The 116,906-nt window shown below is 36.9% G+C and overlaps 1 protein-coding gene across 1 annotated transcript; it reads left to right on the forward strand.

Moving 5' to 3' along the window:
* The first annotated feature begins 18,234 nt into the window (after positions 1-18,234).
* LOC129360733 (complexin-2-like) lies at positions 18,235-75,550 on the forward strand. Its single transcript, XM_055031116.1, has 4 exons — positions 18,235-18,389; positions 19,064-19,181; positions 63,114-63,289; positions 71,101-75,550. The coding sequence occupies exons 2-4, from the start codon at positions 19,151-19,153 to the stop codon at positions 71,293-71,295; spliced, it is 402 nt and encodes a 133-aa protein (XP_054887091.1). The 5' UTR covers positions 18,235-18,389; positions 19,064-19,150; the 3' UTR covers positions 71,296-75,550.
* The last annotated feature ends 41,356 nt before the right edge of the window (positions 75,551-116,906 follow it).

The following is a 116,906-nucleotide window of genomic DNA, read 5'->3' on the forward strand; positions in this document are numbered from 1 at the left end:
TTTGGTATACCTCATATTCAATGGATTAACATGTAGATTACGTAATAGTTGCGATGGTGACTTGATTATTCGGTGCAGACATTAAAATCTGTTAATGTCTATTTTACATAGATATCAATAACTGTGAAGGAATCTATAAAAACAAATAAAGAGCTTTTAAATTTTATGTTGAAGGTTGAAGTAAAAACTTTGGAAATTCAAAATTTTAGGTCAAAGCTGCAATGCAACATAAAATTGCATTTTATGTTACCTCCTGGCAACAACCTTTAAAAACAGTCTGAAATAAATAACCTGAAAAGCAACATTGATTTGCAGTGGAAAGGTTTTTTGAAACAGTCCATTTTCCAGACAAAAAAATAAAAATAAACAACAGGTTTTTTTTAGAACCAAATGGAAATATAAAAACATGCAAAATGTGAACTTTGCATACTAAGGGCCCTTTGATAATCATTCATAATCAGCAAATCATTAAGAAACCTTGATTATTCAAAGAAGAATTAAGCTGATTGGCATGAAAATAAAAATAATCTCTGACTCAGAAAGGGTTCAGTGGGCATAAAACACATTGCCAGAAGGTTACTCAGATATCATCAGAGAGTCCTTATTTAATTTTGGAGAGTAACCCTGTTATACTTTCTAATGAGGGCACAGTAGCCATAACACATGGTGATGGCGGAAGCCTGTCTGGCACCTTGTGTTCCTGACATTTCTGTCCAACCTCGGGCTTCAAGGAGAGGGACAAGGACTGCAGAGGAGGGCAGTGGAAAGAGGAAACATGCAGGGGAAATCTCACCTGATCCACCTTCCTGCTCTGCTTGTTTCCCGCTGGAGAAACAGCCGACTGAGAGCACGACCAGGCTGCTAATGAGGGCAAAGCTGGCATGCCGTGATGCTTTTATTCACTCCAGCCGCTGCTGTCATTACCAAAATAAGTGAAAGGATATGTTTGAAATAAAAGAAAATTTCTCAGACTCAAAAAACTGAATTGTGAAAGTGTATATTTTCCAAACATGTATTTCTCTAATTCAATCTGGATCAACTCACACAGAGAAAAATAAGCAGTTAGAGGATTTTAATGAACAAATCTTTGGCGCTCGAACCGGCGGAAGACTAGTGAGCGTAGATCGCCGGGGGGGAGATGCTGAGTTCGGCGAAGCTCACTAGTCTTACCCCCCGGTCCGAATACTGATGATGGAGCAGAGCCTTGGATGGAGGAGCGCGTAGGGCGCCTGGAGAATGGTCATCGGGCTGAAGGTGGAGATGGGGAGGAGGTGGGCGAAGCACAGCTGACGAGCAGGCAGATCCCCGGAAGCTCGTCTTCTTGAATGGACCGCTTGACGTTGATTGGCTGGGACGCGCGAGGGCGCCGATCCTGATTGGCTGCAGCAGGGTGTGACGTGATTGAAGAGGATCAGCTGTGATGTAGATCAGCTGTGTTCTGTCTCCCAGCTTGAATTTACGCCTAAGCTCCATTTCAATCTGGATCAACTCACACAGAGAAAAATAAGCAGTTAGAGGATTTTAATGAACAAATCTTTGGCGCTCGAACCGGCGGAAGACTAGTGAGCGTAGATCGCCGGGGGGGAGATGCTGAGTCCGGCGAAGCTCACTAGTCTTACCCCCCAAAAAGAGGGTGCCGGCCGAGGCCTAGCTGCCTGCAGTCCGACGGACTGTATGCAGGCTCTGAAGCGGGGCCTGCAGTCTGATAGACTTGTTAGGCGCGAGCCGCATCGTTGGCGGGGGCCACTAGGCACGAACCGCATCATTGGCAGGGGCCACTAGGCGCGAGCCGCATCGTTGGCAGGGGCCACTAGGCGCGAGCCGCATCGTTGGCAGGGGCCACTAGGCGCGAGCCGCATCGTTGGCGGGGGCCACTAGGCGCGAGCCACTAGGCGCGAGCCGCATCGTTGGCAGGGGCCACTAGGCGCGAGCCGCATCGTTGGCAGGGGCCACTAGGCGCGAGCCGCATCGTTGGCGGGGGCCACTAGGCGCGAGCCGCATCGTTGGCGGGGGCCACTAGGCGCGAGCCACTAGGCGCGAGCCGCATCGTTGGCAGGGGCCACTAGGCGCGAGCCGCATCGTTGGCGGGGGCCACTAGGCGCGAGCCGCATCGTTGGCGGGGGCCACTAGGCGCGAGCCGCATCGTTGGCGGGGGCCACTAGGCACGAGCCGCATCGTTGGCGGGGGCAGCTAGGCACGAGCCGCATCGTTGGCGGGGGCCACAAGGGACTGACAGACGTATACAGGCCTGATGAGCATGATGTGCTATGAGGAGCGGAGGGGGGACCGGTTGCTGCCGGGCTGAAGGCTGAGGATCTCTGGTCTGGCCGGTTCCCCTTGAAATTTAATGGTTAAAAATGGCCCAAAAAAAAAAAAACTACATCGCCATGCTGACTGCTCACCTGATGACCTGGAGCGTTGGGCTTCGAGCACGGTTGCGAGATTGGGTCTGATGTAGGAAGTGAAGGCCGAAGATGACCAGCGGCCAAGCTGGAGGAGGGAAGCGATGGGGACGCCTTGTGCTGGGGCGGACGTAGCAGCGCCTATTCTAAATGGATTTCCTGAATAATGATCGGGGAGAAGGCCGCCTTCTCGTAAAATAGGGCGGAGGTGGCGGATAAACGAATCTGCGGTCGTGGGGAAGCCTACGGGAGCTATAAACTGGGGTTTAGCTTCCTGATAGATTTGATGCCTTTTGCACACGAATTTGAGTGTGGCACGGAAGGGGCAAGATGGCCGTCTATGCGTGGAGTGCGTGATTAGGAGGGTGCAATGGTCGGGGAAAAACTTGATATCGGAGATTGATAAATCTTTTGGAGGGTTGAAGACTGGAGAAGCTGAGGCGAACTCGCCCGACCTGAGGAAACCATAGGATGCTTGGAGAAGAGCGCAGGAGAGGAGCGCTTTAACGTAGTTGGAGAAAGTACAAGCTCGGAGCACGGTGATGAGCTTTATGGGTAGAGGGAGAGTGATAGGCTTCAGCGGTTGGGATACCTGGTGGAATGCTTAGAGGTCAAAGAGTAGAAGTTTCGCGGCTGGGTTCGAAAGGAGACTGGGTGCTGTGCTTGGTTGCGAAAGTTTTGCGTGAAGATTGATTCCTGCGAACGACTGAGAATATAGGGGATTTGACTGACGAAGGTTGACAGTGGGTGATGAAGGCGAGGACGTTGGACATGGTGACAGAGTATGAGGTAGAATTAACAGCTCCTGGCTGAGGATCACCGAGCAGGTGGTTGGTACGGCGAAGCTTAGGCAAGAGGGCTTGGTCGACCTAGCTGACCTGTTGTCTGCAATATTGAGGCGCAGCGATATTGCGGGGCGATGTTGTACAAGTACTACACTCTGGTGAAAGAATAGGAACCTCTCCAAAATGTGACTTTTGTAGAGTCGGAGTCACTGACTGAAATGTTACTTGGTTAAAAGTCTTAAAGTATCTGAAATGCCCTGTACTTCGAAATACTTAAGTAGAAAAGTATATACTTTTTTTTTTTTTTTTTTTTTTTTTTTTTTTTAATACCACGCTGCTGTTGCGGTGGCCCTCCGAGGGGCGCGAGCCGCGTTGTTGGAGGGGGCCCTCCGAGGGGCTGGAGGGGGCCCTCCGAGGGGCTGGAGGGGTTGGAGGGGGCCCTCCGAGGGGCGCGAGCCGCGTCGTTGGCGGGGGCCCGCCGAGGGGCGGAAGCCGCGTTTTGAGCTGTGAATGATGTGTCAGCGCTAACTAAAGGCCGAAGGCCGCTGGTCTGCCGGATTACTAGGTAAGAATGTGTTAAAGACTGTCAGTGCTCCATCGCCAGGCATTTGAAAGATACTCACGTAGCGGATAAGAACGTTGAGCTTCACGCACAGCTGAAGTTCAGTCCGACATGAAATGGAAGGCTGGGGATGGCCGATGGCCGAGCGATAGAGAGAAGCTGTAGGAACACTTGGACAATGGTTATGCTGAACCGGCTGTGGGTGCAGAATAGATAGTAGTGCCTTTCGTTTGGGAAGCTTATGAGGAGGTTGTAGTGGTCAGGGAAGGATTGGGAACGGACTAAGAAATTCGAACGATGCTAGGAAGGAAGCGGATGATGGGGGCGCTTGGTGAAAGACGACCCTTTGTAACGGAGATACCTTGACTAAGGATCGAGGAGAGACTAGATGATGTGCTAGATCGCTGAAGCGCTACACAGAAAATAATTCCGACAGGCAGAACTGGACGTGACAAGTTTGGATCAACAATCATCGAGACGGTGAGTGATGAAGGTGAGAACTGGACGTCTTAAAGTATCTGAGAGAGCTGGAGGAGTAAGGGAGACGGATTCATAACTGAGCAGGACTTGGTGACTGATTGCCGGACGACGTAAACGAGGAAGTAGTAGAAGGGCAAAACCCGATTTTGTGCCATTACGTGCTGAACACAGGAAGGGATATAGTGTCATTTAGTCGAGCGTTGGTTCTAAGAAGGATGGATCAGCTCAGGGAGAGTAATGGCCGTGAGTAGTGACAGGCAGCAAAGACCTGGCTTCTTTCATAGGCTGAGCGAGTTCTACGGGGAACGCAGAAGAGGAAATGAATGAAAGGTATAAATCTTGATTGACATGATCGTCACTTCTAAATTTGTCCAGCAGATGGTAGCAGGAGACCATGAGAAAGCCATGAACTGCGTTATCATGAGCTTGAGACTTAAATTCCCATAATACATTCGAATTGCACGAATATACAAAAAACTACTGAAATACTGGTGAGACTTATATTAATTTTCGGACTAGGCGATTATGCTAAATGCTTGTTTAGCGATGAGCGTGGGCTCTTAACGCCAGAGGTTGTTGGCAACTTGAGTTTAAGACAAACCGGTTCGCGCTGAATTCGGGAAGTAGAATAGCAGATGCGTACCCGACGCCTTAGAAAACATGTATTGCCTTAAGCGCCGCTCTCTGGTGGCCAGCTAGAGCCGCACAAGAGATCGACCAACTACGCGTATTTAAATGAAAAATAGGCAGAATTACGGGAGCTAAACGAGATACTCAGCCAGCACAACCCCTAAATATAAAGAAGCAACAAAGAAACAAACCCTTATCGAACCAGACTTAACACCCGGACTCGTCCGTGACTTTAAAGAATCACGTCCTGTTTAAATAAGCTGAAGCTGTGGCAGACAGCCTGAGGGCCTCTGGGATTAGAGGGCAGGGTGTGCCGAGGAGCGACTGGGCTCCTGGCGGAATGGAGCGATCTAAGCCAGCAACTGAGGCGAGGGCTTCGGGCCGGGCGGGGAATGCCGGAACGAAATGCTGAATTGAGAGCCGATTAGGCTGAGATGAGGTGAACCCAGCTCGCTGACTGCACTAAGCGTTCGGTTGTCCCTGAGACGTACAGATTGACCCGCCCAGGGGCGACATGAACATGCATTGAAGTGCTGGTGCACTGACTGAGAGCTGAGCGAACGGCTGATGAACGGACAGGAGCGGGTACGTCTTACCTGGCAACGCCCTCGATGGGCGGGAGATGTTATGGTATGATGAGACTGAAGAGCCGGCTGGGAGCCAAGACACGGAGTGAGCGCAGTGGTCCGGAGGCAGCGTACGCCCGGCGACGAACAGGAGGAGACCGTCCAGGTAATGGAGCCAGTTCATGATGAGACAGCAGAAACAGCAGGAGGAACCAAAGCAGGTCTTGGGGACAACCTGCGCACGACTGCGGGGCAGCGTCGGAGAGCCGCAGCAATTGAACGATCGTGAGCCGGAGCAGGGAACCAGTCGGATGACGGAATGTGACCACGACATGAAAAGGGAAGATGTCCCGCTTCGACGCCGCCGATGGAGGCCGAAGGAAGGCTAGGAGCGGCAGTAGGATCTGTGAGGAGCCACTGGAAGATTAACGAAGTGCAGCCGGCGGCCAAGGGATGATTCCTGGACCTGAGCGGTGAAAGAAGGGAAGGACATCTACGGTGCTCTGCAGACCAAAGACGAAGCACAGCTGACGAGCAGGCAGATCCCCGGAAGCTCGTCTTCTTGAATGGACCGCTTGACGTTGATTGGCTGGGACGCGCGAGGGCGCCGATCCTGATTGGCTGCAGCAGGGTGTGACGTGATTGAAGAGGATCAGCTGTGATGTAGATCAGCTGTGTTCTGTCTCCCAGCTTGAATTTACGCCTAAGCTCCATTTCACTTGGGATAATGCTTTTTGCAAGTATCCAAATCATCACATGGTTTCATGACTCAGCCTTCTCCATTTATAAGGTATTTACACTGTAGTGGCTGAAGGGTTTTCCATTACATGTAAGAGATAAAAGGTAACAAGGTTCCACCAGTGGTGAGTAAGCACTTTTCTGGACCATTTCATTGTGCTTCAGTGTGTGAAAGAGTTGAAAGGCTTGCTTTGTCCTTCTGTCTAATGTATGCCATTAAAGCTGAGCTGAAGAGTCGAAGAGACTAGACTGAATAATACATTAAAATAAGAAAACAGAAAAACTCAAAAAGAAAGAAAAGGACTGGAGAGATTTTAAGTCTTGTGTGCAACAGAAGGAGATTTTGAAAATACATCAGAAACATGAACAAATATTGAAATAAACTCGAATGGACGGACGGATGGACGGATGGATAGACATAAAATAAATGCAGAATGGAGCCTTACTGTTTCAAATCTTCTTGCTGTGAATTAAAAGTATTTTTTTCTTAATTTCCATAAACAATAAAATTGAGTAAATTTGAATTATGAAAATAAATTTGCTTCATGGGAACATAGCAATAATAAAACACACAAACTTGTAACTCTTGTGCAAATTGAGGTCACTTTTTCCACAGTGTCGAAATTAGTGTATTTTGTAAAACTGCAATGGAAAAGATTTTTCCGCATCACCTGAGTCATGTGATCAACAACCAGGTGTTACTACTGGTGCAAACGACAAAGATGAAGACAGGAAGTGCTAGGAGGATCATTTTTAATGACTTATCACATGATTTTAATTGTGTTTCCTATTAGATGGAAACACTGCTGTTACATTTTTTTTAATAAGCAACTGATAATGTGGACAATAATGGCATGTTATATTCAAGTTGTTTGAAAAATGAACTATTTAATTTTTCTCCCACAACTTGAGCTGATAAAAATTTAATGCTTTAGGTTCATTCCAAGTTCACTAAGATGCTGTCTGACACTCTTGTTGATGTTTCAAACATCGTCTGAAGGAAATACTGGAGGGAGTGAAGCTCAAACTGACAGAACACAGGGAATAAAAAATAAAATATTAACAATGACTTTAAAAAAAATACAGAAACATTTAAATGTAAAAATTTGAGGGAAAATATACAGATTGTGTTATGAGAACTGGATATCTGTGGTTCAGGTTGGTGGTAATTAAATGACAGATGAAGGTTATTTTACTTATATATACAGCCTCATCTCACTTTATGTTCTTTTGTTTTCCCTTCAGATGCCAAGACTGGGGTAAACTGCGACTCCTGGGAAGTAAATGTAAACATTTACAACAAGTAAAGTTCATAATGAAATTAGCTCTGTAATGTTGCGTCTTCAAATGAATCTTAAAATCAAATAATATAAGATAAACTTTATGTATATTAATATTGTTTTACATGCAATAGCACAAAATAATGACATTTCTTCCTAACTTTTGCTGGTTTTCCTGGTGGTTCTCCGGAAGCAGACATTTGATTTTAAATTGCCAAAAGGCAATCAGCCTTGGGATCAAAGCTCTGAGGAGGTTTCATGTTCTGGGTTTTATTTTTTGACTTCTTGATTGCTGGAATCCCCGCAAAAGGTCTAAAGTGGTCCAGTGTGTTAGCAAAGAGGCTGTCACTGCGCTGCAGTTGGTCTCAGTGGGATGTGAGGCCACTGATGGTAAAAATAAATCGTTCAAACAGAGCTGACGCATTCTGGCTGATTCCCAGAAGACAGCAGAATTAGTCCTGGCATGCATGAAAAAGAGAGCAAACAAATAAACAATGAACATAAAAGCAGGGTTTTAGAAGGAAATAGAATTATAGCTGCAAAAAGACAGACTTTACGCAGTTCCATCTACACTTTAATCCTAGTAAAACTGTATTAAAGTCATCTTTAGTTCTTGTAAATCTTTAAATTAAAAAAATTGTGTCACAGTTCTTGAAACATCTTCTCTTAATACCTTGTAAAACGTCTTTTTGGCAGAGATCTTTCACTGGTTCTCTACTTTTGTCTTGAAACCTGGTTCATATTTTCCTCTCGTCTCTGTATTTTACACCACAAATTTAAATATTAAATCAGACGTCTTGAATGTCTAAGGATGCTTAAGTTACTGAGTAACTTAAGTTACTTAAGTTGCCAAACCAGATATTACTCGGAGCAGATGGATTATGAGATCCAGGTCTTGAACAGAATGTGTTGGAGATGAAAACAGAGATGCAGGGGAGGAGATTCAGAGATCTGTCACCGAGAGGTTTGGAGGGAGGATCAGAGGCTGGATTGAAACCAAACAATGACTTCTATTTGGAAGGAAAAAATAACATGAAGAGTGAACTTAGACATAGTAGGTAAGTTGGGAAACATAAATCAAGTTTACACAAAGAAGGGCAAACACCAATTGTCTGGCAGAATTGGTTTGATTGAGGGTCAAAACTAGGAAAGAAATATTTTCAGTTTTCTGCTCCATTTTCATGGAGCAACAGATTCTGTTGTCATTAATGTTTTTAAGGCTATTCTGACCGATTTTGAGAAGGAATCGTCTGTCTGTAAATATTCCAACTGAGGAATCTTTCAATTTATTTATTTATGACAATGTTTTTGATTTTGTTTTGTATGTTCTGTAATTTCCGTGTGCTGCTGCCAGTCTTGGCCAGGATTTTCTTGCAAAAGAGATTTTTAATCTGAATGGGATTTTCCTGGTGACATAAAGACTGCGTAAATAAATTAAATAGCATCATTTGTTACATTTTCAACTGAAGCTGTTCTTTTTTATGCCGCACCTTTAAAACAAATAATCCCTTTTTAAACCTGTTCACCTCTGAACAGACGTTTTGAACAAAACCACTGAAAGAAACGACACAAAAACCACAGAGGAAGACATTCAGTGCAACTTCCTTTTTCACAAAACGTAAACGAAAAAACAGAATGGTGTCAGATTTAGACAATTTAGGATTTCTCTTTTGATTTTGGCAAAAGACGACAAGAAGTTTCTCCCGCTAACAGCAGATTTGCCTATTTGTTTTGGTTGTATTTACCCAGAATGCCCTGCGCTGTATTGCTTTTGGAGCAATTTCCTGTCCACTTGACATTCACATGTGCATTTGAATCATGTTACAGTTCACAATCCCCAAACAAACCCGATATTGAAAGGAGGGACTTCATAAAGACGGCTGATCATCAGTTTAACTCTCCAACAGCTCTTTAAACCCCCATCAGCTACACCTGCATCAAATGAGTGGTTAATGACCAAATCTTTGCAAAAGTTAGTCATTAAATTCCCAAGGAGGAAATTCAGCCTTGTGATTTGATGTGTTGTAGCAGAAATGCATCCAAAAGTTGCAGGACTTGAGTTAAAGTTAATAAAAAAATAAATGCCAGGATTTCATCTTATCGCTCTTTGACATCCACCATGTTGAAACCAAAAGGCTATTTTATGCAAATTTAAATAAAAAACAATAATAAAAACTTTTTTATTAACTCTAAGATCTTAAAAGTGAGGTTGGGGGAAAACAGTTTTTTGTTTTTATTTTTATTTTCCTTTCACCTGACTTGACCGAAGTAAAGATTATTGGCAATAAGAACTGACAGCAGAAAGTTCATTTCTTCTCATCCTTTAAATGGACTTGAGGCTCTCCGAAGACATTATGAAGCTCCTGCTGGCAAAAATTACTCTTTAATTTTTCTCTCTTAAGAAAAGAGAGAAAAACTTATCCTTTTCCCCTACAAGTAATTTCGATATTTTCTTTGAATTATCTTGTGGTGCACCAAATACTCAATAAAGCAGTTCCATCTCTGAGAACATTAAGTGAACCGAATAGATTAGGTTTCCAATACAAATGATATTAAGATTATTTTATTATTATATTACTCTTATTAAAAAGGCGAAAGGGAGATTAATAAAAACATTGTGGAAAACAATTTTAATTTTGCTCTCAATAAAATTTAATTATGTTTTTAAGGTTAGATTTGACTGCTGTCAAATAGCCCCAAGTATCCAAGTCACCTTTTCAACACTGATATATAATTATAAATTCATTCAGTGCCGCCCAATGGATCTGCAGAAATCACATGTGTTTCCAAGGAAACCAAATATATGCAGCTGAATTTTAGGGAATATGAAAACATTTGTATCTTATTCTTGTCTGTTTTGTGTTCTGTGAGAACATGCTTTGCAGAAACAAAAAAAAAAAACTTTCAATAAATGTATTTCTGTAAAAGGTTAACATTACCTTCAATTGTGATTAAAAAAAAGCAAAACAGGGAAATAGATCCATTAGAAATAATCTTCCTGATAGATGTAATTGGACCTATTGCATTAATCTAAATTACATCAAATTGCTGCTGCATATTACTGCTACATATGAGTGTACGTAATAAGAAATGTCACAGCTAGAGGCTGAAGACCCAGTCAGAAAGTTCTGAAAAAAAGAAAGAGAAAACCTTAAACCTCTAAGTCCGGTTTTTAATCCCGTTTATTCCACACATATTGACTGCAGCTCGGTTTTGACTCATTCCTGGAAAAAAAACTTTTCCATCAATCACAGATGCTTCTGTTTGGAGGAGGATTAGGGCCAATTATAAAAACATGACTTTTCTCACAAGATTAAAGTCAGAATTTTGGAAAAAGTCACAATTTCTCTGGAATTTCTTTCCAGAAAGAAGTACTTTTTAAAAGTAGAAACAGTGGGCGCTGTTGAGCCAAGATGGAGTGAGGACGGATATTTCAGAGCTCCTGCAGGCTTATTAACATTTTCGATCTAAAATCCACAACTGCTCATTAATTGCAACCTAAATCGCAATAACAAATATTTTAGACTATAAAGAACTCCTTTCCACCGGAAGTTATTTGTTAAATGGCGGATAAACTTCGTAAATTCAAGTACGACGGTAATACGGCAAAGCTAACTGCTAGCACCAGAACCACGAGGCAGCGGGGCTCCAGAAGAAGACGACCCCAACCTAAGAGTCCTGATATGAGTGAGGAGCTGAAAGCCGATATCCTAACCTCTATACGAGGGGAAATCTCCAAAATTATAAGGGAGGAAATGAGGAGTGCGCTGGCCGAAGAGTTCACCGCTCTCAGAGCTGACATCCACGCAGTGAGGGCCGAAATAACTAGCAATGCCACCCCATTCGCGCAGATATCACTTCAATTGAAGCGGACATTGAAGACGTGAAAGGTGGACTGTCGACCTGGTCTGATGAGGTAAATACTCTGCAAACTACCGTGGACTGAACTTCGGAACGAGCTGGTGAAGATACGGGACAGGTGCGAGGACATGGAGGGGAGGATGAGGCGCGGAAATGTCCGTATAGTTGGAGTTGAGGAACATCCGAATTCCGCTAGTCCCAAAGAGGTCTCAAAAATCATCAAAGAAGCGCTCCAAATGGACCGGGATGTAAAAGTCGATCGTTCACCCGATCGGCCGCTCCGACAAAACCGGGGGACGGAGCCAGACCCCGTGCGATCATCGCCAAGCTGCACTATGATGGAGACGCCGCTGACATCCTGAGGAGAGCCCGGGATAAAGCCCCGCTGACCTACCAGGGTAAAAGAATCGCGATTTTCCCGGATTATACCACCAGTGTGGCCAAGGCGCGCGCAGCCTTCACCGAGGCACGGAAAGCTCTGCGGGGACGGAACGATGTGCGCTTCGGATTACTTTATCAGCAAGATTCAAATCACATACAAGGAGGACAGCAAGGAGTTTCGGGATCCGTAAAGGGCCATGGACTACATACGGAAGACCATCCCGGCTGCAAACGCCTGGGACCGAAACGTAGGGAAGCCGTGAATGCTAATATGGCACAATTAGGTCCAGTAGATCTCAAATCTGAAATAAATGTGCCTTTAATTGCTTAAATCCTGACTGTGATGGTGTTCAGCAATTGTACTTCTATAAACTGGTACATTTGAAAAGTACCGCAACAATGTCACTTTAATCTTGTTACTTTACTAAGTCACGTTTAGCCTTAACTAGGCTGTATTAAAATCACCAGTAGATTTTATGTTGTGGGTTAAAATACACATGCTTATACTCCCCTGCAGGAGCCTGAGGTTCCACACTCTTAATTTCTCTTTGTTGTTTTCTCACACATCCAATTCTTTTCTGGTTGTGTTTGTTGCTGCTTTTATAGTGGCTAGGGACTTAAACCCACCAACTTGCATTATGTTAGCAATGCAAACTTTTAAGTGTGTTTTTTTGCGTTTTGATCCTTCTGTTCTCCGAGGATCTTATTGTATCTAAAAAACAGAGCATTCGAGTCTCAGTTATGGAAATATTGCACAGCAAAGCCTTACTATTTTTATTTTATTGCATCATCTTGGAATTCAGCATCCATGTTACTCAAATGTTTGGTACCATTTGTCAAAAGGCCGTCTCTGCCTCCAATACCATCATATATAGATATAAATTTTTCTTTTAGTTAAAGCAGATATGAGTACACTAACTGTAACAAGTTACAACGTCAGGGGTTTGCATAGTCCAATCAAAAGGAAAAAAGTATTATTGCAACTCAGACAGTCAAAATGTCAAGTAGCACTACTACAAGAAACTCACTTATCAAATTTGGAACATGCAAAACTAAATAAGTCCTGGGCTGATAAAGTTTACTATTCGTCGCACTGTTCTGGAAGGAAAAGGGGTGTTGCTATATTAATACATAGGCAGATTAACTTTACTGAAACGTTAGTTCATAAGGACAAGGAAGGTAGATTTATATTGGTAAATGGGATAATTGATGGAACAGCAGTATCCTTCATAAATGTATATGCCCCTAACGAAGATGTTCCAGGATTTATCAAGTCGGTTTTTAATATGATTGCAGAGCACAGCTCTGGTCTGCTGATTGTGGGGGTGATTTTAATTGTGTAATGTCAAATTTAGATAGGCAACCAACCGCTAAGACCCCATTATCCAAAATGGGAAAAATGCTTAGAAATTTGTCTGTGGAGGCTGGATTAGTGGATGTATGGCGATCCAAATTTCCAAAGGAGAGAAATTTTACATTTTACTCAAACAGACATGCATCTTACTCACGAATAGATTACTTTTTTACTGCTAAGGCTGAGCTGCACAGAATTGAGGATATCTCAATACTACCCATTACAATCTCTGACCACGCACCAGTTACTGTCAAGTGGAATATAGGATTGACACCATCAGTTAAACAATGGAGACTTAATACCTCTCTTCTTAATGACAAAGACTTTGTTGCTTTTGTTAAATCGGAGCTCAAAACTTATTTAGACATAAACAACACCCCTGAAACATCTCCCATAATGTTGTGGGACTGTGCAAAGGCCTATTTAAGAGGCAGCATAATCTCCTACACGACAGCAAAAAAAAGACAAAAGGCAGCAAAACAGAAATATTTAGAAGATAGAATTCGGGATCTGGAACTTCAACATAAAAAGACTAGGGCATCCAAGGTTCTGAACGATTTGAATACAACACGCAGAGAGCTCCAAGACTTACTATCAGAAAAGATAGAAGGTAATCTTCGTTTTGCCAAGCAGCAGTACTATGAAAATGGAAATAAAGCGAGCAGACTTTTGGCCTTCCGTCTTAAAAAACAGCAGTCCTCAAATGCGGTTCAAAAGCTAAAATCGGGCAATAAATCTATTCTAAAACCAAAAGATATTGCTGAAACTTTTGCAGAATTTTACAAGGTTTTATACCGAGATACTGACACTTGCTCTGATGAAAGTAAGATAGCAGACTATTTACAAAATATAAATATTTCTGAGTTATCCGATACAGTAGCTAAACAATTAGATAAGTCAATTCAAGAAGAAGAAATTAAAAACGTTGTCTTATCCCTTAAAAACAGTAAGTGTCCTGGTCCTGATGGTTTCATAAATGAATTCTATAAATGTTTCATAGACATCGTTAGTCCACTTTTATTGGAAGCATACCGCTTCTCTTTAGAAACCAAAACAATGGCGCCATCCTGGTCTGATGCCATAATAGTTGTATTACATAAAGAAGGTAAAGATCCCACTGATTGTGGGTCATATAGGCCGATATCGATGCTTAATGGGGACGTACGCATTCTAACCGGTATTCTGGCGAGACGATTAAATGTCATAATAAATCAAATCATACATCCAGATCAAACTGGATTTATCGTTGGGAGGTATTATGGAAATAACTTGCGTCGTTTATTAAATATTATGACTCACCAAAAGAAAATAAAGCTATGACGGCTGTAATATCTTTAGATGCCCAAAAGGCTTTTGATCGGGTGTCATGGAAATACCTTATCCAAGCGTTAAAAAGGTTTAAATTTGGGCCTAAGTTCATAGATTGGATACAAACATTGTATTCATCCCCACAAGCGGCAGTCAGAGTTAATGGTTTCAGGTCTACGAGTTTCAAGCTGGAGCGTGGATGTAGACAGGGGTGTCCTTTGTCACCTCTATTGTTCGCAGTCAGCATTGAGCCATTGGCCCAGCTAATTAGGGACAATGATGAAATTAAAGGAATTTTGATTGGTGCGGAGGAACATAAAATATCTCTTTACGCAGATGATGTACTTTTGTATCTGTCTGATCCTACATCATCAATACCACGTCTGAGGGAAATGATCTCTGTTTTTGGCCATTTTTCGGGCTATAAAATAAATGTTGATAAGACAGAGGCAATGGATGTCAATGGCAATATTCCACTAGGGGTTAAACAACAAAGCGGCTTTAGGTGGCCAGGGAGGGGCATTAAATACCTAGGCATCAATATTCCTCTCTCATTAAATGATTTGTATCATGTCAATTACAGCAAAACGCTGGATATAATTAAAAAGGATCTAGAGCGATGGTCAGCATTGCCTCTGTCCCTCCTCGGCCGCATTGAAACCATTCGTATGAATCTGTTACCCAGATTATTGTATTTGTTCCAGATGGTGCCAGTTGGCATACCAAAATCTACATTCCTTGAATTGGATAAAATGATATCGAAATTCATATGGCAAAGCAAGCGCCCTCGCATAAAATATAAAACACTTCAAAGAAGTAAGATGGAAGGGGGTCTCAATCTTCCTGTTTTAAAATACTATTTTTGGGCAGCTCAGTTAAGGCCTTTAATTTCATGGATCCAACAGGACTCTCAAACAAGATGGCTGAGTATTGAGCAAGCGAAGTGCTCAGTACCATTAAAGGTATTGCCATTTTTAGATATTCCAGTAAAGGAATTGCCTCTGTGGACTAAAACCACTCTTAACATTTGGAACAAAGTGCGAATTTCATTCAAAATACCTAGAGGTTTATCAATATTAACAAGTATTGGACATGCCAAATCCTTCACACCCAATTTCTTAGACAGAAATTTTTCTAAGTGGGCTGAACAGGGGCTTATATTCATTCACCAGTTGATTGACAGGAACGGACTTATGTCATTTGAAGAGTTATGTAGAAATTTTAGTCTCCAGAAAAGTGATTTCTTTAGATATTTACAGTTGCGCTCTTTCTTGTCTGCACACAGGGACTGGAAAAGAATACTAAATCCCACACCATTAGAAAATCTTCTAATCCAGTTCCAGAAGGGGGAAGTGAATAAAAAACTGATAGCAAAGTTATATAGTGTATTTCTGTCAATGAACCTTAATAAACCCACTTGGACAAAGCAAAGATGGGAGGCAGAGACGGCCAAAATCATTTCTGACGAAACGTGGGAGGGAGTCTGGACTGAAGCACATCGAGTTACAAACTCGAACATGTGGCGGGAATTTAAATGGAAAATTATTAGCAGATATTTCAGGACCCCAGATGTAGTTGCTAAGATGGACCCTACGGTTCCAAGCTTGTGTTGGAGAAACTGTGGCTCAGCAATCCCCAACCATACACACATTTTCTGGTCATGCCCCAAACTTCAAAACTTTTGGGATGAGGTGTATGGAGCTATAAGCTATATCTTTCCAGGGGTTTTACCAAAGGATGTTACAGTTGCACTACTTGGTATTATACCAGAAGGTTTGCAAGGACGGGCTAAAGTATATTTGCTAAATATCCTTTTTACAGCAGCCCTGAAATGTATTACAATCAGGTGGATGCAATTGGAGCCACCTTCCTATGACTTATGGGTTCAAAAAGTAAGGGAATTGTATAGAATGGAACAAATAACATACTCATTAAGACTTCAAAAAAACACTTTTAGTCGGCGCTGGGGCCCAGCAGAAGCTCTGTTGATGTAAACCCAATAGGTATGTCATATGGTGTTTAACTATCCCACGAAGTGTCTATTTCCATTTTAGGATTGTTTAGTAAGACGTCAACAAATGTGATGCTGAGGTCGTAAGATATTATGCTGAGATGTTTATTTTATGAAAATCATATTGTCAACATTTGTATTATGTACCACTGATGTATGGCTGTATATTTGCTCTGTAGAAAATAATAATAAAAATGTAAGTTCAAAAAAAAAAAAAAAGTAGAAACAGTGAACCCGTGTACATGCATGTCTTGATAGTCTGTGACAATGAGAGTTTTCTTCAGCTCTTCCACACTGTCTTCACAACCTCAACACCCTTAGGAAAAAGTGAGGTGATGGTTCTGTTGCTCCTCCCACAGTTATTATTAGAGGTCAGTTTTGAGGTAAAAGTGTGAACTAAAATCAGAAATAACAGAACTTGGACAGATGAGTCACTTCAGCTTAAAACTTTTGCAAGAATCTGCAAAGAAAGTTTGGTTCTTTGTGACCAAATGTAGAATCTAGACACAAGTCTATGAAATATTAACTATTGAAAAACCTCATATTAGAAGAAATATTTTTAAAATGTTTTATATATGGGTGGTTGACATGATTAATGAGGCAAGGACATGTTGAGATTAAACAGAGATGCAGTTTCTAAGTTTCCAAGCTTCTGCCTCCCAGTGCCCCTTTAGACTAGCTAGCAGCAATTAGCCAACATCTGCTGAGCTACTTTTGAGAACTAAAATATTTTTAAATGGGTAATGGAGGAACGCTGTTGTGATGACTTCCTGAAGATGGAGTTTCAGAAATATTTGGGTTTTTTTAGCAGACAGAGGGCCAATTTCAAGGCCTTAAATTACGATGTCAAAATTCTTTTAAGAAGTAAAGGTAACAGTTACATGATTGTTCTATAAAATGTCATAACATATAATTCTGACGATGTGAATTACAGAAAAGTAATTGAAGTTGTATGCCGCATACTGGACATAAACAATGCTAATGCCGTCCTTGCCCATGAAGTGTGCATTTAACAATAGGAGTGGAAGTGTATGTAACCACAGCATCTTGTTGGGACTTGGTTAAGCTCTAATGTAGGACATAAAAGGTCGAAATAGTTGAAAGACGAGGGTCATCTTTCTAGAACATTGCCTGACTTATTTAGAGTATTTTTTCTGAAATCTCGTTACATGCTGTGACTATACTCATGTACAAAGTACAGAGGCTTATCTAGATATAATGGTGTTTGGATAATGAGGTCTAAATGATGATAAATGTTTAAATTCAAGTCCTCCTTGTTCCTTTTTGTGTCAGAGGGTTGGGAGTCCTGAATGCCTCTTTTAGGTGAATCTGACACAGAAAAGATTCCTTTTTGCCAGTCTAGCCCGAATATAGCACCACAGGGTGTAATCTGAATTTAACACCGAATGGTATAAAACAGCACTAACACAGCAGATCTCTTCATTGCAACATTAAAGACACCCAACTGGAACATTGTGTATTTTTCTTTAGCAGCTCCAGCTGGGAGCGAAACGAATAGACGCGCTGAAAAAGCAAGAGACGCCAACATGTTCTCCCAGTCTGCATTTCAAAGGTGGCCTATAAACCGATTGCATCTTCTCGCTGCAGAAACGAAGCAGGCAGCCTGCCTCCGGGCTGAATAATTGATCTCTCTGTGTCGGTCAGGAGGACGATGGCGGGACGCCTCTCTCTGCATGTGATACGGTCCCATCACGGTGTAAACGGCTGCAAACCACCACCCCCTCCACTCCACTCCACTGCTTCCTCCTCCTCTCCTCTCTCTCTCTTCCTACGTGTGTTTTTGTGAGTGTGTGTGCAGACGAATCGGAGAGCAGGAGGAAGCACCAAGGACGTCCTTTTTTCTTTTTTTTTTTTTTTTCCCGGAGCCCCTGGAGCCGGAGATGCGAGGGACGAGCAGTCATTAGCCCGCGCCGCTGCCGCCTGCTGCAGGAGAACTTCGCTGGTGTTGCAGCCTGATCCCCGCTCTGTGATCCCCGCTCGCTGAGGTGGACCGTAACCTGCCGGACGGAGGTAAACCGATGTTTGATGCGGCTGCTTCAGCGCTGATAGGCGGCTTTGCATGTGGAGCTATCCGGGTAGCGCTGGTGCTGAAACCACTCTGATCGTACAAGGAAGTGCATGTGTGCTTTTACGCCATCTGCGTGTCTTCCAATGTTGATTCTTTGAGCAAACTTGCAGGATGTTTTTTGAATGAATGCATGCACCAGGTAGTATTTTTTTTACATATATTTTTGCCTGATTAACGTGGTTTAGGAGCAGCTTTTCTTCCCGGAGTGGGATGGCTGTGTCCACGGTCCCTCCAATGGAAGATGGAAAGTTTTACCACATGATCTTGATAAATACACAGGAGTGGTTTAGTCCACATGCGTGACAACGGACCGTCCTGTGGAGCCTCATTAAAACTCGTCTAATTGGGAGTGATAACCCGAACGAAGCTTCAATTACATTTTAAATAAGATTAACAATTAAGCCATGATAACAACTGATTCAAGATGCTGTTGAATAATTGACCTTTGTGTCCTTCAATTTGCGCAACGCTCAAGAAAGCCCAGTTTCAAAAACTGTTTTTTTTTTTTCACTATCCGAGGTCAGAAATATCTGTTATGTATTTTTGAAAGCAAAAAAAAAAAGAAGTTTCCATCAACTGGTAAAGAGCCTAATTGTTATTTTGTTGTTGCTTTTAGATCTGAAAACACAGGATTCTACTTTTGTGCAACAATTGAATGTAACATCGATCGGACAAGGAAGGCAAGGAATCCAAAGCCATCATCATGAATTTTGTTATGAAACAAGCGTTGGGAGGTAAGTTCCAACCTTTTCAAAAGGCATTCATTTCATATATATATGTTGTCTTTGGATATATATTATTTTACCAGTTTTGCTTGATGCTTAAGAAATTTTTGGCCCCAGGGGCCCCTGAGCTTTCTCCATTGTGGTTGGTGAACCTTTGTGGACATTCTGTGTTTCATGAAGCAGCTCTATATACAGTCTCATCATTTCTGCTGTGTGGTGCGTCTTGACTGGATGCCGCAGTGACTCTCGTCCCTCTATGTTGAGTGAACACTTTCCCTCTGAAGAAGGAGGAGTAGACGGCGATGGGGGCGTTAATCGAGACAGAATCTAATCTTCAATAATTTCATTCCAGCATTCAGGAATGTGAATGAGTTCCTAATTGCTTGTGCTGCAGCGAGTCCCCGGACGGGAGATTCTCATAACAGATTAATGGATTTTGAAGGAATATAAGCTGCTTGTCCTGTGTGAATATGCGGATGACGCAGTGGAAAGTGAAAGGACTTTAAGTGGTTTTCACAAAGGAGCAAGAGTCTCAGCAGGGTGACTGTTTGTTTGGAGAAAATGCGAACCACTTGTCATCTGAAAAGCCAATCTTCTTTGCTGTTTACTGCGAGTTTAGGCAAAAAGGCTCTAGAAAAACTGTGTTGCATATTACTAATACAACTATTCACACCAAACACATCAATGTGATTTGAGCTTTTATGTGACAGAACAACAGAAAATGATGCATAATTGTTAAGTATATTTAAGTAATAAATCTGACAGGGTTGATACTTTTTTTGTAGTATGCCTCTGCCAGCTTTACGCATTTAGAACATTTTATCCAATTTTTTCTGTGACAAATAACTAAAGTTCAGTCAAATTGGATGAAGAGTGTCTGTGAGAATCAATATTCAAGTCTTTCCAAAAGAGTCTTAATTGGTTTTCGATCAAGACTGAGTCATTCTAATGAAAATACTCTTAGATGTTAATTCAATTCTAGCTTTTTCAGTGTTCAAGGTTGTATTTCTTCAAAAAGTAAAACATCTCTTCCAGGATTGCCTGTATTTCACTCAATTGATCTGATCTAGTTCAAGTTCAAGTAGCTAATTTTTATCTCAAGATCCATTGTCCATCTTCCCGGTCCCTGTTGAAGTAAAGCAGCCCCACAGCATTATACTGCCATTACCATGGAGCTCAATAGAGTTTGATATGATATGCAGTTTTGATTTTCTGCAACACACAGTGTATTTTCTCTTGGCCAAAAGTTTCCATTTTAGTTTCATCTCACAAAAAGACAATTTTTCACATGTTTGTGGTAATGTAACAAACTGCACTGATTTTTATGGTTTTCTTTCATCACTGTCTTTCTTTTTGTTATACTTTCACATAAAATCCAGATTTGTGGAGTTCACAGCTATATGTTAGCATGTCGACAGATTCACACACCTGAGCTTTAGAGTTCTACATCTCCTCCAGAGTTATCATTGGCTCTCTCTATTTGCAGATGATGGATGATACATTCAAAGTTTGTAAAACTTGTGGTACTGCTTTAAATTTCTCCTTAACTTTATCTGCTGTGTTCATCGTTCATCATGAAGCTTTTTGTTCGATAATCTTTTCTAACAAATCTCTGAAGACTTTCTTCACTGAAAGCAAATGGCACACAAATGGTCTCTATAAAGATCAAGGCAAGTTGTCGCAAAAAATTCACTGATTACTTCATTTCCATTCTTTCCAAACTTTAAAACTTTACATTGGGTTAATTCATCACATAAACTTCCAATGAAATGCATTACAAGTTTACTTGAATACTTTTAAAAGGCACTGAAACTTCACCATTTTCCAAACTGAAGCCCTTTTCAGTTGTTACTCCAAAATATCTCAACTGACTTGAAATGTTTCTTGTCATGAGGAATCAAAGGGTAAAGCAGCTGTTTTTTGAAGCCACAGTTTCACATGGCGTTGACATGGGGGCTTCAGGGAAATTTGAAGGAGTTCCCCACTGGGCTCTGGATCAGCAAAGAGGCGCCACAGCTGGCCCAGACGTCTTCTCTGCAGATATGTATTAAATCACAAAAACTTTACTTCGTTTAGAGCTTAAACGCTGATCGTGTCTCATTCTGGATTAGAAAGAAACTGCATGCACTTGTATTGTCCATACTTTTAATAAGATGTTAAAATTAATCTGGTATTGAAAAGAAAACAGCGTTTTTTAACCTGTTTGCTTTCAAAAAGCCATAACAACCTAATTATATGACCATTTGAAAAGCCTTTTTTCTTAAATATTTCCTGAATGTTAAGGTTTGCCTTCCTGTTTTGCATTAGTGAATGGTTTGCTATTCTCTTGCTTATCGCCAAGGCTTTACACAGCTGTTGTTGACAGGTTTGTGTTTGTGACTCGCAGATAAAAAAAAAAAAAAAAAATGTCACCAGCTACAGTGAAAGGAGCTGAAGCTCAATTCAGCTAAGTTGAAGTTGCTGCTCTCTTTGCATGGCATGCATCATGTTGTTTAACTGCTTGTTGGTTCCTTAGTGGGTATCCCAGGAGCAGCCGGTGCCTCCCACCAGTCAGCTTTCCATCATTACAGACGAGACAAAGCCGCTGACTTGTGCACAAAAGAAATTTCACACGTGGGAAAAATCATGCAGCTTTTGCCGAGGTCTTCACCTTCAGAACAGTAATTCTTTCCAACCAGGGGAGCAAGTTTTTATGCTACCTTCTTAAGCAGTAATGAGTTTTCGGTGTGTGGTGGATTAGCTGTGGGCTATCATCTAAATTCTTTCTCTCTGTGCACGGCGAGGAGATACTCACACTCCATCTGCTCCAATTTAGACATCTACTTTTTTTCTGCGTTTTTCATTCAGTGATGATGAGAAAGGTCGACTCAGCGTTAAAGGAGCACCCATCTGTTGCCATGACCCCTTCACCTTTGTAGTCCAGACGTTTCTGGGCTGTTTACGCTGTAAACATTGTCAAAAACTTTTCCAGTTAGAGTAAGTTGACTATTTACCATGAAAATCACATTTTTTTCTGTTTGGTGCTGCAACCAAGGTGAAATGTATCTTCCAATGTACTGCTTCATTACCTTTTATGTTAAGGGTTATATCAATAATATGAGTAAGTTGGTATTTCTTGTCTTGAGGATTTATATCCTGCAAAACACTTTAAAGATCCTTGGACCCTAATTTTACTGTTAATTTGTTTTGTTTTGTTTTTCAAAAAATGGATTTAGTTTTATTACAGCAGAGTTATAAAGCAATACTCAATAATAATATGAAAAGAATGAAGTCATAAAATTACTAGAATAAAGTTGTATGAAAATAAAACCATATTATGAGAAAAACGTTGCAGTATTATTAGACTAACTAATAAAGTTAGTATAATTTTACAGTCATTTTTTTGTCTTTACAACAAATTAACAGATTTGTCATAATATTATGACTTTTTTTCTCGCATTATTAAGACTTTATTCTTGTATTCTTGTAATACTGATATAATTCTCAAATAATTTTGACTTGTGAAATATAAATATAATGTGAAATGACTGCAGATGCAAGACTAGTACATCGCTAGAAGTTGCTCTTAATGATGATTGCATCTTGATAGAGAAGGTGCAGTGACAGGACAGCGGTGTAACTATCAGGGATAATTCCTGCCAGTCCATGACATTGAAGTAGCCAGTCTGGTCCAGCTGTCACAGAGCTTCCTGGAGAAAGTAATCCCATTATTAAAAACTCACAGGCCCATCATTAATGTGGTGCCTTGTCAGGTTTAATGAGTCTTTTCCTCAGTTAGACCTGGGTAAAATCTGATCTCGATAAACATCTCAAGCGCTTTAACATTACCGGTTTGCACCTGTTTCAAACTGGCAAATCTTGTTTCATTATGAGCAAGTCAATTATTTCTGCTCCAGTTTTTGTCAGAATAACTGGATTAAATGGAGTTAAGATGGTCATTAGAAATGTTGTATTCATTGGAACAACTTTGCAGAAGTCCATTGTCTCAAATTTAAACACTTTGCAGTCCTGATCCACCCAAATATTGTTCTTTCTTTAGCTCCGGTTTGCTTGAAAACCTTTCATAAGCCAAGAGTTAAAAAAAAAAAACATTTAGTGAAAATTAAAAAAAATTCTCTTTTTTGTTGTAAATTTATTTATAGCTGAAATCTTACTCTTACTGGGGCTCCAAATACTGTTTATTTGTCTCTAACATATCAGCGCTACTTAACAAACATGCCTTATAATGCTCAAGTAGAACGGTTTGACCATTCAGTGTTGACGGCTACACTGCTGTGTTCCTTAAAAAACATAACAAATCAAATCAATTCTACAGAAACCAACATTTGTGATGCCTTACAAAATGGTTAATACCATTTTTTCTTCATCACTTTTTGTGACAAAGCAAACACATCAGTGAGTGCTGACAGCTTGTGAAAGAGAAAAACAAACTATTGCATATTTGCTATCTTTTCTTAACCAGGTGGCCTTACTAAAAGTCAACACTGTGTAATTTATTTTCAACCAAAAATTAACTTGTTTTGTGACCATCTTGGAGATTTCCCAGACCAAAATAGTGACCAAACAACTGCATGGAAAACTGTAGATGATTTCTCTTGACCATATAATTTCACAAATTAAACTTTCAGTGGCAGGAGGATGGTGGCGCGGCATGTTTTTTGATAACGTATTGTGTGAACAAACTTATTCACATTTGACTTCTTTTGTTTCTTCTTTAAACACAGCAGTTGCAAAATTGTGTTGTTTTGACATTGACAAAGTTTGTATTGTGTGGTGGAAACCTGGGTCCTTAAACAGAAAATTCCAACAGTGAAACAAAGTGGTGGCAGTATCATTCTGTGGTCATCACTTTTTTGCAGCAGGGAGAGGGAAATACAGCTCTACATGAATTTCTAAGTGTGGAAACTGGTAGAGACATCTCGCCAAAAACATGCAGCAGCATTGTAGTGAAGCTTCACTAATTTTTGATTTGGGAGGAATTAATACAATGTCACATTATACTATTGGTGAAAATTATCATTTTGCTTCCACTTTATAAATGTACCCTGCTTTGTAATGTACACATTACATACATTAATGTTTGGGCTTTGTATGAAAAAACTGAAAAAGTACAACTGGTGTGACCCCAAAAGTGGAAAAATGAGATTGTTATCATGAGCAACTATGGCTTTCGGGCAGAATAAAACTGATGTAGAGCCTTTCATAAATTGGTAAATTCGTTTAGGACTTCCTGGACTTTGACCATAGCTCATCAGTGACATTCAGGGGAATTGCCTCCCTGACTGCAAACAAAGAAAGGACTGATGCTGAGCATGTCTGTGTTTGTTTGAGGGCTTCAGAGAATGAGAAAGAAATGGTCGCACATTAGATTTACCAGATGACTTCATCCAAAATGATGGTAAATAGTGAGCCACCAGCCAGTCCTATCATACCTGTAGTGGAGGATGGAGGAAAATAAGTTGTAGGAGGAGATGAAAAGTGACAAATTGATCTTTAAAATGGGGTGTTATGTCATCTGCGGCTGAACACTGAGGTTGTAAAGTCTGGACCAGCAGAGGCTCTAAAGGCGCTTTAATGGGAGATGTTTTCTTTGAGTTCCTCCTTCTCCAACACTCTTTCCACCAAACTCTCTGCCGTTTTTTTTCCTCACCTTTCCTCTCCCCTGAGTTGCCACCTCTGTCACTCTTCCTCCTTCTCTCTTACCACACTTCCTTAACTCTGTCTTCTTTCACCTCATCACTCTCCCTCTCTTCCCCTTTGTTTTTATATCCTTCAGCTTAGCTTTCTTCCCTTCCTTGCTCGTTCTACTATTACAGTAAATTTAAAGGTTGAGGCGAGAAAACCTCAGTCAGGCAGCCACATGGGAGGGTGCGGTTGTGTGTGCAACCATGATTTGGTGTCTGCTTGTGTGTGACAGAGAGATGGATGGAGAGTTAGAAAGAGAGCTGTGTGTGACAGGATGAGAGACTGGATGGACCTTAGTGGTTGAGTTTACCTGGCATTAGATGATAAAGTGTTAGGATGTGTGAGTTGTTTGAGTGATGAAACACAAATACAGAGAAGCACACATCCTCTGGCAGGCTGCACACACACACACACACGCACACACACACAGTACAAAGGCATCAAATTTCAAACTTCCTGACATACTGATAAACAAACCCAAACACACAGACACACGCTGGGAATCACAATCAGTGGGATGCGACAGACCTCCCACCCCGCTGAAAACCACAGGAGGGGGAGAAGCACCACAACAGTGCAGATATAGCAGCCTGCAGCTGAGCCATTTACACACAACCACTGGGCAAACATATAAACAATCCCTGAAGGAAAGAAACTTCACTCTGGGAAATAAAAAACACTTTATTGTAGAAAATGTCCAATATGGGTCTGATGAATATAAAGTTAGGAATGTTGTAAACATACACCCTGCATTTCTATGCGAACAAAAAAAAGCTCTTTATTGGGCTTCAGTTTACATTTTATGCAGGAATTGTATTACAAGGATTCAGACTTGGCAGACATATTTACAGTCTCTAAAGCCTAGAATGTTTTACTTCAAACAATTATGATTGCAGTCTGAAGGAAATAAAGCTTCTGATTTTGCATCTGACCAAAAAAACAAAGAACAAAATGTAGCAAAAATGGAGAACCATACAGTGCAAAAACAAAACATTAAAGTATGTTTGTCTAGTTTATAGTACATATGTCTTGTTACACTTGAAATAAGACAAATAAGAATAACTTTTCAGAAAGAAATATGAGTTTGTTTTAAATCAATAATTTATCAATATTGTTAGAAAAGTACTAGTTTCACTAATTTCACTTATAATATGGATAAAATGTCTTGTTCCACTGACAGATTGCTTTGATTATGACTAGTATTTATTCATCATTTTTAGGGAATTGTTAACCTAAAACAAGCTCCTATATCTTGCTGAAAAGTAACTTGTAAGTTAATTTGATCTTATTTTATCTTAAAAATTGTTTCTATTTCTAGTCTGACCTACTCAATGACACAAGTTTCTGAATACATTAATGCATTAATCTGTATTTAACTATTTATCTCAAAGTGAACTTTTTTTAAACTTTGAAATAAAAGTCAGGATACAGGATTTAGAGACAATGTAGCAATTTAAACATCTGATGTATTTTCGAATCGGATTTTTTTCTGCTGATAACTTAAAACAGTCGCTTTCTAAAATATGTCATTGTGTCTATAAATGTGCAGTGTTTAAAAATAATTAAAATACAAATATATATTTTTTATATGCAAATTTAAAACTAGATATGTGGGAAAACCGACAAACTTAGCAGACAAACTCAACTTCTACTGATGACTTAATCACTGAAAAAAATGCTGCTTGAGTTAAGAAGTAATGACTTGTGTGCTTTGATCATTTTCACATTAATGTATCTTCTTTGCTCATAAGCAAGGAAAATTAAAAATTAACATGAGACTGAAAAATGTTCCGGTCAATCGAAAGATATTGCATCATTGCAAATAAATTCATTGTGATTTACTGTGTAACTGAACAGAAATAAAAAAAACTGGGCCCTAAGTGACCTTTTGCTTAGGTTATAACCTTAAGCCACTTGAGTCGAACATTTCTTTAACTGTAGAGGTGAATGTTTGACCTGATCTGGGATTTTAATGTGTCTTTTAGAAACAACAAACATTATCTATACCCCAAAATTCATTACTTTCCTCTGATGGATTTCCTGTGAATGGAAATCATGTAGACCATCTAATATCTTGTTGGCCCAGCATGTATTTAGTATTGATCTGTACTCCAGCAATAACTATGCAATAAACAGAAACAGAGATTAAACATTAAGTGTTGTGGGTGCCTGTAAAGGTCATAGAAATGAATCTATATCCATTTCATATCAGCTCTGCAGCGCAGGACTCGTTGTTGTATCTTCAGGTTTAGCTTGAGAAAAAACTGAATTCATTAGAATTGAATGATATTGGTCTATACAGCTTTTCAGGCATGAGCTCTAAACCAACGTTAATCAATTTGATTTTGCAACTAAACTAGACCCACATCATATTTACAATATTTACAACTAATTGCTTCCATCCAAAATGTCTGAGGTCATTAAAAAAAAGAATGACTTCTAATTATAAAACCGTCCATTCTGCAGGAAAATAATCACACTGGAGGACATTACGACAAGATTTGCTGCTCAACAGCAAAACCATCTCTTTTGATGAAAAGTTTTTGCATATTTAAATTTGTTGTAACATCTGTTTATGAACAAGCTGAGTGGCTTCAGTGAAGGGATTCACGAGCTCATTTGGTGACAAAATGGAGCCTCTCGAACATAAAAGGCCTGGTAGCAGTTTCAGTAGCTGCTGGCACAATTAGTCACACAAATACACATTTGTTAAAGCACTGTGGGTGTAATGGGTCATGTTTGTGTGTAATAACAAGAGTCAGTGTGATGTTAGATCCATGCATTAATTGTGAAGTGCCGTGACTAATATTGATAGTGTAACCGTGAAAAAGCAGAGCGGAACTCCCTGTGCTGTGGTTGTGTGGTCACATAGGAGATAGCACATTATTATCCTCAAGGATTAATTAGGATTAGCTGAAGAACCCTGGAGGACAAGTGGCTATATGGAGATACACAACTCTTGTTTGGCCTTTCCAGCAACCCTGGTGAAAGGGTTGTTTACTTCCTCATTACCAGAATTTGTAACTTTTTTATGCATCAAAAACTTGAGCTACTCTTCCAATTTTTTAAATGCATCTACAAAATGCAAAGTGTAGAACAGACTTGAGAAAAAAAAGAATTCTGACTTTATTCTCTAAATTCTCAGTTCAGAAAGTCAAAGTTCTTTGTTTATCTGTGAGATTGATGTCAGATTTTTTTAGATTAAAGTCAGAATTGTGAGACTAATGTCTCAGAATTGTTGAGGAAATGATTCTGAACATTGATTCTGAACAATTTGAGGAGAATTTATGCAAAAGTTTTTCTGCTTCTATCTGCACATGTTGCAAGTAGACCAGCAACATCTGGCAAATCGTTTGAGCTTTTACTGTTTAACCAGAAGTTTACATAGAAACAAACTATAATTTCAGCCTAACAGATGACTCCTGCTGGATTTCATATTAAACCTTTGCACATGACTGAGTAGACAGTGAGCAATTCTGATTGGTTTCTTCACACTTAACTGGCTTGCAACTGAGTTGAAAGAAAATCATAATATTTCACAGAGAATATCATCCCACTTTGAGCCATTTTGAATAAATGAGCCAAAAACGAGAAAGCAATGTAATTCTGATAAACTGAGGTGCAGTGATGCCAAGTTCTCTGATTTCTTCTCATTTATTCTGGAGGAACAGATTAAACTCCTGTTGGCTCCAACTATGGCACATCATCGTCTTTAGAGGGATGTTTTCACATCTTAACCATCTTTGTAAGATATGTTTATCTCTTGAGAGTTTGGCTTCTGTGTTGCAACATTTATAAAATCTGATTGTGATAATTCTGTTCTCCGACATACAATATATTTTTAGCTAAGTGATGCATATTTTTATGTGTTTTCTTGTTTGTGACTAGTTTTTAGCTGAGATTGTACATCTTTAAGTCACGTGACCTAAATTTTAAAATAATGATTGTATTTAAAACATGGGGTGTCAAATTAATGTGTCAACACATTAAGATGAGTCCAGATGTTCCACCACAGTGCCTCCAGTGGTAGGATATAGTATTACATAAACAAAAACAGAAAAATTTGCCTCTGTGGGAAAAAAAAAATCAGACTGAATAAAAACTATATTTTTTATGATTAAGAAAAATATAATTAAGCTAATGAAAAAGCTGTTACTTTATCAAAAACATTCTTAAATCCCATGCTGTATTAAGTCACAGAAACAATTGAGAACGGCACAGGCAGAGAAAGAATTTCATCTTCAGCTCCACCTCTCACTTTGAAGACTATTTTCTCTGTTTTAGATTGTATTAAAAAAGTTAAATGCTTTTTCACTTTTTTGACTATTACCCAAAAACATAAAGTAGAAAAAAAATTATTTTTTGTCCTTATTGAAAAAAAAAGCCAAATTATTGCATAAATCCTTTGCACACCTTTCCTTTAAAGTGGTTCCAATTCTTTATGAAGGTAATATTTTTAAATACATGAATATATCACTGCATCCTACTCAACTTCCTCCTCAGACAGACAAAATCATTGTCAGTTAGTTCCTGTCTCTTTAAGGGAAAGCAGAATGTGTTGGGTAAAGGCGCTAAATTATTCACATTTTTATAAGCTACTTTCAGATTGTGCCTACATTCATAAGATTCACATTTCTCATTATATAATAAGCCAATCAGATCTGAAGCTTCATGATTTTCTAATAAGATTTAGACTTAATCTATGAATAGAAAACCAGGCTCATTTTTATCTAATTTAAATATGTACAGTGGGTTGATGGTGTAAAGCTCAATATAAAACTTAAAAGCCTTCAAATCTTCCAATAAAACAAAAGTAATGATCTTAATTAGAGTTTTAATAAAATAATTAGTAAAAAAAAGAAAAAAATGAAGTAGATGCTAAAGAGCCAATTCTTCCTCCCCTCGTTCCTTTGGGAGTACTGATATTACAGACTAAGTGTTTTAATCAATTTGGGATTCTGATAAATTGGATGAACTGAGTCACACATTTGCTCTTAATGTTTCTCTCTGATGGTCCATCATGCCTGAATTTGACTAGAAAAGGACAAATTTATATCAAAACACTGATGACTTGCCAGAATTTGCAGGGAAGTGCTCTGGCAGTAAAGTGATTCATCATTGTCTGTTTTATTACAGTTTTATTAAGGACTCGGGATATGAAAAAGGTAATTTAACTTGATAAAAGACAGAAGCTATAAAGTCAGATGACAGTACTGCATGATTTTTCATCAATATCTACTAATTTATTTTAACTTAGCTAATATAGAAAACTCTTGAGTCTGGGATGAAGGTTCAGAACAATCTTAAAACATTCAGACAGAGCAACAGTTATATTGCTTAGGTGGTCTAGTCAAAGTCTAGACCTAAATCCAACCTATGGCAAGACTTAAAAATGGCTATTTGCATGTTTTTCATGCAGACTGAGCTTGAGCTACTTTACAAAGTAGAATGAGCAACAATTCTGCAGCAAACAGAAGATGCATGTTTGCGTCGTCACGCTTTTTAGATTTTTAGTTTTAAGAAAATAAAAACTGTATATCATTTTGCTTTCTTTTGAAGATATACTTTATGCAGTTTACACAAAAATCCAATTTATATAAAACCTTTTTGCTATGATCAATAAAGTTCAAAGGTTGTGACGATTTTCACTAAGAACTACTATAACCAACTGCAAAACATATACATTTTTGCTTCACTTTTGATGTGAATAATATCAATAATAATATTTAATTCAGGTAAAACAAACTAAAAACCATGAAAAAAGAGGAATTATAGCATTGTTTTAATTTAGTTACTCTATCTTATCAAAACTGAAAAATCCAACATGTGAAAGAAATTTTCCCTCCGCAGTATTTTTATGAACGAAACACAAGGATGTGAGACAGAGTTCGGAGAAAATGTTTCAGTTTTCAGTCAGAAGATAAACTCCATCTGTTATGCAGCATCAGCCAACTGTAACTTTACGACCAGAAGCCTCAATCTCACTGAAACCATTACAGACACAGAATGGAAACATTAGTAAAAACTGGTTTGAATGTTATATCACTTTGGTGTGTGTGCGTGGGGGTGTGTGCGTGTGTAAGGGTGTGTGTGCGTGGGTGTGTGAGGGTGTGTGTGTGTGTGCATCGGTGGGTGTGTGAGTTGGTTTCCATGGATACCATCAGATTCTGGTTGGTGCTTGTAGAGCTCTCAGGCTTTATGGCAGAGGTGTCCAAAGGTCAAAGGTGGCTCCATGAATTTGTATCATTTTTTTATTCAACTTTTTATTTTTAATCAGGGTGACATTTTTACTGACATAATTTTCTTATAACTGAAATTACAACATTACGTATTAATCTTTTTAAAACCAAACTTTCATCAGTTGAACCATGTGACTTTCACTGAAAATCAACTTTGCTGATTTTGCTCTGCTGAAGCTGATTTGCTGCACCCAAATCAGCTTGTATTTACTTTGTTAACTGATGAAGTGATATTTATTTAATATATTTATCAATTTGTTTAACTGATCCTATAAAAAATTAAAACTAGACCTTTCTTTTAATACAGTAAATATGCAAAATATTTTTTGTGATCCTACAAAAAAAATATATATATACACAGATTTTATTTTTATTTATTTATTTTTTCTCTTAGGCCATGACTACTTTTGACTCACATAACAAAAAGTTTGGACACCCTCACTCTGGGAACATCAGACAATAGAAAAGATGCAATAGAATATATTTTATTGTCTCCAAGGGGAAATAAAAGTATATAATAAAATATTAATTTATAAAATATTGAAGCTTGTTTTATGTAGTTTCTGGCAAAAGTGTTAAAATTTTGCCAAATGTGAACTTTCAGGTTTTCTTGTGATTCGTCATAAGGAGTTGAGGAAGTTTCTCCCTTTACCTCTCGATGTTTGTAATGTTTCAACATATATCGCTAATGTATGATTATCTATGTTGTTCTAAACAACACATTTTACCTTTGCTTTAAAAGCCACATGAAAAGACATTTTTCTCTTCCAGTCTCTACAGAAGAGAGAAGTTCAAAGTAGTTCAAATGACTCTTTGATGACAGCTGAGGCTGATGTTTTTACTTGCCACCACAGTCCAGTAACTCAGCCCTGAAGGTCTTTATGTCACACTTATGGTGTCATCTGTGTGGTGATCAGGTAGGAAATGACAGGGACTGACCCGGGGGATTTTTTGTAAACTTAAGTTGCGGTCCACAGACACAGCTTTTATGATGAAACAACACACAAGCCTCAACAATCAATTTTTTATTTTTTTGCAGTGACATACTCAGCTCGCTGACTTCACATGAACAAGGCAAGACTATAACGACATTTTCAACTAACTCAAAATCTTTTTTTTCTTCACAAATAGACCAAATGTTTCCTAACTGAATTTAAATAATTGTGTAGTTATTGTGGGTTATTTCAATCCATGTTTAACAAATCCCATCTTAGGTGGTAAAAGCAAAATAATAGCAATTAAAAAACCATCTGCTGTGTTTTCACGCAGGTTTGATAAAACACTCTCTGCAGTGACTTGAATTATGTGGAGAAAAGTGAGGCTTTCATTTGCATATTTGATGTAAATCATTCTGCAGGTCTCTGGATTGTTAGGTCTCCAAGCTGTTACTTTTAAGGAAATAGTTTTCATTCCTTCTTTCTCGTTATTGAATAAACCGCTTTATAAATCATCTTTGCATGAACTGAAATTAAGAAACTTAGATATTTCTAATTTTCATTTAAGTTTATGTTATTTGTTAGTTGTTTGTATTGCATTTATAACAGCATCACAACTTTTGGTTAAGTTATAATTTTCACACTTCAGATTAGAGTTGAAAATGAAGTGTAAAACTATTATTTATGCCCTTTTAAAATGTGTTATGTAGTTTGAAGATTTTTTAAAAAAACATTTGGGGATGCAGATTTATTATATTAAAAGAGAAGATTTAGGCAAATAAAACACAAAACAAAGATGTCAGTAGTTGCTCAAAATCTTGTTGAAATTGACAATTTTTGTCAGGTTATTTTCAACACCAATTTCTGATTCAGCCTCTACACTCTTTTAGTGCTGTTAAACTAAATCTTATAATGACAATAAATTGACATTTTCCTGTCTGTGGGGGTTTTTTGCCCTTCAACAGCATGCCGGAGGCAAACAGTCCAACTGCTGCCGAGGTGATCCCCATGTGGCAGAGGTGCCCGTCGATCAAATCTTTTCATTTTTTAACACCAAATGTCCCTGAGGTATCCACTCTCCAGAAGCATTTTTGAACTGACATGAAAGGAATGTGCAAAATAAGGTGGGACACACAGCTACTCTGTACAAAGCAAAATCCCAAACGCTCCTTCTTTGACTGACAACTTGCTTTTGTAGTTCAGTGGTTTCAATCAGTGATCAGGCTGATTTCATAAAATGTTAAATGTTCCTGTGCCTTTTAGCATTAACCAGGTTTTCTTGAGTGATTGATGGGCAAGTCTGGTGAAGCTGATTTGAAGCTTAAATACAAGAAGCTGTAAGAGGAAAAATACTGAACGAGAAAAAAGTCAAAGGTCTGCGGACCAGAAAAGCGACAACAAAGTTTCACTTTTGTGGCAATAAAGCAACTTTCAGAAGTCCACAACTCTTTGAATGTGTTCAGCACAAAGGCGAGCAACGGGACAGCATTAAACTAACAAAAGGCAGGACCGCTGTAATGCATGAACACAAAGATATGGATGCATAGAGTACAAGTCCAAGCAAACTGTTTCATAGGAGTATGCGAAGAGCAATTTGACATGTTTTTTTTTTTATTGTGTATTAATAATAATTCTAATATGTCTAACCAGAGTGTATTAGTGATTGATGGGCCAATTTTTTTATTTTTGGATATTGGATATTGAAACAAAACAAGTGAATGAGTAAATAAGTTAATATAAGTGCAATCAGCACCATTCAAAAGAGGGCCAATTTTGAAAAATTCACATTTTGCATGTCTTTAAACTTCCATTTTGGTCTCAACTGCATTAAAAAATATCCAAGGAACTTAAAAAATCCACTCACATTTTTGTTTTGGCAATAGATTAATGTTTTTTAGTGTCTGGAAAATGAGCTGTTTCAAAAGCCTCCTGATTGTTGAGTCACAGTCGACAGGCACCTGCCATTATTTACCATCCAGAAAGCATTTGCTGCATTCTTGTTGGTTGTCCAGGAGCCTCTACTCCTGCTTGTCATTTTTACATAAATTTTGAATTGGGGGTCATGGCCAGCAGCAGCTTATTTGGAGTTAAAGTGACATGATGCTGTAAAACAGTTCAGTATGAAAGAAGCTCAAGTTATGCAGAACTGAGTAGACTAAAATCTTACTATATAACAATAATTTTGTGCAAAAAAATATAATTAACATGTTTTGTATAGTCCATAAATCTATTCAAACCTTTTAAAAAACAAAGCATAATAAGTGCATATATTTCTTTTAGATGTGTGCACTTGTAAAATAAAAAACTAAGACATTAAAATGAAATATTTTCCCTCTGAGTTTGCTGTCAGCATGACAAATAAACATGGAAGCCTACATAAACCCACAAGCAACAAGTGAATAATAATAATAATAAATCACATTTTTATAGCGCTTTTGTCAAGAGAATAACTCAGTCTCTCATCCCAGCAGACAAATAAGTCTCTCTTAAGTTAAACCTGCATGCACCTTGATTTTTTTACTTCATTGTGCTAATTACTTCTCTAAATGGATTCCAATTTTAATCTGCTGCCGGGACAGAGTTTGGGATTTAGAAACACTTGCATTGTCAAGAGACTCTGTTCTGCATGACAGTCAGTGAGGCTTACTATGATTCAGCATTTGACCTACAAAGTGGTTAATGGTCTGCACTCTGGCTGCATGATGCCTTAACCACACGCTGCTGTGAGGAGGATGGCTGTATAGCACATTAGAGTCCATTTTGGTAGGGAGCTGCATGTGCAGCTCTGTTATGTGAATCACCATAATTCAAATGTCACCTGGATTATTTTCCTTTGAGGGGTTTCTATTGATCCAATACGCTCCCTGTCAGAGAGTTTGAAGTAAATTTTTTAAAGCTGGAATCGTTAGAGCAAGATATGTTTTTTTGCATGAATTGATGGATGGTATGGTACTCTTGTAGTTCGCCGGCTGGATATTGAGAGATCAATATCAGGAATCTAACAATACCAGATGGCATCCTGCCAGGCTCCTCCAGGCAGCTGGGTGGGTAGGATTAAAGAGAACAGTGTCCATGTTAAAAAATGATTGTGTTAAAGCAATCTCATTTTTTCAGATAATAGCTGAGATTTGAGCACAAAAGAACAAGAAAAATGGCATATCCAGAATGTTAGCTCCAAAATTACATGATAACAAAGAGTTTTGCTTAAAAACACTGACTCAGTGCACACATATTACTTTAATTTAGTGTGTGGCTGCTTTTTATCAAGCTATTATAGTGCTCAACATAAAAAAAATATTAGATTGGGTTTCTAAAAACTTTATTTATCTTGCAGGATCTGAAGTTCAGGAGTATTTCAATGCTGGAGTGGCCCTTGCAGATGATTAGTGCTTCTCACAAAACCTTGGATATTTAATGAGATTAATAAAGCAAGCATGCATCCCCCATTATTAGTGACCGAGGAGAAGCTAATGGATGTCATAGTTGTGGTGCCATTTGCTTTCAGGTGACATGAGTCACCATCTCATACAAATAAAGGATGATGCTGGAAATAATGCTGCATCCTTCTCTGATGTCTGGCCACTTCAGATCATGAGCCCTTCAGAGCAAAAGTTCAGAGAAGAAACATCCTAATGAAATGACTATCTTAAATGTTTTACTGTTACCTTTTTTCACATGGTCTGTAAAAAAACAATGTTGTTCATTTTTATGCATCTCAGCTTTAACATGTCTGATTTAAACATATTTTGTCTTTTTTGTTCAGCACCATTCTCTAAAAGTTGCTGCTGTACTTGAAGTAAAAGTAGCTCTACAAATATTCACCCAAACATTATATTATGCACACGTTTCCTTTGTCTTCATACTGATGTACTACAAAGAGACATTCTGATAAAATACATTTTGCTGAGTGCAACAGTCCTGCATTGAAAAATACTGTAAATGTAGCCTGCATACATCAGCCTTCTGCTATTAACACAGCATGTGGTTTGCATTTTAACATTTTCAGAAAGCTCTGACTTTGCATGTCGATGGAAAGCAGGGAGACATTCTGTCAGCTGGCCCAGCAGCATGCAGGTCTTTATGCAGAGGTCAGCAGCTGTTTACTTAGCAAACACACCTGAGCTGGCAGTCACTGCGTTCTGAACAGAGGGCAGAAGGAATCAAAGGAATCGGTGATGTGTCCTGATGAGATTCACAAAGGAATGTGATGCAACCAACCTCAAACCAATTTAAAATTCATTGACTTGGTTTAAAAGTTGAGTTTGTGCTAGGAACCTGAACAATTCAAATTGTGCCTATCATAACAAAATGTGTGTGTGAATTTTGACCCTGTTTCAATTTTAGATAAAGCTAAATAATTCAAACTTTTTCACCAAATTTATTAAAGTTGTGTGCTATAAATTATTCCAACTTGTAAAATGATTGTATGCATCATTGAGATCATGAAATTACCAGGAAATGTAGACCAATGATGATAGCACTGATACATACGTAAACTAAAACTGAAAACACAAATTGGTCTAAAACACGTATGTGTGCAGAGACTCACAGAGCAGCACATTAGTGACACAAACGCACCCCCCAGATGGGCTCCCTCTCCACCTCTGCAGTAACTGTGAAGAGAGGAAATGAGTCATCTGTGTGGCCTGAATGTTTGTACCTACATTATGCAATATCTCTGTGCCGACTTCCACGGTCCATTTATTACCGATTTAACATCAAACGGCAATGTTTAGCTTGGGTCAGAAGAATTGAGGAGAGAGAATATTGAAGCGCATCTGCCATAAAATCAGAGCTGAATGAGAACACAAAGATCTAAAACACAAGTGGTTCTGTCGAACTATTTCCAAATGTTCTCTAAACAGTGGTTATATTAAAGGTACAGAGAGTCACGCTTAGATTTTAGCTTGGATTCATTTTCGTTTGGGAAACCTTTTGATGCATCTTTATGAGCATCACACACATACTGTGTACATCTCTGTGCAGAAAATGCACTGCTAACCCAATCCAAAAGACATTAAATAAATGAATAAATAAATGCAGTTAACCAAGCAAATGTATCTCTGACCAGAAGAAATGTAATAATGTATTGTTGTTGAAATAAAAATGAAAATAGTTTGTAAAGGCAGTTGATTAGTTCAGAATGAGAATCCACCAACTCATAAAATGCATTATCAAAGATAATTTTCTTAAATAGCACAAAGCAGACTAAAAAAGACTAAGAAAGGACAAGTGAAATCAATCATAGAAGAACAGCTTCAACCGAAAGAATAAGGTGACACAGACTTTCTTTTTACTATAGAAAACACTGAGATTTTTGCAAAACGGTGTCTTTTAAGGACAAATTTTATTAAAAATGAAATTAAAATCCAATATAAATAAATAATAAATTAACTGAAAGCAAATCTTTTGTCTTGAATTATCAAACATATAAACAATGTACAACTAGAATCTAATCTGATAACCTTATGTCTAAATATCTAAACAGGTAAAAATGTTTTCTTTTTTAATAATTTTTAATCTTATTATGTGATTTTACAACTCTTAGCATACTTTTGTATTTTAGCTTTTCTAATACTGCGAATTTCATGCAAATATTGTTGCTGATTATGTAAAGGAACTTCTTTTGCCAAAAATAACCACTGTGACGTGATCTGATATTAGATTATCACTGATCATTTTCCACTTGGCTAACCAGTCCAGCATGCTGTGTTTTCGCTGCCCAGTGAGAACAATGTGTCGCTCTCTGGCGACAACGAAAAGGAACAGCTGACCTTAACTGCAGCCTCTTGACGGGACTCCAAAATGGCCGCCCTCTTCCGTATGTTATCTTGGCATTACATCACTATCCCAGGCTGTAGCTTTTCAATCACGAGTAAACTCTTAGAAGAATATGACTGAGTTTCCTTGAGTTCTACTGTGAATTTATCAACATACTCACACAGAGTAACCTGTGAGAAATAGACAAACAGGCCTGTCATTTATCTATGCTGCAAATTGAGCTGCTGTAGGTCCATTAAACTTTATCACCCCCTTTTATTTTGAGGACTCATAAATCCAAGGACCTCTTGGAAGAGCACAAAAAAATGGTTCCTGCAGATTTGGGTATCTTCCCCTGGCTTATGGGAATTTATTGGCAGATGCTTAGTGGCGCTGATGTGGATCTGAACTCGACAGAGCACTGACTCTGTTTGATAAACAGCACAAGGTTCAGCTGAGAGCCTGCGGATCAAAGAGACACCGTCAAACACCCACTGAGGTTTCAGTCAAGGCTGTTGCTTTTATCCCAGAAGCTGTGGTCAGATTTTCAACCTGAAAGCAGAGTTGTTATGAAGCTACTTATCTCAAGTCTCCTGATGGAACAAAACATCAAGCTGAAAACAATGATCACACACAGCAAGAGAAATCTATAGAAAAAAGAAGTTCATGCAAAACCAAAATCTTACCAAGCATTTTGATCTTGTTTCTAATGCAAATGTCTTAGTGCACTTAAAATAAGACAAAACTAGCTTAAAGGTAACTTTTCAGCAAAATATAGGAGCTTCTCATCAACTTTAAAACTGATGAAAAAGTACTAGTGCAACTATCAGATTATTTCACTAAAGACACTGGAAAAACATTCTTGCTGTAAGGAAATTTGTTTCAATATTATAAGTAATTGTTTTACTTAATATTCGATAATTGATCAATTACTCCAAACACAGAATCCTTTTTAAGGCCATACACAAGAGTGATAATTAAATCAATAATCTTTACTTCAGGTTGAAGTTCTTAAAATCTTTTCAATTATATTAATTGTCCCTTATTTGCCATTATGTTTTTAAGGAGACAATTGTCACTTTTCTGAGTTTATACATACACTCCAGTTGATCTTTTTTTTCATCCGGTAGATTTTTCTTTCTCTAAATTAATCAGCTGTGCATTACTTTTAATATGAATAGACTATTTTTACTAACTAGACAGATTTGTATTTCTTAGGTTGTAAGTTTATCCTACTATACAATTTATTTGTTTTCCCCTCCCTGTGAATATTTACCTTAAATTGCAGATGAGACAAATACATTTTCCAATTTTGGGACAAAAGGAAATATTTCTAAAATTTTCTAAACTATAAACAGTTTTATTGCAGAAAATTGGGACATTTTGGCAACAGAATCCTCTTTTTTGTCTCCCCTTCCCAGGAAGTTATGATCAGCACAACTCATGTGATATACCTTACAATTATAGATTTTCACAATGCTCTAGTGCTTTAGCAGTCTAGATTAACATTTCTTTATTAGTTTAATTTCTGTTTCCTTGCCTGCAGGGTGCAGGGTCATCTCCTCAGCTTAATGAAGCCAGATGAATGATATAGATTCAGATGAATAGATATACATTGACTGGCACACTTTTGGACTGTACAACTGAACGTTAATCAGCCTGACCTCATAAAGTCAAAGTACTAATTTACTCAGCAAATGCACAGAAAAAAATGTTTGGGGTTATCAAGTTCCAGGGCATAGATGTTCAGGGTAATGCACTTCATGAATCATAGATCAGCATTAAACCAAATGTTTTCAGTCATTTTGCCGTCTTGTCCAGTGCAACGTACACATTGTGTGATTGTTTTTAATGTAATTAAAAGGTGTTAACAGCATGACAAGGCTTCCCAAGTGTACTTCAGTCACTGATTAGCTGGCAGCAGTAAGAGCCAACAAGATCATAGGACGTAAGAAATCTTTGTTTATAGCTTTAATTTACGGTTCATGTAAAATAAAGTAAGCAAGTTTTGATATATTGTACTAATTAAGAGCCTCTATTTGTTTTCCTTCCAAATCCTTCTGGTTCTTTTAAGTTAGTTGGTTCGATCTGTACAGGACAAGCTTTTTATCCTACTGGCTGCCATATGTCAAGTAGCCTCAAAAAACTTGCCAATATTTCTATGGTTTTGCTCCTATTGAGCCAAGCCATGCAGAAAATGTATGCAGTCACAGATTTTTATGGTGCCGTGGAGTAAAAGCTGGTGGTGGTGGTTGATCCCGCGGCTGTAAAGAGTTGGACATGAGGACGAGGACAGCTTGGTCGAGGCGGGGATGGTGAGCACACAACACTGCCGCAGCTCTGCTGATAAGATGGAGTACACGTCATCTGCCATCTGTTGCTGGGAAATTCCTCCTCACTATAGAAACAGAATATAAAGAGACAAAATGCAGAGGCAGATGTACCTGCAAGGCAAGCACTCACAGCTAAACATATACAGGTTACCACATTTCTCACTGTTATAAGACAAAACTATTGTCTGATTTTGAAGTTTTAATTAGATTTCAGTCTTTAAATCAAGTACTTGATATTTAAATATCATAACTCTTCATCAGTCAAATTTTCTGTGTGGTTTGCAAGAAGAAAAATTCTTAAAAGTCTGGTGGATACAGATATTATTGGCGTGGGTATTTGTTGCTGTTGGTTTATTAGTAGGACATCCAGCTAATTTATAGTTGTCTCTAATGAGTTGGGGTTCTGTTGCTGTTCACAATTTGTAAAACATATATTTGAGTAAAAACTGTTTGGTAAGATTTTAGTAAAATTAAAAGAATAAAGAACAACCTCGATGAAGGAGCCAGTTTAGTTCAGGTGTGATGTATTTTACAATAGTCTGATAGAAAATTGTCACATATTCAGCAGGTGCAGTTTGTTTTCACACTGCACTGAGTCAAACGAACCAAACCCTTTGGAAAATCTGTTCCTCTCTTGTCCTGTGGTGGCGCTGCACCAAGAACCACAGCACAAAATGAAGTAACGACACAAAAACCTCTGAAGAAGACCATCCAACATGTTGTTGACGACTGTACTGATTTATGTTAACAGATGATTGTCAAAACTAGTTACTGCACCTGGTCTGTGTGACTCTTTTTGTTGTTGTTTCTGCAGCTTGCTTAAGGTTTGTGCTCTAATCTATGCTGAATATCAGTTGATATGATTTGATAACTTTGGTCTGTTTCATGTGTATCTTTGAGTCCTGGTCTCTCTTGAAAATGAGATTTTAATCTCAATAAAACATTTTTGCTTAAATAAAATATAAAAATCTGATCTGAATGCAACATTTTTTTGTGTTTATTTGGGTAGTTAAATTGTGGGCTGCCTTCCATGTGCTCATGTGTTGGAATTGTTGTTGTGGTTTGTTGGAGACCTCCCAACATATCCCTCCTCCATCATTGAGTCATGGCATGATCAATGTGTCCTCCAGAAAAATCATGAGCTCAGGTGAGTCTGGGGAATAAACTCACCAATCCTGAAGTTGAGCTAAACTGTCAGACTTGATATGCCCAAGCCATTAATATCTTAGTGGGTTGTGTCCATCTCTACTATATACATCTTCCTGCTGGACAACTGCTGACAAATTCTCAATGTTTCCTTCAGACATTTGGAAGCCAAAACAACAGTCTTAAAATTTTAAGCGTTCAAGGTTTTAATCCAAAAATGGCCCCAGCTCACACTTTGCATACCCCAGTTTCAAACAGTACTACGTACGTGTAAAACACTAAATACTGAACAGGTAAAACAAGCTAATCTGATGCTTTCCTCTTAAATCTATCTAACTGATCTCATGTTGTAAATAGTTTAAACTGTAATACAGAAATGTTTTCTGCAGCAGTTTGTTTGTTTTGCACAATAAGCAGTTAAGACGTAAACTTTCCAATAGATCACAACTCATTTGTATTTCTCTGTACATATTGTAAATTGTAGCCTTCATAACTGTGAATCTGTGTGAAGGTACATCGGATGTGGGTGTTCAGAAAAGGCTGCTGGGCTTCTGTGAATGGGAATGCAAACTTCTCGTGATTGCTCAAATGTTTTATTAAGCTTCTTGAAGAGCTGCGCCTAAAGAGCAGCGGCAGGGATTGCTGAAACCAGACCGCACTATTCTTACGTGCGCAGTTGGCTCACAGGTTAAACTGATCTGGAGTCCATGTTTTCACAGCAGTGCTACTGATATTTTCTTTCTTCTATTCATACCAACATAAAAAATTCCCTTAATGAAGATTGCAAAAGAGGAATGTGAGATAGCTTCAACAATATTCTCAGTTTTAAGCATGCTGTGCCACCTTGTAGCATTTTCTCAGTAATGAAGATGCTCTGACTGTGTGAAAGGCTGTAACGAACAGGAATGCTGATTCAGTGAACGCCTCTTTATAGAGCAAAGTAAATATTTCCTCTGTAGGATCTCAAGCCAATAAAAAAAGATGGTGCCATGGAAAACTAATTAGTTTGCAGACCTCAATTTCAGGGACAGTTAAATGTGTCGCCTGCAGGATGGAATAAATTTGTGATATTAGTCTGCTTAGTTCATTTCTTTTTGAGTTTATTTAATAAATCAGTCGAACATCTGTGTTCATTAGTGTTTGAATGTGAGCAGGAAACCCAGTTAGGTTGTATTTTTTTTTAAAAAAAGGACTGAAAAAGAGCAGTCGTCAAGAGGACCTTTCAAATGATTGACTTCAGTTTTGTCAGCAGCTGCGTTGATAAGATTTGGTTTTATTAACGCTTCCTATATTCATGGTAATTTCATGTTTGTTTTGTTTTATTCTCCATTCCTTGTCTTGTTGGACGCTTTCTGAAAGTTAGCTGCTGTGCTATCTCTCTATTGATGCTTACTGCTGATATGTTGATTGATATTCCTAATTCAACCTAATTGATCTGTGCTGTGGCCACACCTCTCAACTCAACAGTTATCCTGATACATGAAAATGGCTGCAGACAGATACTCAACTAAACATCTGTTCATCTTTAAAGATGCGAACGCGGTTTGTGTTGAAACTCCAGCAGAGTTACAAACATCCTGGCACTTCTCTTGGGTTGCTAGGCAATGGCCTTCATTTAGCTGGGGTTACTAGGTCAGAGGTCAGCGCCTGTTGACGCCACAGTCAGAAGATATTTTAAATAAACATTTTTCCAGATACCAAAAGAACATTAACTTATTGCCCCAAAACACTGCCACATGTAAATGGAAGTAAAAAAACTACAACATGAAAGTGTAAATAGGTTCCCTTTGTATGAGTTCAATCAGACGATTTGCATATTTAATAAATCCAAATGTAATGTAATGTAAAGACATGGAGGTTTTTCTGTCAGTGTGTTATGTGTAATGACAAAAGACTCTGGTAATGCTTGGCCAGTGGTTCAATAAGCGACTTTAGTTCCTGCATGCAGGAAGTTCAAGTGAACACGCCAACCCACCATTCTCTGCAAAAAAAAAAAAAAGTCCAGACAAAACTTCCTCCTAGAAGTGAGTCCTCCCATAGAAAAAATGTGGCTCGATATTAGCTAACAGCTTCCACTGCGTTGCTGAAATCCCGTCACCCTGCTGACTCCACGAAGGTACAAAAAGACAACATAACCTGAGTGTCATGCTGTTAGGGGGAGAATTGCTCTTTCTATTGCCAGAGTCATTATGGGAGTGAATTGGCAGCTTTGTTATCAGGACAACGCTCAGTCCAGACATCAATGCCAATTTTTGCCCTCCGAGACAGTACAATACTGTTCAATCCATATCTACTGCAGCTGTAAAAGAGGTTTGTCCTAACGGCAAAAAGAGCGGCATCAAAGCACAGAGTGAAGCATGCTGATGGAAAACGATTGATAGAGATGGCTGCAGCTGAGAATATATCAATTCCATCATCCAATATGTTCAAAAGAACATTTGACTTTGACAATTAATTATTTTAAAGCCCCCATTTTGTAAAGATAGGATTTCAGTTTGACAGAAAGCAGCTTTTAGTAAAAATACTGTCGCTGGAAATCTCCCGTCACTGATGCAAGAGGCAGACTCAGTTTCACTCAGATGTTCCTCACATAATGTTTAAATAAATCAAATTGAGATTTTGACTTGCACTATGTGACATAAGTCATTCAGAAGAGGAATAACTTTTGTTTAAAAAGATAAGACAATTATAATAAAAAAAATTTTTCAACTCAGCAAAAATATAAAATACTACCAAGTATTTTTATTGAGTTTTATTTAAATAATTAAGTAAACTTAAAGTAAGACAATGCTAACTTAAAGTTGACATTTCAGCAAGATACAGATTTTTTATTTATTTTTTTTAATCAATAATCCTTGAAGTTTTTAAAAAGTCCTAGTTCCCCTGGTAGATTTATTCACTTATGACAAGACACTTTTCCTGTCGTAAGTGGAGGAATCTACCAGAATGTTTTTTTAAAATCTTTCATAAATATTAAGTATAAGCATTTATCTTTTCAAAATTGCTCTTTTAACTTATTTTTGTCTCATTTCAAATGTAATAAATCTTTGCACTAGAATTTAAACAAAAATTTGGTGCTTTTGCAATGTAAATTTGCCTGCATCCCGAGTTTTAGTCTGCATTTGTGTTTGATCTTTTATTCCCGAAATCTTATCATCTGTTGCCTTTGTTCTGTACGTTTTGAATTCATCCCTGCATCAACGAACCTGATTCAAACTGTTAAATTTCTGCTACAGCACTAAAACGAGGAAACAGAATATTCAACCCTGGAAACATTATTTTCGTTTTGATTAATATTGTTTCTGGGATTCTGGATCTGACAAGCACACCTTACAAAAAAGCAAGTCTTTCACACATTTCTGTGCGAACAGGTTTAAAGTGTGTGACTGGTGTGTTTGCCTTTGTGCCTGTCAAGCTCATCTCAAGGCTGAGAAAGAGAAAAAAACTAATGAGAGTGTGAAGACGTGATGAGCAGCATGCAAATGAGAGAGACCAATTTTCAATGCTCTGCTGATGGTATGCAAATGTTGAGGCCGCTAATTATTGGGGTTTCTAGTTGAAAGGAAAATGGAGATGATATCAAGACATTTGACACAAGAAGTCTTGATTGGCCTATTTTTCTTCTCCTTAAAGGGAAAGCCTGCAAAGTTCTGATGGGTCGTCACTCTGTGTGTGTCAAAAGGTTCAAAACAATTCCTTAAACAAAAAGCTGTGGTCCACAGCAATGGTTTGGTGTTACTGTATTATAAGGGGAAAATTAACTTTGTAGCATCACTGGGATGAATTGTTTTATTCATTTGAACCATTCTGTTCCACACTGGAGTAATTATATAATGAGTAGTTTCATTAAAATGTAAAAACAGCTCATTGTGCTCAAATTTGAGGTGAACATGACTTTTCTAAAATCCACACCAACCCAAATATTTCAAGCTCAAATATTTGGTAAAATGTCCCATATCAACTTGACAACACACTTTTGTAGCATTTAACAAAATTTGGTTTATTATTTGACCTCTGTTTTTCACAGACGAGCATTTTTCAGAATTTATTTTTTGTAACTCTCCAAATATTTACATTAATTTGGTCCGCATCCAGTATTATTTTTTTTTTAAATGTCTGACATTTAGCAAATACAAATATTTTGGTTGATGTAGCTAAAGCGAGAAAAGTTCGATCTAATTTAACTTTGCATAGTAAAACAAGAAAATGTTTCAACTTTATGTTTAACTTTAGGAATAATATGTCAGGGATGCTCACAAAGCAATAAAGCCTTTCAGTCAGAGGCTTCCTCAAAATCCCTGAAATACAGACTGCTACAGGAAAATAACTTTCTGAAAAATTTGAATAAATGTGACTTACGACAGCATTTAATTTTACTTTGCGATCAACAAAGTGTTTAGATTAGCTCTTTTTGCATCTTGTCAAAAATAAATATATTTTGTGACGAATCTTTTTTTACCAACTTAAAATGTTTGAAAGACCATATTTTTCATTCAATATTGATCTGTTGGAGCTGATGTACAGCAGGCAGCTGCTCCTGTTTTGACATCATGGTGTCAACGGGATTTAATAGTCAGCCATGAGAGTGATCTAAGCTGCTCTGACATCTGTTTATTCTCCATCTTCTGGACCTGCACCTTCCGGGTCTACTTAGCCTCCTAAACCTGGCACACATGAGCTTCTCCTCCCAGGCCTTAACACAGTCTGCCAGCCACCAGCTCTCAGCATTCAGCCCTGGGGAATAAAGGTTAATTTTCCGAGTGAGCTGCTCCCGTCTCCAGTCTAAACATGCTGATTCATAAACAACGTTGCAGCTGTGTGTGGGACCGTGCGTGACTGCAGGCGGAGAGTTTATGTGGTCATGACTCGTGCATGATTCAGGGTGACTCCCAGACATCGAGCCTGTCAGAAGAGTTCACTGAGCTCTGGTTTAGCTGCTGCTAACCAGCACAGAATGAGGGAGCAGAGAGATTGGATATGAAAGAGGGAGAGCTGGTTTCTACACTACAGCATGAAAACAACACTGCCTTTAAAGGCCGTAATGAAGAAATTGGAAAATATTCTGTCTAATCTGTCTTTTTTTGCCAGACAGATTAATTAGACACTGTGTCTTTTGACCTACTATACTGTGATTATCAGTAATGTTTCAAAGACCACCTGGTTATGATTCTTCAGCTCAATTAAAACACTTCTCTTCTCTTTACAATATACTACATGTGATGCCTCTGTCTATGATTAGTTTTGTACTTTGTCCAACCACTACAGAATCAGAATCAGCCTTTATTGTCATCATACAAATAAAATTTGTTTCGGTGAAAACAAACTGAAACATGAGATCTGGGTAGAAGGGTGTCTGAGGCGGCAGCTTTAGGAGGTGTTGCCTCTTCATTAGATGAGAACAACGTCAGGATAGATGAAGGGAAAACATCTTTTGGCGCTGCAAAAAACCCTCTGCACATAAAAAACAATATTTTCACAACATAAAACTGTTACTAAAACTGAAATAAGAAGTAATTTAATTGTGGTAACATAGGCATTCACACTTATTGGTACCTCATATTAGAAAAAATCATTTATTTGAGTAGAAATTTCCAACCTGTCAGACAAAGCAAGTAAATTTTTTATGGAACATTTCAGCAACCGGCAATTCAAGTTGCTTAATATGATGGAAATATGATTGTTATGCTGTGAAACACCTTGCCTCTTTATGTGAGGGATGCACAGATTGTGTATATGCTAGTGATGCATGCAGGTCAGACTTCCAAAGTACAACATCTGTTTTATTTGTGTAACTGATCGACTTCAGCTCAATAGTTCCCAATGAAAGGCCAAGTCATGGTTTACAAGATGCTGCTCTCCAGGTGCATATTCAAGGTATAAAACATTAAAATATTTTCACTGCTATCATCACACTGGTTGGCTTTGCTAAATCTAATAAACTCAAGAGAGCAGAAGTAAAAACTTGACCTTAATACCAGACATCAGAAAAATATCAGCAGGACTTCAAGCAAATCAGCAACTGGCCAATTTGCTTCAATCTCAAAGTGGAGGGCAATTTTGGGACTCTCTGCCTTTATGCTCCTAATCAGACTGAAGTGTTTTTTTTATTTCTAAAGGTAACATCAACCAGCTGCTCATAGAAATAAACAAAAGCCATTCCAGGTCAAGCCAAAGGCAAAACTGGAATAAACGGCGCATTTTATGCCATGTGTGTAGACAAATTTTTAGAAATTCTCATTGTTGTCTGTCATTTAGGACACTGTTGATCTGATCCACCTTCTGAAATTTATTTCAAAAAAGTTGTTGACCAATGCTTGGCAGAAAAGATAAGAAAACCTGTGTTGAATAAACACTGATTTCATGTTCATGTTTGGTATCAGCAGAATGTGGCAACATGTAAGAGGAACATTACCTCTTAAATCTGCTTTAGGAGACCATGGAAAAATTGGCAAAATACATTTTATTACTTTTTTCACTATCTCTAGTGGTAAAATGTTTTATTACTACATTGGCAATAGCAGTTACTGGTTTTAAAGGGATGAGCCACTGTTTTCTTTCCAACACCAAAACACAAACTCTAGTTGTAGTACATCTAGCTAGATAGACTAGTTGGCATTTAAAGATATTCTATAAACACTGGGGTAGTGAGGCATAACATTTTGCAGCTAAACTTCCCTGATCTGTAACCTTTTGCAGGATATCATATGAAATCCAAGAAGTAAGGAACAAAGCAGTAAAAACATAAAGGACACAGAAAATGTCTTTAAACTGTGTCTTTATGGGTCCATAAAAGAGATCAATGAAATATAACTCCACTCAAAAGGGTCTTACAAAATAACAAAGGATACACAACTTAAAAACAGACCTGCTGAAAAACACAGGAAGTAACTTATATTATGATCTGGTAAAAACATTTACACATGAAATAGGGAAAATAAAGATGTTATTCCTCAGATTTGACAGGAATGTGCCAGCCAAAAGAAGCAGTTTTCAGTATTTTCTTGTCTGAATGGATGGATCCACTTTTATCCAACAGCTTCCTTACCTTAACATTTTATTCATACATAACAGAAAAGCAAATTGGTGCACAGAAAATAATATTTTAGTTTGTTGGTTTTTATTTATTTATTTTTAAGCTTTCACTTTGCATGCACAGTTTTCATAAAACTTTAGTACTGCCATTTTTTCTTACTGCTCTGTTTATTTAATTCACCAAAGGCCTTGTGAGCCACAGCCAGACTTGTCAAACACTGTTAAGAACTTGTAAAATTTGGCCCGGCTCACTCCGCTCTACATGAGTGGAGAAAACATTGATATTCCTTTCTGTCCTCCTTCCTCTGCCAGCCAAGGTCAGCGACACAAATGAGTCAGCAGCACAAAGCCCGCCGTCACACTCTACTTCCTTATCTTCCTCCATCACAATTACCTCCCAGCCTCTTTTTCTCCACAATTTTCCACTTTTCCCCATTCCTTTCCCTCTCCATGCAACGCTTCAGTCACTCTTACCATCTTTGATTTTCAGCATCTCTTTCTTTTTACTTTTTTTACTCTTTTTTTCTCTCTTTCTTCTCACATGGTTGTTAAAATTTCTGAAAACTGCAGAAGCAGATCAGGAAGTGCCTCACCACAAATATGACTTGCAGTAGTGAAACAGGGGAATCTGAAGCTGACCTAAATTTGGTGCTTACTTCTTACTCTCTGGGTTTTTTTTCCTCTTTGCACAAAAATTTCAAAGAGATGTTGGAAAGTTGGGTCTCCTGGTGAACATAAGAGGACATGCAGGAATGCCCAAACCCTGCTTTGAAATAATAGGTCAGACTTAAATTTTCTTCTGCAGTCAATTTTCATAAATAACCCAATGGTCAGACAGCAATGAAACTCATGAAAGTCGAGGTCAAGAGGAGATTTAGAGGGAAAAAAGTATGTAATGTGAAAAAGCTACCATACCTTTGATTTCTGGTATTTGCGGCTTCATGCCTTTCTTATCATAAATAATGCAGTGAAGTCTGAGAAGTGAAATCAAAGAGTGTGTGGTGAGGAAAGCTCATGATTCTGCTTCTTTTCATCTGGGTTTTTCTCAACTACACCCACTTATCGCTTACATGGAGAGAGAAGTGGGAGTTGCTTTTATGGAGAGAGGATGGAGTCAAAAAGGTTGTTTTAGTCTGGAAAGTTCCTCACCACTACTTATTTTCACATTTATAACTTCAGCTACATTATGCACTGTGCATTTCTGTTACTCCCTACATCTATTATCATTATAATAATAAAGATTAGACAACCATAAAACTGTCTATCTTGCTAAGGTCAGTCCACTTATGCAAACTGATTTCTAAATGCTTATTTCCTCACCTAAAAGTTGAAAAAGATTGTAATGTTTAAATAGAAAATATATATACAATGTATTGCAAAGAGTTTTTGTCAACATCCATTTCATTTGGTTTGACAATTTGTTTCCAGATGCTCTGAGATTAACAGAAAAACATTTGTAGCTGCTTAGTTAAACACAGTTTACTGAAAGAAAACAGAAAGTTTCAGTGATAAACTTAACTAAATAAGATCTAATTTCATCTTATTTGGTGATTTCTTTTTTATTGTTTCAAAGTAGTGGGATTGGATTATTCCATCCCAGTATTTGAATGAAGTGCTCATTCTTAAACACTTGGTGATCTTATCATACCTTAGCATATTTCCATAGATTACATACAGACTTGCTTAAACTTCTGATTTAACAATTTAAAAGTAACTAATGTCTAATCACTAAATTCTTATTTCAATTGCTGTTTATTCGTGTTCAAAATAAATTTAGCAAGCTGCTAACAATGCATCTGTTTGCGACATAACAGATTATTATTGCAAACCAACAATAATCTGTTTGCTATTTTCTGATTGTACTGTAATATTTCAGTGTTTTCATGCAGTTGAAGAGTCTGAGTGAGACTACATTTATTCTGTTATTCAGCTCAGTTCTGTTTTATTACCAGCTGTCACATTATTTCACGATGAGATAAAAGCGAGTGAATCAACAACATGAAAGTTTGCTGGATATTCTGCAATAATCACTGAATGTATTTTGCACCTTTGATTTGAAAATGTTAAAGTGTGAGTCATTTTTATTTCTCTCCCTGATCGCTTCGGGCTTTCATGAATTTAATGAATGGCGTTTGTAACTCTTTTTTTATTATTCAGATCACAGTAATCTGGGGTGTGCAGAACTCTCCAGTTTTTTGCTGTATGTCATATTTGCATGGCCACTCATGTTGCAAGAGGGATTGGTATGAATTGCATTTTCATATTTCACAGAGCTGCACAGCGAGTGTGGCAGCATGGCAGTCAGCATGATCTCATGTTTGAATGATGGAGTTAGTTATCACTGGTATCAGATCTCCCCTGTGTGATCGATGAGTAGACTCGGAGTAGCAGGGGAGGACGAGGAGGCCAGAGTGATTATGCATCACGGGAAGCTTCGAACCCGTCAAGCTAATTTGCACGCCAGGGCTCTCCGAAGTCATCAGGAGGCAGAGAGGACCGAATCACGTCTCCTGGTATTATCACAGAGGCAGGAGGTGAAATTAGAGCTAAAAAGCATAACTTTGGGCAGAGAGGGAAGCCTTGCTCTGGGTCTTAGGAATCAATTGGTGTGCACAACGCTGCCGATACACAGAAAGCAAATCTCCTTAAGCTTAGTTCCATGGAGTGAAGAAAACCATCACAGCTCATTCTAGGGCTGAAAAATAAAACAATAACAATATAAATCACAACAAGAGATCAATACAGCGTTCAATAATTTAACTGAACTCTGCTCCATAAACGCACAGCATTCTGGGGAATGTAGGCAGAGGAAGACTTTAGCAGCCCAGTTTCTCACAGCCAGCTAAGCTAGATGAGTGGAGTCAACTATCTGGATCACTGTTGGGTTACCTAGCAACTCACTAACTCTTGGGTTACCTAGCAACTCACTAACTCTTGGGTTACCTAGCAACTCACTAACTCTTGGGTTACCTAGCAACAACTGTTGAGTGACTGGCAAGTACATGCGAGTGATTGACATCACTAAGACCCTCCTCCTGGCTCTGATTGGACATTTCTGATGGAGAAGTGTATTTCTAGAGTTAGCACTCAAAGTCACTGGGAGAAGGCAGGGGAGCTCAATTTTTTCAGATTATCTGTCTAATACTGTCACCAGATGATGATAATTTTTACAAATATGTTAAAAAACAATTTTTATAAAAGTTACATAGTGTATGGGAGACAATTGTGACTCTGTGTACATCTCAGATATAATTCAACTAAAGTCTGCTCTTTATTAAAAGTCTTACAATAGATAAAGGGACTTTCATGGCGTCCCAGTTCTTCACCCAAAAAAGTAAACAAGTCTGAAACCAAAAAGAAAGAAAAAACAGTTCTTGACCCACTTCAAGAACTTTTCGAGCGAGTAACATCTTTCTTAGGTTTATTTTTTCTATTTTTCTACAGCTTGGCAACACTATATTGCTTAAGGCTTATGTTCTTAAACACTTTCTCTCTCATATTTTCTGTGCCGTATGTGGTCACGTTTTAAATGAATGCCCAATCTAATGCATTCCTCCTCACCTTCACATGCAGCTCTCTGCTAATGTAATCATCCTGTGATTGGATCATTGCTCTTTAGAAGTGTTGTTAGATTTAAGAGTCTGTCAGATGAAAAGCTGGTGGTGAATTTCATTGCAGTGCTGTTTTGGTAATTTAGGAAAAACGTAAAGAAAAATGCAAATGTAGGACGAATACATTCTCTGAAACAGCTCTGACTGCAAAATGCATTTATTGTTTTTCTCAAACAATAAAATTAATGTTTTTAGTGGGATTTTCTGTAGTAACTCCACAACAACATGCATATAAAGTAGCTATTCACAGTTCAGGAGTCATGATTTCACCTATTTGGGGATTTCTCAATGGACTGTCACTCCAACATCTGGTACAAAGTAGAATTTTAAAAAGCAAAAAATGCATTTTAATTATTTTCCCACTATGGCGTGAACAGAATTTGTTATTCGCAGCTTTAATTGAAGGATTGGTCGTTCAGTTTTGTGCTCATCTGCTTACAAAGAATAGAGAGGAACTTGTTAATTAGTGAACCTGTTAATTAGAATTCAAAGGTGTCAAAAGTCACATCTCAGGTATGTTGAATGTGTGAACAGAATATAAAAATAACCCGACATAAAATAACTTACAGACACTCCAAAGCTCTCCTAATGTTAGCAGCTCGATTTAAACCAGACGTTGCACATTATTGAAGGATTCACCATGATCAATTATGCAGTTCTGTAAATGGTTAAACAATTTTTGGTGACATCTGACATGAACATAATTGCCTGCAGGACTCCTACCTGACAGGACAAAGCGAACAGCAGCAGTGCACAACAAAGCAGAAATAATTAGGTTTTGAATTGGCCTAATTACTGAGAGAATGAGCCACCATGACCGCCACTGACTGACAGGCAAAGTTACAACAGAGCTTCAATTAAATAACCACAAAGCAGGTTTCATTAAATACGTTGCTTCCTCACAGATTTTTTGGTGGATTAAAGGAAACATCAAACTTAACAACAGTTTCCTTTGTCTGTCATACAACATACACTGTAAGAAAAGTTTACATGTAAGAAAAGAAAAAAATATTTTTACAGTGCAGAACTGGTACCAACATTTCTGTTGTTTAAAAATTGAAATCATTTGAATTTTTAAAATGTATCTCACAAATATTGACATGAAGGAGAAAGTACAGGCAAAAAACTGTTAAAAGTTTTAATGGAAAGTTCCTTTACATTTCTTGGGAACATTTGCATTTGTTGTGTTTGTTTTTTGCAGCGTAAACATTTCCTGCGGATGCAGAAAGATTAGACATCTTTAAGCATGTACAAGGTAACTTGGGTCGCTTTAAAAAACTGTTTTCAAGTCATTTAATCATTGGAAAAAACAAAGTTAAGCAAAACATCTAAAACAACCTGGCTGTCTGAAGGTATAAGTTGTCTACTTTTTACGTTAACTTTAAATTGGGCTTTATATTACAAGTTATCGTTGTGATGAGACTCTAAAAGAGTAGTAGCTTCTTAAAGAGACAGGAGACAATTTCAAAGCATTAAATTAGGAAGTCAAATTTCTTTTAAATTATTTTGGATAAATAATATAGCTACTTGATTGTGCTATAAAATGAACACACTATCAAAGGCTGAAGGATCTCAGGAACAGGAGGAAATAAAGAGGCTGCAGGACAATATGAGTCTATTGCAGGAACAGTTTCTCAGTCTTTGCTGCATCTCTCTTAATTTGTATCATTTTGGTTTGATTGATGTGATTTGTCACTGCATCAATGCTCATCCAGGTGGCTGAGTGACCTGGATGGATAACAGCACCTGTTTGTGTTGCATATTGAACAGACGCTATTTCAGGCTGCGCTTAACAGGCACTTATTGCCTTAAAATATCCAGTGAATAATTAAAGTCCCAATGAAACAGCATGATGTAAAATTAAGATTAAAACACACATATGATCTCATTGAAAATGTTACCAAACCCTGGAATAAAATAATTATTAACTATTAATTATCATGGGGCAACATTTTATGTGTTTTTCAGAATGATGCCAAATAATTTTTCACCTTTTTCTGTCACATATTCAACTTTTTCTGCAGAACTGGATTGTTTTTCTGTGAAAGAATCATAATTCTAAGATTTGAGCTTCATTTTTAACCAGCAACAGAATGTTCAATCAGAAAAATATTTATTGTTTTGCATAAACAGAACAGTTTTAAATTAGATAAAGCCTGCAGAAAAAATATGACTCAAACTTTCAGTTCTAAGGTGATTTAGTGATAAATCAGGGTAGAAATGATGAAATTTGTAATTATCCTTATTCTATTATTTTTTTCATTTTTGACAACTGGTGTAGTGTTTTAGTATTTCCTAATGAGCTGAGCTTCTTAATTAGACTAAATAATGGAGCTGAACCTCTGGTGACCCTTGTGTTGGATCACAGTATGTGAACGGAGAAGCTGGAGAAGAAAGAAAAGTCTTTGTATTTGTAATTATGTGAGTAATAATTAACATTCAAGTATAAAAGGTCCTGATTAACTACGCCTAAATTAAATACAATCAGTGATGCTTAAATGTCCCTTACTGGTTGCCTAGAGAAGAAAAGGTTGTACTTTTTATAAATCGCATTCCTGATCATCTTATGGTTGGAAGAGGGTCTGCAGCTCTGCTAAAAGTCAAAGGGTTTTTATGTTATAATGCTAAATGCTCATATCAGTTTTATAAGTTTACTTGGTGTTAGACTGCAGAAAATTCTTTATGGATTAGCAGTAATTTGTTCCCTGTTTTCAGTACCTATTGCAAAATCACTTTTTAAATTTTTCCAGGGAGAAATCAAATAGAAAAAGATACCTAAACCAAAATGTCCATTTTCCGTCTCTTCCAGATGTCTTCGCATTTTTAATGCTGAAGTCTCTGAGAATGTGATTATTTTCATCACAAATATATTATAGATTATATCCAAACGTAAAGTACTACTAAACGTATCCAAATCCAGATATAAATTAGTAGGAATAGTTTTTCTTATACAATAATGGAGGAGAAACTGAAAAGAACTGATTTCACATTATTGCTGCTGATTTTCCTGACAGTTTTTCCTGACAGTATTTTTGCTCAACTTGTTGTATTTTCCAGTAAATGTAAAGAAACACTGGAGGAGTAACACTCTGTTTCTGTGGATGAATGACTGAGCTTGTCCTTGGTGGTGACCTCAGACCTGATGAATGTGATAAATGAGGTTGGACTCTGTGAGGCTGTCGTCTTTTGACAAAGGTGATACAAACCAAACAAAAGACGAGTCTAACAACCTGTTCCCACGTGTCACAGAGATATGCTGAGCTTTGCAGCACGGAGATGTTGTGAACTGATTTTAATTAAATCTTTACAGTTTGCATGTGTTGAATAAAGAAATTAACTTACTGTTTCTGATTTTGTGTATTAAGCTTTAGATTACTTTTTTAATCTCTGCTGTCTGATTATGCTGAATAGTATTTTATCAAATACATTTACTTAAGTTTGTTATGTGACATATTTAAGCCATGCAGGCATGTATTTAGCATCAATGTTAGGCACCCAAAGGGATGGAAATATGTTTGCAAAAACCTCACTTGCATGTGTAAATCAGAGTTTCTGCATTAATCTACCTCTTATGACTTTACATCTCTCAGCATTTCTCAGAGGAATAATGCATGCATTCAGGGGAAAATATTACAATATTTATGTATATTTTTTAATAAATCAGCCAGAGGGCTCAACCTTTTAATGTTTTTTACCATTAGATTAGCACATGCAAATTAAAAACATCCACGACACTTACTGATACAGAAACATTTTGAACAATATTCTTGTTTCTCTATGCTTCCTGTGAATAATTATTTTTCTCCATTTGTTTGAACATGTCTGTCCCTGCCGTGGCTGAAGTGGCAAAAGCATGCATATAATATCTGCAGGACTTCATGCATGTTTTGAATCTATATGTAGTTATTAGTGCAAAATTATAGTAAATAGAAAATGTGCAAAAGTGGAGCAAAATGCATTGCTTTTTGAATATTGCCGTCAATATACATGTGAGTTTGCTCTTCATCCTCTAGAGTTCTACAGTTTTTATGAATGTAAATTAAATAATAAGTTGGTTATTTTAATGCAAGTTCTTGTCTCTAGGCTAATACATAGATAAAAAATAAAGCAAAATGTCTTACATAACGACTCACTGGAGATTTACCTGAGTAAACATCAACAAAAAAATAATCCTTTCATGATCAAACGCTGTCTCTTGAGCTCTTTAAGGATAGCTGAGTTCCAGAAAGCCCGACCAGTAAACAGTCAGGGTGAGCATGAACAGCTCAGTGTGAAGAGTGAGTCAGTGCTGCTTCAACAAAAGATCTTTTTAAGGTGTGCCACTGAGGAAACCTCGTGTAGGAGTAAAAAAAACGCAGTTCTTTCAAGACATCACATTGTGTGCAAGACTTTTTCTACAACTTTAATAAGTTGTCAAGGTTTTTGTGTTTTGTTTTTCACTTTATCAATTCCTACATTTGAGCAAACCTCAGCACAATACACACATTTTAAAATGCACAAGGCGATGAAGTTCAGGAGGAAAAACTGACTCTGAGGACTGACACCGATTTTTCTTTTCCACCAGTGAAAAGCAGAAAATATGTATAGATAAGCATTGTGTTGATAAGGTGGGTAAGAGCAGCACCATTCATTATTTGCAGAAACAGATTTATTATTGTGTTATTCGCAGAAATGAGTAGATTAGTCAGGGTAATATCTGCAGGACTTTATGCATGTTTTGCATCTATATGTAGTTATTAGAGCCATATATTTTTACTCAAGCAAAAATAAAAATAGTATTTGGGAAAAATGATGCTGATCATAACATCTGATCGAATGTTTTAAAATATTATCAAACAGACAAAATATGAGGATATGTGCAAATTCTGGCACTTTAAGAGCTAAAAACAATATTACAAATGAATATAAAATAATATTTGGGCAGAAGAGACATTTTCAAATAAATGTTTTCCCCCCAATATTGAGCATAGAAATAATACTTAAATAGGATAATGTGTACATATTATAACTGGGTAATGTACTTCAAGTGGCAATATGTATTCTGAAAAAAAGCCAAAATTCTGAGAAAACGGTGTGAAAACGTAAACATTCTGAGATTTCAGTCCAAATTCCAGAATTCTGGGATATCAAGTCAGAATTCTGACATCATAATTCTGAAATAAAAGTCAACATTTTCAGAAAGAGTTTAAATTCTTCTTTTTTGTGTGGATGTAGTTCCCTTCTGTATGTGTTAGAGAACATTTATGACAGAAAAAAATTTGACATTTAATTTGTGGGAAGCAGTCAAATGAGCAGACATGGCTGCTCCTGCTAAGTGGAGCAGTGTCGCCTGCCTGGTTCCCTCGGCGGTCTCTCCTTTGGGGTTCAGTCCACCTTTCTGCCGAGCCTGGAGCAGGAGGGCACTGATGACGGCTGCTGTGAGCCTGGGGGCCTGAAGCCGGGACCCGCCGGTCTGCAGCCATGTTCCTGCTGAGGACTGGTGACAGATGGGGGAGCAGGAATACAGTCCTTGAGCTGATTCTGTTGTTTCCTGTCTCTCATCATCTCTTGTTTTATTTGTTCTGCTCTGTCTTCTGCACTACACATGATAGAAAGAAAATACATAACAAAACAAGTAAGTTAACATTCAAATACAAAACATGTTACTGTGTCACTTTATGATCTCATGCTGTACGTTTGATGGAAGAATTGAAACATGTTTTTAAACTAAATTTTGATCAGTAATATTGCATTGTGAATCTGGGATGCTGTATTTAATCATATAAAAATATAAAATCCTAAAAACATTTATGCATTAGATTTGTAATGTTAAACTTAGAATAGGAGCTTTTTCAAGTCAGTAATTCCTCAATATTGAAGAGGAAATATTTGTTTCATTGACAGATTATTTTGCTTGAAGCAAAACATTTTTCACACCTTGTAAGTGAAATAAACTCCCAATGGAACAAGTACTTTATCATCAACATTGTGGAAATACTGACTTAAAATAAGCCCATATTTCTTACTAGTCATATTTGAAGCATAATAAAATATTTGCAATAGAAACTTGATCAAAAATATTTGGTAATTTTTTGTGTTTTTGTTTATTTCTGTGCCTGGTGCCTGTGTGGTTTCAGCCTTAAAGTTTGCAGCTACATGTGACATATAAATGAAAACACACAGATATCCACATGCAGCAGCAGCCTAGAAGCACCAGGAGGAAATTCACTCAATCATGCATTAATAGCAGAGGAACAAGATGGTAGCAAAGCCATCCATGCACAGAAGCATGCAGGGATTCAGCAGCTGTACATTTTGTTCTCATTTCTGTTCTGGCTTATTCACACACATTTAATGCTATCTTTTTATGTTTTCCCATGCTCTCTAAATTAAAACCCAGCCTTTATGTAAATGCTCACACTCTAATCCACTTCTTGATCCAACCATCCATAACTTCTGAGAGTTTTTCTTTTAGTTTCCATGCTTCTTCCAGCTAAGCCTCTTCCAACTTTAAAATTAGTCCTGAGGCCTCCGCTGACCTAGAAAGCTGCTTCAAAGCTGAAGTGAGTTATTGCTAGCTCAGTGTGTTAGCTGCTCTGACATTGAAACAAGTTTGATACAGAAAAAAAACACAACAATACTGCTTCCATTTTTGTTTAGAAACTGACTTGGAATGAACTCAGATCCCTAGAAATCATTTCGCTTAGCAACAGACAAAACGGTTTTTAAACACTTCAGTTGTGATCTAAATTAATTAAGAGTTAGAAGTTTTTTTCAGTGCTCTAGCTGCCAACCCAATGAGCATTTTTTGTTTCTTAAACAATAAATAAAACCCAAATAATATATATTTTTTTGCAGATTAACTGTCTAAAGTAGTACCTTAGGGTGTGTCTCCATGTTACTTAGTAAATTTTGACAGTTTTGTGTACAATTTGCTGCAAGACGATCTCATGATTCTGACTGCAGTGTTTTGGAAGTACTGCATCAAATTATATGGAAAGTTCAGTGAAAGAAAAGTGTGGCACAAGGCTTCACCTCGACTATTTTCTGAAAATAAACTCTTGAGATCTATATATTGCATCAGCTTTATATCTTGAGCTACAATACTGAAGTAAATTAACTCTATGATGACATTCTGATTTATTAAGTTGCACTTGCGTGAAATTTATCTTTGCATGCAAGTCATACTGAATAACAAAGAGAGATGGTAATCATTTGCTCCATCAGTAATTGCATTTCAGAGTAATAGTGCCCAATTACATCAGACCAATACGTAGCCATCTACTACCATTTAACCCTCCTGTTGTCCTCGGCTTATGTCGACCGAGGACAAGCCCTTAAAAATATGTTTTTCAATTGCAGCTGCATACAGAAACTTTAATCTAACAGTCCTGCATCAGAACTATGGTGTGCACAACTCAGGGGGAAGTTTAGGCTCAAGCAATCCAAATGTGAACTTTACAAAAGAAATAAAAAAACCAAACCCAGGCCTCAGGTCAGACTGACCGGAAGACTAAGGAAATCACAGCTGGACAGGCAAACAGTATGGAATGGCATCATTGATCTCCGTAAAACTGATATCTTTTCAAATTTCCCCCCCCTCCTGTTGCCCTCGGGTTGACATGACCCGAGGACAAGCCCTTAAAACATTTTTTTAATTGCAACTGCATACAGAAACTTGAAATCTAACAGTCCTGAATCAGACCTACAGTGTTCACAATCAGATGGAATTTTCTGCTGCAGCAATTCAAATGTGAACTTGACGAAAAAAATAAGAACAACCTCCTCTTGTCTTCGGGTCAAAATGACCCGAAGACAAGAGGAGGGTTAAAGGAAAAACACCAATTCACAAGTAAAACACAGAGCTGCTCATGATCTCCTCTAATTAAGACTCTGACATCCTGTTTCTTTGGGGGGGATGTTCTTGCTGAAGCTGACGCTCTCATCTTTTACTCTGGAGCTCTCCCAACATACAGACTCCACCACAGGCAGTTTCTGATGACTCCAAGACTTTTGGGAATGACGCCTGTCACAGATTTCCACACAGCAAGTTTGTTACAATCAGACAAGCTAATGAGCCTTGAGCATCAAGATTACACAAGTGGAGGTTTGAAAGAGAAAGTAAAAATAAACATCAACATATGGCAAAGACAGAGAAAAAAATGAAAGGAACAATAACCAACAAGTAAATTCATAATCTAAGATATATATTTATGTATGCACCAACTTTAGCTAAAATGTTTTTAACCTCATGATTTGTCTTTAAACCTGCGATGATTTTATTTTGCCTTTGTATTCTTGTCTGTATTAGGGAGAGAAAATACTGCGCAATATCTGCAGTGTAATCCAATTTTAAATTTCTGTGTGAGTGTAATATAAATTCAGCATCATGCATAATGGAAGGACAGAAAAGATATGAGCTCGAACAATGTAATTTTGTGTGTCACACCTCATTTTAAAGTGTCGGTGCAGAGAAGACTGGTTTATATTTGAAAACTTTCTGTCATACCTGAGGTCATGCAAAATATTAGTCTTTTGCTTTGTGAATCTTGCTACTCATGCAAGATTTGGAAAATCTCCTCAAGCTGCAAGGAACAAAGACAGAAAAAGTTTAACTTCTCCTTTGTCTTCCAGCGAAGCACAGAGCAGCAGAATGTTTAAGAATAAACTCCTGTGGGTGTTATTTCCAGGCTGAGAGAGTCACTGCTGTTTTTGTGACTCCTCAGAAACACGTTAATAATGTAACTTGGTGTTTGCATGCAAAGTGTGTGATTAACCAGAATAATGAGATTGAGACAGCAGCGGAAAACTGAGCCAGCATCTACTGAGAGTTTAAAAAAAACAACATGAGCAAGTTTACCACACATTTATAGAAACTAAATAATTAAATAGAAGTTTCTTACAGAAAAGAAACTTCAGGCTAAAATACATGATTAGTCAACACCCAAAGTATACACTTTGCATGAGAATATAAACGAGAATATAAATTTATGTTGGAGATGACAAAGGACAATCATGCCTGTGTGCTGCATGCACACAGGCTTGATTGACAGCACTAAGACCCGTCTCCTGGCTTTGATTGGTTGATTCTAGTTAGCAAAGGAGCTCTTTTTTTTTTTTTTTTTTTTTTTTTTACAAATTATCTGTCTCATATTATACTGTCATGAAGTGATCACTTCAAAAATATATATTGTTAACATAATGCAGCTTTAATGGCACATAGGATGTTATATGTCATATCTGGGAAACATGAAAACTGCAAACCTCCATCTGAAATCCATTTTTTACTGTTTTAAATTCTTCAAATTGTTCCACAGTATGCATTTTTATCAGGCTAAAATATGCTGGTTCAGACTCATGAAAGAATATTTTTTTATATATATATAAAAATTAATTAGCAGTCCCCTCATGAATGTCTGGGGCTTGTTCTGGTACAATATGGCAAGCTCAAGACGTCAGCAGGGAACCTCAAGGTTAGAACTGTCTCATCAATTTCCATGCAAAGCCAGATGGCTCTGCTTTTGAGTTCTTCCTCCAGAGACTTTGCAAGTCTCTTCACCAGAGACATGCAGAGACCAAGGTGAAGACAAAGGCCCTAATAAAGACAAGAAGAGTGCCCTACTGAGGTCAATATGGGTGTGGGATGGATTTCAAATTTGCTCAAGAAGGCCCAGTTCTCATTATAATCTCTTATTTTTCTGTGGGTTGGAATTGAGTGCAGAAACAAAGGTTCAGGACTCGTCCTACCACACTTAAAGCACTGCCTTGTTTCCAGCCATTGAGCCGGAAAGAAGAGCCAATATCTCAAGAGTAAGAGCGCACAGACGGAGTCCCAAGAGAAGGCAGCGAGCTCAGCGTGCAGACTGACTCTTCAAATGAGTCTGTGTAGCTGTCGGACTGGAATCTTCCAGTTTAAAACTTTCCCAGTCGACCCAGTGAGACCATAAAACCAGAAATAACAAACTCAGAAAATTTAATAACATATCCTGTAAACTCTATTTCTCAAATTTGCAGGAATATTTTTGCTTTACTGCAAGCTTGATAAGAACTTAACATGAAATATTTATCATATTTTATGTTAAAAATCAAACATATATATGACTTTTATTTTGTGGTCTTCAAACAAATATGATTGATTGTTGATTAAAAAGTAAGAAATATTTAAGATGTTCCCATAAAACATATATATTGTTTCTTGACATCTGCATGAGCGATATGGCTTCTCACACTCATATAAAATATGCACCCTTTACAGAAATGATTCATTTCAGTGTAAATAAATAATAATCTTACCGTAATACCTCTGGCAGTGCACACAAACCAAATATTTCTATGTTTAATAAAAGTTCAGACTTCCTCTTATCACAAATAATTATGTTTTCCCATCTTCACACCTCATCTTTACATAAAATCATAACATTTTATTTTCATCGATCAAGCATGAAAATAAATGCACACAGATCAGCCGTGTCAGCTGGTACCAGTAGCAAACAGAAAATGTTTTCTTAGTGAGGATAGATTGGTTCTTGGCACAGCTTTAAAACTGCCTGTGGATGTTTTCGTAAGCACAGACTCACTGAGTAATGACTTCATTTGCTCAGCTCTCTGGTATCTCTTTAATCTGAGAGATGATTGCATCATCAACAATAAACTCCATTTAATTTCAAGTTTTGGATTGATGCGATAAGATAGCACTTCATTAAAAAATATCCTAATGATTTCAAGACAGCTGAAACACTTCCTTGCAAAAGTATTCATAAGATTCTTAATATTTTATCATATTACAACAACAAACTTGATGGTAGCACACACTTTAGTGTGTATCATAATCATAAATTAGCAACAAGTTGAGTCGCAATGGGCCCTTGTTTTTGTATTTCAACAGCCTTTTGTTCAGGCCTTGATCCAAGGTCAAAGTGTACTCTTTGCATGAGAATATAAATTTCTGTTGGAGATGACAAAGGACAACAAAGCAATCAGGAGAATTGTTAGTGAAATTACAGCGTCTCTTATCTCTGGGTCGTGATTGTGGCACTTGTTCCATCTATTGCTCCTGCTTTCTGTCAAAGCGAGATATTGCTGCTGTTTTACCGGCTTGAAATTTGAATTATAAAACTATTAAATGTACCACTGCTCCTATAAGTTATGCAGCACCAAAAATAAGAATTGTTTATTGCTTTCACTGACGTAACCGTCTCTTTTCTCCTACTTCTGTCAACAGGGGCCACTAAAGACATGGGCAAAATGCTTGGTGGAGAGGAGGAGAAGGACCCTGATGCTCAGAAGAAAGAGGAGGAGAGGCAAGAAGCACTGAGGCAACAAGAAGAGGAGAGGAAGGCAAAATATGCGAAAATGGAGGCAGAGAGGGAAAACATCCGACAGGGCATCAGGGACAAGGTCAGGAAATACATCTGGACATTTTCTGTATGTTTTTGGTCAAAATGTGAAATAAGGAGCTTAAACTTACCAAATTCTAAACCAAAAATAAAAAAGAAATAATAAAACGTAAGATATTTTCTCTTTTTTTTGTTTCAGTGCAATAAATTTGTCATTCAACTCTTTTATTCATGAATTTAAATTAGCTAAAGGTTTTTTTTTGGCTCTATCCCTGGTCATAATTTACAGATTTTTACATCCAAGGGTCTTTAAATGCAGACATGGATGACTTTTTTTTCTGGGCAGAATAAAAACATGTTTTCCATCTCATCTCCTGCTGAAACTGACAGCAAGAACTTGCAAGAGAAAAAGATACAACAGTTGATTTTACCTGTCTGCAGTATGTTCTGCAGCCTCCTCACAGTTACACCGTGTGGGGCTGATGTCCAGTCAAAAATGATAAATTACCAAAATTATCTCAGAAAGCTGAGCCTGCCATAAATGGTAGCTCCAGCAGTTACAATTTTATCCTGTAAAAAGCATTTCATGTGCTCTATTGCTCATTAATCCTAAGTTATTGTGTGGAGAAATCAAGCAATAATTACAAATCTGCAATATAAGCATTAATATTATTAGAAAATAAAAATAAGGGTAATCCATAAAGTGGAATATTTAGAAAACACATTTTATGTAAAATTAACTGACTCTTTGTGGATTGTGACAAATCCACAAATTACTGAAAAACATAAAAAAATTGTTTCACAAAGAAATAAATATCAGATTATGTATGTGGAAAAAGAGTGGGAATATTGATTTAAGTTTACACATCCACCCACAACCTTCAATATGTAAAGCAAAAGTTTTGACATTAGGCTTCATGATGTTTTTCTTGTTTTGTACAAATTGAAAAAAAAAAAGGAAATAAACGAATGTCTAATGAAATACAATTCCTTCAGGCTGTAATTTCTTAAACCTAGTCCAAGTTGCTATTTAAAAGATACAAAATGCTCTGAACAGATGAGACTAAAGTGATGTTTTTCTGACTTCCTGCTGACTTTATATTTGACTAATCATGTATTTTAGCCTGAACACACTTTCCTCAGGGTGAAGCATAACGGTGGCATCATGCTGTGGGAATACTGGGAAGCTGGCCAAAACTGATTAAACTGTAAACTAAACAAAAATACACAACAAAACATCAGCTTATTCAACATCACTCCATCATAATAATTTCCAAATTTCTTTTAAATTCAAATTTCCCTTAAAAGAAACCGCAAGATTATTAGTTAAAATTTTCTTTTCTGTGCATAAAAGTGAAGTTAGAACCTTAAAGGCTTTAAAAAACACTAAAATGATTGGTTTTGTTTATTGATGATCTTTCAAACTGCAAAGATTTATGATTAATATTTAATTACCCTCTACAGGTGTTTTACGCTTCTGGTAAAATATTACTCTTGACACTGCTAATAATGCATTAAACGTTTGATAGGAAGACTCTGAAGAGTTGGAGAATCTCCTCTGAGCTCCACAGCGTAGACAGGGAAGGGGAAACAAGATGAGAGATAAAGTCTGGTTTGACAGCGAGTCTGAGGGAATGTTTGACTTCATTCTGCGGAGAGGCGCTGACTGAGCGTAACGGTCTTCACTTTTAACTGATGCAAGCCTTTTGTTGCTTTGGAATAAGCCTGAGAGCGAGAGAGAGACGAACAAGACAGATTGGAGGAGGTCGAGTTAAAGCAGCATGAGGGAGAAGTAAAGAGAAGATCTCCAACAGATATATCAATAAACAATTGCTTCAGTGGCCTTTCGCTGTTAGAAACACTTCCCAAGTTATATGTTGAATCTCGTTCTCAAAACTTTTTGGTCAAAGTACTTAGGCAGAAGGAATGACTGCCATTGGGTTTAGCTGTCAAGTTGTCAACATAACATAAATCTTAAATGTAGGTGTGATATATAAAAGAAAAACACTACGACAACTATAACAAGGCCAGAAAAAAGCTTTTAGAAACAAAATAAATAGTGAGGGAGAGGGTATGTTATGCTTGCTTGACTTTAACAATCGTAAGATTTAGACAAGAAATTTGGTTTGTTTCGGTTCAGTTAAAAAATAAAATAACACCAACGTTGACAAATTGTCAGCAGCGCACTTGTTTAAATGAGCTAATCAACCGCCGCAGTATTAGCTTAGCTACTAGGATCAGTAGCCAATCCACCAAAACAAGCACTTATTAATAAATACATATCAAGCCTAAAAACATAAAAGTGTAACAGATTGCATGTTCTGTTCTTTGCATGGGAAATGTTTGAATGCTTTTTTTTTTTTGGTGCTGAATCTACGACACAGAGAGCAAGAAAAAAAAGTTGGTCTTGTTTTTCTGTGCTATTTTTTACCTCTGCTGTGCCGCACTGCCCTGACTCAACAGGTTTCATTTAGTCAACGTTATTGTTCTCCCACAGCACCGTGGCTGTGGACAGCATGGAAAAGAAAAGCCCTCCAGCTTTGTGCGAATGCACAAAATTTCAGGATGTAAACAACATGCAAAGGGTCCATAGCCTCCATGATAATTGATATTATCATCAATTAATTGATTAAAATATATAAGATATTATCATCAATTAGGCATATTTTAAAAAAAAAATTAAGAGTTAAAGTTAAAAAAAAAGTCTGCTGGAAGTAGACAAGTATAATAGTCGGTAACAATGTCTAGAGCATTAAGAGACCCTAACAAAGAGTAGATGGAACGACAAAAACTTCTTCAGTTATTTGATAACAAATATGTTATCAAGAAACAAGATCTATTAAAAACAAGAAACAAGATGAACGCTTTCGCTCTCATGACAGCTGAGCCAGGCGAAGCGAATGGGAAGAGACTAATGGAGCAACCCTGGACTGAGATCATGTCGTGACGGGAAATGGCCACACCGTTGTCTCGTTCATCGCTGCCTTGTCCGTAAGTACCGCTATCCACCACAGTCAGCGGAACAGCGAGAGATCGGCTGTGCTTGGACAACGCGTCTGGCCCAGGGTGTTTGTGTTCACAGAGCGACAGTGCGGCTAGCTTGCTGTGGCTAGCTTGCTAACATCGCGGCTGCTAACCGGGACGAGGCCAACGCCCGGCAGCTAACCGACCTAACAGAGGAAAACCAGTGGAAAACGACACGTTGGATTGACAGCAAGCAGAGAAAGACAGCGAAGTGGCCTCCAACTGCTGAGCAGGAGCCTTAAGGAAGCGACAGGCAAAAAGAAGCGAAATAATGCCTCCAAAAGGATCCAAGACCGACGGGAGACAAGATGAGGACTATGTTTCACTCACGCAAGTCAAAGAGTTGCTGAGCCAGCAAAAGCAAATTTATATGGAGTTACTCCAACAACAACAGGACAATTTTAAGGGTTTTGTTAAAATCATTGTGGACACTACTAACACCAGAATGGACGCGATGACACGAGAACTACAGGACATTAAAACTAGCCTGCAATTTACACAGAAAGACATTGACGACATTAAAGTAGAAAGTGCTAAGTACAAGGCCCGAAGTGACACGGTGCAGTCAGACATATTTAAAGTATGTGAGGGTATGATGACTATCACTGATAAAATGGAGTACCTTGAGGGGCAATCAAGGAGAAATAATCTGGTTTTTGATGGAATTATTGAATCACCAAATGAGACTTGGGCTGAGACTGAGGAGAAAGTGAAAACTATTTTAATTGAAAAGCTAAACTTTCAACATAAGGTTGACATTGAGAGAGCTCACCGCACCGGTAAACATAGAGGAGACAGACCCAGGCCCATTGTTGTCAAATTTTTACGATACAAGGACAGATCAACTATTCTGCAGAGCACCAAGGCACTTAAGGGATCTAAGATTTTCATTAACGAAGACTTCACGGATGCAGTAAGGAAAAGGAGGGCGGAACTAATGCCGGACTTAAAAGCAGCACGTCAAAGAGGGGACATTGCTTACCTACGTTATGATAAGTTGATCACGCATCCACGTACTAGTACCCCTAAATTATCCAACAATGTATGACAGACAGCCAGACATAGTTGACGTTCACTTCTGAAAGAGAAACATGCAACAGATCACGGCCTATGAGGATATAGAGCTACCCGTATTCCAACACAGAAACTATCATCTGCAAGATATTGAAACTGACATTGATCCTGATTACAACTTTATAATGTCAGCAATGATAGTTGTCACTATTACAGCGATGATCAGTTCACAACAGCACGGAAGAAAAGCTGTCAATAATTCACTTTAATAGCAGAAGCCTTTATGCAAATTTTGACAGCATCAAACAATACCTCCAACAACTTTCACAGACCTTCAATGTTATTGCCTTATCAGAAACTTGGCTCAATAGTGATAAGGGCATAGACTTTGAAATCAATGGTTATGAAATGGTTTGTAAGAACAGAGAAAACAAAAATGGAGGGGGAGTAGCTTTGTATGTTGACAAGAAGATTAATTATAAGTTGATCGAAACAATGTCAACTGTGATGGACAACATGTTTGAATGTGTGACTATAGAAATACTCGTGGAAAAAAGGAAAAATGTCTTAGTGAGTTGCATTTATAGAGCCCCTGGATCAAACATTGAAGTACTCAACAACTGGATAGAAGAAAAATTTATAACAATTAATCAAAAAATAACATTTTTTTGTGGGGATTTCAATATTGACCTTCTCAATCCAAATAAACATAGAATGACTGAAGAATTTATTAACACCATGCTCAGTTTAAGCCTGTATCCTAAAATCACCAGGCCCAGTCGCATTACATCGCACTGCGCTACCTTAATTGATAATATTTTTACAAATGTGCTGGAAAATAATTTAACTAGTGGAATATTAATGAATGACACAACTGATCACTTACCAGTGTTCATAGTCTACGACTGTAAGTGCAAAACAGACGATCAAAAAATAGAGACACATTACAGAAGGGTTACGTCTGAAGAGACACTAAAAGCTCTAGAAGCTGAGTTGTTAGCCTATGATTGGAGATTAATATATAAAATGAATGACGTGAATTCAGCATATGAAGAATTTTTAAAAACATTTAAAATATTATATAACAAGCACTGTCCATTCAAACAATATAACAGGAAATGTAATCAAAAAAATGAACAGTGGATCACAAAAGGAATACAAAAGGCATGTAAAAAGAAAAACAAACTTTATAGAGAATTTCTAAAACATAGAACGTCTGAATCAGAAAACAAATACAAAAAATATAAAAATAAGTTAACTAATATTATAAAAACATGTAAAAAGGACTATTATCATACATTACTGGATAGGAATAAAAACAACATTAAGGAAACATGGAATATTTTAAATAGAGTTATTAGAAAATCTAACAATAACAACTATCCAAACTATTTCATAGATAATGAACAGAATATTACCGATTTGAAAAGTGTCGTCAATAAATTTAATACATTTTTTGTTAATATAGGACCTCAATTAGCAGAAAAAATACCGACTACAAAAACTGCAACTCAGCAATATCTAATTGAGAATAATCCCAGCTCCTTATATCTCAGCCCTGTACAAGAAGAAGAAATCATAAACATTGTGAATAACGGTAAAAATAAGACTTCCACTGACTGTGATGATCTGGACATGAAAACTATTAAAATAGTAATTAAAGGTATCTCTAAACCACTAACTTATATTTGCAATTTATCATTTCAAACAGGATTATTTCCCAACAAAATGAAAATAGCTAAGGTCAAACCAATGTATAAAACTGGCGACAAACACCTCTTCACTAACTACAGGCCTGTGTCTCTTCTCCCACAATTTTCTAAAATCCTGGAAAAACTATTTAAGAAAAGACTGGAACAATTCATAGAAAAACATTCACTACTTATCAGCAGTCAATATGGATTCAGAGCAAACCGGTCAACATCACTGGCCGTAACTGACTTAATAGAAGAAATAACCAACGCAACAGATAGTAAAAAACTGGCAGTAGGGATATTTATAGATCTAAAGAAAGCTTTCGATACAATAAATCATGAAATCTTACTTAAAAAATTAGAACGCTATGGAATTAGGGGAGTAGTTTCTGACTGGATGAGGAGTTACTTAAAGAGCCGGAAACAATTTGTGAAATTGGGAGAGGTGGAATCTGATTGGCAGGAGACTGTCTGTGGAGTACCACAAGGATCAGTATTGGGACCAGTTTTATTTAATCTTTATATAAATGATATCAGTAAAGTGTCCAATGTATTAAAATTTATCTTATTCGCTGATGACACAAATATTCTAGCCTCTGGCGACAATTTAGAACATCTTCTCTCAACAGTCACTTCAGAGATTAGTAAGTTAAAGATATGGTTTGACCATAACAAATTATCCCTAAATTTGGACAAGACGAAAATCATGGTCTTTGGGAACTGTTATAAAAATACTGAAATCCAAGTTCAAATAGAGGACGTAACTCTACAAAGGGTTTTTGCTAATAAGTTCCTCGGTTTAATAATAGATGACAAAATCAGTTGGAAACCTCATATTAAATATTTACAGAGTAAACTCAGTAGAAGTATATCCATATTGGCTAGAGCTAGACATGTATTGAATGCTAAATCACTTCATATTCTATATAACTCCCTGATTTTACCATACCTATCATATTGCTGTGAAGTGTGGGGAGTTAATTACAAGAGCTCTTTACATCCGGTAACCGTCCTACAGAAAAGAGCCATTAGAATCATCCATAATGTCGGTTATTATGACCATACAAATCCGCTCTTCATAAAATCCAGAATTCTCAAATTCGACGAGCTTGTAGAATTTAAAATGGCTCAATTTATGTTCAAAATATCTAAACAGCTGTTACCTGAGCACATACAGAGCACGTTTTCTGAAAGAGAAGGGGGGTATAACTTGAGGGGTCACTCAAACTTCAAGATCCGCAAATTCAGAACAACAAGGAAAAGCTTCTGTATTTCAATTACAGGTGTAAAGTTATGGAATAAGTTACATGAAGATTTAAAACAAAGCAACAGTTTAACGCAATTCAAAAGAAAGTACAAAGAGGTAATTTTCAATAGATACACATACGTGTAATAGAAAGCAATAAGGTGTGTATTGCAGATAACTTGGTGTAAGGGTTAAGAAAGACAAACCAGTATAAAATGGGAAAATGAATAGGTAAATATTAGTAACTGTTACTTCTGACTGACACTTTGATTTTGATTTTTTTTAATGACAGTAGGATTCTACAGTCTCAAGTGTTTAGGGGTAGGAGTTTATAAGTTCTCACTTCTTCCTACCCCATTTTGAGCATGATATGTCAACTGAAACAAAAAATCTGTATTTTCTCTTCTTTCTTATGCACTTTTTGTTACTGTGCACTATTTTATTTTTATATTTGTATCATGTTCGAATAAAATTTCATTTCATTTCAATTTCATTTCATTTCAATACCACATAGGTGGACATAGCTGATAGTTGTTTTTGTTTGTTTGAGTAATGGTTACAATCCCTGATACGTTCATAAACCGTCCAGCAAATAAAAATCTCAATGGAAACAAGGTGTAAAAATTTCAGACAATAAAAACGTAGATAAATCAATATGTGACATTCAACCTCTTTTACGAGTATTCTTTAAAATATGCAACAATGAAAAGTGTTTAACGACACATGTTCAGTTCTTTAAAGACAAAATGTTATTAAAATCTGACAAATTAATGACAAAATGTTATTAAAATCTGACAAATTAATGACAAAATGTTATTAAAATCTGACAAATTAATGACAAAATGTTATTAAAATCTGGCCTGCTGCGTCGTTTATCCTTTGTTGTTCCTGCAGTATGGCATCAAGAAGAAGGAGGAGAAGGAAGCCGAGGCGGCTGCTGCCATGGAGCAGGCCTCAGAGGGCAGCCTTACCCGCCCTAAAAAGGCCGTCCCCGCCGGCTGCGGCAACGAGGAGGAAGAGGAGAGCATTGTGGATACTGTCATGAAATTCATTCCAGCCCCTCTGATGGATATGTTCAATAAAAAGTAACAGGGTTTTACTTGGAAATATGGTTAACTTCTTACAAAATCCTTCTAATTAATGCTGTACCAGCCTGTCCCACTCCAACCTGCCGTCACACTCTTCTTCACACTTGTCCAATCCCATCAAACCAAATACTAAGTGTCCTGGAATTACGCAGTGTGCCATGATTTTGTCTTTGAGCTGAACTAGCCAATCTCAGAAAGTGATTCATACTTTTAATATCATGACAAGAGAATTATCGGGTTTGAAAATTACAAAAACACCTACATATATCGCTTTATTTAACATCTTTTCAATCCATTTCTCAGAATCAGTCCAAACATTGCCGACAACCACTTTTTTGTTTGTAAATAGCCTAAATAATATAAAAGAGTACTATATATGAGTGAAATACTGTATGATATATAACAAGAATACTAAGAGTATAAGCCATATTTTTAACTTTTAGGGAATTATCCAAATCATATCAAATTTAATTAACATTTAATTTTCCTTTTACGTTCCTGCTAATTTTTGATACATAGTGTACAGAGACACATGCATTTTTTTTATTGGTTCTTCGTTGTGGCCATTCACCCTTAAATTGATCATTATGTGAATGTGAAATATGAACATGACATTTTAAATGTGTAAAATCAAAGTCAAGTAAGTTTGTGAAGTGAAGGAATTTATTTCTGTTGAAATTTGTTTATTTTGTATGCATGCATTTAATACCTATGAGGCGATGTGCATATGCTGATTTCATTTGTAGTCATGAAAGAGAAGATGTTGGTATTTCAGGCAATAAATTATTTAATTAAAATATTTCATTCAGCTTCACTGTACATTAGGAGATAACTGATTGTTCAAAATGTTCTTCCATGGAGAAACATTTTCTCTATATGTAAAAGCCTGTTTTAAAACAGGAGGGTAAAATTAGATGAATTCAAAAAGTTCACTGGTTATATTATATTTGATTGTGGCTTAGAAAACTTTGTTTTTGCCAGTGTTAATTAGTCTTCTTTTAAAGCAAGACATGTAAAAAAAATTACCTGGCTGGTTAATTTGAAGCTGTGAGTAACATCTCTGTGTTTTCTTATTTTATTTTAATGTAAAAAAAAGAAAAAGAATAGAAACTTCACAAACACAACTATGTTGTGTAAACACTATATGTGGACAGACAGTGACAATAGTGCAATATCTTGTTCAAAATGAAGTTGTCCTGTGTCTGTTGGTTTAACAAATGGGAGTGAAGTCCCAAATCAGCAATAACAGACAATCTTCATTGTTTTGTGTTTCAAAGTTACCCCTAAATGTGTTAGTCGATGTTAACACACATGTCAACGTACTGTAGCAGTGAAAGTTTTGTAGGTCAGACACATTTAATTAAAGAGGGAAAGTGGGACAATTTGCTTCATCTCATAAAAGTGTTTTAATCACATGAGCATTTATCAACTGGAAATTGTTCACTGTAATGAGGAAGGCTAACACAATGAGAAATGATTCACAAAGCTTCATGGCCCAACAAGGCACAATATTTAATATTACGACAAATTCTAGTCTGTTGTGCCAGGAAATAGCTGCACAAATTCAAATACCTGTACAAATTCTTTTTTTATGCCTTTGTTTTTAGTTTTACTTCATTCCAGAGTATCTTGTCGAACATTCCAGATATTTCTTGACATTCCACCAGATTTATGCTGGTAATCCAACTACTTAATTACAGATGATTGGAGTAGGCCTCAGTCAATGCCTTTTTTGCCTTTCAGACAAATACATCACAATGTAAACCTTAAACTATTTGTGCTTTTATAAGTCAAAAATTTAAGATTGACTCCAATCTACAGTTAAACAGATGAGATGTGTGCCAATTAAAGGGTAATTTTAGCTGCCATGTACAGAAAAGCCCAAAATCAAATCTCTGTAATCATCAATGCGCTTTTGAAAACAGTAACTTAGATATTGTGGTAGATTTTGTTACTGGATGTTTTGTGATCCACTTGGGCACAGTAGGTGTAGTTGTAGCTGAGGTTTTAAAAGCCACACATTTTGCCTCGATGTTGCAGAACTTGTGTATTCCTGTTCCTTCTGTAAGGGTTTTAGTTTTTGTTTTGTGTTTTGTAAACTGTATATTTATTTAAAATACAGTATAACACACAACACTGGTGTAATGCCACCCATAGAGCACATTTATTTAACGTCTTGTGACTTCACGGCATTTGTAAACTGCCAGCCGCTGTGGCAACATTATGTTAGCAGTCAACCATCTGATAGTTGTTGCCATGTTGGGGAGCAGTTATTTAATTATACCAAAGAATAGTGATGTTGATAGCAGATTTAGTAAAAGATCTTTCATTTTTGTTTTAGTAAATTCTCAGGTATTATAGCTTGATGTTTGATTAGTAGGCGTTAATTACAGCTGTTGTTGAATTACCGTCAATATAAAGACATATTAGTTTCATTGCTAACAACTTAGCTTGTCAACAGCTACTATTAGTTTTGAATACATTCATCTAAATAGTAGTTGGGCTACCTAAAATACTGCTAAGCAGTGACATAAAAGTAAAAAAAAGGAAGTCATATTTAACATATTTGGTTTAAACCTGATGGATTTTGATGGCATGAAGTCCAGTTTCACAGCTAGCTAGAAACCAGGTTTAGCTAGCTAGACAGCTTTTTTAGCGACCTCGGTTTAGCTAGTTCTTTAAACCTAGGTTTAGCTAACCTTGTCTAAATTGGGTTTAGCTAGTTTAGCTAGCAAAACCTAGCTTTATTTAAAGCAAGCAAGTTGCTCTATTATGACATTTGATTTTTAATACTTTAACTCAAGAAAATATTTTAAAAGCTTCTATTCCTGCCTTGAATAAGTTCCCAAGCAACAAAACTTAAACTGGTGAATTTATTTGCTAGCAACTTACCTTTATTGTTCACAACAAAAGTCTTTGTTTTGTTGTGAACAAGTTTTTATTGTTGGTCTAATGGTATTTTATTAATATAAATTTATGTCTTTAATAAAGTAGTTTCATTTCTTGCATCCTACCTTATTGATGGCAAGCCAGTTAGCGCATATTAACTTTAATTTAATAAAATCCTTAGCCCGGGAATATTTTTGAAACTTTATTACTCCCTTAAATCAAGCAGTCCTGTCGCTTGTAACATTTTGACTGATATAAAGGAAATACATAGATAGTTAACTATGATTTTTGAATCTATTGCCCAACTCGATCGCTACAAATCCTGCCCTTGTTAAAGCCCTTGCTAATAGTGAGAAACTGCCTGATCTAAAAAAGAAAGTTATAATTATTGCCTTTTAGTTAACATACTAACTTTTATTTTGGAATATCTTCAATCCCAGATTTGTTAGAAACTTAATAACTGCCTTAAAAACAGTCTGATCGCTAGTGACCTGGTTTTCTTACTTAGGCCACAGTGACATTTACTTTTATCACGTTTGGTCTTAAAATGTTTTAGAAAGCTACAATTACTGCCCTTGTAATGATGCCAAACAACAACATCTTAGCAAAAATCATGTTATTCAAAAGTATTTTTCAAATTAATAAAAACCCAATCACTGTCTGCATCTAATATTCCACCAAATACAGTCATGAACATTTTTGTCATTATCTTCTAAAAAGAAAATTGATTGCTCTCCTGCTGCCCAAACAAACTGCCCAAGCCCTGGTGGAAGTCAACATGTTGCCATTTTGTGAATGTTGAGTCAAAAGCCCACAACAGTTGAAAGTCACCTATTAATGTCACTCATACACTCATTAGTGGGTTTTTAAAAACTGCCTGAATATGAATAACATGGCTTCTAGAAGAATAATCCTTTGATGTGACTTGAATGTAAGTGTCTGACATTTCTCTCTTCTTGCATCTGTCTTTTCTCTGTTCTGTATGTGCTGAGGAGATGCTATTTCTGGTGCCGTTTTTTCTCCCTGTCCGTTGTCAGTCCTGTTTTCTGTCCTCTGGTGGCTGGTATTCTGTCGAAAAGAAAAAAAGAAATATGTTTATTTGCTGCATTATTTTGTACTGCAAAAATCTCCTCACCTTTCTCCCAGCCCCTTCCTCTCTGTATCCTCCTTATGTGTTGACAAAAGTGTATGCATGCTTTTGGTGTGCGATGTAGGCAAGGTACTGGATATAAACGTTTCGTGTCCTCTGTGTTTCAAAGCTCCACCTGTTAGCCTCACTGCATGCTATTTTAGACAAATATTTCAATATGTAACTTTCCTGCAAAAGTGGAATCACTGCACACTGAGAATAAAGTGATTTCATATAATGTTTTATAGTCTTGTGTTTATGCATTCAAACTGTTAAAATGCAAAATGCAAAACACAAAATCTTACCAAATAATTTTGGTCTACAAATATTTGAGTACACTTGAAATAAGAGAAAACAAATTTAGCAATTTTTCAGCAAGATATGAGAGGTCGTTTTAGGTGAATAATTTCTTAATATTGATGAAAATGCATTAAGTCTATTGGTAGACATTTTCCCCATAATTTTACAATAGAACAAGTACTTTTTCAATATTAAGAAGTTATTGACCTTTAACAAGCTCATATTTCTTGAGGAAAAGTACATTTTCTCTTGTTTCAACAAGACCAAAATATCTCCGTAAGATGTTGTGTTTTTGCACTTTATGTATTTGGTTTTGAAACCACTGGTATTTCTGCTTTCTGGTAAAAATCAACTCTATATTTCTGAGACTAGGACTTAGCCTTATGGTTGTGGTTCATCCCATTGCATGACGATCAGCTCAACCTTTAGTGTAACCCACATGTAAATGTGTCTGTCAGTAAATACTGTTTTTCATTCTCGGCATGGCTTTATTTTTTCTTTTAACTGGGATTTTAACATCAATAAAACTGAAAAGGGCTGTAAACAGAATGCAGTGTGTCGTTCAAATCATGACTGAAGACAGACCTGACTTATGATTGTCTCACAGTGACTGCATGGACATCAAACAGATAAAATTAGCATCTCTGCTGTATAAGCTGTTTGATCTAAGTGGGTCTTTGATATGAGAAAATCCCAAAAATTCAAATGCCACGCAAGGATTATGGATTACAACTCTTTAAATTTGGTTTATTTCTGCTCAGAAAATTAATCGATTGTTATGCCAATGGTTAGGTAACCAGGTTTGAACTTTAAATTAGCTTTTTATTATTTGTGAGATTTTTATTTCTAATAAATTGTTCATAAAATGATCATTTTAGCCCAGATTGGAAGTTATTTATTTTTACTGTGAAAATTACCTTTTAATTTTGTGTTGCAAACAAGTCAATCCAGCAAATCATATAAACACAGTAAAAATAAAAGCATTTTCTTATGCATGATGAATTAGGCTCCATGTGTTGTTCCTTGCACTGGATGAAGCTAAATATTTCTTACTGGCTGCTGCAACAGATGTTGAATAAGTCATGCAGCTCCTCATATGCAAAATAGATTCGTCAAATGGGCACTTATGCAAAATTAAACAGAAATATGTCTAGCAAATTAATATAAGTTTTAATATTTGTGAAATTAAACCATAAGCAGTTTTAATTTGAACTATAACCTTTCAAATTCTTCTTCTTTTTCTTGCTAATATCACTTTAATTAAGATTAGCCAGTGGATTGCTAATTGTGAGGAGGGAGCATTCTGTTATATTATCTTCACATCTGCAGGTACTGCTGTGAAAATACCAAACTGTTTTGGTGAAATGTCCTCGGTAATAAGCTTCAGGTCTTTGCCATCACCCTAATCTTTATCTTCCTCCACATATTTGGGTCATTCTCACACCGCGAATATTAAGAATTACACTTACAAGATTAAGTGTAATTCTGCCTGGGGTATGAGTAGTTTTGGGGATCTTTAAAGTGGACTTTTCACCCTGATCATAACCTCTTAGTGGCACCACTGGATGCTTTTTTTGCAATAAATTAAAAGTGTCAACCACTTCAAAATCCAGATGTTTGAAAACAGTTCAAAGCATTAAAAATGCTACAGGTACTGCTTCTGTGGCAATAAAGGCAAAAGCAATGAAGCAGATGTCAGAATGTGTTGTGATTTATTTTGTTTTAGGGGGGACAGCAGGAACACAAACTGCTCTCTAAAATTGCAATTTAAACCTAAATACACAATACTGGGCAAAATTTTATTGAACCAAACAAAACACATAGTTCTGTTCGGGATGTGAACAGTTTGCAGTAGATTTGTTAGTCACAGTGTTTTAGGACACAGGCTCATTTTTCTAGTCGTTATCCTGTTTAGCTTAGCATAGCTTAACTGTATATAGCTATTTTTAGTGCTGTTTTGCTAACTATTCATCTGATCAGCTTAAAGTGAAAATTATTGAACCATTATAGATTACAGATTGTAAACAAATGTTTAATTAACTGTTTTGTGCAGTCATCCTTTCCTTTCATTAATCATACACTAAAGATGGAAATTAGCTACTTTGCTATTATGTCATTTATTTGTAGGTAAATGTTAAAATGTATCTAATTTCAAACAGTGAAAAAAGGTTTTTATGCTCCTTTTGTTGTTTCACAACAAAAGGAGCATTTTTGTCATGTACTGACAGATAAAATGCTAAACTATGATCTGATTTACGACCAGTTTTCTCTCATACATTTTACATTTTGACACCAGTCGACGCAGCAACATTTCCAGTTCAACATTTCTCCATCTAATTGCCCTGATTTTCACCTAATCCACCTCCTCTGAACACTGTTAATGGCTCAGAACCTGGCTGCTCATTCTGCAGCAGGACTGCGATATATCTCGTGGTTTTACTGCGCCCCTGCCTTTCCGCCACTTCAGGCTGTTGAACACACACGAGAACGCCGCCTCCTCAAGTCTCCCAGCAGGAAATGGAGGTATAAATCAATTCCATTAGTATTCATGCTTTGAGGTAGCCTTTTCAGACCAAGCTGCCTTTGTGCTCTCTGAACAGCACTCTGGCTGCAGGAAAGTCACAGCTCTATTGCTGTCCTGTAGACATGAAACAGTCACTGTCAATTAATCACTCTCCGCTGGGCACTGGCTCACAGTCATGTACCCCAGCTGGTATGCACCATCCAGACACTAATTTATCTTTAGAGCTGAGAAAGTTGATTATAATAACAATCGTTAATTTAGATTTTTCTGTGATTAAATTAATTTGCTCTTTTTGTGTTGAGATAAGATGTCTATCACTTTGAAGCCTCAGTTTTGGGTTTTCACTTTAAATAGATAGTCAGAACTATCCGTTCAAGGAACTGAGGCACTAAATAGAGCTTGATTGTAAGTAGCTGCCTTTTCCACTGACTACTGGCGGAAACAACAAAGATGACAACAGAAAGTAGAGGACGATGGCTGAGAATGTTTTTTAATGACCTATTGCATGAACAAACTTATTTAAGTGTGATTTTAATCCAATTTCTTTCTCAATGAAAACATAGCAATTGACACATTTTTGTGACAAAACAAATTTGTAATGGAGACCTGAATCCTACTAAGAATCAGAAGAATAAGCCGAAGCTTTGATTTATGTAGTCTTTTTTAGTTTTGGTTTAAGATTTATGGGAAAAATCATAATAATGAAAAAACACACTGTGCATAATAACTCCATCAGTGCTGTCACATATCTTTATTAGAAAATTGATACACAAAGATTTATGCCACAATGTGTAATAATAGCAGAATCAGGCTTCAAAATGTAATAAACCATTCATGTCACATCATATAAAGATGAAAAATGCAATCAATTTCTTGAACATATTTTGCAATAGTTTCTGCCGAATATGTAATAACATTATTAAATGCACTGCTGATTATTTTGACGTTCTATAAATGATCATTTAATAATGTGGAGATAAACAATGACTAACTTTACGTGTTCATCCTTATTATTATACTTCTAATAAAGATAATGTTGTAGATGAAATTTTGGTAATTAAATGGCAAACATTTAGTTTCTTTTTCAGACAATGCAAAATGATTCAAAATGTGTTCAAGTATTTTATTTTTGAAGCCAGTCTTATTGCATTATTACATATCGCTGGATTACGTGTTTTACTATGAATGCTGATTCTGCTCTTATTTGCATATGCTGTTATTCAAATGAAGTTTTGTGAGATTTTCTGAGTCATATCAACTCCATCAGGCAGCTGCTTGACTGCTGTGACTCTTGAAATGCTTCTTCCTCCGCCTTCCAGCTCCGAATCTACAGGACCTGAATAGCTATCGCCGCATCCCAGAGAGACTCTGATTGACAAGTCCATTGCCTTGAAATCTCAGCAGCCGCAGCAGCTCAGATGAAGCTATTATAGGTCTATTTAATGAATAAAGTAGCGCTGAGACGTTGCTCACCCACATCAGCAATTGGCATGGGAGCTGTTTCTCCATCCACCTTGGTGACAAGAGGTTTGACGTAAGGCATTCAATTTAAACACAGCTCTCCAAGGGGACAGTCCTCCATTTCGCCGTGTTAGAAAGTGCAGACAAAATGAGCTGAAATCGGATTTTAAATGTCCGGTAAGGAAAACTCCTGACCTCAATTAGTGAGTATTCCTCCCCTGGGTCTTAGCTGCTAGCTGCTGCATGATGATGCCAAGAATTTGGCTTTATCTGTCTGCAAATAAATCCTCACAGACTGAAGGTATGAATATTGTAGGTGAAGCTCATGAAGATGTAAACAGAACGTTCTGTTCAGTCTATAAATACTTATCTGCATTTAACACTCTTTGTTGTGTGAAGCTGTCAGCTGTGCACTGCTATGCTTGTCACCAGGAAACTAGGTGTAGAGCAGATCTGAATAAAAACGTTAAGATAGTTGAAACTGTTGTTTCCGCTTGTTTTTGATATTTATGCTGAAAAATAATAGGAAAACCCTTAACACTGTGACAGCTCATCATGCTTTAGGCATCAGATGATTAAATAATGTGTGCAGAGAAAATTCATGCATAAGTCATCTCCCAACCATAAACTACTTCATTAAACAGTTCAATTGAAAAATTATTTGTTAGATTTTTGACATTTGGTCAAGGTGAAACAACGGTGTTTGCTCAGTCCCTCCTGGATTTTGTGATTGTTTCTGTGATTTGTTGTAATCAAAATCATCATTTGTGGAGGAGAAACTGAAGAACTATTTGCAAGGTTTTCCATTCTCTTCTCTTCCATTTTGTAAAATGTGCAAAATAATTTTCCAGATTCTCATGAAGAACAGTGAACTGTCCTTTCATGTATGAAAGTGACTTTTTGATTCTCAACATATTGATAACAAATTATAACACCATCAAGTGAGGCAGAGGCAGCCTCACTTAGCAGAAGTTAGAAATACTGCCACCTTCTGGTCGGAGTTACCAGTCATTTAAACTTAACAGTTTGAGCTACTTTTGCAGGAACTTTGTGATAAACTCATAATTATGCATTACCGTAAAAAAAGGAGGAGATTTGTTGATTTGGTGTGAATTGAACTGATGCATTTGTGGATTCGCAAAAAACTGAAGGAACTATTTTATTCATATATTTTCATTGGGATTTTATGTGATGGACCAACACAATATAGCTGCAGTGACTGTAAAATGGGTGGACAAAAAACACTTAATTTTCAAAAATGATTCAATATAATTCATTTCATTAGGTCAGCAAAAGTATATTAATTTACATAAGCCTTTACACAACAATTAATGAGACAAAGAAAGATCTCTAAAGCATTTCTGAAAAATAAAATGAAAGAGCAGCAATTAAAAAGAAACTTTAAGTTAATAAAGTTAACTTTAGTATTGGTTGACTGCCTTTCCAAAACCCCTTGCTCAGTGTTGTATGTTTAAAAAAAGCTCCTGGTTTAACATCACAGATTTGTTTTTCCCCCCTTCAAACATGATATGTTGCTTGTAAAAGGAGTTCATTCAGCTAAATGTGAGCTCTACTTCCCTAGAAGATGCTCTTTCTGCATTAAGCTCTGCTGAGCTGCAAAATTGAACTGGCACCATGTACGGAAATTTGATGTAACAGACAGCAGCATCCCAAGCCTGATGTCTGAATTTTGATTCTGAAGCAGCTTTGCAACTGAGCGGTATAAATTAAATCAACTTATGGGTGGAAAGGTTTACCATGCAGCAAAGGCAGGCTCGAAAAATGTAATAAAACATGTTATTAAAATTGCACTGGCTCTTATTGAGCCTGTTAGCTGAAACATATGGGACTCCTTAGCCCATCTCTGCAGCTGCAGCCCTTAATCCACCCACATGCCCTTTTATCCTGGCCTGAGATTTAGTTTCTGGATCCATTTGGAAAACAATTCAAATTTAGCAAGGTGCCTAACTGTCTCAATCTTATTTAAGACACTCGGTGCTGCACAAAGTTGAGATGGACCAAGATTTATGCACAGAAACTATGTTCAGAAACCTGTGGGGTTTTCATGATGCATAATCCCAATACAGTGATGAATATTTGATGATATAGTGATTATATTTCTTTAAAAAATGCAAACATACATTTAGAAAAACAAATATTTACGTAAATGTATATATTGACTATTTTCACTGTCCAACATTAAACCTGTTTCGGTTTCCGGTCAATAAGGATTACCAAATCTGTTTGCATTCCTTAGAATACTGGAATATAACTTATAAATCTTTAATATGGACTTTAATATAGACTTGTATGTGAAGAAATCAAAAGGCAAATATGCAGTTTTTGAATTTTAATGTTTCCATATTGTGTTTATCTAAGTCAAAAAGTAATTATAAGCATTTGAGAGAATTTTATCTTAAATCTTTCACACAGATTATGCCCAAAAGGCAGAACTACTTATACACCAGTAGATTGTATTTTTTTGTGTGCATGTTGCTTTATTTTGTAGCAAACCCCTAACATTCCTGAGGCTAGCTGTTATTTTCAGTAAGTTTTAGTGTCACTCTGGCACAAAGCCTGAAGTGACTGCACATCCATATTTAAGGTAATAAGGGGAACTGTAGTGAAGGTTTAAATTGCTCTCTGCTCACAACAACAGATCGTATAAAACAGAAACACTCTTAGTCCATAGCATCTCTTTGTTACACTTACCTTTCTCCAGAGAAAGAAAACAGCCAAATATAACCTGAGAAAAACAAACTAAGCACATAAACAAAGAGTTTTTGTACCGAGGGAGAGATCCGTATTTCCTCCACACAGAAGAGACTCCTGGCTTTGATAATAGCAGCTGCAAATGGCCCTTATTTCCCCAGGTGCCACAGTGAGAAAACACGATATAGTTTTTATTGTACCGAGAAGGTGTAGCACAGGATATTTCCATCTCTCATTAGTCTCTTTAGTGTCTGCTCTTAATTGGATTTCTTCTAAAGTTCAGATTAAACTCCATCGGTCTCAGGCTCTGGTTGTGACCCAACGTCCAGCTTCCTATCTGTGAAGCTGATTAAATTGCATCTTGATTCTGGGAGTTGCTCGTCGTCATGTCTAGACTGATTGATTTGTTTTGCAAACAAGTGTTGTGAAGTCACAAGGGATTTTGCAAAGAATAAGGAAACTAAAGGACTTCTTTGTTTGAGGATACAAAAACAGAGAAATTTGTTGTTTTAGGCCCTTTAATTTAATCATACTGAAAACTAAAAGTAAGTAATGTACTGGCAGTGAAGCAGATCTCTCAGCACAGCATAAATACATTCAGAAAAAAAATATTTTCTAGTTCTTGGGGCATTTCTTGCCCTCATGAAAGAAGTCCTCGTATATTTAATTAGTGTGCTCATTTAAATTTCATTTGGTACTTTGATAATTTCATATTACCTGTCCTTGGGCTTCATAAATATTCAGTTTATTCTTCATTATTCTGATTAAACTTGAGCGTTTAAACATCAACTGTAATTAAATGACAGGCAAGTTGCCAAATCTTTTCTGTTTTAATACAGTTCAGAAAGTTATCAGCAAATGTTACCAACTTGAAATACAATAGTTTAATGAATGTTAAATGTCATACATTTTTATAATAATTATTTTATTTATTAAAATGCCTGTCGTATTTTTGATAATACACCGTAGAGAAGAAAATAAGACATTTTAATCCCTGTTTACTTGGTTAGTTGCGCTGGTCTGCAATAAATCATTTGATAAAAATGCATTAAAGTTTGTGGATGGACAGATTTATAATTCTGCACTGAGGGAAATAACATAGCAGCTCAATGTTTGACACTTTCCTGGGTTCTTTTTGCAGAGATCAGGACCTTAGATATTGAATATCCATCTTTCTGTTTTGTTTACCTTCATTACTTCATGAAGTAATGAGTTCATTACCAAAAGACCATTTGTAGTACAAATCAGTTTACAGGAAACCACATTTTGTTAACCTCCGGAGCTGTTGATCTGTTTGCTGGCAGCCTGAACGAAATCAGAAGTGCTCTTGTCTCTGTGGGGAGCAGAGGATCTATGTTTCAGGATCTGTGAACAGATCCTGAAACATTGATGCAGAAAGCAGCCATGTTCTCGTCCCTTAGCCGGAACGGCAGGCACCTCCAGCAAAGACTTTCAGGGAGGATCCATCATGCTGAATAAGTCTGAGCTTTTTATGATTCCCAATCAGTCCTCATAGGACGAGAGTGAAAGATTTTTATTTCAGTTTTTGCAAGAGTTTTGCTTGAATTCCTCTCTATTAAACAAAGCATATGGTTAATCTCAGGAGCGTGGTGTGCCATAGTTATCCATAAATGCACAAATAACAACTTTTATGGAGTTGGATCCCCAGTGAGAGCACTGAAGCAGTCCAAGTCCAGCTGTGACAAAACTGGAGAGATCTCATTAATTTTTCTAACACAGACCCTTAAGATCTTTCTGTTCTCTGTCCCTGATGATGTGCAAAAGCTGCCAAATATCTTTGATTCTGTCACACAAATTGAATATTAATCAAACCATAACAAAGAAGACACATTGTGTCATTAAGTGTGAGGTTGTCTCAGAAGCATGGAGGAAAAAGACAAAAATTTAAGCCACATTGTTGCAACTTAAAAATGTCATATAAAAACAGAAAACATACAGAAACACAAAGGAAGCTTAACTAGATAAAAAAATAATAATCAATCTACCTTAATGTAGGAGAATAAACCAAAACAGAGCACAAGAAATAATCTCAACACAAGGAATCAACTGAATATGGGAAGACATTACTAATTTATATAAACTCAGAAGTATTTAGTAAACAAATATAATCACCTGTGGATTATGATATACAAATTATTTCGATAACAATGTCTTGGTCAAGCAGGAAAAGAACAGTTTAAGTTTAGGGCATAATTATGAAAATCTGTTTTCTTGAGACAGCACAACAAAACAAATTTTATTCATCTAAAATTTCAAAAAGAAATTAAATAAAGTATATAATAAGTTTTTATAATAAGCAGAACCACATCTAACCAGACACTTTTACTGAAAAACCCTCAAATCGACTTCGATCAAATCAAACTTGGCTAAATGTAGAAAACATTTTGAAAGAAAATGACCTTTTGAGTCCCCAAAAAATGTTAAAACTAGATGCCTTTAATACAGCAAATGTCAAAGTCCTTTTTACATTTTTGATCTATAATGAATAACAGAAATTTCCAACAAAAAAAACAACAGATAAATAGATCAGACTACTTGACATGTTTGATTTTTGCTTTTCTTTTCCACAAAAGCTTTTGACTTGATGCTTTTGGCGTATATGACGAAGTTTGGACAGCGCTAATCTCAAACCATACAGCATGTCTCACTGTCTGCCACAGTGAGACATGCTGGCAGACATGTTGACCTTCATATAGCTGAGGAAAGACGGCAAATAAATAATTTACAGGACCAGTGGAGTGATACTAAGGATGCCCCTTGTTGTCTGTGAAGAGAAAATCCATACATTTTGCTCTGAATCAAACATCCTGAGAGCCTTGTGACCATGTTAGCATCGGTTGTGTCAATATGCAGTGGGTGTGGTAACGACTGGGAACCCAAATTGATGGAGTGATGCAGTGAAGCTCATTACTTTCTCCCCGATGAACGCCCTCTGCTTTTTTCTTTGCAGATTTGCTGCACACCAGATCTGTGAAAACAACAGATACAGCTCCAGCAAAGATTAAAACATTTTGTTGTTTTTGCTGATTTTATTACCAGTCAATTATTTACGAGGGTAAATAATCACAGATTTACCTTCATGCAAACAAGCATAGCAATAACCGAGGTTTGTGTGTACACACCTTTCATTATTTGAAGGGTAATAAAAACTTTAAGATGGATTTCAAAAGATAAATAACTTTGATGAAACGTCATAGAGTTTGGTGCAAAGACATTAATGACTCTTGTAGAAAACCATCTTTTACATTTAAAGCCACTGTTGAAGAATAACAGATAAAGTAAAAGGAAAGAGTGTATAGAAGCATTTTTGGTTCTAGTGACACTATAGACCTTTCAATTATTCATCTGAATCATAACAAGCTAATGAAGAGCAGAGGAATTAATGACAAGGACCACCTTTAGTTCAGAGTATCATGCATAATTTAATCGATTTCCCGTGAAGCACAGTCGCTCCAAACACACGCATTGAGATGTGATTGAGAGGAAAATGGGAAATTAATGTTGCAGGTCTCTTAAAATGCATCTTTCATTGTTGTAGTGTAACCTTAGGCTGCTGGGTGAGGTTTTATCCCTCAACAAAAAGAAAAAAGAGATTATAAAATGTATTTGTTTATAATACAAAAAAGAAAACATTTCATTCAAAAAAGAAATTGAGAAATCAGCTTAACTTGTCAGTAGATAAGTTAGTTTTTCTTGAAAAGAAAGACGTGTTCTGTTGTCAATTCAGTAATTACAAACTTTGTTTAATGAAGCATTGACAGCAGCTGTTGTAAGCTGTGAGTTTCTGTCGATTTGTTCATGAAAGTGATGTCATGTTTTCATTATTTTCAGAGTTGTTCTAGAAAGTGCATTGATGCCTCTTCAAGTCGTTTGAAAAAAGCATAAAAATGGGAACAGACAGACACGTGTTACTTCACCAGACTAACAAGATGAAGATTTTGTTGGCATCAAAATGAATGATGAATTGTAGCCAATCAGAAAATCAGGGATTCATTCTCCGACTCTGCTTCTAATGAGATGATCAGATTTTGTGAGGGAGGGAATCATGTAAAGAGTGGAAACCCAGTGGGAGCACGGGAATAATTATTGTGCCATTTCCCAAGAACCTTGAAAGTTTCAAACTTTTCTGACATTCGACTCCTGACCTTCTCAGAAAGTGAGACAAATTGAAAATTGTTGGCAAACGCTCACACTTCCTGCTCCACTGTTAACAAATGACACCAAAAGGTCACTGAAAAAGTTCATGGTCCTCATCTATTGCGTTGATAAAGGTTAATAAAAACACCAGGAAGTTATTCAGGTGGAAAATGCCCCCATGGGGCTACTGTTTTGCATTTCAATAACGTCAAGACAGCTTTCACCTAACAGTGTCTGTTTATTGCCTTTAAGGTTCCCAATTAGTTGTGCAACGCTTGATGTGGAAGCGCAGAGGTGTTTTGATTTCTAATTCATGTATGGCTGATCTTCTCTTTTGATGACCCCAGTCTCCTGCAAATGTAAACGATATGATCAGAAGAGAGGATTCATTAAAAAAGTGGCGCTTTATTTCAAGATGTAGATGTCCTCCAAAATCCAAACACATCACACGTTATATTGTTTAAAGGTTCAGAGAAAATGCGTCATACATCCATCGATTTATTAGGTTTAAAATTAGAAATAGCCTCCTCTGGGTTCAAAAAACCAGGCATAGAATTTCCCAAAGCAATAGTTAGAGACAAGCTGAACTTTTTATTTTTATTTTGCAGCCCTTAGAAGATGGAGTGGAGGGTTACATACATCAGTTGCTGCTGACTGGCATGTCAAAGCCTGAAGGGAGAAAAGCCTTGTGAGGTCATTAGTTGGAAATAATCAAATGGACCTCCACTGACTTATTTTTAACCTAAATTTACAGCTGCACCTGGCAAGATTAAGTCCACTAGAGCACTCTTACAGGGTTATTACTGCCAGTCGGTATGAGTGCAGCTGGATCAGGCGGCACCCCTTCTGTGTCCAAACATTTCACTCCCACCAGACTCACCAATAGCTTCAGCTTTGCTTTTATGAAACTTCAGATGTGCAACAAGATTTTCTTTCAGTCAAACATCGCTTGTGCATAAAATAAGTCCAAACCAAAAGCAATGTTTAACAACTGATTTATTATTTAACTTAATTATTAAAGGTGATCTTTATGGCAGTTTATGTGGTGCAAATTCTGAAAAATGTCTGCAGGGAACACCCAGAGCTTTTCTTGTCACAGTGTCTGATTTTAAAACTAAAGTGGTGTCAAAAAAGTACAAATTAAAGTGATTAAGACTAATTTTTGCTGTGTGAAATCTTAAATTCTACCTAATGAGGTGGGTTTGTATAGGGCCGACATCCCAGATTTCGTCCACCTACTGATTTTATACAGTTTCCAGCAGTATTTTATAGCACTAGTTTGTTTTTTGATCTTTAAGAACTGATTCCTTCCTCAGGCACATATACTGGGTCTTTCTAACCAGGGACTCAGATGGGAATAGTCTTTCGCCCCAAGGCTTAGGTAGAATGATAAGACAAACAACTTTTTCGTGATAAGTCATGGCAAGAAACACATTTTTCGGTCTGGTGCACACTGTAATAGTCTGCTGTTTTTGCACGCTCCATCTACTCAAAGTGTACTGCTCTCATTTTATGAATACAGAGAAAGAGTGCAGACAGACGTGGACATGAAATACCTCATTTACAGCTTCATGCTTTTAAAAGAATATTTAAATTTTTTCCCCTCATTCCATAGAAGCAGAAATGCATATTGTATCATGTGGAGTCGATCCCTGATGTGAACAACTGTGGACAAAGAAGCAGCAGTGCAATGCAATGAGCTTCGTTTTCAAACCTAAATAGAGGAGATTTCACCTGCATTGATGCTACAGGAGGTAATTCAGTATTTTTATGCACCAAATTATGTTGGGTTTTAAATGCTATTTTACAGTTTTATTCAGATCTGTGACATGAAGAGATGATATGTGGAAATGTTTATTACTATATGTAAAGGTCCTTTTCATATATGCTTATTATATAATATAGACCAAAATTTTGGACACAACCTTCTCATTCAATGGGTTTCCTTTATTTTCACGACTATTTATAAGGCAACTAGCCCACTTATTTACCTGACAGGACACACCTGTGAAGTGCAAACCATTTCAGGTGTTAATTCATAGTTTGATGCCTTTAGTGTGAATCTACAATGTCAATAGTCATGAAAATAAAGAAAACTCATTGAATGAAAACGTGTGTCCAAACTTTTGGTCTGTACTGTATGTGGTTATGTTTATCCAGTTAAAATGTTAACTACCAAAAAACCATAACTCCCCTCCAAATCATAGTACAGCAAATAGAGCGGCTGCTCCTTTTATCAAACGCCTTTTCTTTTTGTTTCATCTTTTATTGCTGAGAATGAACCAGGTGATGCTGAACATCATGAATGATTTTCCTCCAACATAAAAATAGTAGCTTTGTGTTCAACGATTGCATGAAATCCAAACTGTATACATGTTATATATCGTGTAACAAAACCTAAAAATTTTATAAGCGTGTGAATGTTTTGCCAATGCATAGGAAACACCATAAGTTTACAATTTTTAATGAGAAAACATTTGCACCTTTTGTTCCCTTTTAATACTTTTGATGCTTACAAGACGAACAAAATAAGAATTGATTTGCATCTGGACATTAAATAATAAGAGTTAATAGGTCTCCAAGATTCTGTGACTGCAGTAAATTTCCGTTCCTGTCCACCAGAACAGTCTGTTATTGGATTAATTAGTTGCTTTTGCTTTCCAAGAACAAAATCGTCTCTTGGGAAAAGAACATGAAGCCCCTTCCAAAGTCTTTTCTCATGGCTCAGCAAGATGTAGTTAAACGTTCAAGATCCTTTTATTTGGACAGGACTGCCAGTTTAGTTACTGCACAATGACTGAGAGGAGTTTTATTCAACACAGGCATGCGTCTCTGTCACTGCTTGAAACTCACGGCTTCATGAAAAGTATTGAATCTTGTGTCTTTGTCCTTATCCAACCAATTTAGCACTGTGACTGCAGTGCTAAATTGTGCACCCTAAAAGTATTGTCTTGAGGCACAGTCCTGGTGGATTGATTTATGGCTCTCTGCCTCTCAATTCTTACCCAGCCATCAGGAGGAGAAAGAGAAATTACAGTCAATGATGGAAATTAGCTTCTCTTCATATCACTCTGCGTCTTTCAGAAGCAATTTTCACTCATTGGGTGACAAGCAGTTCATTTAAAGGTCAACTTCAGAGCGTGAGAAGCTTTTTAAGAAATTTTGCCTTATAAGTCTATTGATAGGTTTTAGTACTTCTGTGTTCAGATGGGAGAATTAAACTGATTAAGAGTTGCAGGTTAATGCTAACAACTGTCAACTTTGTCAGTTTTTTGGTACATTTCTACTTCAATCGTAGTACAATTGAAATAATACAAAACTAACTTACAAGTAACTTTTCAGCAAGATAAGAGCTTGATTTAAGTTAATCATTTCTTAATATTGATGGAAAAAGTATTGCTACCACTGCCATCATTTAACTCATGTTTGTTATAAGTTTTATAAAATGGGAAAATATGTATTGCTACTTAAAATTATCTGCCAATGTATTTTTTTTGTCTATATTAAGGGATTATTTACTTAAAATGCTCTAATATCTTGCTGAAAAGTTACTGTAATTTAGTTTTGTCTTTTCTCAACTAAATTACACCAAAGACACATGATACCGGTTTGTGTTTTTGCAGTGTTGGCTTGTTATAAGAAGTAAATATATAATGATCTGTGAAATTTTCCAATCTGCTTTGGTTTTATGTGGCATTCTTTGATATTTCAATCTTTCATAAACTTAAAAAGATCCTATAAACATAACTTTTTTTAAGTATTCATAACCATAATAATTATAGAAAACTCTGGTGTGAAAGTTTGAAAAATGCTTTCGATTGATATCAATTATTTACAGGTTTCCATTTAGCATATTGTTCTGGCTCTGCAAGTTTGCACAGATGTGTTTGTGTTTGATCCTAAAAAAGACAAACAATCCATATTTGCATGAGCGTTCAAGGGATGAATTATTCACTGCATGTACGTTTGACCTTCCTGCTTAGTTTAGTCTACCTTCAAACCAGAGGAATAAATAACAGGCTTTTAAATGGGTTTTCACTTTATATACGGATATATATACATATACATATACTGGCACCCTTGAACTTGCAATAGATTGTATGTCCATATTGCCCACCCTTTCTGAAGAACCTCAATCACAAGCTGTGTTTCCATCAACCATAAAACAGGAATTGATAGGAGAAGGATGGCACGGTACATTTTTCGACAACTTATGATGTGAAGGAACTTTCTCATACGTGATTTTAATTATGTTTCTTACTTAATGGAAACACCAAAATAGCCAAATTGTTTTTTTTTTACATTACCAGATTATCACAAAAAGTGACTTAACAGAGAAAAGATGGATTCCAACAGACCAAAGCCTTGTAATTTATTAATTTATTAATCATTTTGGTTTATTTTATTGATCATGGAAGAGAAACGTTTGTGTAAAGTGATGAGTTGATCACTGTCAGGAGCTACAGAGATAAATGTGCTTATCCACATGTGTTTCAATCCCCATCTTTATGGAAGAAATATGTCTAATTCCCAGTATTTCAACAGCAATTTTTTTTTTTTGAAAGGACCACGGGAGAGGAACACAAAGAAAATAATCACACTTCATATGCTTTGGTCTTTGCAGGTGTTACACCTGTTCTGGGGTTCTCTGTGATGATGACAAAAACCTTTGAAGTCTCATCCCGATCTGATGTTTTAGCCCCTCAAAGCCTGAAATGTGCTCTGTACAAGGCCTGCCAGGTACACTTCCCCATCACACCAGCACCAGATGAACAGCAATGGAGCAGTAATTGAGGCAAAAATAGGTCTCTCCCTCTAAGCCGTATCGCCCCCCTCATTTTCTCCTGCCAAAATATAAAAAAGAAGAACACTCAGTGCAGAGGCAGCAGAGTAATCCAATCAGCTCTTCTCCACAGTTTTCATTTGCTGTTAACTGTCTCCCCTGCTCTTAGAGGTCACACACCACAGATGTGGCCAGCGGAGTTGCTGGCTACATCTTCATAACGGCTCCAATTCCCCACGGGATTTCCACCAGTGGTTCCTCCGAATGTGTAAGCTGCTGAAGCCATTACCCTCGATCGATTTCGGCAGCGTGTCAAATGATGTTCATACGACGTGATGGAGCCACCAGCAGCACATGTGCATGCTTTCTGATGCCTGAGGACAGATATACAAATGCATATTGAATATTAGCTGCATTTCCATTATAAATGGATGCAAGACTTTGGCAATATTCTGCTAATGTCAAAAAGACACAATTTATAATTTGACACACAATTATGAATAATCATATATGAATGATTTTTTTTCATTCAACAAGTCATTAAGCATGTGGCGCCATCATCCTCCTACAACTTCCTGATGTTTTCATTATTTTTTCTGTCAGTAGAAACATCTGAATTTGGTCACGTGATTTGTATGATGCGAAAAAAATGTTTCCATTGCAGTTTTGTGAAGTACATAAGGGTTGGGCCGATTGGAGTTTTCTTATAATCTTTAAAAAGCCTGACCTGCCAATTCTGATTTTGACCAATACTAATTATTTTGTCTGAAATGTTGCTAAATATAGCAAGAAAGTCACTGAGTTGGTAACGGTGGAGTAATAATAGTTAACTGCAAACATGCAGACATGACCTGGTGAACTGATCTGTCAGTCAAAGCTTTCAGTGGAGAACAGAAAAGGACTGCGGCTGATTTTTAGACCTTTACTGGAATAGATTAGATCATGGGATAAGATTGGCTTCACATGTAAGTAGCGGTAAGTATTGATATCTTGTTTGTTGAACAAATACTAAAGTTAACAATTCCAATATTATGGACAGTTTCTTTTTTAAAAACGTTATTAAATGCAATTTATCATGACAAAAATAAATCAAAATTCTTATCAGGATAAGAAATTTATTGAAGTAATGCAATAAATTCCCATTCCTATGCTGCAGTTTCTGTCTGTATTTTGTTTTCGAGGCTTGAAAGTACCTTTAATCTTTACATAATCAACATCTGCAAATGAAAACACATAATTTCAGACGTTTTACTTTGCTAGTGTTTTTAATTAAAAGGTTGAATCAAAAGAATTGTCAGGATGTACCAGCTGAAGGTTGATGGATGGTTTCTCAATTCAATTTGCAGACATGAGGGTTTTTTTTTTTTACTTTACGTATTTGAAGCAGCAGCTGCTCTTAGAGATTTAACTAAACTGAAATAAGGAACAAGTATAGGAGTGGGAATTGCATTTAGAGCATCTTTGATGTTTTTGCTGTGCCGAGATAAAAGCGATTGTTCTGTAGGAAAACATGAAGAAACTGAATGAAAATTAGCTGAACAAATAGGAAAAAGGGAAAGAGCATGCTTCAGAGAAGCTGCATTTAATTAACTTGCAGATGAAGAATAACTAGAGTTGTTCTTTCATTATATGCTGTGTTTAATTTATGGACCATTCATTAAGTATGTCTTTAAATCTATGGTGTTTAGGGAAAACTTGAAAATGGTTAACATTATGAATAAAAAAATGCAGATAATTACATGAACTCTGGCACTTCTCTGCTTTGTTCTACATTATTTAGAATGTGGTTATCACAAAGCATTTAAACAGCTGAAATATTGCAAACTATGAGTTAACTGTTAGGAAACTTTATGTCACTGCTGAAATGTCACCAAACATGACAGATGTTAGGAAAATCATGAGAATTTTCATTAAACCAAGAAACTGAAATAACAGCTGCACTGTCAACCTCAACTTCAAAATCCAATATGGCTGCCCAATCCATAACATTAATTGTTGAGTAAATTGTTGTCTCTAGTTTCTTTTATGTTCCTAAAAAAAAACTCCATTTATCTTTTATATTATTGACTGGTTAGTTTAATCAACCACAGCGATACCATGACTATTATGAAATCAGGTACCGCTGGTACCATGGGTCGGTACCGAGTCCTGCTGGAAAATGAAATCTGTCATTATCCATAGGTGTTCATACTTTTAGTTTCATTTGTGTTTCTGGTTATACTCATTTCTAAATTCCTTAAGTCTGATTTTGTTGTTTGTTTATTCCCCTTCTTGTTCTTTTAATTTGTACATTTAGATTAACATTCTTTAGATTAGTGTTTCTTTGTTTACTGTTTTGAACTGAAGTGTGTGGTGATTGGTATCTGAAAAAACTGCAGGCATCCGGTCAAAGATGTGGCATCCTTTTATTATTGCTCAGCTTACAATTCTTGATGCAACAAAACTAAATAATCAGCAGACATCACACTTAGAACTCCTCTATTGATAATATAATTGCTAAGCTGTTGAACTACGGCAAAAATTACTACAACAAAAAAACACCGTTCGGCACACTCTCTAGAACATATAGGATTAGTGTTGTCGACCATGATTGACAGGCAGACCAGCCAATCACAATCCAGCGAAATCCACAAAGCACAGTCTGACACTTTTGGTATTTTCCACACCCCCTTTCCTTTTTATGTTCTTCTTTTCTCAGCTTTCAGCTTTCTTTCTTTTCACCAGCTGCCTCTTCCTACCTCTGATCAGCTCTTCTGGGTGACCTGCTGCTCATTGTCCCTGGCTTGTTTCTAAGTTTTATTTCCCATTTAATTATTTATTAAATACTCCATTCTTTATCTTCAGCTTCTGGCATTTTTGTGGTTGGATCTGTAATAAATACCATTAAAGCAAAATCAGCATCTCCATGAAGCTTGTTGGCAGATGCTTGAAGAGCTTTAAAATTTCCTGGAAGACAGCTGCACTGGTTTTCAACTTTGATTATTCTCCCATCGGCGATACATGAGCTCAGATTATAGCATCCCAAATTCTAAGAAAATGTCATAAGAATGTCACTATTTAAATGTGGAAGCTAAAATTAATTTACATTCTTCAATATTTGACTTCTTGAAAGCTGAATTAAAACCACAAAAGGATTTTCAGGTGTTGAAAACAAAGCTAAAGATTTATTCCTCTGAAACATTTTCATTTCATCTTGCGTTAAGTGCCGTCTATACCCTGTCATAATGCCCTGTTCATAAAAGTGCTGCATTTTTCACTGCCCCGACTGCTTGACAGTGATGTGGAAATAAACTGCCTTACCCATTGTCCTGTGCATTAGTGAAAAAGACTGAAAGAAAGTCTTTCCTGCTGTTCCAGACAACTGAAGGCTCCTGATAACAGAGGAACATGAAGCTCACCCAGAGATGTTCTGTTCTTGCCAAACAGCTCCCTGCCTATCTGCCACCTCCGTGCTGAGAGCGCCGAGCTTCCTGTTTCTGCCCACAACCACCTCCAGGATGGTACCACTGAGGTTTGGTGGAATTTATAAATATAAGAGACTTGTAGCCAAAAAACGGACTTAAAGGAGACGTATTATGTAAAATTCACAAGGAGACGTATTATGTAAAAAAAAAAAAACATTTTGGTTTCTTCTGCTTCTAAGACATTCCAAGCCCTTAAAAAAGAAAAAACATCCAGCTGGTTTTTGGCAATAAGTTCATGTTTTTTTTAGTATCTGGCAAAAGAGCCATTTCAAAAACCTCTTGAATGTCCCTCACTTAGCAACCTGGCAACCCCAACCCATCACCTAGCAATACAAGCAGAGTTCCAGCACATTTGGTCAGGTGATTTTTACCACTTTATGCGCTGTGCAACGGCTGCTGGAAAAGACAAGTGTTTTATTGTTGCGTATCCAGAAATTGCTTGCTGCACTCTTGTTGGTTGTGCAGCAGGTTCCAGTTCTGTTTTTCAAAGATGCATGATTGTGCAATTGCCCATGTTTGCAGACACCCAAAAACTGCTGTAAAATCCCATTTTCTAAGAACAATTTTATGAAAAAAAATGTAATGAACATGTTTTCTATTTTCTGTAAATAAGTATAGCAGAATGATTTCTGAGAGTCTATTAAACAGAACAAGACACTTTCTGATAGATTAGTTTTAGATTAACTATCACAACATTACCTCTAAAACTGGCTGATGTTTTTAATTAAAAGCTTACAAATCAGTGGGTAGTGCTGTCTGTTTCTGATGAAAACAAACCCACAGATGAATTATTAGGTAAGAGGCAGAACTGATGGATGGATGAAGGGGGGGAATAAACCCATGGAAAACAAAACGGCTCATTACCGCAGACAAAAGACTGAGAACAATGAGATATTACACAAAGACACAGACTCAGAAACACACACAGCGGATGAAAATATATTCTCTCCGTACTGGCGCACACACGTTTATGTTTGGGGAATGCTGTTGTTTTTCCAAGGAAATGCAACACACACAGATTGAGAGGATAAGGCTGCTCTAAGATGAGGGATCAACTATAAAGCTACATTTTTCACAGGAGAATTAATCTGAGTGGAGGACATGATGGATGGCTCATATCCATGGATTCACTGAGAAAAGTAGCTGATGATGAATAGGAACAGTGGCAGTGGGTGAGCCAACACTTTATTTATCATGGTATGTGGGAAATAAATTGTCTCCACTGTTACAGTGTCAATGTGTTTCTTAAAGAGAATAGAAAGCCACTGATGACTGGAAGCTTGAGTCTATATTGATGGCACTTCCTGGGCTTGTCATGATTCAAATAAATTCCCACAGGACCAATCAGCCTGGAAACGTAAAGAAAAAAGTAAATGAGGTGGATCAGCTCACTCAATTTACTCTTCATTCATATTGTGGAGTACAAATAACAGAAAAAGGAAGGAAATTCTAAAAGTAAACATTTTAACTGTGAAAAATTCATGTTTTGACAATAGGACACAAATCACTGGGTAACATTTTTTTTCTATAAATATGTCCAATACTTTATTCAATGGTAAACCTAATGGACATTCCTATAATTCAGAATTGTTAAAAAGAAATTGTAAGATTTGGCTTTATTTCATTTCATGTCCTTAAATCTGCTCTCATGTTATTGATCAAAGCCTTTACAGTTTTTTTTTTTTTTTTTTTGTTTATGGTTCAACTTTTACCTCTCTGGTCTCTTCCTCTAATGTCTCTCAGATGGAACGGAGAAAAAAAATCACAAAGACATAACTTGCCTTCAAACAGAATAACACTTCAATGGTGAAGCAAGATAATGGAGCTAGAGATAAAGAAAACATTCATCTTAACATTACCTTAACAGCAATGAAAAGTAAAAAAGAAACTGTTGTCACATTTAGGCGGTTGGTTCTGCTTCCCCAAAAACTTCAGGGGAAAAAAAACAACAAATAATATGTGAATATTTTAAGAATGATGACACTGTATGACAACCTTCTGAGAGATGTGTTTCCCTTAGAAGTATTCAGTTTTGAAGCAAAGAAACAAAATAAAAACTTGATTATCTGCTTTTTTGGGCTGGTCTACTGGATAAAATGCCATTAAAATACTTTGAAATTTGTGTTTGTAATGTATTGTAACCATAGGCACTGATGAAGCATCTATGAGGTTATGCAGTCATATAGCATGTTGAGCTGCATGGACATAATTTGATGGATAAAACATCGCCAATTAGCTGGTAGAGACAGTGACACTCCTGCAGGCGCCATTACTGTGCATTCAGTCATGTCAACAAAATGATACTGTTACAAAGAGCAGAATGTGCATAAATTTGTCACAGAAATGCACATAGTCCCCTTTTTTCTTATCTGTTTTTCTTAAAATGTGACTTAAATTAAAGCTGAGAAAACTTAATGTTTTATATGTAAACTGTGTATTCTTTTTGCATTTAAATCAGTAAACAGTTCAGTTTCTATCAGTTCATTCAAGATGCAAAAAAAGAGGACTAATAGGTTTATGTTTTTAAGTTTGATGTTTATTTTGTGATTATCAATAAGAGATCACCTGGACACAAGCGGTGGTTGATTAGCTAGTGAGCACCTCCAGCTAGCAGGTCGCCTTTTATGTCATATCCGGTCAACAGCACCAATAACTGTAATAAAATGTGTACAATGTCTATTTTTGCAAAGAACTATATCAATCAATTCCATACAGTTACTTCAGCAACCTGAACTCTGAACTAAATTAATCAACATGTCACCACAACACAAAACCCCCTCAGGTTTGGTTTGAATGTTTTATGATTCTGCATACAGTGCAGGGTGTGTAACATACATGTCCATCACTTTGGTTTCCTCTGCAGCAACAGAGTGGCCCAGATTGTAAAATACTACATATATACCAAACTGAAAGGACAAAAAGAACCTGCTCATGTTTTGTTGCTGAATGTCTTGATAATGCTCATCTCTGCCTCCCATTAGGTGAATCATCTCCATTTATGTTTGTCTGCGCTCTGTAATTGATTGGGCCTGTAATTGCTCCACATATAGTCAAATACCAATGATCAGGGTCACCAATTTTATCACTTCACAGTCTAAATAATTGAAATCCGATGGGACTAGGTAGAGGTTGCTGCTGTGAAAATTGCTAAGAGGATTTCAGTTCTTTAACTCCTGAGTTTCAGCTCCTGTCAAAATATTCAAACTGGAAGTTTCCAAGAGACAAAAACATCTTTTAAAGATGCAAAGTTTTACTACCTGAGAGGAATTTAAATGGTGCTTTTCTTAAGCTGTTTGGAAACTCCTGCAACATTTTAATTAGAGGTCATGACTGAAAGCCAACTCTTCAACCTGTATAGACTGTCAAGAAGGAGAAATAAATTAAATTTATTCTAAATCATTCTCCGTTTGGGTCATTGTTGTTCCAACCGAGTAAGGCATTTTTATTATAAGGAAACTCAAATAAGAAAATGTTTCCAACAAGTGGGAAGAAGAAGAAGCTGGGTAGAATCTTGATTGAAAGGTCTTAACATCTAATATTTCTACCAAAATAAGCTTTAGGAAAGACAAGCGTCTGCATAAAAACAGGTTCATTTCATTAGAAGAAAGTGGCATTAATTTAGCAGAAAGTAAACACTAGCTGTTAGCTGTTGCCAAGTCTGATTGTGGAATTAAGCAGAAAAAGATTAAAACATTCTGAGTTAATTTATTTCACTATTTATTTATTTAATTTCATTTAATTTATTTCAGTTTTAAAAAATTACTGTTGTGAATTACAATATAATTTGTAAACAAAAAATTTGAGGGTTTCCTTGATTGACATGGTCTATTAAGCAAATGCATTTTAAGGTCAAGGGAAACAGAGCTAACGAGGTACTCCGATCCAAAATTACTTTATTGAAATATTTATGTACAAACTAAGAATTTTCTCCTATTTCAAATACAGAAACAGTGAAGAACAGCAAACATTTTCCAGATAGGTCAAAGTAGCATCTAAACAGTGATCAGAGAGATTTGGACGTTCCTGTTTGAAATTGATGCTGCCAAGCTTTGTTCAGGGCAGACATTTGGTACCGTGTTTATGTAAATATCTGCTGTTGTTCTGCTGCAGGACACATGAATGCCAGAAGAACACAGAAGCCTGGCATTTCAGCTTCATCCCTGACATTTACAAAGGGACCACTAAACACAGCCGCTGCGTGGACCGTGAGAGGCTTGTTTCCAAAAATGTGTTCCGATGAAATTGTCACAGCGCCACAATAAACCTTGTTTCTTTTTTGTGTGAATCCACTGTCTCTCCTCTGCTGCGTAGCTTTCTGGCACCAAACTATTAGATCTACTGCCAGCGACTGAGAAGAGAGCGCTATCGCTGCCATGATGCACCTGCATTTCTCATGACAGGACCAAGAACCAGCTTCTTTGAGTTGTTTATTTGTAATGTCAGCATACTACGTTTAACTAAAGTAATGTATCAAGAATTTTTCAGTCACTTTACACAAAAACCTAAGTGTTTTGGTCAAGTTTCTAGTGCAAATATGTCAGTACACTTGAAGAGAAAAATAATTTACAAGTAGCTTTTCAGGAAGCTATAGTAGCTTGTTTAAGTCTATAATTCCCTGATGTTGATTTTAAAAAGTATTTGTGGTAGATAATTTCACTTACAGTAAGACATTTTTTCCACTTTAGTCACAAGTGAAATAATCTGCCAATGGAACTTGTACGTTTTCATCAATATTAAGAAATTATTGACTTAAAGCAAGTTCCTATTGTAATACTTTGTGTTATAAGGTGTTCTCACATCTGATAGTCCGGTATCCATAATACGGAGTGAAAAAATGGTTTTGAGACAGAGGAAGGAAAAATGGATGAAATCTGAAGTATTTGCATGCACTACACATTTAAACTTTTACATTTTAGTGCAAGAAAAGCTATATTTGTGTAATTTTGTCACCTGGAAGTCTGATTTCTTATCTGCTCCTTGTCAGTACTGGATGTACAGAACATGCTTCTCTTAATGTTCTATGAAGTTAAAGTCACTGCTTTCTGTTGGGTAAAATCAACTTGTGTGGTCAGAAATGATTCATGAGCTTATCTGCATAAAAAGCGAGTAACTATAGTCTGATTGCTCAGGAGGGATATTAGTGGGAGATCGAAAAAGGTCCTATCGCTGCTCACTTTGTTCTTTTGCCAACCTTTGACTGAATAATTTTTCAGTCAGAGAAAGAGCTGTGGTAGCAGAGATAAACTGCATCCAGCACATAGTGTGTTCCTTTGTATTATTTGCATTGAAATCAACTAAAGGTACAAGCTGACACATTGGCAAATAACCTTTCAGTTTTTCACTAGTAATCCAGCTCATGTTTTTCTGAAGAAAGCTACAACCCTACTGGGCTCCAGGCTGAATATCTATGTTTAATATGTGCCTCAGTGTTATTACATATCCTCTTTTTGGGTCAGTATGTGAAGAACTTTCACTTGCATTAGTAGTTTAGTAATCTGTCCTTCCCAAAGCTGAACTGCAGCAGACAGCTCCTCCTGTCCACCACATAAGGAGCTTAGAGAAACTGCAGCGAGGACAGAAATGGAAAACGATGGGTCAGAGCGTCTTTTTGTGCTAAAGAAAAAGACAGATTATTTCCACTTGGAAAGACGTGTGACATTTCATCAGAAAAGGAAAATATGTGCAGATTGGAGTGAGTGAGACTCCCTTTTAGGAGTAAGTGCTAGATTCTGCCAAAAGGCATTAAATACACAGGCTTGTATTTCACTGTCAGTAGGAATGATTTCAAGTTTTAAGATTAAGAAAAAAAAAAAACACCATTTGCAATAGGGAGAAATTACTTTACTTTCAGATTTCCAAAATGTAAAATTGGCATTTTGCATGTTTTTGTACTTTGATTTGGGTTTCTACTGACTCTAAAAGCAGATCAAGCACTTAAATAACCATCCAGCCATTTTTTGGCGATAAATTAATGTTTCTTCATGTCTGAAAAACTAGCCGCTTCAAAAACCTCCAGAATGTAGGCTTGGTTGTATGCGCTGTATAATGGCTGCTGGAAAAGACAAGTGTTTTGTTGATGACTTACTATTCATTCTTGTTGGTGGTGGAGGAGACTCCACTTCTGCTTTTCAAAGATTTACAGTAGTATAATTGTGCATCTGTCTGCAGCCATTTTCACTTACAAGGTAACCCGTTGAGTTGGGGGGAGAGAGGAGCACTGTAATTTGACAAAACAATTTCAAAAATTTGGATTTTGGTTCAAATTATCATAAACTCTTTAACTGAAACATAAAGATATCATCTTTGATTACAATGGAAAATATAATCCACGTAATAAGCCAAGCTTTCAATCAATTTAGATTTGAGAAACATACATAATGAACTTCGACTGATGTTTTGTCCTGATTGGCTGCCTGCAATCACATGAAAGAATGGGGTTGTTTCAGGCTGCAGCCATATCTGGATGAGAAGAATAAAAACATTCCTGAGGGAAATGCATAGAGGAATCATCCGACTGTCGCTGATGAACATCAAAGCAAACCGTCCTCTTTAATGATTCATGCACGTTGTGGGTGCTGCAGAAAGGCACCAGCGGGATCTCAAGTGTGTCCCAAATCTCTGACGCTAACAGAACAGATTTGTAAAATTTTTCAGGTTGCTAAAGCAGACAAACCCTTCATTCTAAGTGGTTAAATATTCAAAATTGAATGAGCAATGACATAGTGTCGTTGCAGTTTGAGGCAATTCATACACATGGAGATTAAGTGTGCAGACACACACCAGCCCTGTTTAGTCCGCTTCAATCAAAGTCCAGTTGGTTTGGTGAGGTGTGAAGGCACAATCGGACCAAAAAAAGAAAACAGTGGAGATGCCAGTGTCTTATGCAGGCGTTGGAGTGACTAACCTCTCGTACAGGGGAGCAGCTATGGAGCTATTTTGGATTCAACATGTTTGAATGAAACCCAACTTTTTATGGACTGTGCGATGCTGAGAGGGCTCTGGTGGAGCCAGCTGCACATTGTCTGAAAAACAAAACAACAAAATATCTTCCTCCTCCTACTTCTTGTCATAGTCTTCAATTTCATCCGGCTGTTGATCATCCGACTCCTGTGATGCAGAGAAAGTGTTTCAGTTGCAGTTTTGCAACATTTTTCCATTTCCATACAGCTGAAAAATCACCTCATCCTAGCTCAAAAACCTTTCATAAAAAAAAAGTGAGTTTGTGGAAACTGGCGTGTTTTTAATCAGAATTTCAATTTTCGCAATTTTATGCCTAATGAAACACAGCTCGTGTCTTTTTCAGAGGTTTTGGTGTTTCTTCCACAGGTTCTTGGTGCAGCATCACCACAGGAGAAAGGGAGAACATGTTTCTTCAATTAGTTTGCATCATTTGACACAGTGCAATGTGAAAGCAAACCACACCAGCTGAAAATGTAACAAGTGTTGCCATTTTCTCTAATCAAACCTGATAGCCTAATGGACTAACAGATGTGAAAACAACTTAAATGGTTCAGAAGAGACCTGGGTTGTAAAAGCAGAAGGTAGAGAACTGTCTGTGTGTTTTATGAAAAAGTAGGGTCTCCAAGAGGGCAGACACTGCTTCCTCTCTGTGTAGTGAACCTCTGAAGCCTTTCTGCACGCTGAAACCAGATAAAAATATTTGATAAGAGTACAGTCCAGGCATTGCTGCTGCTTTGTTACACAGAACTTTAGTCTGAATCAGGCCTTTTGTGAAGTGTCTTACTTAAAAGGCCTGGGGATATAAAATCTGCTCAGTATTCTGGTTGAGTTGTCAGTGTCAAGTGCTTAAAGTATCGTGGAAAACTTTCAGAAGAAGATGTGCTGTCTGAGCCTTTGGGGCCAGAATGTCTAAAGAGATTTCGAACTGTCGCTCCAAATGTTTGCATTGTGAAGTGAATTTTTACTCCTCATTTTCTTAGGTACCTCGCAATTAAATTCAGTGAAATCAATTTCATTCAGACGTCATCAATTTGTAAACAGAGTATAAACTCAGAGATTAATCTCAGACTAATCCAGCCAGAATCAGTGAAGAAACTTAATCATGAAGGCCAGTAATCACAGCAGTGAGATCAAATATAAAGTTATGAACAAGTCTAAAAAATGGTTAGGTTAAAAAACAACAACCTCAGTGTTAAACATCCCACAGATAATTAATCAAGTCATTATTTCACAATTGAGTGTGTGCAACAATGTGCTATGGAGGCAAGATAAATGCCATACAGTTTCCTGTTTCTCATGGCGCCTCAATTACCTTTGACTCCAAATTGATGTAGATGAAATTTGTTGCGCTGCATGTGATTCAATCTGCCACAACTACAGGCCATGGAGAACAACTACAGAGAAGAAAATATTCAGCAAACATAAAAAAAACTGTAAAAAAAAAAAAGAAAATGCATAATGATGCACTTTATTGCAGTATTCAATAATTTATCTTTTAGTTTGACATATATGCAGTGTTTAATGGCTTGCGTCTGCTGCTGCAGAAATCCATAGTTCTGCTGTTTATATGCATGTATTTTACATAGAAACCACTGCATTATATACAGTTCCTTGCAAATGTAGAACTTATTCACATTTCATCACATTAAAAGCATCAGTGTAATTTATTGGAATAGTAAGTGCTGGATTCATTCAGCACACAATGAACCCAGCAAATAATTGAAATTCTTGAAAACTTTTTAATTTCAATTCGGTGTTTTCAAGGTTTGGAAAATGTTTGTATTCGTATAAAGAAGTCCTTGAAAGTCCTTCATAGTCAAACTGCACAATTTAACATTAGATCAAAATCCTGACTGTGGAAAGCAATATTTATAGTTGAAGTCAGAAGTTTACATACATCTAAAGAAAAGACCATCATCATCTAAAATTAAGCCAGGCTCAACTTCTTTTGTTTTTAGGTTTTAAGTTTGCTAAAAAAAAATTGTATAAATTTCTTCAAATTTAAAAGATAAGCTTATACTCTATTTGATTATCATTTCAAAACATAAAATGTTGTTATATTTTAAGTTTATTTGTTCCTCCTATGTAGAATACTACCACAAAATATTATTAATGACAGTAATAAATTATGCCATATAACAGTTTATTTATACAGTTTTTATCTCCAAAGTGTGGTGCCGGAAACTCATCTGGTACAAAGTAGCTCATAACTGACCGTCTGCAAAATAAAGAAACGAAATTCTGCCAGAAAAAGTACATTTGGTCCATTCAAATAAACTCTAGTCATTTCAATACAAGCGATATTAATTGCAGAAATAAGTAGATTTCCATTGACATTTAAATCTAAAAATCTTAAAGAATAAATTAATACATTTTATGAGCTAAAACTTATGCTATAAAGTCAACTTATGTATCCAAACCAAACCAACTCAAGTGATTTATAAAGGTGAAGAGGATAATATTAATCTTAAGAACGTTTGCAGACTTTAGGCTTCTTGTGTTTTATTAAAACTCATAACATTTAAAAGCCTCGTTTTGGGAGTTTCAGTGCACAACAGCAGGAGCGAGAAACACCACCATTGCAAGTTGAGTCATTTCATAGTAAGAGCCCCTCCAAACCTCTGGGGAACAACTGGAAGACCAGCATATTAAATACATTTGTTTCCTTCATGCAGGCTGCTCTGCATAAAAAATATTTGCAAACTGTTATTAATATTTTTGGCCCTTAAAAAAGCACAATTTGCAGACTATTGTTTTTTATTGCTGCTGCATGACTTTAATCACAACCACAAGTTAAAACAAAATGAAGTCCTCATACTGCTTCCACAATAATCAATAATACTTGGTTTTAGGGAACATATTACCAATGAAAGCTGCTCTTTCATAATGCCCACAACCCACAACTTAGTTCAGTCTTTCTTCTCAGGCCAGATCAATTTAATGTCGAATACTCCAAAGGTTGTTTATTATTCAGTCTTTAACTCTTTATGTTTGTTCATTATCATTACAAAACAATGAAGTAAGAACAGTAATTTTAATATTTTTTTAATTACATTTAGATAGTGTTCAGCTAACAATGGATTACCGTTGATTGAAAAATCGCCATTTGTTTCTAAGTTTTTTTATCATCAGTACATTTTGCTCTTGTGTTTAACCCTTGGCAGGGATTCAAAAACACCATTTGTGTAAAACGGTGTTAAAAAAATTTATTTGATCATTTAAAAGTCCCAGCTACATTGGAATAAATTATATGATTTGGGTTGCTGCATCAACAGACAATCAATGGATTAATAGCACCTTTTATTAAAAGAAAAAGCCTATTCACCATTTTAATTTATAAAACTGAGTTTTGAAGGAAGGAGTAGCTACATGTTTGCTAAAACTCAGATGAATCTCTGCTGCATGCTCCTGATCAAATAACACAAGCAGATGTTTAATCATTTTGTTCTAAATTGATAGCAGGGCAAATGTTCCCTGCATGATTTCTGAGTTTCTTTTAATCAAACTGATGGTGAACGATTCCTGCGTGGGCAAAAAGCCAAACTGAAAGGTGGAGGCTTTCATAGCTGAGGGTAAACATGTCACAAATGGGTTGGGAGCTCAGTGGGAGAAACGGTGTGAGCCTCTGATTGCCTCCATTATTACACCCTAGAATCAGAATGGCACCCAGCACGAGGAAAACGGTCCCCACAGAGTTTCACCCACAATTAGAGGATCAGTTTGTGTTTCAAATGTTTCAAAAAGAAACATTTCAGCTTGTTGTTCCACATTGTAAGGTCATCCTGATGTTGGTGAAGCTTCAAAGCTGTGAAATAAGGGTAGAAAGTTGTTATTTCTATATTTTCTAGTTGTGTGTTGGAAGCCTTTGTGGTGTGGTTTGCAATTTGGTCAGTTGTGACTCAAACAGTGTGGGTGATACTCTGGCATTTGTCCATATATTTTCTGTTATTAGCATCAGATTCTGAATATCTGGGGGAAAAATCTTAAATTGCATAACAGCAGCCAAATAAGTTCAGTGTCTTTTGTATCAGGTTTGTATTTCTTGATGATTTAACTACGCAAATATTCACTCATATCACTTTTGATACAGTCTGATATCTGAGGTTTAGAATAAATCTGATACAGATAATCAGCGTGAATAGACTTAAGATATTAATTTCTTTTAAGAAAACAGACATAAAATGTGCTGAATTACAAATTCATTTGATAACTCTGCTCAAATCCCAGGGGTACACTAATATGCGAAAACATTACAACTTGAATTTTAGTAAATTTGAAAGAAACTGAAACAGTATCGATCCATCTCTACCCACAGCATGACTGACTCAGCCACCACTGGGTTTCAGGATGTAGATGGTGCTTTAGGGGTGAACATTTATTTGGGCCATTTTGGATTTTATGATTAAAATCTTCATGTTTAGGAATAAAATATCAGATCATCCCCTCATATACATGACAGCTTGAAAAATTGATTTCCATAAACTACAACAACAATTTAAATCTCAAACACAAAGCCAAACACTGCACCTGCTCAGCTAACCTTCAGGCTGAATAAAACAGCAGAAAATAACAACTGGTAATTATCTCCTTTTATAACGAAGAGCAACAAATGTGGAGAAAACAAATGAGTTTTATGTGTGCCTTGAAGAGCATGTTGCTCTGCAGGCTGCAGCTGTAAATATAAAGAGCAGCTGCAGCGTTAAAAGGGCATTTGGTGATCTGTGACCTCCATTGGACCTGCAGGAATCATTTATGGCGAAGTCTTGAGCATGAGGAAGTTAGCTAATGGAAGCAACAGAAGCTCTCATTGCACAGAAAACACTGAAGGGAACCTATGTTAGTCCTGCAGCAGAATGGCAACATTCTTTTAAAAAGATGTGGCAGCATAATTAAAAAAAGAACAGAGAACTGGCATACAAATCTACAACCAAGATATAAGTATTATTTTTTAAAACCCAGCTCTTTCCTGTGGTTTTTGGTCCACAACAGGAGCAGAGTTATAATAGTTTGGGGGTTTTCATTGTTACTATGTTTTATTTTGTTGTGACTGTTTGAAGATCCAAAGATTTGGGTCACATTTGCTTTACGTATGAACATAGCATAAGAGACAGAAATTTGCCAAATATTAAGAATAGATGTTTTAACTTAAAACAAAGCTTCTCTGAATTTATGTCCATAAATTTTGCTTACATTTATGGCAGCAAAGCTTTCAACTGGCCAATGCTATGTTTTATTTGTATTTATTTGTAATTCTTGAAATATATATTTAGATAAATCAAGTGAAAGTTGGAAAGGTTTTAATTTCACAAATATATATGTTTAAACTTAATTGCATAAGTTTTGCACATTTTTATGATTGTGTATTTATGTTATTTTTTTCCAGCTGTGGAAAATGTTAGTTAATGAGTTTTGTTATTCCAGTTCCACATTGAGTTGTAGCATTTTTTCCTGTGAAGAGAAAATCCAATTTGGCCTCCATCCCTGAGTCATAAACATGGGACCTGCATTGAGAACTTGATTATGACAGCATATTAGCGCTATGCGGGCTCTGCCCAAACCTCATTATATTCAATTAGGGTTGTGTGTTAGAACTGATCAAGAAGTAAATGTGTGGTAGAGCATCAATGCACGAAGCAGTGACTCATTCTGATCATTAGGCTCTAATATTTCTCCATAATAAAGCTTCTGAATGTCAACGAACTTCCTTTAAAAATAAAAGGCTAAGGTCTAATTACGTCCCTGACATGTTGACATATATGTTTTAAAAAGTCATAAATAATGCAGCTTATGGTTAATTATCCAGTTCCAGACTTGCAAAAGATTGAATGTAGTTTTATTTGAGCAGTTTCTATAGCAGAAAATTAAAAATGTGGGTTTAGCCGCTCATACATGTTGGATTTCATGATTAAAATCTTTATAGTGAAAAACCTTAACCTGCAGTTCCTCCAGGTGTTTGCTAATTGTTGCTGGCTAGTCTGAAGGAGTTGAATAGGGGGATGGCATGGGAGGGTTTCTCTGTCAGGCAGAAGCTTATGAACAGCAGGGGGCCCTTAACCTCGAAGGCGGGGCAAGATCCACTCGGTGTTTTGCACAGCTGAATGGTTGCCATGGAACCATTCCTCTAACATGCATGAAACAATCAAGGTAACACTCCAGGTATGTGAGAATCACTTTATAACATGGTTTTACATAATCCTGCCCCTTTAAAGTCCAGAGCGCCCAGCAGATGTGAGCGTGTTGGAGTTTCTGTATAGAGATTCATCTTCCATAAGAGTTCAGGCTGCAGGACGGACCGGCTGCCTTTATTGTTGCTTTCCTTGCAGGGAGTCTCTCCGGGTCAGATATATTATTTTCCAGCTCAGCGTGAATGGAGATGAATCACTGCTCAAACTTGAATGAGGGAAAAGATTGCACTCTTTCAGCTCCCTACATGCTTTTTCTCCAGTTTGTATGAATCTGGATTTTTTCCCTTTTTTTAACCCTGCTGTCAAAAATGATAATTTTGTTCAAATGTTGATCGATTTGCTTGTTTTGTTTCTCTTTTGGCCACTTTTTTCTCATTTGTCAAATCTCTATCAGGATACATGAGACTTCCTGGACTCACTAAATTATGAGGAAAATGTGTTTATTTCAGATTTCAGAGATGTAGATGCATCAATAACAGCGTCGGGGGTTTTATTTTTGAGAAGAATAAATCAGGCTGTGATATTCTTTGGCTTTGACTTCACACATTTGGCATTCTGGGCTCGCAGAGCGACATAATGACTTGTTGCCTTCCAAGAGCATCCTCTCCTATTTTTGCCCTTCCGTCCGGCTCTACGCCGTGGATCCAAAATTGTGTAAATGAAAGACAATTAAAATGTGTCACACACAATTATGTTTAGCATCCCTGCTTCTAATTGCATTCTGTGAAGCCACAAAACACTGGAAGATGCTTCCTTTCACTTGCGTGACCACACAGAAGGAAAAATCACAGTTCTCTGACTTCATTAGAGTCGTTCTGTTGAATTGTTTTGGCAGATTAAATGTAATATATTAAGGATCTAGCATCTTTAAAAACATGTTTATATTTAATGATACTTTCCTGTATAAGTTTGGTCACAAACTGAATACTGAGTTTAGAAATAAGTACTAAATCCTAATTTTGGAAGCAAGAATGAATACACAAATGGATTATACATAAATTAGTAGTTGAAGTTTGTAGTTCACAGTATAAATTAAATGAATATTGGCCCAATGGATGGAGAAAATCATACATTGACTCCAGTTTTTAGCTTTTGACCATGAAGAGGAGCGCAGACGACCAGTTTACATCAGTTCTGCATTTCTCTTAGCAAAAACAGATCAATCAATCAATCAAATTTTATTTGTATAGCACATTTCAGCAAGCCATTTCAAAGTGCTTTACATCATAAACACAAGAACACAAAGTCATGCAACATAGAATAGACAATACATTGTTACATATTACATTTCAAAAACAATTCTAAACAGGTGTGTTTTTAGTTGCGATTTAAAAGAAGTCAGGGTTTCCGCTGTTTTACAGTTGTCTGGAAGTTTGTTCCAAAGTTTTGGTGCATAGATGCTGAAAGCTGCTTCTCCTCTCTTGGTTCTGGTTCTGGGGATGCAGAGCAGACCAGAACCAGAAGACCTGAGAGGTCTGGAAGCACCGAACCGGAGAATCCGACCCAACTTTCAAGTCGATTCAATAATATGTCGTGGTCGTGGGCACAGGAGAAAACTTTGTCTAATGTGACATTTTCAGGTGGATATTCGTATCAGCAATAAATGCATGCTGCTCTGATCCAGTCATCTCCGTGCCGCAGTCACAGCTCTGACTGTTCCTGATTCTGACAACGTGGAAGTCTGTGCTCGGGTGTGAAACGCTGATTTGTTCTGTCATAATGAAGCTTCTCCAGCTCTTACTTAGCAGCAACCCAGTGTTCGCTTTCAGTTCAGCCTCTTTTAAAGCATCTCATAGGCATCAGAAACAAGACTGCAAAGAAACGCAATTTATATGTCATCAAGTCACATAAACTGTGTATTCTTAATGTTTTTTCCTTAATTTAAAGGTCCAGTATTTTACAGCTGCATAGTGCAATTTTGTATCACAATCAGGTAATGTTATCTTCAGTTGTTAGAGAAATGCTTTTTATGTGAAATAAAAAGGGATGTATTGTACTTGTAACTCACCTTTGGCATGTTGTCATATTTTATTGTACTATGCAGCAGTTCCATTTTTTAAGGGGTAAACACCAAATTTTTTTTTTTTTTTTTGCAGATAAACTTCATAAATTGGTCTTTAATGGGCACCTATTATGGAAAACTCAAATTTTACATGGGTTTGCACTTCCATTTGGATCTCAAGTGCTTCTAAAAACAGCCCAAGCATTTAAAGAAAAACACCCGGCCATTTTTGCCAATATGTTCGTGTTTATTGTTGAGTCACAATCGACGGGCACTGTGCCGTTACCTAGCAAGCCAAATGGAGCTTCAGCAGATTTGTTCAGCTCCATTCTTCTTGGTTGTGCAGGAGGGTCTACTTCTGCTTTTCAAAGATGTAGTTGTATAATTGCAAATCTGTTTGCAGCCATTTTCACATGTGAGTGTAAACATTGAGTTGGGGACAAAGCAAACAGCAGCTCATTTGGATTCTGATTATCTAAGAATGATTTTGTGCTAAAAAAAAATTAAATGAACATGTTTTGTACAGTCCATAGAGCTGTCCTAACCTCACCTCTTCAAGGAACCATAATAGGACACACTTAAGAAAACATTACAGTAATCTGCCTTTATCAAAGCTCAATACTAGTGGAAACTTCCCTTTGACACTAATGCACAATTTCTTAAAAGAAAAAAATTTGTTACTACAGTGACTTTGAACCTTGTTTGCTCTCACCGTTTGTCTCGCACCTTGTTATCCCTGAGAAAATTGACTGCTCACATGCAGGCCTGGGGAACCGGACTGGAGTATAAGCTCGCCAACGCAGCAGCTCCAAATAGCCCACACCGGATCCCCGAAGGCTCCCCTGCCATCTGCAGCTCAACACCCACCAGCCGACAACACACGTGCTGCACAGAAATGGGGGTGAGGGTTAATTAATGAAGCCCTCACTTGGAAACATCAAGCATATGCAATAATCATCTCATGTATATTTGATGTTCAGATGCTTTACTAATCCCTGATGCAACTCCAGGGGGAGAAAAGTTACCACAAAAAAACTTCAAACCCTGACAACTGCTTCTGCAGTGAGTAAAGCTGGAAAAAGTGATCACACAGATGCACAGATGTTTTCTGCAGTACTGCTGTGTGAGTCCAGTTGGCTGTGATTTGAGCCCCCATTTCCTCCTACTTCATCAGCACATCCTCCATCTTTCAGATTTTTTGGATGATCCAAACTAGAGACAGATGGATGTTGAGAAAAAAACCTTCACTTCCTCCTCACAGTCAGCACAACCCCCCAAATACACTTGCTAATGGCCCAAACTTTAGTTAGAGAACAGGATAAAGATCATCAGATTACTTTGGAGTTGAAGTTCAACATTTAATAAGTGAATATTTAGGATGGAAACTGTTATGATTTCCTGTATTTTATGTACTGTAAATGTATTTAGATTAATCAAACTTACAAGTTACTTTTAGACAGCTTGTTTCAAGTCAGAAATTCTGTAATATTGATGAAAAAGCACTAGTTCCACCAATACATTATTTTACAACATGTGCTAAATTTAAATAAAAATTAAATAATCTGCCGGTGGAACTAACATTTCTTCATCAATATTAACTAATTATTTACTTAAAATAAGCTTTTATGTTGTGCTGAAATGTTACTTGTAAGATAAATTACAACTCCAAGACTCGACTTGAGATATAAACTGGTCTTGGTGTCTGAAATGTTATCAAACTCAACTAGTGAATTCAAATGTCCCATCAAGGAAATACTGCCACAGACTGACTGTCTGTGAAACACTGTTGGGTTCAAAAGCAGGGAAATAAAATATATTTGTGGTCAGCAAGTAGAAAATCATAGAGAAATCAGCTAGCAAGAAAATTTGGCTTGGAAGCTATTACTGTGTTAAAAAAGACTCGAAATGAACAATTATCGATATCACTGAGGTGTATAAAAGAAAATCAAAGGATCTAAGAAGCCATTTTAAAGCATGAAAATGTGATTAATCTGTAAAAGCAAATGAACTAAATCAAGTATCGTTTGGCATAACTCTGACCACTACAGTAAGAGAGAGAAAGTAAAGCCAGGTTGGTCTGTTTTACCATTTTCAGCTTTTAACATTTGTAAAGTTAGAAAATGGGCCATCAAATTTTGATCCATGCATCTCAAATCACAGACAGTTTAGACAGGAAACTCAGGCTCTGAAGGGAATAATAATTTATATAACTTTATGGTCTACATTCAGGACTGATCAAAGATTACATTTTAAAAAAAGATGCAAATTGATATCCATAAATCCATAGGGTGACTTGTGACAGTATGCCTCATCACTAAAGGAAAAAAATGAAACCTAGAGCTATATTACGGGACATACAGTATGTCTGACAATGAACAATGAAAATGAGCCTCAGAGGGTTGAGGCAGGTGGGAGGATGAGTTCATTTTCATCTCAGTTAACTTGGAGAAAGTCGGCCCTGATTAGATGTGTTCTGCATTATTATAGTGTAGGTTATGGATCAGCAGTCAAATCACTGTTACACAAATGAGATATTATGCAGATGCAAGCTTTGACACAATGCAATCGAGATTTAGGGATTTACCTGAATCAGTCTGCTTGGTAGAAATGGAAGAACTTCGAGCAGAGAGTCATTTTAGGATTAGAGAAATGTGGAAGACAGCGGCACCTCCGAGGGGAGTGGATGAAAATAAAGATCATCAATGCTTTATGCAGTTCTATTCTCAATCTGCAAGACTCTGTTTCCATAGTTCCCAGCAGGAATCAAAAGAAATGAGAAAGATATTTCAGCTAAGATATTTCAGACTTATGAGAAGATAAAGCAGAAAATCAGGTCAACGTTAATAAAGCAAAGATTGAAGTATCATGTTCAGAGGCAGCAGGATTCAACTCTGGCAACATGACTGGGATGAAGATCAAAAGTGAAACTTTTCCTGTTATATTCGTCCAAATGTGTAAGTCAGACCAGGAGATGGACACACGAGAAAAGAAATAATACTTTCCAGGTTGAGGTCATGTGCATTAAACAAAACAGTAAGAATAACAAGTGTTTCATTAGTTTCCAGAGAGAGGGTGAGAATTAGGATGTGGGAGCCAAGAATAAAGGAATTCATTTTAAATGGATTATTAGGTGAGATCTGGTGTGGGAACTTTCATAGTATATAACAGGATCGTATGTTGAAAATGGAAGAAGTGCATTTGTGTTGCTTTATTTATTAGGTTATAATCTGTTTTCTATGGCAGTAGAGCATAATTAAGCTGAATGCCAATCACCATAAAACAAAAGTAAATAAAAACTGAAAGTTTAAGTAAAATCAAACTGTTTTCATAGATAAGCATGTTTTATTGAAGTTCCTGAATTTATAATGTCAAAGATAGGTTTAAGAGAAATCTAGTTGTTTATAATCAATCTCTTCTTGTTGACCTTTACATCTTTAATTACCGCGCCTACAGGTATATTATTTTTCATAGCTGAAAGGCACAGCTGTGTCACACAAGCCTGTATTTTTCTTGTCGCATTATCATCTCAGTGTTTCGATGGTAACACAACCATTCTGCTTCACCGACTGTGAATGTGAAAACCTGTGTGATTGCTACGTTCATGACCTTAAAGATCAACGCACGCTGTGGAAAGACCAAATTATAATTCCGCATCCATCCTTTCAACCTGTTGTGCTCATCATCAGTAATTGCTGCCTTGCTGTAAATGTGGGTTGTAAAAGTGAGTTAATTGTTCTCTGTAACTTTGAATGACCCCCAGTGAAGCACAAAGACTCCATCGTCCAACTTATCTCAAATGTCATGAAAGACTTTTGAAAGCTCAGCCCAGGATGTACCTCACCTCTCGCCCAGTGACTTTTTGAAGCATCAAAAACTGGATGGATGGAAATTAAAACATTATGAAAAGGACATTTTTTCCTTATGTTAAACAATCTGTCAGTATCATTAGTACTTTTTTGTCAATATTGAGGATTTATTGTCTTAAACTCCTACGTCTTGCTAAAAAGCTACTTGTTAGCTCCTTTTGTTTTATTTCAAGTGTATATATTTCCTCACTATTTCAGGAGTCAGGGTCAACAAACTGACATGGAAGCATGAAAACAGCTTAGGCTTTCCAGGAAAAGACATAAATCACTACAGGTGTGTGACAATGACTAGTAACAACCAGAGAATGAACAATAGTCAAGCAAAAATATGGCTCCTTTTCTATTCTATTGAATTGCCTTCAACACGGTGGGGACTAAAAGTTTGCAAAATAAACCCATCATGTACTTTTACAAACCATTTTGACTGAGGACAGTCAACATGACTGTTCTAGACAATAATTACATGAATACTGTAAAGTCACAGACATAAAATCTTCTATACCAATCATATTAAAACAACAAGCTAATAAATAGCCTTAGTTTAATAAATAAAAGGTGCTTAAAAGCATTTATAAAGAAGAAAAGCACCAAATAAACGTGAAGCAAAATGGCTGCAGTCAAATTAATGAGAAATACGAGATCAAAAAGGTGCCGACAAGAGGATATACCAGAAGGCAGAAAAACATCTCTGAATTCAATTTAAGACCTCCAGTTTTCTAGAAATGACATGAAATAAAACGATGAAATAAAACATGCTAACACCAACAAATTCTCTGATAAACTTGCCCTCTATGAATAACTAGTAACTAAATCCTCTATGCTGCATGGGTTTTCCAGCAGCATCTAATGGTTTTTTATATATTTTTTTTTATTGCAGAGAAACACTTGGTGCAGTTCTGCTGTCAGAGAGAAAACATTAAGAGGATTTAGGGATTATATGCAGCACATTCACCGACGCTGGTCCTTTAAATTGGGAAAATAGCTCACATTTCGTCAAGACTGCCCGGGAAGCCCATGCAACACATGCAAGTTTCCGTCTCAAAACAAGCAGCTTTAATTTACTGTTTGTTCCCCAAGGAGAGCTGTGGGCTGGCTAATAAGACATTCCAATCTCATTCCAATTTTCTGAAACCTTGCTGCTCCTCTACATGTTTGTGGTTTAAAAAAAGAAAAGAAAATTGTGCTTAAAAAGAAGAGAGCTTAAGTTTCAAACTATCTTGCCCAGAACATCATCACACATGCTGCTTTTGTTTTCTCAGGTGCTGGAAAAAAAATCATTTTCATTTTCACTCCCTGCTTCACTACTATTGAGGAATAAAGTAACTGGATCACAGTTCAGATACGAAACTTAATGTGCATTCACAGCAGTCCGGTTTTGTCTGCTTTATTTGAACTGTAATTTGTTTGCCGAGAAAGTCCGGTTCGTTTGGGGAGATGTGAATGTTGGGTATTGTTCAAACCCTTTTGTGGGATTTCTCTGCTCCTTCCTCAAGATGCACCCTGGTCTTGACTCTGGTCTTCAATCACACAAAGTCTTACGTCTGTTCTAATTTTCCAAACATTCTGGAGAATGTTTGAATGCTTCGATTAAACGCTGAATCATATTCTTGTTGCTGGGTTTAAATTTAGAATAAAAGAGAAAGTGTTAAAATATGAAAGAGCAATTATCACAGTATTTCACAGATCTTTTAATATGAAACACAGAGAAATCCCACTTGACCTTTATTTTTGAATTGTAAATATGTTGCACATGAATTTATTATTATGGTAAAACAGTTTGAAGACAAATTGGCAAGCTACAAACAGCACATTTGTTAGACAGCTGGCTGCTGGAGCAGATAGCCTGACTAATTAACCAGTTACCAGTAACCAGTTCGATTTTTATATTTGTGCTCATCTTAATGGGTAAAGTGGCAGACGTATATTCTGCAGGATGAGCATTTGAAAGTTACCACTAAAACTCACAGCTGCTTATTTAATACTTTTATGTCAATGTGTCCCATTAAACACATAAAGTATGATATTATTTAATAATAAATACATTTTAGTTGGTTTCGCTTGAGGTAATAATTGTAGTACTACCAATATTTATTGGGTTTTTCCGGGCACTAAACACACAAAAGGTCTTTGAAACCCTGATAATGTTGTTTTACGTTTCAAACCACAGACTAAATTCAACATTAAGCAGAAATATAATTAATTCATCATTAATTCAGGCTGCTGAAAGCAGATATTGACAGGAAAACAAGAGGGAATCGCTACCAGTTAAGATTAAAGCACTTTTTCTCTGAAAATAACTAATTGAGGCTGATATTTAAAATCAGCTTTTCCTTTGGGAAGTTCATCATTTTTTCACTCCTTTTTTCTACCATCGTATGATATCTTCACGGCCATAAGTCATAAAGTTCTTATACTATCTTTGCTATCACAATCAGGTTGTGATTCTGATCTGTAGAACCATTTATCATCCTGCTCACTTTGCTCTGGCCAAGTTTCACTCATTGAAGCAAAACTATGTGTATCTCAACAATCTTAACAAGTTCACTTTAAAACAGAAAAAGGCTTTTTAATTCAATTTGAATTAGTGCGGTCCCACTTTTTATTATCCAACCACTTCCATAGATACAACTGTCCTATGAGGCAAGGACATACAGAATAGTAATTGTAAGACTGTATTCAATTAGTTTTCAGATTATAGCAAGAATAAATGAAACCTGCAATAAAGCTACTCTCTTTCATTAAAAACTCCCAGGTATTTAAAATTTGCATCAACATCCCATGTGTCCCATCATCCCATCACTTCATTAAAATATCATTAGCATGGAAGCAGCTTAGTCACTTAGCGGCCCCAGTCTTTTCTATGTTTCTATTCAAAATGTCTCACCTCAATGCAGAAATTCTGATCCAATTAAGAAGTTCTCAACCGTAAAGGCAACCCTGTGGGACAAAAAGCATGTCTGATTCACTCCAACGAAGCATTTACTTTGGTTTCTGACAGGAAAACACCAGAGAGCTGCAAACAGCAGTGGAGATGTTGTGCCGGTTTGGGATTAATGATTTCTCCTTAGGAGGTTGTTGCTTATTTTTTATTTTTCACCAAATATATCTACTTTCTCTGATGGATTGTGTAAATAAAAATTCACAGAAGTACAACTCCTTCCTCCCTTATTGGCACCCTG

The sequence above is a fragment of the Poeciliopsis prolifica genome, unplaced genomic scaffold (genome assembly GCF_027474105.1).
Source record: "Poeciliopsis prolifica strain line A6 unplaced genomic scaffold, Auburn_PproV2 SCAFFOLD006, whole genome shotgun sequence".
Lineage (NCBI taxonomy): Eukaryota > Metazoa > Chordata > Actinopteri > Cyprinodontiformes > Poeciliidae > Poeciliopsis > Poeciliopsis prolifica.

Coding starts and splice junctions, on each gene's coding strand:
- LOC129360733 (XM_055031116.1), top strand. CDS start 19,151: ATGAATTTTGTTATGAAACAAGCGTTGGGAG. Junction 19,182..63,113: donor TATGAAACAAGCGTTGGGAG/GTAAGTTCCAAC, acceptor TTCTGTCAACAG/GGGCCACTAAAGACATGGGC. Junction 63,290..71,100: donor GACAGGGCATCAGGGACAAG/GTCAGGAAATAC, acceptor TTGTTCCTGCAG/TATGGCATCAAGAAGAAGGA.